Here is a 144,179-nt window from a genome sequence, read left to right as displayed (position 1 = left end):
CATCTCAGCCTCATAGAGACTTAAGCTGTGTTTAAAATCTGTAAGTCTATAGGCCCTGCTTGCTGCCATTCTTTCTAAAACTCTTCTTTTAATTATACACAGGCTTTAAGAATCCCATACTGCCTGAATCATAATTTTTCTCATTAACATTTTTCTGATAAACTTTGCATCCTAAAAGCTAGAATTTTGCAACTATGGTTTATTATTTTCAAGTACCACATTTCTTAGGTCTGACATCATTAGCCCCCTATTATTTTGCGTATTTCTTTTCAAGCTACTCTTCTAGCTACTCACGCACGAGGCTATTGGAGTTCTAGGTAAAAGTGGTCAAGGTCAAACTTTTATCAGGAAAATAATTAATACAGAGAGACAAATAGGCAGGTCAACCTATGTTGCATTTAAATATATATTAACCTGAGGGGAAGAAAACAGGTATATGAATCGCTCAGTCTGTACACTTGCAAACTATTTTCCACTAAAATATTTTTTTCATTTACTTTTTTAATTTTTGACACTATTCCAGATGTTTCCCATCCCCCCTTTGCCCACCTCCACCCAGCCCCCACCCTGTTACAATATTGTTACTGTGCAAGTAAATGAATTAGTCTCATATGAAAATGGAAAAAGCAAATGGAACACACTTGATACCAAATAATATAATGAATATGTCTCTTCTTTTGGATAGCTACCCATCAAAAGTCTGTCTTATCCTATCATCGATTTTAATTATCACATTGCATTTATGAAGCATCACCTGTGTTACGAGTCTCATTTGACAAATAGTAAGAATTTGACCATTAGAAGATAGTTCCCCAAAAGAACAGTCTTCCAGCCTCAGCAACCTCCTAAATGGACCTGCTGTTTATATCCCTGAAGGCCGCTCACGAGATGGCTTTAGAGAAAGCTAGGAGAACAATTTGGAAAGTGACATATTGGGTTTGCTGTGCTTTGTTGGGACACCTTCTCAAACATCAGCACACAGCAGAATCATTGGAGGGCTTTGGAATCCACCCCCAGAGTTTTTGTTTCCATAGGTCTGTGGTAGAACCTAAAAATTTGCATTTCTAGCAAATTCTGCTGCTGCTGCTGCTGCTGGTATAGGGGTCACACTGTGCCAACCAGGGTGCTAGGAGATGGGAAGGACCCCAGTGTCCTCACTTTCTGATACATTTTACCCTGTCTTCACTCCCCATGTATCCCCACATCCATTCTCACAGGATCCACCACTCAAGGCAACTAGGGATCCTGCTTCAGGACCACGTAGGCTTTGCCACCATAGGAGAATTTTCCACTCAGTTTCCAACTATAATTCATGTGTTTATATCACTTAACGCACTTTCTTTTCCTAAGGGGAAAAGCTACTTCCTGAAGGGATGGGCTTTATTGCTTAACAATAAGTGAGCTGGTTAAAACAAGTAGCTAGTTTCCAGAATCCTCAATGAGAAGGCAGAGGAGTGCTTGAGCCCCGCACAGCTGCGGAGGCAGGTGTGGGCATCCACACTCCACCAGCGGAAGCAGCGGGGCAGCTTTGTTCCAACACTTAGGTCCTGTCTCCGTCCCTAGAGCTCCTGTTTGTCCCACTGCCTTGCAACACTCTCAGAAACGCCAGCCTTGTCATTCTGCACATATCTGTAAACTGGTTTTCCCCAAGAGGTGAAATTAAACTTTCAACCTCTAATGACAAAACCAGCACCTGTTACCTTGCTGCACATAAAGTATGTATGGTCATTGTCTTCTCCAAGACCAGAGGCTGTGATGACAGGCAGCAAAGAGGCAGGGCTGGCTGTTCTCTGCACACAGACTCAGCCTGACTCTTCAAGTGAGCTCCCACTGTGCAGGCCCTGTGTCCAGTGAGTTTATAATTGAGCTCCTACTGTGCAGGCCCTGTGTCCAGTGAGTTTATAATTGAGCTCCTACTGTGCAGGCTCTGTGTCCAGTGAGTTTATAATTGAGCTCCTACTGTGCAGGCTCTGTGTCCAGTGAGTTTATAATTGAGCTCCTACTGTGCATGGAATTTGTGTCTGGATTAGTTTCCTATTGCTGCCTGTTGTGAATGAAATGTCTGTGCCCCGCCCTCCTAAAATTCATGGTAAAGCCCTAACCCCCACTGTGATGGTGTTTTGAGATGGGGGCTTTGGGAAACAATTAGGTTTAGATAAGGTCATGAGGGTGGGTCCCAGTGATGAGATTACTGTCCTCATAAGAACGTAAAGAGTCACCAGAGCTCTCTTTCCCTCCTCCATGGGAGGGCACAGTGAGAAGGTGGCCATCCTCAAGCCAGAAGAGAATCCTCACCAGGAACTGAATCTTACAGCACCTTGATCTTGGACTTCCCAGCCTCTAGAACTTTGAGAAATTAATTAATTAATATCTGTTGTTTAACACATGTAGCCTATGGTATTTTTTTATGCCAGCCCCAGCTGTCTAATACACTGCCCTAAAATATTACTACACTCTTAGTAGCTTAAGCAAATTATTAGCTTACAGTTCTGTAGATCAGAAATAGAGTATAGGTCTCATCAAGCTAAAATTAAACACTTCATCAGGCTATGCTCCTAACCGGAGGTCCCGGGGGAAGATCCATCTCCCTGCTCAATTGGGTGATTGGCAGAATTCAGTTCTTTATGGTTGCAAGACTGAGGGCCCCATTTCTTAGCTGGCTGTGAGCAGAGGACTGTCCCCAGCTTCTGGAGGTCACCTACATTCTTTGTTCCTATCTTCCACCTTCAAAGCCACAGAGCCCAGCTGAGCTCCCCTCCTGCTTGGAATCTTTGCCCCTTCCTTCTCAGCCACACCTCCCTGATGCATTCAAGAGTCTCTGCTTTTAAGGGTTCGTTAGTTGGGCTCACCCAGCTAATCCAGGACAATCTCCACATTTCAAAGTCCATACTTGTAATCATATCCGCAAAATCCCTTTGTCATGTAAGAGAACACATTCACAAGCTCTGAGAATTAGAGCATGGTTGCCTTTGAGAATGACAGGGAACACTGTTAATAACTTTGCCACAATTAAAGCAATAAACCAGGACACAGGCCACTCAGTTTAGCACACTATGAGAAGGATCCAAAATAAGGTGTGTGTGTGTGTGTGTGTGTGTGTGTAGGTATTTGTAAAGGAAGCAAATAAATTGAGTTGTATTATCAGGATATTATCTAATCAATTGAGTTAAAATGAATATTTGGCTTCGTGAGCCAGAGTACGGGGCTAAAGTGATGAGTAGGAACACAGCTATGCCTTCAAGAAGCTTCCAGCTAATTTTCCACATATGTTTATGAACGTCCAGCCTGACTCCTAGACATGGCCCAGGTCGATATGAGTTACTGGGGACAAATGAGCACTTGGTTGCGGTAAAAGAGCTTTGATCTTAGACAAAGAATAAGTTCTCCTTGACCATGGAGGCCCATGAAACTGTTCTCTAACCCAATAGGCAGGCAAGCCAGGACCACTGGGTATAACTAAAGGGAAGATAAAATGAATGTCCTATTTAGAACATTCCTTAATTAAGAAGTAGACTACTGGGGACTCAGCTTTAATTAACCACAGAGTACCACATTAACCTTTTCTTATGTTGTTATAAAGTTGAAGCTCTGCTCCCCCAGGTGGAATTTCTTCAAATGCATTCTGCTATCTTTAGGCATATGCAGATTAAAAAAGAAATTAAATATGAGGATACTGTTTCCATTAAAAGGTAATTATGAAACTCAAATTATGCATGTATTCATACACGATTGCATAATAATTTAAAACGAAGCAATTACTTTGAGACATTCATCGGCCCTCGTTAGTAATGCTTGCATCTTTTATAAGAATTAATGTTTTATATTTATTTACATTCGAATCATTATGCTGTAAGATGAGACATTTTGGCTTGGGGATCTAAATGTTATTAATTTATCATAGTCTTACTTGTACAAGAACATCTATGATTCTGAGTTACATGTGTACTATTTTAATATTCTTGCATGATTTGAAATATTTTTTTCATAAACTTATAAGATTTATATTCAATTTGGAAAACTGAACATTGTGAAGTAATTTAAGATATTTATATTTTAAGAAATTAAAATAGTACTGACCTCTATTTTGAAATACCATTTTGAATATACATTTTTTTGGTAGAGATACAAAATTTAATTTCCTTAACTGTGACATATAAGTCACATGAGAGTGGCTAATTCTAAACATTAAACAGAACTACAAAATAAACCAATTTCATTACAGGAAGAATATGATGGATAGAAAGCAAAGCAAAGTTGTTCATTTGAAAATGTAAAAACAAAGACATTGAGCATAAATGTTTAGGCAAACCTTGAAAATGACGTGATTGATATCCATGAACAAAACTTTTTAGAAAAAGCTTATAATCAAGAGAGAAACTTATGTCAAAACACTGTTCACTTTACAGAGGTAAGAAAACACAAGTGTTGAGTTCTATTATCATTTTCTATTACAAGTACATAACTCAATATTCTTGTGTTTTTTCAGGTTGTTAAAGGTTCAATAAACACATTTACCACAAACTACATATTTACCAAAGAATGTGTTTACGTATGAATGTAATTATGAAGAAATTAATTTTTTTCATCTGCCATATTAAGCACCACAAATAAACTGTATTTGAAAGGAATTTGAATGTGGCATGTGACGAGATGGGAACTGAATATATTGTGGGAAAGCAGGTGAGGGAGCGTGGATGTTGGGAACAGCATGGAAAGAGAAGAGAAATGACACTGGCTGATAATACAACATTGAGAAAGTCTGGGTTGGCCATAAGTTTTCAGAGCAAAGTTCTGATAGAAAAAGTATTCGAAGTAGATTTTCAATTTTAAAAATTGGAAAAATAGCCTTTTAGTGTGGTTGAGCTGATACAAATATAGATAAGATATAATCTCTGTCCTAATTAGGGGGTAAGAAAGAGGTTCATAAGCAAGATTATATTACAGCACAAGTGCTAGATGACATGAGCACTAGATTGTGTGAAGTTATGGTACGGAATGAGTGGGTAACTAAGCATGCATAGAAGTGTGGCTTCACAGAGGTGGCAATTCAAGGTTTAATCAGTAATTTGAGGACTTCAAGTGTATAATAAGAACAAGAATACTACAGGCAGAGAGGAAACCCTGAGTACAAGTGCAGAAGCCAGTAGGTGCCGGCAGGAACTTGGAGGACAGCTAAGGACAGTCAGATGCGCGCCTGGACCCAGTCATAAAGGGGCTGGACGGTCAAGCTCATGCTCTGGACTTTATTATGTAGAGATGTAAAAGCAGGAAGGATGTTTTGCAGGGCATGTGTACATCAGAAGGTTCGGGATGGACTGTAGAGAGAAGAGATTTGCAAAGGGTGACCTGTTAGCAGGGTTCTGCAATGTTCTAAATGAGAGCTGGGGAGGAATCAACAGAGAACTGACAGCTGGTACAGTAAGAAGACAAAGGCTGGAGACAAAGGGTGGAGATCTAATCTGGAGGTATGATGTTGCTAACAGAAACAGGCTCTATGTGAATAACAGCACGTTTGAAGACGAGTTGGAAAAGAAATCAGTCCTGAGTTTGATTTCAGACACATTGAATTTGAATTGCCCGTGGGACTTTCCATTCAATGTACTCAGCAGGCTGACTCTCATGCTCAGAAGAGGGGTCAGATAAGAGATACAGGTTTGGGCATGTGGTAATCGAATCTATGAGAATGGGATATGACTACCCAGAGAAAGCCTACACATCAAGAGGTGACCTCTTACATATATATATGTGTATATATATGAGGTGACCCTCTACATATATATATATACACACACACACACACACACACACACATATATATTCAGTCGTCACCCAAGGTCATGCTTATTGATTTTAGAGACAGGGGATGGCAGGGACCTTCAACCTTTTGGTGTATGGGACAATGCTCCAACCAACTGAGCCACTCTGGCCAGGGAGACCTCCAAAATTTAAAGGGTGAGTGGGTGAAGAGCTGTGAAGAAAGTTACAACTAAATTACCAGGAAAGGAAGGAGAGTGAGGGTTGGGCAGTGCATCTTGTGTGTGATAATTCTTGCAATCTGTGTGTGTAGCCCATGCCATCAGTGAAGTGTAGTCACAAACAACATCCGCATGTTAGTGCGGTCTTTCCTTTCTAATTGCACATGATTTCATTAGTTATTGCTTGGGGATCAGCAGTCATCTTCCTTTTAAGAATGAAGTTGTTGATTTTTTTTTTTTTTTAAAGCATTAGGATATGGATCTCTCATCTATTTTGACATCTCTGCCCCAGTACTTTAGGTTGCACTGTAGCAATTTTATGAAGTCGTCCCAAAATCCTATTGCTTAGAATTGCAGTCACAACCCTACCTATCTATTGGGTTATTTTGATGTAACACAGGTAATGAGATGGGTCAGATACCTCAGAATTCCTTTGTTTCTCAGCACATGTTTTTCTCTGGTCCTTGTCAGCACTAGCAGGAATAGTTCTACAAAGACGCTTGTAAAAGCTGTGGTGTTAGTCCTTGCTGTTTAGCGTTACTGAACTTACATTATTTACACAAACAAGCACTGTGTGTGCTATACTCAAACTCCCTCCTGTATCTTCTTGTTTAATCCATACCTGAGACATCCCACAATTAAGCTTTGTTTTCTTGGAACACTGTCACCTCAAAACACTATCTTTCAACAAGTAAAACTTTTACTCAGTGATTTCTTTTTGCTAAACTAACATTTTAGTTATTCCTTTATCATTCTCTCTTTTTTCTTATGCCACTGCCAAATATTTCTTTTTGCCCTCAGTACTGTTGTCTAAAAAAGCTTCAATTTCCTATTAATTGAGTAGGTAAAAAATAGCATGTTTACTACACAAGAACAAAGGAAACAGAAATCAAAGGGGACACAAAGGCAACCACGACATTATTCTGCCCCATCGTCTTCAACAAGCTTGGTAGCATTGGCAGCTCTGCAGTGCAGCGAAGTGGTCTTAGCGAAGTCTACAGACCTAATCAACATTCACGCACAAGTCCAATGATTTTCATGCTTTAAGGAGAAATCTTCACGAAGTCTATCAGAGACATATGGAAAAGGCATGATGAGGTTGCACATTTGCCAGGGTGTATTGGGCCTCAAGGTTTGTCAGATAACAACCTTGGAGAATTCAGGGAACAATCTGACTCTCCTAACCAATATGTATGAAAGAATTAAATGTGTTTCTGTAACTCTCTTTGATCCCCTAATAGGAAGGGTGATTAAAACTTAACTAATGGAACAAAGATAAAAACAAATTAGAATATTTAGCATACAAGCCCAAGCAGACTGCCAGTGTTTGTTTGGTGTTTTTTTTTTTTGGGGGGGGGGAGAGCAGGGTTGGGAGGAAGTAATGCTGATGCTAATGAATTGGAATGTGATCTGTGTATAGAATTTTTGTCAACCTAAACTGCTGTGTTTTTGTCCAAATGTTCATGCTAAGCCTCTCTTGGACAATACTCATGGAGGGAGTGGTTATAGACCTGGGACAGCCAGGCATTAGTGATAAAGGACAGAGCCACATTCTGATTTCTGAGAAGCAGACTGAGAGATTCCTATGCAGGAATTTTATGAGAAGCTGCCCTTAAAGTTTCTCGATCAATATTCACTTACCGATCCAATGTTTTCATACTTTAAACAGAAAATCTCCAGTGACAATTAATAGGAGAGAGATGTAGAAAAGGCACAGTGAGAACCCACATGTGCTTGGTGATTTGGGAAGAGCAAGAAGCAGGAGGAGATAGAGGAGAAGCTGGACTGTGATGCAGTCTCAGTGAAGGCCTCACCCAGCCAGATGGGGAGATCTGAAGCTGGGGTGGCCCCTAAATCAACCAGTTATTGAATTTGGGCTGACCATGCAAGGGGTGTGACTCTCCATTTCCTGAAGAGGAATTACAGCAGAGGACTGTCTGCTGGCCACACTCTCAGTAGCTGAGGAAATAAGTCCTTCAGTCCCAAAGGGAATCTGCATCCTATCACAGATTCTGCTGTAGGAGATGAAGACTTCTTTATAAACTACCAGAGAGGCCCTCTGGTTTTCCCACTGGTTTTCTTTTCTTTTTTCAAATTGTAGGAGAAAGTTTATTTAGAAAGTTGCAGAGGTAGTAGAAGTGAGCCAGCTGGGCTGCGTAGGCTCAGGAAACAAGGTGCATAAGCAAAAGAAGGGCCCTGGGAGCTTAGGAGACAGAACAAAGGTAACGTGCTTGGGGGGAAGAAGGCGGGGAAGGGAAAGGTGGGGGCGTGCTCCCAAGAGGGAGAGTGTGCCCACACTTAATTTTTTTTAATTAGATTCATAATTCTCTAAAAGTATCAATTATGTGAGCAATAGCCAGCCTATTCTACTATATTTATAGTTATTATGTCCCTTGTAGTCTCAAATGCCTGATGTAAATTACCTTCTAGTACATTTCCTTCCATTGCAATTCCACTCCAGCTCATCTCCTGTTACAGCTTTAAAAATTGCCCTATATCCATGGCAGGGACTATCTGTGCTCTATCTGCCAACAGTGATGGGGTTCTCTCTGGCATTGTCAACTGGGTGGGGTGCTCCAACTCTCAAATTCTGTCTTGGGGTCTTCTTTCTCAGACCAGCCCTGGCAGCACCTACCATAAGTGAGTATCATTGTGAAGGAAATTATGGCTTAGAGTTCAGTTTCTCAGCAGTTTATTAGGGAATGCTCTCTCAGCCAATACTCAGGGAAGGGAAGGAGAGGAAGCTGAGCTGGGAAGAGGGAGATGTTGACCTGCAATGCAGTCTGGATAAAGACTTCAGCGAACCCCCTGGGAAGCTCTGAATCTGGAACGACTCCTCCATATCAACCAGTTATTGGATGGAGGTTGCCACAACAAGGGGCTGTCCTCTTGGGCAATATATTAGTTTGCTAGGACTGCCATATAAAATACAACAATTTCAGGAGCTTAAAGAACAGAAACTTGTTTTTTCATTGTTCTGGAGACTACAAGTCTAAAATCAAGATTTTGGCAGGTTAGGTTTCTTATGAGGCCCTTCTGCTTGGCACACAGATGGCCATCTTCTCACAAAGTCCTCATATGGTCTTTCCTTTGTGCATATGAATCCCTGTTGTCTCTATGTGCCCAAATTTCCTCTTTTATAAGGATACCAGTCATATTGGAGTAGGGCCCAACCATATAACCGCATTTAACCTTAATTACCTCTTTAAAGGCCCTATCTCCTAATAAAGTCACACTGGTGTGGGGTCAGGGCTTCAACATATGAATTTTGGGGAGGGGAGCACAATTCAGCTCATAACAGACAATCTTTACCTGAAGACTATCTGTTATTAGTATCCCCAGCACCTGGGCAGCAAATTCTTTATTCCTGAAGGGGAATCTGGGCAGCCCATCACAGCATCCACTAAAGACACATACTGACTGTGATGAAATCAGTGTTTATGTGCCTCACAAATTCGTATGTTGAGATTCTATTTCCCACTTGGATAGTGTTAGGATCCCAAGCCTTTCAGAGGTAATTAGGTCATGAGGATGGATTTTGTCCTTACAGGAAGAGACAGGACAGAGCTTGCTCCCTTTCTGCTCTCTCTGCCCTTTGAGGACACAAGAAGAAGATGGCCATCTGCAAATGACAAAGAGGGCCTTCACCAGAGCCCGACCATGCTGGCACCGTGACCTTGGACTTCCAGCCTCCAGAGATGTAATAGATGCACGTTGTTAACGTAATGTTTATTATAGGAGCCCAAGCTGACTAAGACATTGGCTCCTTCAAATTGCTCCTGTTTCCTTTTACCTATAGCCATCTACGAATAATAAAAATGTTACTCTGCCTGGAGTTCTCTTCCTATACTTCAGTACCACGGTGTTCCTTTCTCTCCTTTAAACTCTTTAGCACCATTCATTGCATTTGCTTATTTTTACCATGACTGCTCTTCAGACTGTGAATTCCACGAAGAGAAGAACCTTTTTTAGCTGGTATTTGCTTTTTTATATACTTTTTAAAAAAATGTAGTACTGTCTCTGGCACAGAATGGTATTCAAAATATGTATGAATTAATTTAATATACTGCAGGGCTATCTTTCTGCATGTACATGTAATATTTCAACATTCTCAAAGTCAAGCAAAGCTATAACCAATTGTAGGTCCAATTAATAAGAAATAATAATTTAGTCCTTACTCAGGCACATTTAGGTAGGCCTGAGAGTGATGTACTTGAGACATTAACAACAAAATAATGATGTTTTTTGGCCCAGATATAGGATCCCTTAGGTGTGGATAAGATGACATCATTGGTGATTAATTTATCTGAATTCAGACTTACGTTTTCCAAGATAAATTGTAAAATTCAAATACCATGGGAAGACTAAGGCGTTATTAGTCATTAATATTTTTAGAAGATTTTGAAAGATGATTTTTTTCCAGATAACTATCCAAAAGACAGCCAGCTAAGAAGTAATGGCATGTGGAAAAGAGATGTTTTCATGTTAATGAAGGGGGAAAAATTGAGACTAGGATAGTTTGGGGGAGTGTGTACTAGATAGGAGTCTCACATAGCTGTCAGAGAAGAGTATAGGTGATCAAATCTGGGGCAGAAGAAACCAAACGCTATGAAAGAGGAATTAAAAGTGGAGACAGTGACTTCTAAAATAAACTTCAGCTGCTTCAGAATTTTGCCCTGGGCACTCATCATTATTTCTGAATTTTCAATCGTCATCCCATACATTCATAAAACATCATCTTTCCTCCCTGGGAAGCTATGATACAGCATTTCAATTCAGGTCAGAAAGGCAATATCAATGCAAGCAAACTGGTATATAACCAGAGAACACAAGTCGGTGTTAATGATTCTTTCCAATGGCCTTTGAATAATGTATCAGAGAATGATTACCTAAGGCCTAGGACTTGAGTTCATGGCAATGAAGTTGGGGATGGGGGGCAGTCTCAAAAACAAATGCACAAACAAACAAAACAAAGGCCAGGGCCCTCGGTTCAGAGCATGTGATTTATGATCTTGCTCTTTCATGGTATCTTCCAAAAGGGTGACTGCTTCGGTCCATGATAACATATGTTTTACTGCCTACATGCCATATGAGTAAAAACCATTAATTTCTAAAGAAATTAATACAGCAATTTTATGAAATTTAATATACTAATAGGTATACATTGCTTGGTACTAATTTTTAGAGTTAGTACATTTTTTTATTTGAAATTAATAGCCATGTGTTGTGATAGGATTATAAAGTAACATATTTTCTTACCCTGTTACTAAATTTTCTGTTAGCTCAACTGGAACAATTGTTTAAAGATCATAAAATGGTTTTTTTGAACATGCCCCAACCCCCAAATTATATTTTTCTTTTCATAGCTGAGATACATTCATTGTTTTCTGTCACCGTTAAAATCATTGTTTTCTATCAACAGTAAAATCATCGTTTCCTATCAACAGTAACATTTTGCATCCAAATTTAAATAATAGATTGAAATTTGGATGCAAAATATATAAACCAATATTGCAAAGCATGAATGTTAAATTGAACCATGAATCGTGATCGAGTGATCTCATTTTTAAATGTTATGAAAAGTAAAACTCTTTTCATAGCAAGATAGTTCACAGCTACTTTTCTCTTCCAAGACTAAAGGTAGAGAGAGTCTTTGAAAAACAAGAGTGATTCAACAGCATAAATTCAGCTGGAAAAAATTTTTTATTTTATTCTGACAGTCTTCCCCAGAGAAAGCAATAGAAAGAACTAGTAAGGAACAAGCCTAAGGCACCTTAACATACATTTCCTTCCCTTATGTCACAAAATCGCAGTGCGGCCTAAATTACCTAGAAGCTGATACTTTTAGATTAAAAAAAAATTCCCGAGATGATTTCAAGTAAATAAAATATAAACTTGGTGCTCTCATTAGCATTTTTGTTTTCTGTGAGAGAAGACTATTTTAGAATATTCTCAACCTGAGTGATAATTATTACTCAGAGTCACGACATCTTTTGTTGGGACGTGGCTGGAGAATGAAGAGGCAGAGAATAAACATGAAATATGCAACATTGTCTCACGATGCATAAAGTAACACATCCCACAGTTGGGAGTTTTTAAAAAATCCTTTAAGTTTATAAAAATAGTAACAAAGTTAAATGAATCAGATGATCAGAATTTTTCAGGAGGGAGATTTAGAAGTGTTTAAATGCTACTGTTCAGTGTTGTGTGTGTCTTTTTTGTCTAAATAAACTAAAAATATTTCAGAAAATTTTAAATCCTAATATTAACCTACCAAATAATTTGTACCTTGGTTTATATTTTATTAGATCATGTAAGCAAGCAATGAGGACCAGTGTCTTCTACATTTTCTTTATTTAATGAGCTAAATATCTTTTGATATACCACACAGTACTGTCTGTTGTCATTAGTACTGATTCTATGTTCTCAAAAAATAAACTCAAAGATGATGTTTTTTTAAGTTTACTACTGAGTCTGCACTTTTCCAGCTCTCACACTAATTCCCAGGGAAAATAAGGCCTCTCACACCTGTTGTGTCGGGTTCAAATGGACACAGTCGATGCTATGCCCTAAGTCAAATGTTATTGCCTCTGTCAGGCTGTTCTGAAAAATATGTCCTTTGGCAGTAAATTACAAGAATCGTAAGAAAAATATGAGGACAGCCAGTTTATGTCTTTGCATTCAGATTGTACAATAAAATGCCTGTTCCTTAGTTGTTGAACATTTTATATAAAGAGGGCATTTCATTTTAGGATCTTGACAGGGATAACTTAAACAGCACTTGATTCCATGAGCGTGACGTCTACAGGATGTTGGATGGTGACTAGAAAGCTGTGTGTGTGTGTGTGTCTGTGTGTGTCTGTGTGTGTCTGTGTGTATATGTGTGTGTGTGTTTTGCAAACGTAAGGTGGTGATATTGGCAACCATGTGCCAGGGCCTGTTTGCTGTATCTGACTTACTGATGTTCTCACAAAAGCTTCTCCTTCTGTCAAATAGCCATGCAGACCTTGGATGCTTAAGAAGGAGCTCAGCTCGGCTGGCGTGGCTCAGCGTTTGAGCATCAACCTAGGATCCAGGAGATGGCAGTTTGATTCCCTGTCAGGGCACAGGCCTGGGTTGTGGGCTCGATCCCCAGTAGGGGGCATGCAGGAGGCAGCCAGTCAATGACTCTTATCATTGATCTCTCTCTCTCTCTCTTCCCCCTCCTCTCTCTGAAATCAATAAAGACATTGTTTTTAAAAAGGGGCTGATTGTTTAAAAAATAATAAACTTATTACTTGAGAATCCTAGTTCACAAGTGGACTTTGGTGTTTTGTAGAGTAGCCCTTGAGAATGAAAACACACCATAGGCATGAAAGAAGAGCCTTCCATGAACACAGGCAAACATTAGCAATGCCAGTTAAATGCCTTGTGCTGTCAGTGTGACCTTTCAGACGGATCTTCAGAAAAGTTGTCAATTTTTCACTTTTGCACAGAGATTCCCATTCTATTCAACACCATTTTCTTATATTTCTCTCAATGTCTTTTCTCATGTTAGCTCTTTTCAAGCCATTAAGGTACATTAATGTACTGCTGAATAGCATCAATTTTCAAACCCTACAAAGTCAAAGAAAATAAAAACACTCCTGACTGTGCCTCCTTTCAAAAGAGCATCGAGTGTAAATTTTAGTTCATAAAACTCAGTGAGCTGATCTCAGTTCATCTTTTTGTTAGTTTGAGCAGTTTTCATGTGGATGAATTTTCTGACAATGTGTTTCATGAACTCACTTTTTGACAGTTTCGATAGGCTGCACAGACACTGTTCACCTGAAATGCACTCATTTCTATATTCCCTTTGCCCATTACAACTTAAAATAGCTCCTTTTCAGTCTCCTCAGAATTGAGTTTGTATCTGCTCAGTAGTGCCCTGATTGTAGTATATTGGTGCCTTTTGGATTTAATTAAAAATTTCCAACATGGAGATTTACCTTTAGAAATAAAATGTATTTTAGTTTCCAGAGTTATTTTTTGTAACTTTTAATTTTGATATAATTTAAAACTTATGGAAAATTTGCAATAATAGTACAAGAAACTCTCATATATCCCTTACCTAGATTTATCAATTGTTCACATTTTGACTGATTTACTTTATCATTTTATGTATCTATGTATGCATTTATCATCTACCTATCTACCTACCTATCTATCATCTATCTATCTGTCTTTCATTTATATCTATAATTTTTTTCCTGAAACAGTGGAGAGTAAATTGAAGGTGCTGTGCCTATGTACCCTGAAATAATTATGTGTTTCTTAAGAACAAATACTTTGTTTCACATTATCACACTACAGTTCTCAAAATTGGAAATTTGAACACGGGTACAACAATGCTATTGAATTCACAATCCCTATTCAAACACTCATCAATTGCCTTGTGAATGTCTTTTGTACCTTTTTCCCAATAAAGAATTGAATCCAGCATTATGTGTTGTGTATATTTGTCATATTGCTTAAATTTCTTTCATCTGTAACAATTTCTTAAACCCTTATTTTCTTGACCTCCACATATTTGAAGAGTACAGGCCAGTTACTTTGTAGAATGTCTTTCAATTTAGGTTTGTCTGGTGTTTCCTCATAATGATATTCAGGTGATACATTCTGAGCAGGAATAGTATAGAAGGATTACTACAGATGTGCCCCTCACAATGTTTCATATCATAAAAATACTACTACTCTGTTCCAGCAAGTTTTTTAAATGGTGTTTTTCTACCTTTGCCTCTTGAACAGTAAGTGAATAGCCCAAAGAGCCAAAAATTAAATATAAACAAATACAATCTAGTTTCCAAGCCTTCTAAAAGCAATATATATATATATATATATATATATATATATATATATATATATATGGTTCACACAAAACTAAAGGAAATATCTTTTTTCCCCCAATTTCAGAGAGCTCATCTCTTTTGTATTTTATATTTGTCTTTTATGCCTATGTACGATGTTATTTTCTTCAACAAATACTCATTGCCTCCCTGCTATGTGCAGACATTGTTTTCTGCCTACAACCAAATTTCTTGAAATTAAATATTTGCTACCCTGTGGCTTCATTTTATATCCCAAACAATCTTAATTTCACTCACTATGGCAATATCAAAGCATCTTCAAGGAAGTCATCAATTTCTTTTAGATTTCCAGTTCAAGTGAGCATGTTTTGATCCTAGTTCTGTTTACCAGATTGCAACATTTTACCCCATTTACCACTCCTGTCATAGAACCTCCCTAAATGTCTGCAGCCTCGTTCCATCCTGAGTCTCCCTATCTATTTCTGATGACTTCTATTTATTCTCCTCAGTTGGCTATTAACCTTCCACCCACCTCTTGACTCCATTTATCCTCAAGCTTGCCCTGAATTATTCCTTCCCTTTCTCTTAATTTAGGACTTCAGTTCTGACCCTTCCCTGGGACTCCGGACCTGTATTTTCAGATGCTTTCTGGAAGTTTCTACTTTGACATCTCACCTGATGTGTCATCTCTAACCCTGCTTCCCTTGCTGTATTTTCCATCCTGTTTAGTGGCTTCAGTTTAGGAAGTAGCAGAGAGCTCCCCAAGGGGCTGGATGTGGCCTCTGTTACAACTGAGCCACAGTCCACTTCTCTCTGCAGAATCCTGCCCCCTTCACCATTCCCAGGTGTTTCTGAGCACACTCTCCAATAAATGCCGTACATGGAAATCTCTCAGGGTTTGTTTCCAAGGGAATCTGACATATGAGACAACCTCTAATCTGCTGGACTTGGAAGGAATAGAATTTAAAGATTTGGCAGAAAATTCCATTTAAGTCGGTGCTTTAGGGAAAGGGAGGCTGTTGGACAGTTAGGGGTTGGCTGATGATAAACCACTGAGTTACATCCCCACCCAAAACCAGGGAACAGAGTAAAGCCCCACCTACACCACCCTGCTCCACTCCCTCAAAGCAAGCAGGATTTTACACTGGTCCCCAAAGCAGGATTCCCCTGGTGATAACAGCACTGGGACCTGAGCTCTGGGGCTCCACGGCTGTCTTGTTATTTCCTCTCTTGGTTATCTATCTGTGATGGTTCTGCTCCATCAGGTACTTAGATAATGTAATATTTTAAGAATTATTTTGAAACTTCTAGAAATAACAGGATCTCCCCCTGTATTTTTGAAATAATAAAATGGTTGGTAATACCTACATTAAAATGCTGTAACATCACATTTTATTATGAGAAGATTTATAAAGCTAAGAATAAACATAGCAAATGACTGCAAGAAATGAAGAAATAGGCCAGATGGGTGGCAGGCTTACTGGGTGATCACTTTGTAAGGTGCATAAATGTCTAATCACTATGCTGTACACCTGAAACTAATATAATATTGTATGTCAATTATAATTGAAAAATAAATTTAAAAAGAAATGAAGAAATGAGTGGATTGATAACAATTTGGAAACAGTTATGAAGGGTGATACAACTATTATTGTATCTACTTGCAGTGTTAAATGGACACTGTACACAAACATATATATCTATATTATCCTTAGGCATGATAGAAAGCTTGCTATTTAAAAATATCTGTATGTAAAAACTTGTACCCTTTTATGTTCTTGTCTCTATTAAAGCAAGTTCCTTTGTTTTCACTAAGGCTGCATAAAGTCTGTACTCAAGCTACATTAGGTATGGTCTTTATCATCCCTGTGTCTATCACAAATAACTTTATGCTTTCCTCTTTTGCAATATTTATACTTTGCATTAAAAATAGCAAGTATTTTTGAATACTTTATATATGTCAGCATTGTACCAAGCACAAACCATGGGGCTAGAATTCAAAGTCAAGCACCCTGATCCTTTAATTGCCATAAAATTACTTTTCTGAAAATATATGATATTATGGACTGAACGTGTGTATTCCCCATGAACTTCATAGTTTAAAGCCCTAAATCACAATGTAATGGTATTTGGAGAATAGAGCCTTTGAGGGTAATAGGGGTGAGATAAGGTCATGAGGATGGGTCCCTTATGATGGGATCAGTGCTGTTATAATAAGACATCAGAGAGATTGCTTCCTCTCCGCCCCTCCTTGAACATATGCCCTGAGGAAAAGCCATGCGAGGAAACTGAGATGGGGGCCATCTGCAGGCCAGGAAGAGAGCCCTTTCCAGGAAACAAACTGGCCTGGACCTTGATCTTGGACTTCCCAGCCTCCAGAACTGTGAGAAATAAATTCCTGTTGAAGCCACCCCAGTCTATGGTATTTTGTTATGGCAGACTGAGCTAAGACTCACGGATCTTAGTGGAACTCCAAATGGATTAAAAGTGGGAAAATATTCAAATATTCAACAAAACTGAGTAGGATATTCACCATTAGAAAGTTTTATGGGGGTATTCTAGTCAACATGTAAGCAACTAGCTTTTTCTTTCAAACAAGCTGCCAATTCCTGACAAGATTTCCAGTCTCATTTCTGTTTTATTTTCCCTTTGCCTAAGAAATATATCACCTCTAGTTGTATAAAATTTGAGAGGGGAAATAGCTTATGCTAAATTTTTTAGACACTACATGCCGTATTTGCTTAGTCTCACTGGGTACATGCTTCTGATTTCTAATAAATGCATGTTTACAAGAAAGTTTTTCTCTTTAGACTAAGTTCAGAGCCGTGCTGCTATCTGGAAGTTAGAATCTGAAAGGCATCTCTACATTTTCTATTAAAATTCATATTGAACGTCAATGTCCCCAGCATCGGACGATATCTCAGCACCAAGGATAGAAAATGAAATACTCTAAACATCCAGAAACATCTGCCGGTGTCCCATGACTACCCTGCGATCAATCTGCACTATCACAAAATAAGAATCGAGGCCTTTGCTTAGAATTGCTTGTGCACAGTACCTCGTTAACTAGCCCAGCCAATCAATTAAAGTCCCTGAAAGGGGCATTACAGGACTTTGGGGGAAGATAACCATTTTCCTCATTAAGGACTAACAAGCGTGGTTGAAAATGTGAGTGGCTATGGAAATAGGAACAGTGACAAGGTGCATTAATGATGTCGGGACGTGTCCCACATATGACAGCAGTCTTGGTGTGCGGTGGCTAACGAAATAATTGGACAGGATCTCCCCCATGAGCTGGCGGAGGGCACTGTTTACACACGGGCTCTAATGATGTCTGTGCCAGAGCTGGAGAGCCTGTCTCGGTTTTAACAACAGGACATAAACGGGAGGTTACTGCCACAGTGGAAGCAGGAATACACATTAATTAAAGGGCTCTTACTATCGAGAATGTTCTTCTTAAGTTTGTGATATTTTTAAAGTAATTTATTTGATAGGGTGAGGTATTTGTATTTGAGCCTGACTGAAGCATAGAGTATTGTATGTGAACATGCATTTCTTTTTGGACGGATCTGCTCTGCCTTCTCCGACCTTCTGCTCCTCTAACACACCTGCCTCTCCCAATTTAAGGATTTGTGGTCAGGTTTTGCAGGTAGTTAGGAACATTGTAGATTGTCTTCAGCGTGTCTGAATTGTTTCATAGAATTGTTTCATAGGGCACAGGGTTCCTATATGTGAATTTCTTAGAATTAGAAAAAATTTGCCCAACACTTGTGTTACAAAGAGGGAGTGCAACCTGGAACTGGGTCATTTTTGTTTGTTTTCCTTTTATCATTCTTCTAACTTATACAAAATTTGCTTTTTGTTTACTATTACTCTCACATGAAAAGCACAAAAAATTATTCTTTTGTGTTTATTGTTGATAGTATTATAGATGTCCCCTCCACCCAGCCCCTGCCCCACCCCAGGCCTTCACCACACTATTGTCTGCGTCCATGGGCTGTGTATATATGCATGTAAGCAGAGATCAACTAAAGTACAAAAAATCATTAGTGAAATTAAATATCAATTGATCTCTCATATCATGTTCCTTTCAGTGCCCTTTGCTAGGTGGTTATTTGGCTAATATATTTTTGTTTCCCTTATCATTTTGGAGGAAACATTTGGATATCCTACAGCTCACAGAAGGGCTGCCCAGTGTGTAGTCAACACGGAAAGTGGTCATTCGGTCTGAATTATCTAAATAGTTTCCATCACTTGGATTTATTACAGACACCTTCTCCAGACGAACCCAATAAATAATGGCCACTAATACTAAATAACACACAGTAATTAACTAATAAATAATATTCCCATGAGTGTTTTGTATAAATTTTAAATAGCTAGTACATTATCATTTAACAGAATTTCTTTTTAGCATGTCTACAAAGTATATTTATTGAAATTAAAACAGAAGGAATATAGATCTCACTAAAAATTTAAAAGCTTTATCACAGAGATTCAAAATATTTAACAGGATCAATCAGTTTCCAAATAATAGAATTCTTCAAATAGTGGTTACATTGTATGGTGAATACACTATGTATAAGTCAAAGTTCTATTTATTTACACATCAAGTCACATAAAGTGACAAAGTTAACATTTAATATAATTGAAAGTTTCACATATAACTGGGATGTTAAACATAAAAGATATGATTAGAGAGAATTCTGAAATACAAATACAAATACTGTGGATTGAAAGAATGTGAGGAGTGGGCAAATCCTTAATCATTATTTGAATTGTATTATATTTTAATATTAAATTGCATGAAAAATGAAAAAATTGGAAGAGAAAGCAAAAAAATTACTCTTAATTCTGCCACTCCAAAATACATATTGGTATTACTTGCTGGAACTTGATGTGATGGCTGGTGCTCACATTTGTCCTAGGTCATGAGTACAAGGGCTGGAAGAACCCTGGGTCCCTGCACAGTGCCACCTTTCTGGGCCTGGATTTGCTGCCTCTAGATTTTACATGAGAGATAAATCGACCTCTCTTTTACTTATGCCTCTGTTATTTTGATTCTCTGCTATATGTAGCCCAAATTGATTCTGATACAGATAATTTTAATTTTATTGTAATTTTTAGAAAGTTGTTTTGGCTAGATACATATTTGAAAGAACTACTTCAAGCCATACAATAAACAGAATTCAAAAACCCAGTACCAATTTCAGTAAAAGGGGGATTGTTCTAGATCATTCTGAAATTAATGATCATTAAACAGATCATGCAATTTAATTTAATCGTCATGAAATCTTGCTCTGGTTATAGCAGTGCTTATAAATGCAGATGCTCAGGCCCACAGATACATGACTTGGTTAATTTTTCTAGTTGATCCAATAATTTTAATTTCATGAAACCATAAAGCTTGAAGGAATGTTAACAAGTCATTTGGCAGGGTCCTCTCTTCTGGAGTAAGTTTTATTGTGCTCAGATGAAAAGACCAGATTGTTAACTCAGAGTTGTTAATTAGTAGTCAAATCACCGACTATGGACTCCTGGCTAATATTGTTTGAAGTTCAAGATTTACTTACGGCTGCATCGGACCTTCCCATGAAAGGTCAAGTCTTCTAACTGCCTTCATTTTCTTAAAACTTAGACTAAGGGTCTGATTTAGCTATATACACTTGGCCAGAAAAGTATATATACTTTTTCTGTTTTGGACAAGATTTTTTTCTTTCCTTGACTTTTTTTTTTAATTTAAAAATGTTTTTTTTATTTATTTATTTATTTATTTATTTATTTATTTATTTATTTATTTATTTATTTATTTTTAAAGTATATCTTGATTGATTTCAGAGAGAGGAAGGGAGAGGGAGAGAGAGAAACAACAATGCTGAGAGAGTCATTGACCGGCTGCCTCCTGCACGCCCTCCACTGGGGATCGAGCCCACAACCCGGGCATGTGCCCTGACTGGGAATCCAACCTCGATCTCCTGGATCCTAGGTCAATCCTCAGTCTCTGAGCCACGCCCGGCCGGGCTTCCCTTGACTTTTAAAGGCAGTGTACATATTAGCTTATTATGCAGTTATTTGTATTCTCACAGAAGCTCTTTTCCCTTCTTTCCTTTACTCTCCAGCCCATTGCCTTCCCCACTTAATAGATTTTTGACTTTGGAATGGAGAGAGGCCTGCTCTGCCTTCCCCATGGTAGGGACTTAATAAATATTTGGTTAATTGAATTACATTTCTGAAAGTTATTTGTCTAAGATAAGAGCGAGATGCATGTGTTTTTAATTCTTTTCTGGCCTTCAGCGTTCATGCCAACTGTTGCCTTAAATCATACGGCGAGCTGAGCCTTGTAGTGGTTTTGTTTACTTTGAAGCACTCCTTTTTGACTCTGATTGATGGGGGGAAAAGTAATTTACATTTGATGTGTGGCTTCTTTATCTTAACCTGAATGGCAGCTGCCTAAGAGATAACTTGCTAAAGTAAATTGTGTAGTTTACCTGTTGCTCGCACAACATGCCTTGTCTTAATACACTCGGTATAAATATAGGCCTTTAATTACTTTCTGCTATGCTTCTCTGCATTTATGATACCGAATATATACAGATGTTAGAACAAATTACTGCATGGTTATTTTACCTCCATTTTGGTGAAAGTAAAAAAACAACAACCCCAAACAACACATTTTTTAGGGATTCAGGGTTTAAGAGGATGCTTCTACAAGAATGATAGCTTCAGAATTTGTTTAGCTAGCGTATGTCCCATCTTAGTTTAAGGTCAAATGAACATCCATCATTAGATGTCTGACAAGCCACGAGAATTTAGCTCAATAATGATTCTATGTCTAATGAAGACATTTAATTACTTTTTTAAATTATTTGAGACATGGGCCACAAAAAATATTTCCACAAGTTCAGAAAGCTGAAATGCTATTTAAAAAGCAAAGTGAAATTATGCATATTTCAATGATGAAGATTTTTATTAGTATTCCTCAATGTACTGTTTTCCTCGAGGTCTTGAAAGTGAAGATGGTCTGTGGTTTAGGATTAGATATATTGTCCTTAAATGAAGCCAGCTTGAATGACTTTTGTCTAGAGATTTAGTAGGTTAGGAGGCATTTCCTATTACACAGAGAACTTACGATTCCAGTTATACTCTAAGTGAAGTATTTATAAAGCACCGAGGCAAGGGGAGTATTACTGCTTAACACATGCAAAAATCTAAATACCCCCCCATCTGGTTATCTCTGACTGTTGACAGTGTCAGCAGCCTCATACCTTCTGACCACAAAAGATATACTACTAGTTAGAGATTTTAGTGACAAAGGACACATGATTAATAGGAAATAACACTTTGAGACCTTAAATCTTCCAGGTATTTTTTATGTTACCCTATTTGGAATTAAAGAAATTTCATAGAATCACAACCTGGTATGTCCTTTCAGTCATTGGTTGACAAAGAGGTTAATGTCGTGTAGAAAATTTTAGAGAAACTCACTTGCAATTTTTTAAAAAATACATCTCCTACATTCTAGTAATAAAAATCTTTTTTTTTCTGGAAAGGTTTTTAGCTGTTTAGTATAAAGACACTGGCTATAGTATATGGCTGGTAACAGACACAACTTGGTGAAGGGGGAAAATGAACCAGGAGGTTTCCCTTTACATAGAACAGACTAAGCATTTTGTCTTTTTCAAATGACCCTGGGCTTGAATTAGTATCAAATCTGAGGTTAAAAGGCAACCAGCTATACTAACAAATATGAGCATGAAGAAAGAAAAGCTTATGCTTGTGCTCAGCTACATTTTAGCCTGCAGTTAGGTAAACTCTGAGAGTCAAACCGGCATTGGAAAAATTGTTTTGCTGTTTTACTCGGATTTATCAGCTTCGTGGAACTTTGCCTCGGATAGTCATCAATTTGTTTTTTTCTATATGAATGCAGTTTAGATAGCTTGATAAATAAGGCATTCTTCTGCAAATCTACTTCACTATTATTATATAGAAATTGTGTACAATAACTTTGTGCCAGAATTAGAATGGCTCATGATTTATCTCTCTAACACAAAGCTTGGGGTAGTGTTTCATGTCGCAAAGAGAAGTCTAACCTTTTTAAGTTTCCACGGTCATAAAGCAATTTATTTGTAGTTTTTTGCTTATATTTTCATAACTTTTCTGCTTTATAGGTAATAAAAACCCATCATGTTGATATGTAAACTTAAGTATATTATAGCTTACATGCTGATACTTAGGTTTTATAAAATATTTTTACTTGTATTTATACTGAAGAACATATGCAGCTCTGTCCCTGTACTAGTTTCAAGGATACCCTCTGTAAGGTCCTCATGAGGGTAGGCCCTATGTTTTTTTATCATAAACTCCCTCACAGTGCCTAGCATTGTGCTAGCTTATCAATCCATAGAAGTTGAATGAATGATAACAAACTCTTTAGTTTAAATATTATAAATGCAGACTACCACGAAAAGAATCAGTTCCTTAAGATTTTGGTGATGTGAATAATTTGTTAATTTTTTGACTGTGTTAACAATGAATACTGTGGCATAAAATCAATAATATTACCAGGAAACACATTACATAGAGTGTTTTAACCACTGTAATACTCTTTATATGTATAAACATATTTCATCATCATGGGGACACAGTAATATAAGTACTGCTTTTATTCTCATTTTACAGATGAGGAAACTGAAGCTCAGAGAGGTTAAGACACTGGCCAAATAGCACAGTGAGTTAGTGACAGAACAGGGATTCAAACTCCAAGCAGTTGGTGCAGAAATCCATGTTCTTAAGCAGGACACTATTCTGCCTCCATAAAACTACCTTGCTTTAATAATGGGAATAAAAGTAATACCTTGTATTTAAAGAGTTTTGTCCTTTTCAGTTTATAAACTACATTAAATCAGAAACATAAGTTGTCTGTTAGCATAATTTTAATGGAACATATTCAGTAGTTCAGAGACTCATTTACTTGGTGATCTTAAGTTGGCTAAGAAGTTTTTATGTTGGCAAATGAAGTTATTAATGAGGAACTTTTACACTTTTTAGATTGCAACAATGTATATCCTCTATTCTCAATAATACAGATGTGTGACACTATGCAACAGGGGCTAGCAAGCTTTTCCTGGGAAGGCACAGACCTTTTGGTTTTGTGACCTACGTATGGCCTCTGTCCCATAATCCTCTGTGTCTGTCAGTTGACAATTATACCCTAAGTTTTCTTTTCAGAGCCTGGCTCCCGTGGCAGACTTTCTTTATATCATCAAGCATGTACACACTAAACACACTTTCACGCCAGTGTTTCTCCCTCTTAAGATAACCTGCAACTTAAAATTAGACCATGTCTCTTTTTCTCATGAGAGTCCTGGAGGCCCTTTTAGAAAATTCCTTCTCCAGCGATCAGTTAGGTCAAGGACATATTCCAGCAGCATATTATTAGGGAAGCAACTCAGTCTGGGCAGCGGTCCCTCATCAGGGTGTCCTCCCTGGGTGACACAGCGGCGATCTGTTAGCCGATGGCAGATGCCCGCAGCGAGCATGCTAATGGTCGTACACAGACAGGCACAGTTTTGAAAATCACTAACAAGTTGATCTTCGAATTTCAGATTGATTTAGGAAGTGGAAAGATGCTTTAGATATAGAACTTTCAAAGACTTTCGGAGTTTTATCATCGGATTTACCAGTATACAGCGGGAAGAGCTCAGCAGTGAATCAAACACATCTTTTTCTGCTAAGACTCTAGTTTCAGCATTATTCAGAAAGTTCAATTTCCTCTGAGATCTAATCTTTAAACGACTACACATTCTTTAAATTTTCCCAAGCTGCCAATTCTTCTAAAACTAAATGATGTCCAGATTAGTTTATCTTTTATAACTTGTTTTCTGATTGGAAAGGGAATGTATACATAGGAATAAGTACATAAGAGGTCAAAGAAAGAGAAAAAATTTCTCTTTACACAAGAAATCAACAATAATATTGTCATGTATTTTTTCAAACGTTTTGTTTCAGAATATTTTTCATACTGTCAAAATCATAATGTATATAACTTTTTAGGTGGATTTTTATTTAATATTGTAATACTAGCATATTGTTTTTGTGAAATTTTATAAACATTTTATTGGCTGCATAATTCCCCATATTATGAATGAAACTGATTTTATATTACTATTTCTCTACTACTGGCCATGTATGTTCTTTCCAGTATTTTTAGAAATATAAATAGCTCCCAGATAAATATTTTGACATTAAAGATTCTTTCTCTATTGTAGATTATTTGCTTTGTGTAGATGTTTAGAAGTATATTTATGGTATCGATGAACATGGTTACTTTTAAGGCTCGTGATCATGCTGCCAATTTGCTTTCATTGTTGCTCAAAGAGCTGAAAGGAAGGGCAGTTAATTTCAGTATAGTGAGGGTTCAGTGTTATTAAGTGGATAGAAGTATCCAGGATAATATAAGAAAGAAAAATGAACTTCAGATTCCATATTATTTTAGAGTCATCACAAGGGACTCCTCTCACTTTCCATATTATTCAATTTATGAAAATACAGTAAAAACATAAAAATTAGTGTTAGAGATAAAGCCCCAGTACAAATTCTATATAATATAATTTTCACCGATGCAGCATTTCTCAAAAAGTATTTTGAGAGCACTATTCTTATGCCACCCGTCTGTCTTAGTCTAAGCCAACAAGCCATCTCGCACAAACACCACGAAAGCTCATACACCGGCTGCAGAAACACTTGCTCAACAAGGTCGAGTGGGAGAGAAAAGAATAGTTTTTCCTTTGAGCAGAGCAAAATTAGAGCTCAGAATTAGAGGGTAGCAAGGGATTATTGATCATTTGATTAAATGTCATAATAGCTACTGAAACCTGCATTTCCTATCTCATATTTATCTATTATCGACTGCCCTAGAGTTAGCATACTGACTAATGTCATATGTTATCTGATGATAACCCAAAATTTCCTTAGAAAATTGACCAAGACATTACACCCACTGCGGGTCCTTTGAATAGGAGTGATAGGTGATGCTTTGAAGGGCTGAAGGGACACAGTAGTCCCCAAATTTTTTGACCAGTCTTACTACTCCCCTTCTCTTGTTTTGATATAGACAAACTGAAAGTCACTATTTGATTGGACACGAAGATTTAACTCATTAGCATTAGTATATGCCATCCGCAAAAGAATGTGATTAGATTGCACAACGTATCTTTAACATTTCTAAACCACTCTATCGGATGACTACACTTTCTATAGCTATTATTTTATATTTCAACAACCTATATTATTTTATTTTCATTTTACATCTGGGGAAGGAGATGTTCATAGAGGTGCTATACTTCATCCAAGGTCACTTACTCAGGATGAGTAGATCTAGTCTAGCAAACTCATATCTTACTGATTTCAGCTTGTGGTCTTTTCAATACACCATACTGATGACAGTTTCCTAGCTCTTCATTACCAGCCTCTTAAAATTTTTAATAAGTTGACATCTTGAGAAGTGTGTGTTAGACGGGTATGAGCCAAAGAGGAACTGACAAAATGAATGAATGAAATAAGAGCTTATGGGGAGAAAGTCATAGAGTAGTATGAGGACACTGCAGAATGTCATACTAGTTGTTTACAATCCGAATCTTTTCAGATTATGGTGTGTATGGGTTCTGATTTTTTGGTGCCTATTATTTTTTCCTAATATTTTGAGTATCTAAAAAAATACATGCCTATGGTATTTAGGAACATGGAGAAAGAATATGCAGCAGCCCAACTGTTGACTTAACCAAGATAATAAAATGTTTATTGTTCTATGTTTTTCCTGACCTTGCTTTCTCTCTACCAGTACTGAAATGAATGTTCAAGATAAAAAAATAAGTCGCTGCGACACAAAGTATCTGCTATTATGATGTGACCTGAACAATGGAATTAACTCCCCTTTGTTCCTCAATTTTGATTTACGTTGCTGAGGCCATATTCATACACATTAAACAGAAAGTCAGCTATTTTCTTATATTTTGCTGTATTGACCTCTTTCTGCCTGACGGTCATTGCCATGCTTGTTAACAGCCCCTCTGGCAAACCCCCAGCCCACTGAGTGCGCCGACCGAGCCCACCTGGGCGGACTGCACGCTGTAGGCTACTAGTTGGCACCTGTGGATTCGTGAAGTTCTACCATCTCCTGAGCTGTCACCAACACTAAACTTTCATGGACACTAAAACATATTCGATTTTAAAAGGAGGGGTAGGAGCAGGAGAAGAAAGTGAGAACAGGTCAGTTAACCAATTTGCCAGTTTAATCACGTGATCGAGCAAGTTTAGAAAAAGTCCTACAGGGAAGGCTCCCTGCTAGGTTAGCGCCTAGGCTGTGGCTTCAGAGGAGTGTTGCTACTTTTGTAAACAAAAAATAAAACCCTTTCCTCTGGATGCAATGACACAGCACTCTGCTGCCTTCTGGTATATTACTTAGTGACATTATTAGAGCCAATGGGCAGCTACACATCAGCGCGCTTCAGAGCAGTCACAGAGTCATGTCAATTGCTTAGGAACAGGCGTTGGCGGCTTTAACGAGCTCGTAATCATGTAATAAAGGCTCAGCGATATTATTTGGGGCTCTGTGGAATGGTCCCCTCCACGCAGTGACCCGACACGCTGTGTGGTACAGTAGTACGGATGCCGCAGAGCAGTAACAGACCTTTTAAAAGAACACTTTCTGAGACTTTCTTGATTTTGTTTCATGACAATCTCCTGTCGATTGCCTGACAGTGCCCGAGATAACTGAGCTTTGGGCGAATTTAAAAATCCGCGCCATGCTTTCCTGGCCGCTGGTTTCCAGCATTCTGCAGATTAGTGCAGAAACTGCTTTACTGTCCTTTGAGCATTAATCACACAAGAAGACTGTCTTCAAGGGAAAAGGAAACGCAGCTATTTAAGTTGAGGTGGTTTATTAAATCACTGTGAAATATAGTATTACAGTGGAAATGCCTAAAGAATAAAGCCATCTACAACAAAGGATACTATGGTTTTTTTCCTTGCAAAACCCTCGTGAGAAATTTGTCATGCAAAAAAAAATAAATATTCCTCCTTTTCCCTGCTTTTTCAATAGCATTAAAATTTTTATTTTAAATATCAAATCACTTTCAGAGAGCAAATAGCCTTCCATATTGAGTAAGAGACACAGCCAAAATGTTTTAATCCCCACATTATGAATAAGGATTATAATTGTCCTTATTTATAGATGAGGAAAAACATGGATTTTATCATAAAAACTAACAATATAATGCAAAACCAAGGTCAAAGATAAATAACAAGGTACTGTTAAAATTCTGCTTAAAGGCTCCAGAGTAAGCGCAGGTCCACTAGAGAGACGTGAATCTTCTGCAACTTTATGAATTACTTAAAACATAATTTATCTGATTAAAAAATAGATCATTTCTGAGAATTTTTAACAACATATTCAATATTTTAATTCATTTTATTATGAAAACAAAACATATCTGTTTAAAGAAACAAAAAGTTCACCTTATTATCACATTTAGAGGCAACCACTGTTCGTGTAAAGTACGTATTTAACACATGTTCCTGTACCTGCACAAATATTCCTAGTGCTATCTTCTTTTGAAAATGGATTATATTCAACTTGTTTTGACCCAGCCCTTTCCACTTAATGTAGCATAAATATACTTCTGTGGCGTGAAGTGATATGCTACCGTATGATATTTAGGAGCTGTGTTCTAGGTGCATCATGTGCTGTTTAACAATTTCTTCATTGACACCTCTGTGGTATACATTATTTCCATGATCCAACACTGGCAGGAGTTTCCCTTTTAGAAAATATTAATGTTATCTAGGCTTCTTTCCTTTAGATACATTTCTAGAAGTGGTATTTTAGAATAAAAAAAGACGTTCACTTTTAAGACTTTTGATAGATATTGACATTATCTTCCAACAAAGTATTCTATTCTCACCAGCAGCATATGACAAGTCCTTCCCTGTCAAAATGTATCTGTATGCATTTGACTGTCGCTGTCGGTTTAGAACAAAAGAAAAAAGAAAACTAAATGAAAGCGAGTCACAGGTGTGAGTTGTGGAATAAGCCAGCTTACTTTTTTCCTACTAAGAATTGTCTGACAACAGCTTCCTAAAGGCAATGAATGGACTTTGGACCTGCTGCAGAACATTTATTTTCGAAAAGTCAGCTGATGGTTCTCGGCATCTCAGAGTTCCCAGGCAAGACGGCGGAGGCGCGTGGAGGCTGGGTCATCGCCCAGCCCCACCTTGCCCACCTTCTCACGTCGCACTGAGCGCGCTTTATGCACACCCGTGTGGACAGTCCAGTCCACGCGCTCCTAACTCCATGCACGTCCCTCCCTCACAGCTTCTCCTTGGCCACGTCTCTCCCCAGGATGTGGGATATTCTAGGGACACAGACACAGAAGAGGCTCTCAGGGGACAGAGGGTAAGACAGTTTTGGATTCCTGCTCCTTGGATCTTGCTCCAGAGGGAAAGGCCTGTGCTTCTATATGACATGCCCCTTGGGCATGAGGTTGTCTGGTGACTTCAGCTCTCTGATGGGCTCATCAAAACTTATGATTTTTTTATCTGGCTTTTTTTTCATCATTGATTGGGAGTCACCTTTTTTGGAGGTTTCTACATACTAAATGGAAGCAAAATTTCCAGGTCTTTGTATATGAAGTTAAGCATTTAGACTCTGTTTATAGTACTTCAATACAATTCGGTCTTTAGGCTGATGGCTTTGGTGTTCTCATTTTTGAAAGAAGCTCATTTGATTCATGGAAATGTACAGCACTCTAGTCAATCACCAAGTCCAAGCTCTAGATCCACCAGCAAGATTTCTATTTCCCACCTCAGACAGCCACCTTTTCTTTGTTACAGGAAGTGGAAATGGATTTGTGTTGCCTTTTGCCTCACATCCTTTGCACAGTGGATCTGTAAGCGGCTACGACTGAAGAACAGCGGTGCCGAGAGGGAGCTGGTGGCATTATAAAGTATGACTCTGCCATTTATTTTCCCAGGACATGTGTGAGGCTTTATGATTTCCCAGGAGTAAATTTTGTTCCTGCTGGCAATAAGAGTAATTATTGCGTCTTGAAGAAAACTGTTTAACTATTAAATTTACTTTGCGTATTCTGAAAATAAAAAGTATTTATTCCTGTGAATTAAAAATATTCAACTGTAATGTTCAACTATTACTGGTTGCATTATGCATTATAGTTCCACGCATGGTATTTGCTGGGTCCAGTACAATGGAAGGAAAAGGCAGTCGGTAAATGTTCATTATAGTCTTTTCTTGCTCACTTTTATTTAGAGTTATTACTTATGTGAAATGGTGAACCAAGTTCAGAAAGCAGTGTCACGGCCCTCATCTCCTCCCGCAGCCCGAGAAACAAGTCGAATATACAGAATCATAGAAATAATTCTCCTTAAATATTTCCATAAAAATTCAGTTATTTCTTCATGGGTTTCCTGTAGCAAATTAAACCTGGACAGACAGGGGAAGATATGTGAAATCCTGAAAGATATAATGAGAGATGAGATCACTTCAAATTGCTTGATAAGGAAATGTCAAAATAACCTTCAGTAATACAGTGGGCTGCTGAAGGATTAGAATTTAGCAGGCACGCTGATTAGCAGCCCATTCCAAAGAGAGTGGCCTGGCGTGTTCGGCGTCTTTCCTCCCCAGGCAGCAAGAACAGGCTGGGGATCAGCAATGCTTTTGCTTCAACAGAGATTCGTTCCCTTCTTCATTTCTTTTCCTCAAGGAAATTGGAAGTTAGAAAGCAAATGTTTTTCAGATGAGAGAAAGAAAAGGGTGCGTGTGTGTGTGTGTGTGTCTGTGTGTGTGTGTCTGTGTGTGTGTCTGTGTCTCTGTGTGTCTATCCATCAGTGAAACAGATTTCTTGCGTTTGGACCCTTCCCTCAGGTTGTAGGTTTGCTGGAATTCAGAACCCAGAGCCAGAGCGATCCACACCCCGCTTTCTCTCCCACATCCCCTGTGCCTCCTGGATCGTCAGTGTTGACAGCAGGCTCACACTACTTCTAAGTAGATACATTTAACCAAAAGATGGAATCAGGGAAGCCCAGACAGCTATGCCCCATGCCCGTGTCTAGGTCACGATGACTCCTGGCAAGGTCACCCTGTGACAAAATGCGTTCTCATCTTTTCTTCTCCACAGCGCTAAGGCATCTTTCCTATTTATGTTATGACAAGTATTTTTTCAGCTCTCTGCCACTGCCCAAATTCCTGAAGTCCCCACATCATCACCACCCCCAGAGCGAGTCTACACGAGTTCTCTGCTCTTCCACCTCGGTCAACCACTCATTTATCCCTTAGGATGAAAAAATCTTATTTTAAAAATTTTCTTGAGGAAGCCCCTGGGACCCCTGCAGCCCTGCCCTGCAGCCGCAGTGGGGTCAGTGTCAATCATGTTGGCTCCAAAGCCACCAAGTTCTGCATCTTTAGCTTCACTTTCAGGAAGGAAGGAAACGTGGTTCTTAAAACCGTGCTGAGGCTTGCACTCCCCTCCTCCTTCCTCCTGCAGCCCTACCTTGTTTGTTTTCAAGAGCTTGTGCTCAGAATAAATGCATAACTCCTGAGGAAGTAAAAGCCCTAAACAGATATATTAGAGCAGGGAGAAAAGCGTCTTCGGGCCCAGGCCAACCCGGGTAACACAGCGTCTTCTCCACTGACTAAGGGAGACCTTACTCTGTCTGCATTAAACTTTCCTCATCTATGAAATGGGACTAATACCCATGCCCCTGAATCAGTTACGGAAGATAAATATGAAAATATACATGGGACATTTAATACGGCGCCTAACACAGAGAATGCTCAGGAAATGTTTCATTCCCTTACTGTCTTACCCCACCATCCTCAGGCCACTTAAGCTGAGCTCAAAATAGAAAATGTACATGTAATTTTCACACAACGGCCAGACCAGAGTCCCCGTGTCTGATCCTAAACTGTGAAACCACACTAGTGTTGACATTAATCATCTTCTTCCGAACATGCGCTGGTGATTCATGCTATGATTTCTGCCCCCAATTAACCCAGTTGCTCTGATTTTATCAAAGAAAAATGCAGTAATATTTTCAAAAATTACACATGAATATTTACTCCAAAGAGACCCGTTTAAAGCACTTCTGAACAGCACGTCTTATCTCCAAGAAAACTGGAGATTGGTTAAAATGTGCTTCCCTTTTTGGATGCTTACGAGAACTGACAGAAAACCTTTGCAATAACCAAAGTTTAATTCTCCCTTGGTATTTTCATTTTCTCTACTACTTATGGAGAGTAATCTGACTTCAGTTAGAAAAAGTAGTTGGCAATCAGCGAGCACGTTGGTTCAGGATGTTATAAATTGTCAAGACCCAAACTCTCCAACGTGATTACAAAGTGCCCCTCCTTGGCCCTGTTACGTCGCATAATTGAGCTGTCACCTACTTGTTTTATTTATTATGATAACGGATGCAGCTGGGAAAGGCACGCAAAGTGTGAGCAAGTAAGGGCAGGGCCTGTGTGGAAGACAATTTGCTATGTCATGCATGTGAGCCTTTAGAAGACATCAGTCAAAATCTGAGATCTGTGTAAGCAGATGCCTGGGCTTCGTAGGCCCAATAACCCATTTAGCATCTGCAGGAGACAAAGTGCTTCCCTACCTCCAGGTACTTGTTGCATTAATAACTTAAAAGCATCGAAGAAAACTACTTTTCCTCCAACCTCTCTACCTCTTCTTCCTTTCCGGGTCATTTACTCATCAAAGACTTACTGACAACTTACTGGGTGTTTGAGATACAGTCTTGAGCAAGGCTGAGATAGGCTTGTGTTTCAGCAGGGAAGAGAGACAACCTATAGACACACTAACAAATTACATAAATCCAGATTATGGTAACCCCGGTGAAAGGTATAAACAAATGGATGCTTTACAAAATAACTGGGACGGTTATTTTAATAACTGAGGAGGCAACCTAGTGGTATAGCTGTGGGATTTAAACAGAACAGCTGTGTGAAGGAAAAGCAGTGGGGGGAGCACTTTTTCGGCAAAGGTAAACGCAAATGCAGAGGCCCCAAGCTGAGCCTTGCTTTGAAAGAGGAAGGGAAAGGAAGTCAGCAACGGAAGGAACAGGAATGGCAAATGGTGACTTCAGAGCCCTGGGGAGAAACAATATTGTGTACGGCTTGGAGGCTAGGGTGTGAATTTGGGATTTTATTCTAGCTGTAATGGAGGAGTTGGGGGAGGTGTCTGAGCAGGGGGATGACATGATCTGGCCCGTGCTTGGGACCAGCTCTATCTAATTAACGCTGCACCATGACCAGAATGTTCTCTGCACTGCCCAGTGTGGTCAGCGTAGTGGACTCAATATGCAGCGATCGAGTACTGGAAATGTGGCCGGTGTGACTGAGTTATTGAATTTTTAATTTTGCTTCATTTTAATTTATTTGAATAGCCACATGTGGCTGGTTGCTACCATATTGGGCAGCAGAGCTTTAGACAGATTTTTCTGGCTAATAGGTGAAGAATAAATTGTGGGCAGAGGTAAAGGCACAACACTGGATATGGAGATGCCAGTTGGGCAATCATTGACACAGTCTTGGCAAAAGGTAATGGAGATCTGGGCCATGGAGACAGCACTATGGAGAGAGGGAGGCAGTTTTAAGATTTTTGGAAGTAGCTAACAGGACTTGTTGCTGAATTAGGGAGGGAAAGAATGAAAGAAAGCAATGACCCAAAAGTGACTCTTAGTTCTTCGGGTCGTGCAAATGAGCGGGGAGTGCCAATCATTAAAGATTAGGAGACTAAAGAAGAAAAGATTGGGGGCAGGAAGACAATGCCTATTTTTGGACAGTTTAAATTTGAGGCTTATTTTTATTTTCTCAAGATGTCTATATGTTTTTAACTCCCCTTGTTCTCAGCTATTCGATGATTTCAACGCGTTAGACAACTCATGACCTCTGCGGCACTACCTGCCTCCGCCTTTCTTCTGTCTGTGCTTTGAGATATTACCTGTTCCAAATACCATCTCCCATTTTTATCGGATGAGATACTTACTCTCTGTAATGCCCTCTGACCTTGTATATTCTTTTCGATTTGATTTGATTCTTTGAAATACTGCACGCACTCCATTAATTGATTTCTCTCCCACCAAAGGGTCAAGACCCAGAACGTGAGCTTCACTTAAGACTGATGTCAAATGCTCCCTTTCCTGCCTCACCACAGATGCCCCGGTTATCTCTCTCTGCAGGAGCACACCCTGTCTCTCCCGGGGTATTTACCTTACTCTCCCTTTTCTTAACGATACTCCGTTGCTTTTCTTACCCGTCTCGTTTACCACGAGCTCTGTTATGGCAAACCATGACTACCTTTAGGTGGCACAGAGCACAGCTGGTCTTCACACCCGTGTGGAACTGAGCATAACTGGAAGGTGAATCCTACCGCACCGTGTGTATCCTGCGGCACTGAGACCCCCAGGCCCACGCTTTCGGAAATCACAGCCGGTCCGTAGCTGGTGCGTGTGGGACTCACAGTCAACTAGCAGTGAGTAAGAGTAACAACGTCTCTAATCTCCGATTCTTCTAAAATTTAGAGCTGTAACAGGGTGCCATAGTTTTGAACTTCTGACCTGTGTTTACCCCGTGATGACATTTCGTAATACTGGTGAACAGGGCGACCCGTGGGAGGAAGTCACGTCTCTACTGCTTTGCCCACCTTCCCAGGACACTTCACCTTGAAAGTCTCTAATTCCAGGGGCGCAGGTAAAGGTCTTTTGTGCATTTGTTGGCAGAAAAGAGAAATTTCAGGGTGTATAGTTTTCCCAGAAGAAAACTTCTAAAGAGGTGCTTTTGTTTTGGGAGACGTTAGGCTTGTGTCTCTGATTAAGCTGGACTTGTTCAAAGTCAGAGGAAGTGTGGTGATGGGGGAGGCTCTGAGAAGGTGGCATTGACTGAAGCCCTACCATGGGAAGAATGATGAGGGCTTTGTCTACGTGTCACAGAGAGTTGTACCTGCTCAAATGGCTCCTTCAAGAGGGATGAATTCTGCAGGGGATGCCTGCCTGCCAGCACAGGCTGGAAAGAACTAGATGGCTTCATGTGTTTATAAAACAGTACCTACTACATGGCTCCCAACTGCTGTTTGGCTTTGTCTGTTCCCTTCCCTCTTCTCCCCATGCATATAAAATTAGGGAGGGTGTTGCCAAAGTATCCAGCATGTCTAGAAACTGAAGGATTTTAGTTTAAAGAAGATTGTATCGTTTGCATACTAGATTCTTTTTGCTTTTCTGTATTAAAAGAAATCAATTGTGTGTCTAGGTAAGAATGGGAACACATAACGCCAGCACAAGGCATCTTAATGGGAGCATCCATCAAACCCAGCACGATACGGTCTGTGAATACACAGTGCCGTAGATGAGTAGGAACACAAACATGCAGGCTCATTTCTATTTCGGTGAAAAGTTCAGCACAAGATGTTTTCTTGAAGGTAGGACATTTTTCACAGTGTTTATGACCACAAACGGATTTGGACAGGCTCCTGGTTTTCTTTCTCTTCTCAAGAACAATTTAAATTAACCTAAATCACAATATCTCAGGATATCTTTCCCTCTCGTTACATCACACATCTTATTTTGTAATTATTTAATTTTGAGTTGCATTCTCTGGCAAGTATGCCTTCAGTGTTGCGATCTCATTACACTGCAATGCACTGTTTGTTGGCTACTTTGGGGTGTGTAGAGATTATGGCTGAAGAAACAATTAGCTACAGTGCACTGCTGTACAAAGCTGTCCTGCCTTTCTGGGCAGCTCATTTTCCTAGACAAAGAACACAAAAGAAGCAAGAAGGTGAGAACTTCTCTGCCAGGCAGTCAGGTTGGCCAAACGATCAATAGATGGATACATGGTTGAGACAAATAGTCCAGTTGCCTACATTAATAAAGAATTTTTAGAAGAGATTTTCTATCCTAGAGCAGATAGGCTGATTCAAATAAAAGAGTTGAACTAGTTATTTATATACAGAGCCTTTTTTTCTTAAATTCCTGGCTTGACTGCTGCAAATGGTTCTGGCTACTTTGATTCCTCCTTTCTTGCTTATCCTATACCTAAATAAAAATAATCTCTATAATACGTCTTCTTGCTTCAAGGTTTTAAAAAAAATGAAGCCCATTGCTTCTAAAATTTCTTCATATATCATTTTTGTGTGTGTGTGTTATTAAATTAAAACAGCTCTCAGTGTTCTGTAGTGATAATTATTAATTTTTCCCCATTTTAGATGTTAAAACAGTAATAAGACTATCTGGTAGACCCCTAAGTGAAAAATAGTACTTTACAACAAATAGGAGGTAAATGTATGCTTTAGGAAGTTAACATTGAGCACCTTGAGTTTATCTACTTGACCCTCCAGCCCATGTCTTATGATAAACCCTGACTCACAAACAACAAGTTTTGCCTATATATATGCGTTATTATAGCCAAGTCCATAGTTTCACATGCAACCCCTTTCTGGGTTCTAAATGAACAAACCAACCTTTGTTAAGCTTTGATTATACTATCTTAGGCTTGGGAAAGAGCGGGCTGCCTTTCAAACTAACTAATCCCTTCCCTAGCTCTTCATGGGCTTGTGCTGGGTCCTCCCCCGAACCAGTCACTTTTCTGGATCTTCCAGGGTTTCCTGACCCTTATCCAATCCAATCCTATTCCCAGATTTTTCTCAGGCTAGACTCTGCCCCTTTATATTGCTATTTTAGATCTTACTGTGCCTCATCATCTGGTTTCTACTGCACATGCACATACCTCCCCAAGCGCCATTTTAGATGTTAAACTATCAACAATCTCTTGGTTTCCACTATGTATGTGCCCAGCAAAGGAATCCCCCCCTCGTCGTCTTCTTCCCCCCATAATCTTGCTACCAGGCCAGTTGCCCCTGGGGAGCTTGGAAAGCCCATTCTTTCTGCTCACTCTCCAGGACTGCTCAGGGATTAAGTCCCTTCAGCAGAGGATTTGGCAAGGTCCCCGGGGAGCCCATAATGCTGCAACTTCCTAGAGAATCAGGCTTAATGACTGGTTCAGCTCCACAGTTTATTAGGCTGAATGTCTAATTCATTTGCCCCTGCCTTTATTAATAACTAGCTAGCTACTCATGCTAACACTTCTCCTCTCTTTCAAACCATCAGCAATCTCTTCACAGCGTCACTCTCCGCAGACGAAAATACTTATTTGAAAAGTAAGACCATCAGGAAAGAATGCTCTCACCCTTACTCTACCGAACTCCCTGCTTGCATCTGGACCCATATAATCTGTCTTTCCTCAGGTTATAACAATGAGTTGTTGCTGCTTCTCTACGTTGACCCTTCTATTTATGTACAGAATACGATCTGTGGTTTTCCACTCAAGGTTTTGTTTCTATAAAAATCCTCTCTCTCTCTCGTTCAATAACTCTCCCTACTTCACTTCCCACCTAGAATCACTTAAATCAGAATATGATGGACTATTTCTCATCTTAAGACAGAACAGAACATCTGCCTAGAGCCTACATTGAGAACCAGCTGCTGCCTAATTTCATCTCTCTCTCAGAGCAAAATCCTTTGAAAACATTATCTATGTTTACTACCTCTTTCATCTTCCATTTTCACTTCTTGTTCTCTCTAGAAACTTCTCCAATTGGATTTTGTTCATACCATATTGAAACGATTCCTACCAAGGTCACAGAAGACCTATTTTCCAATGTGTTGCCCAGTTCGTAGTGTTCACCCTGCTCAATTTTCTGCAGCATTTGATGGAGTTAATCTCTCTCTTGGTCTTTAAGTGCTCTCTTACATGGTTTCAGAGAGGCCCTGCTCTCCAGGTTTCTCCCTATCTCCCGGGATTCTCCCGAATGGTTTCTTCCTTCACCTTTAAATGTTGGCGTGCCCCAGGGTCACTCTCTCACATAGCACCTTCAGGTAATCTTAGGTCCTATGGCTCATTACTGTGTAATTATGTACTGAAGGCTCCCAGATGTGAGCTCCTGACTAAAAAATCCAACTGCTTATTTGACGTATGTAGTAGGATGTCCAAAAGGTAGCTTAAATCTGATCTACCTAAAATACAACTCTTGATTACCCCTCGCCTGTGCAAACCATCGCTTTCCACAATCTCCAATCCTTCTCTGTCACTCTTGGCTTGAAGGTTTTGGGTAGTTTCAGACTTTTAGCTCAAGAATATTATCCGAATTTCCTATAGAGCACATTCTTTTCACTTAAAGATTTCTTTTTCAGAAATATATTGCACTTTCACACTTCGCTTTATACAATTGAAAGATTCTTTTGGTGTTAAGACACCACACAGTGACACTCAGGACAAAGGCGGAACCCTGTGTGACCTACAGCCCTGAATGGGATAAGCCATGAAGTGGGGCCACTCGGTGGGTTGCATCGGGGCCAGGGGAACAACAAACTGAAGTCTACGAATGGCATGTGGTTTCCTAGATTTTGCTGTATCTGTGGAGCCTGGCTACTTAGAATAATTTCTTCGGGCTCTGGGGCAAAGGGGCTGTCCCTAGTTGTGTCGTACCTGGCCCTGGGGAAATTAGGGCAGCTGTGCACAGTGGTCCAGAGTGTGAGAGCCGGATCAGGGAAGTGGGGGGCTTGGGGACTTGACCAGCGGCTGGGGAAGGGGAACTGGAGAAGGGGAACTAGCCAGGGCCTCAAAACTAGGTCAAGACAGCATTAAAAAGAGGAAAATAACTGTAGCCCAAGTTTCACCTAGCATTCACATGTACACACATGTGTGTGTGTGTGTGTGTCTACATGTGAAAATGTATTGATTATTTTCCACTGGCTTGTCTCTTCCTGTTCTGCCATCTTCAGGTTTCTATTCTCACTTATTTAGTTAAGACATTTTTTTTTTTTTTTCTGAGAGAGTATTTGGATAATAGTTCCCCCTTGTAGTTTCTCAAATATTTTTCTTTAACCCTGAAATGAAATAAAGCCTTCGCAGAGTATAGGATTCTTGAGCTGCGCCGTTTTTCTCACAGTCGTTGGTAGCTGCCCCTCTGGCTTCCACTGCTGGAGACAGGGAGTCCCACTTTTTGCCCTTTGCCTTTTTATTGGCCCTGAATCTTACATTTCCCTCCCCCCTTTTTTTTTCTCTTCTCTCACTGAGAGTTCAGGAATTTTACAGGATGTCTTTAGATGCCTTTTCTCATCACTCTGGCCTGGAGCGCAAAAGCCCATTTAATCTGTGGATTCAGGTTTTGAGTTCAGGGGAAAAAATTTTCTATCATTTATCTTTGTATTGACTCCCCTCCATTTGTCTTTTTTCTCTCCCTGGTAGTTCCTTTAATCGTATATTAAGTCTTCTGTTATATTCTCCAAGACTCTTTTCTTTTGGATTTATCTTCACTGTTGAAAGTATTACAGATGTCCCCTTTTACAGAATGAGGTTGTTATCTATAGTATGACCTTATTACCCTTCAACTATAGAATTTTAATAAGAATAAATTTTGACTTGAAAAAATTTTGTATTACATTTCATCTTTTTTTAAAAAATCGTCACTCAAGGATATGTTTTTACTGATTAGAGAAAGAGAGAGAGAGAGATGTGAAAAAGAAAGATTGGTTGCCTCCTATACACACCCTGTAGGGAATCCAACTCAAAACCTAGACATGTGCCCTGACCGGGAATCGAACCCACAACCTTTTAGTGTGCAGGATGATGCTCCAACCATCTGAGCCACCCAGCCAGGGCACATTTAATATTAACTGAGGAATGTGTGTGTATATGTGGTGTGGTGTGTGTGTATACACACACACACACACACACACACATATATATATATATAGGTACATATATATATATATATATATATACACACACACACACAGAAATATGCATATGTATACACACATAAATATGTATATTCAATGGTGTTTATTAAAGAAGTCTTCAGTTCAAAATGTTAAATTTAACTAAATGCAGATCTATATTTATGAAGTTATCTATTGTTTGAAACAACTGATGGATCTGGTGATGACCTATGATTTTGACAGCAAGGTCCTTGGAAAGCTTACATGTTTGCTTGACATCTTTCATCACAGTGCTACAAGTTCCTAGGAATTCTCTAGTGTATTACCTGAAATAAGCAGTCAATGAGCTATATTAGTAAACTTCAGTGAATAAAATGGGCCATATTTTTAATGTATTACCCACATCAATAAGGCTCAAAAACATTATCTTTCTCAAGAATTTATATGCCTCTGTATATTAAGGAGGCAAATAGGTATATTGCTTTGAAACTAAGTCTGAGTCATTTGTAGTTTTGTCGATTTAAACTTTGTCATAGTCTTCAATAGTTGTTAAAGCACTGTCATATGTAAGTTTAGAAGGCATCAGTAATTTGTTCTTAAAATGCAAGTTTTCTCCCATAAATCTCTTTTTTTCTTACAGAGTAAATTGACAACAAATGCATTTTGTGTTTCCTTTCTTGTATAAAATGGGACCTGATGATTATATTTTAATGAGGACTGTGGTTTCAATGTGTGAGCAAAGTAATTGCAACGAAACCCTTCTGCAGTCATATTCAAATCAGATTAAATACCTGAAAACTATACCAGGAAAATAAGAGACCAATTTTCAGCCATTCTTTGTCACTGAATAAATAAAAGGGGAACAAAATTGCTCATATCACACCTTATAATTATATCTCTCCTGCTGAGGTATCCCAAAAGGTGCAATTAAAAGATAACCATACAGAAAATAAAGGCTTAAATTTAGTACTGAAATAGAAGTCCAATGATTTTGAGATTCAGAAAGAAGACGTTGTTCTTGCTTCTTGCCCACAGCCATCTGCCCAGAGGATAAACTCTTCTCTGAACTGAAGTCGTATCAGTGAGGGGCACCCTTCAGGTGGAAATCCGCCGTCTCTGCTGAACCCGGGATTCAGAGAGCCTCAAACGTCAGGTCAGAGACATGCCAGGACTCTTTCTTTTCTGTACTTTTTATTTCTTTAGAATATGTGCTTTTTATTTTTAGGGATGAGTTCAAAACAGTAAATGTATTTAGTTAGGGGTGGTATATTAGTTTTCTATTGCTGCTATTAAAAATTGCTACAAATGCAGTGACTTCAAACAACACGCATTATCACGTCTCAGTTCTTGGCATCGGAAGCCTGGAATGGACCTTACTGGGTTCAAGCCACGTGTTGACAGACCTGTATTCCTTCTGGACTCCCTAGGAGACAATCCTCCGCTGTCTCTTCCCAGCTCCCGAGGCCTCCTGCATCCCTCGGCTGACACGTACTCCCTTCCTTACCTTCAAAGGCAGCAACAGCAGGTGGAATCCTTTTCACCTGGCATAGTTCTCAACTTGGTGTTTGTTTTTTAATCCTATTGATGATGTTTTCAATGCACAGATATTTTTACATCAGCATAGTCACACGCACTGACTTTACCAAGTATTAACCGATATACATATTTTGCAGAAAGAATCAATAGTGACAACTGTTAGGTGCATGAGTGAAGTCAGCCATTGCTGTCTCTCCACATGGGCCTCCTGAGGGAGCTTAGTACATGAAGAAGCACAGCAACACCGCTGGGCAAAAAGCAGCTGCTCTCTTATCAACTGGGCTAGTGCCGATGCCTCGAGTTCAGAGTCCTGGTAAAACACGGCTGGACGCAGCAGGACATCCTTCCGTAAGCCTGAATGTTAGTCCTGTGGATTTACTTCCTCCTACCTGGCTGCACAACCCAAAGTGCCAACCAGTTGGCTTTAGCCATGTGTACAAAGAAGAAAGTGCATGGAGGGAAAAAGAGCTGGCCTACTGATTCCACCTGGAGGTGAAAAGCAGCTGGAAGGAGAGTGTACACACAAGGCGCGCATTTCAGGCCTCAGTGACTCGCCCATTAATAAATACGGGCCAATGAATGCCTTGGAGCATATCAAGGAGCGGAAAATGTGATGGGAGTAGGGAGCAGAGCCTCTCATCCTACGAAAGGATCAAGACCTGACAGCTTTAAAAACAAATTCAAGCTCAATCGGCAGGGAGAAAATATGCTGGCATGAATCACGTCTAAAGTCTATGGGGAAAATTTGCAGATAAATTTATAAGTGTCTGAAAACTTTTCCCAATTATGAGATAATAGTCACTAAACTCAGCACATACACTACCATAGCGGATGGGATTAATGGATAATGAGCTTATCTGGAATTGCTTCAAAAGTAAACATAACATTGGACTCTATGGAAAATGATTTTTACTTATATCCATTGATCTTACATCTTAAATTTTTTATATGCAATATATTAAAGATATAAGTAAACACACACACAAAAACCCAGAAAGGCTATATAAGAAAACAAAATTGTTCCTTAAGAATAAATACGATACTTAACTCCAAGATAAATATAACTAGATAAATAAGTAATTAAACAGACTCAGCCTTCCTTTATATGTTCAGAGAAAACAGCTCCAGGCCACTGCAACCCATGTACCTTCAACCATATTATCATTTTTCATAACCCCAATATATCTGGCAGTTCTCTGAGTTGGGACTTGGAAATGAGCAAAGGATTTCAGTGGGCGTTGTCTAGGAATCTCTCCAGCAGTTATCTCATTGTATATGAGGGCGCACATTTAATTGATTTTTCTATTTGTAGTCTATTTTATAATTTTGTGGGTAAGAAATTAATTTGTACAGAACCATTGGTAATGCAAACAACATTTGTCCACAGTAATGAATTTTGTTCAGGGAGGTACAAGTCATTTCTATTGTGCAGAAAAGAGAACTACAAACATCTCATTTTATTGCCCTAAAGGATATTAATCTGTTGAGTATTAATTAACATTCATTTCAGCTTACACACACAGGTGTATATAGGCTCTTCAAGTTCTCTTTAAATCAGCTTTTGCATCTTACTAGTTCATTCATTTCTGAATTGAATAACATTGCTGACTTGTGTTTATTCTGTATTTGCATGAGACTCAGAGTTTTAACTTTCTGAAAATTACAAATTGCTGTACACACAGGTATCAAGAAAGATCATATTTTTTCCAACGGGCATATAATAATAATTAGTGTTACTGGGAAGTGGTTCAGAATGGCCATAATAGTCACTGGGTTTCTCATCCCTGCAAACAAATGTGATGACTTGTTGCGAGCTCCGTGAAAGTGGAGGGCCGCTCTGCAGCCACGGGCTGTGAGCTCGTAACCGTGAGGATGCCGCCCCAGGAGCTGTACACACTGCGGCTCAGTTAAAGGGGAATAATATTTATTAAACTCATATTGTGCTGCACGCATTGTTTTAAATGTTCTATATATATATTAATTCATTTACTTGTTTTGTTTGAGAAGAAAGTGATAAGAAAGACAGCTGAGTAGTATGGGGGAAAGAGGCTGATGTGAATTGACCTTATGAATCTAAGGAGTACAAGGAATCTGGGCAGGTGGTGGTAGAAATGCTTCCTGAAGGCAAGTGTTTGGACAAAAAGGAGTAGTTTTTGATCTTTCTAATTACTAAATAGTTCACTTATATTATTCCAAAGACCCTATAGGCAAGAATCTTAAAAACAATTACAAGACATTAAATGGAAACTGTGGCCAAAGAGGAAAGATTTCTTTTTTTAACATATGCTTTTAAATTGATTAAAGCTTCACAAAAATACAGAGGCATCTAAAATAATTTTGACAGGTAACTGTACTACTCATTCTGACAATAATCCATGCTGACTGAACATCAAGGTCAACTGTCGAGAACATTTTAAATTAATTTCAGGATTCTTGAAAGAATGGCAAGGTAGGCCCTTTTTGTACATATTACTATGGGATTTAGGTTAAAGCACTGTATTTAACAACCCTTGAGGCATTAGAAGTGAAATTATTTAAATGTTATTTCTTTGAAATAATAATAGAGTTTCAAGATTTGGAAGAATTTAAAGATCATCCTAAAAATTCACCCTTATCATTTTTAAACATCATCAATAAGACATTCTTCATGGATGCCCAGCTTCAGCTCATACATTTCTAGTACTAAAAACAAAATCCTCACTATTTCCTTAAGGCAATGTAGGATATCTTTAGAAATATCTAATTTTTAATCAAGTCCTTCTTGATTGAGCAAAATCTATTCCCAGTTACCTCCCAATAATTAAAGGGAGAAGGCTGAATATAAGTCTAAGTTGAATTCCAGAAAGAGATAATAGAGGTGGAAGAAAGAAAACCCCCAGAATTTGTAGGAGAAATGAATGCCCAGATTCAGAAATGCGAGCAAACCTCAGTATAAATAAATCAAATCTACACCTTGGCACCTTGTAGTGAAACTGCAGCACACCAAAGACAATAACCTTAAAAGCAACCAGAAAGAAGGTAATTTACTTGAAAATAGGGAATTAGATGAAAATTGACTTCTTACGACAAAATAAAAGCTAGAAAACCATGCGATAATATTTTCGAAGGACTGGAAAGTATTATCTGTCAATACAGTACTGTTACACAGTGAATATATTTAAAGCATTAAGGTGAAACAAGGGTATTTGCAGATGAAAATCTGTGAGAGTTTTCAACCAATATATAACTACACTGTAGTCAGAAAGAAAGAACTGTTACCATCACAAACTATGTATGTTGGCCATGAAATTGCACCACCGTGATCTTCTGCAGGGGTCACAGTTGACTGTCGGCTCCAATGTGCCCTCTGGATGACACTGTGTTTTCCTTGAGGCTTTGCTCCTGCTACAGGTTGATCCCAGCGGTGACTGAGCGAGGTGGGCAGGCCAGTAGCCCATTCCTTTGACTTTAATGAGCAGGAAGGAGTGCTGATCCACCTGGCAGGAATTTTCCAAGAGCTGCCCGGAAGTCTGAGACTTTTTCTACCATACCCTTCTTCTTTCCCCTTCTCTGTAATTCTTCCTATTATATTAATCATAATAATTAATTATCCTATCTATTGCTTTATTAGTATCTTTATTTAAAAAGACTTATGGTCTACATTTGATGTGTTCTAGAATTACTAGTTGGTGGTCTCCGTGAGGACAAACATCTAGGAATTAAGCAAGGAGCCTTGATGGAATTTCTTAAGGGATTCTTCCCTTTTTCTCTTCCACTCTGCACATTTTCTTCAGTCCTATGTTTTAACTACATTCTCATGGAAAGTGTTCTTAAAGCTTCTGTAGGTTTTTAACCTCTATCCTGCTTTATAAGACACAGCTTTCCTTGGGGGGCTCCGTAGTAAGAGGGTATTCACAGGGCTGCTCAGAGCTCCAGGTCAGCTGGGATGGTGTCCCCCGCCTGCTTTCTCTCCACGGCGTTGGCATCTGGTTGAGTCCTCAGACTTCTCTTTACATGTCATCTCTCTTCAAATCTTTGTCTTTCCCACCGAGGAGAGAAAGCTTGACTTTCAAGTGGAGCTTCAGTGTTTACTACTCAAGTTGCTGAGTCTCTCTTGTGAAAATGGGTTTCACTTTCCTTTTGGTCTCCCCTGTTTTCCCTGTGTTTGCAGCCTCATAAAACAGCCTGTCTTCAAATCCAAGGGCAGAGTGGTCACAGTTATAGAGACGTCAAGGCACTCACACGATCATGTAGAGGATTTCCTAATATAACTGGAATCATTACGCAAACATATTATTTGTAACATAGGATAAATTAATGGTTTTAAATAAAGAACCCAATTTTGATGGAGTTGGAAAATTTGGAGGAGTGGCCAGGGATCCCTCTCCTGGATCTCTGCCTTTGAGTCCATGCAGACTCAGCACAGTCCATGACTCATGCCCAATAAACAAATGAAAGTTAAACTATATCTAGGCAGTGGCTATTTTTAATTTTTCACTAGATATCAGGGTCTTTAAAGATTTATAAATCTGGGGGTTGAGAATATTTCCGACTGGAGACAAATATTGTAGTGACTAAAAGTAAAACTTTTATTAAGATGAAATATGAAAAAAATGTATAATTATGCCTGTGGTTGCATAACCCTCAGTTTTAGGGGCAATAAAGTTAGACAGAGCCTCAATAAATTATCCAAACCAGCTCCATTTTATAGGTCAGACAACTGGGACTGAAACAAGATAATTATCTAGGAGGAACACAGTTAGAATATTCAAACAGACCTGAAATCAGAGCCAGGTCTCTCAGTTCTCAGGCCAGGGAATTTTATCATATACTTTTCTGATATTTTACTTTAAATAACAAAATAAATAAATTTATGTTACTGGAGCTAGGTATATCTCATTTAATACAAAAACCTTGAAAAATAGAAATTATTTCCATTTTATGAATTAGTAATCCAAGGCTCCAGATTAAACAAACAGGCTGAGATACCACATTTATTAAATGTTTTCACACACTCCATATCCATTAGCCCTCTCCAGAAAGGAATCAGGGTCATTTGGGGCATAGAGACCTATAGACCCTTAATTTCACCAAAACACTTTTCTCATGCTTTTTCATCACCCCAAAGCAGAAACTGGGCTTATTTGGAATTTGGCAGATGAGCCAACTGTGGAGAAACCCTGGAGAAATAAAAGCAATTATTCCACTAAGAAAACTGAGCTTTTTCTTTTCCAACTTACAAAAATGTAAGTTTATGAAAAAAAATTATTCAATAGTTTTATTTCAATTAATTGTTTCTGTTAATCACATTGAAAATTACATATCTGTAGCATTAATCTTAGTTGAAGTTTAAAATTTTATTTGTATTTTTCTGTTATTGAATAGAATGAGAAATTTTAAAAATCACTCATATTCTCACCCACGACATATTATTGATTGAGATATACATATATATGGTATATAATCTTGAGATATACATATATATAGTATATAATCATGTGCATATAACTTAGTATCCACATTTTATTTAATATTATCAACAGCATTTTTCTTGCAGTACATGGTATTGATATTTGCTAATTTAAATGTGTGCCATCATTACTAACATTAGGTTCTTTATTATTCTCTAAATGTTACGGAACTCTTTAGATATGCACCTTTTCCATTTAGATGATTTCTCTAGCATGAGTGTCCTGAAGGGAGACGACTTGTCTCAAGTGTTAACCTCTTTTCCTCTCTTGGAGAGATAGTACCAAATATCTTTTTTGCTTCCAGAAAGGTCATGTGCCACCAGAAATGCTCAGTCCCAACCAGCTTTCTTCCACCTTTACCAACACTGGGGAGTGCCCAAACAACGGATAAATAAATTCGATCAAAATGACTCCACATGGCAACCTTGGTTCTTGGTTTTCCAGTGTTGAAATGTGTCCTTATATTTGGCATCAAGTTCTATTTGGCTTCTGTGCATTTTCTGTTCACTTATTTCCTTTATTTATTTATATATTGGTTGCTTACCTGTTCTCTCTCTCTACAGAGAACTCCTCATAGAATATGATAAATGCATTTGTCATACAAATAATTTTGTATTATCCACAAAGGTATTTTCCAGTTTGTGTTTTTTCTTTATTTTTTTTTTTGAGAGAGAAAGGAGAAATGTTGATTCATTGTTCCACTTATTTATGCATCATTGGTTGATTCTTGTATGTGCCCTGACCAGGGGTCCAACCTGCAACCTTGTCATATGGGGATGATGACTAATCAATTGAGCTACCTGGCCAGGGAGGTCTGTTTTCTTTTATATGAAAGCATTTAAGGTGATTCTTTTCACTATTGCTTCATACAACAGCCTTCAGAGATTAGATCAATATTGAAGTTTATTTTCTGATTTTTTTTTACTGTTTTACACAATTATTTTCTATAAGATTTCTTTCTTTTTTCAAATTAAATGTTGTTTTAAGCTTGAAATTCTTAATTTTTTTCTTTAGTTTGTAAGCCCAACAGGACAATTTGCAAAGAAACTCATTTGTGCACACAGACCATAGAGCATATTAAGCCAGCAACGTGGTAGGTACCTCATCAAGATCTGTTTTGCTATCTCGACATAATTCGGTTTAAGTTAATTCTTTCTGCAATGTGTTAAGATTTTTCTCCAGTAAATAAATAAAACAGAGATCAAAACTCTTTTCTTCTTTGAGGTCTAGATGGGAAATGCTGAAATTCAGATTAAATGTTTCTAGTATGCCCAGCAGGTGAGATAAGTTCCAAATCGGACCATGAAAGAGATGGTAGACAGAAAAAAACAGAAATTGCAAAGCTTACAAAAATCAATAGTATGTTATAGTCTGTGTGAGAGGAGCAGAAATTACTTTTAGGGGAATTATTGGGAAGCTGTGTGTCTAAGGACAAATTAGCCTTACTCTTAAGAGCTAAATGACTTGGAAGTATTCATTTAATACTTCTTTATCTAGGCTGGGCCCAAGTTAGCAAAATTTAGTGGACAATTAAGGCTTGTCCTACCATTCATCCATTACCCACATTCCTTGTCTGAAATGTTCTTTGCAATGCTTTCAGGCAATCTATTTTTTCGCCTTTGAAAACACAGCTCAGTAGTACAGCTAGTACTTCAAGGAGTTTCACTGCTTAAATTCATTTCACTATAGTGATTTCTTGATTTGATGACACTCTTTACATATAGGGTGAGGCAAAACTAGGTTTATGCTTGTGAGCATGTGAAACAGACTTTATTCTTGTATTATTATTTATTAATTATTGACTTATTTTCCATATGAACAACTGTAAACCTACTTTTGCCCTACCTGTATATTAACATGTATAGGTTTTCTGTTTGTTATTGGACTATTATAATTATCTCTGAATATAGCAGAAAAAAGATAATCATTGATTTTAGTACATTGATAACTCAGTCTAGACAATACTTTCTCACGAAATGCCTAAGTGCTGTTTTGGGTTAAATTATTGGGATCACAATGTTTGTTTTACTATTTGTTTTTCTATATCTTTCCAACTATAGATTTTGTTTTAGGCAAATACACTGGGAGAGAAAAGGTAATTTAAGAGAAGTACCATTTATTTAAAGCTTTCTAAATCTGTTTTTAAATGTGATGTTTATAGCTTGAGGGGATAATTAAAAGCAAAAATAAACCAAAATTTTCAAATTTGAAAATATTTAATAATACACAATTTGATTTTTTTTTCTTTTAGGGAAAAACCATGACAAACCACTGAAATTATATTGCAAATAACATAAATGATATCTCTTGAGATTATATCACTATCCAGAGTTAGCCCACAAGAAGCATATTAACTTTGGTCCTAATTTCTCTTGGAATATTTAATATTGCTTTCTACTCAAGAAAAATATGTAATAAAAATCAACTGTTCCACCATTACTACTATTAAACATGAAATCTATCATTTCTTCAGATTTTATCATGTTAAATTATATTCACATTCATTCAGTTTCAAAAATATTGAATGCCGACTGTACTCTCCAGCAGAGGTCTGCAAACTGTGGCCTGCCATTCACTAGCGTAAATTACATTTTATTGAAACACAGTCACTCACACTAGAGCACTGGAGTTGAGTTGTGGCTATTTTCACACTGGAACATCAGAGTTGCGTTGTTGTGACAGAGACCTTATGGCCTACAAAGCCTAAAATATTTATCTAACCCTATCCAAAACAATGTTTACTGACCCCTGCCCTAAAGGAATGTGAACATTGATGGTGATCAAGGTAAATGTAGGCCCTGCCCTCATTAGAGAAGTGATGTTATAAAGTAACAGGAGTAAGTATGATTACAGAAAGAGCGATGTAGAAAATGTCAAGTGTAAATTCTTATTTATGTAGGTTTTCAGACTATGAATTTATGGACAAATAAGAACTATATTCATAATATGAAATATATAAAAGAGTGTTCTGTGAAAATCATGTAGGATTTTCAGACAGATTAATAGATGAAGATTATATTATAAAGGTAAGGAGAGGTGGATGGCTATCATAGATTTTTTCTTATTTATAATTATTTTATTCATAGGGTAATTTCCAAAATAGAAGATTAATATTATTTGAATGACTGAAATTTCTGTTTTATATGTATATAAGTACATATTCACATAATTGCAGCTTTTTTAGTTGTTCAAATAAGTTATTTATATATTCCAATTCTTTATTAAAAAGTTTTCTTAAATGGCTTATAATGGAAGATACACACAAGTAATAATGCAATGAAAATAGAAAATCAGAACTTAGGACTGTGGGGATACAAATGCCAGCTGTGAGAGTCAACCTAAGTTTGAATTTGGCTCTGAGCTTGTTCAAAATTATTACACAAAGGGAAAACCGACTTGTCTTAAAGTTCTCAATTTGGGAGAAAAAGCAAACCAAATCCTTGGAGAAATGTAAAACTTTCAAAATTATTTTTAGAAGTTATTTCTTCCACAGTAAAAATTAGTTTACAGTTTTTAATATATATAACTGGCCTTCACTATCTTCTTTTAATATAGAAAAAGAAAATATTTTGTGCATATTTATGTGCATAATGCTTACAAAAATATTTGTCCACATATTTTACATTATAAATATACTTCTCATTTGTCCATAAGTTTATAGTCTGAAAACCTATATACATAGGAATTTATACTTCAAGTTTTCTACATAGCTCTGTTGCAATCATACTTATGTCTGTGAATATTTAATATCCACCTCTAATGTGAGCAGTACACACACACATTACATTATATTACATTACATTACATTAATTACATTGTATTGAGTCTTCCTACATTGAAGAAAGTAGCTTTGCATCTGTCAATGATACTTAAGATACAGGAAAATCCCTGAAGTAACTAGTGAACTATTTTCCAGCGGCTTTGTAAAGGTGTTTAGGGTGGTGATATTTTTGTGGATATAAACAGAGACTACGGATGGCCTATTCTTTTAATCCTTAGATTCTGCAAGATTTCAATGCCTAGATTCTCTGAAAAGGTGAATTCTCTGGTAGCTTCGGAAAGATCACTCTTCCTTGAACCTTTTTTTCAGCCCAGAAAAGAATTGCTTCTGGAGATCTGATCTGTTTTATTAAAACAAGGATCATGAAATTCTGCCCGTGACTGGCAGTGAATACCTATAGATGGTTTAGTTGTCACGCTCCAAATAAACTTTGTCAGCGAATCCATCGTGTTTTCTGATACTTTTGTCTGCTGTACTTAGAAAGAAAAAAGGCAGCTCTGGGACAATCCCTTCGGAGAAACAGTTTCTTAGAAATATATACGCATTCCCTCAGTCCACATTGAAGACATTCAACCTGTAAATATTTTTTCTAACTTTACTTTTTAAATTTTTCTTTCTTATAGCAAACCAAATGTGATTTTTCTGCTTAAACCTAAAAGGGCACCATCAAAGTATCTTTGTGTGTGAAAATTTATAATTACACAATAGTTACTTTTCATAACATTGCTTGTAGCAATTTAGAAAAAAAAAATGTGCAAAAATTGAGTACCTGTTAATTAAATTAAGGAGCATAGATATGGTGGAACTTTTAGTGGAAAGATGTATTCTTCCAAAAATACCAATATTAGATTTGCCAAAATGTTAACATTAGCTAATGCTGATTGGTATGATTTTGATTACTAATTACTTTATTCACTGTGCTTTTCTGCAGATAATCAGTAAATGTATTTTCTGCCTATAATAAGATTATTTTTTAAATTTAAGGGGAGTACTGACTTTGGAAAACGCGGTATTGAGACTACATGTTGAGCATGGTTGTCACATAAGAGAACAGAATGACTGAGAAAATGACAGTCACTTGTTTGCTTGTAGCAGCAGGAAGAAGGGTACAAAAGGAATGGAGTGGGGGTGAGGGAGGGGAAGGAGTGGGTTCACATCATCTCAGGAGACCACACATGCTACAGCGTGAAGCAGAAGTTGAAACACGCTAACGAGTTGGCGGGATTCTTGGTGAGTTTACACTTGAATTCTATCAAGTTGGTAGAATTCTTGCGGAGAAACTGGCGGAGAGGGTAGAGCTTTACATCTGGACTGCTATGGGGTGAAACCAAAGGAACATCTCAGGGTTCTGGAGCCGAGACTGAGGGGGACCCACAAGAACATAAAATCGAGCAGCGTGGTGGGGAAGGTTGGAATCTCCCTACGTTCCAGAATCAGTGGGTCAAGGCACTCTCCTCCGACCCCAGGGTTTGGAGGGCCTCCGCCATCTCCGCCTGTGTTTGGGAGCTCTTCTAGGAAACGTGAACTTAAACCACGCTTCCCTCATTTGGATCAGATGCAATCCCCACAGCCAGAAGTACATTGTCCACACGAGTCCAAAAGAGTGGAACATATGGGTTGAATAGGTCATTAGGGCTCTGAGAATACTGCCTATAAGTATTGGACTTCCAGGCTTTGAGATGGCTTTATAGATCAAGGTCAGCATTACACTAGCTTACAGGAGTGACAGAATTCACGGCGTTTTCCCATGAAGAATCAGGCACAGCAGCATTGCGCATCAAGAGATACACAATTATTTCTTTTGATTATATGACTTTGTTGGTGAAGAAAAGTGGCCTATGGCTGCTATATAAGATTCCCAAATGGTCCTCTTTCAGCTTTAAAGACAAGAAAGAAACCCCTGGAAAATTGTTACCTATCGTGGTTCAGTTTACTCAGCCTCCTTTAGGACATTTCTCTGTGGGAAACTAGAGACATTCACACGTGGTGCTATGTAAAAGGCTGGCGAGAAAGATTTTGAGTGGGAAGGATATGCTACTAAAATATTCCAGGCTTGTCAGGCTTCTGAGTTGGAGAATAAAGGTAGTTGGTAGAAAGTTTCTAGGGGGTATGCTTAAAAGTCATTATGTGATCGGTCACAAATTAGAAACCTATCTGGCTCTTCCTGAGCAGAACGCCTGACCATGCTCCCACTGGTATCAATTATAGAACCTTTCAAGGACTTAGACACCTCGGTTCTAACCACACGCTCTCTTCTAGGCAGGAGAAAAGATCTCTGCCTGCTGTTAAATTAAACTTTTACAATCAACCATATTCAGACTCACTATTAGTGAAATTACCTCAGGATGCAGAACAAAGGGAAGTGACATTAAGTTCCATGCAGGGAAAGACCCAGAGTAGAGAGAGAACAGCAGAGACTGCATTCAGACTCGGGAGCTGGGTGTGAAGGTTACATTCGGTCTCCTGAAGTTAAACTGACAACTAGCCAGACCCAGGTAGTGAAAGTAAGGAGATCTCCACCTCCAGTCAGATGGCTTTCTAGAATGAGCCCTGTGGCCTGGCCTGAGATTACGCCCATCGATTGGCCTTCCCTGTGGAGAATACTGTGAGGCACAGAATCTTCAGGAACAATGGACAGGCATGCCCTGGCATCCAGCAGGCTACGGTCTGTATGGGGCAGATGTAAGGAAAAGCACATCCTACCAGGGGCCCTGGTCGCAGAGAGGAGGGGACGCCTGTGGTAAATCTCCACAGTGACCTCCGGGTGGCGAGGCTGGAGACGGGAGATGGGTCAGGGAGAGGTGGGCCTTGCTGCTCCCTTGAGCCGGAGGACGCCCCGACACACTTTCTTTACATGGGGGGGGGCGAGGGGGGGTTGGACACAAGGGGTTTGGGCCTTGTTTTGTGAATGAAGACTCTGAATAGGAATTTTTCTTTTTTCTCCCTCTTGATTAAATCTAAAAGCTCCCTCTCTTGTTTGAACCACAGACGTTCGTACAATTCTCAGCCACCCTCGTGGCCTACGGGCTACCTGTGCTGCTGGGGGGGGGGTGTTTGCTGGTTTTGAACGAAGCGGAGGATCATCGTGGGTAATTAATGAGGGAAAGGATATGTGACCCATGTGACCCGCTGTCACCCCTCCCCTACCAAATGCTTGGTACCCGTGTGCGTGATGAGCAGGACTAAGCTTTGTGTAAGGATCGGCATGAGATAAAACAGAAAGGGTGGATGTCAAAAACGAGACAGAGCCCTGGCTGGTGCTGCTGTGCTGGTTGGGGGTCCTCCTGTGCACCTGAAGGCGGCTGTTCAATTCCAGGGCAGGGCACATGCCCGGGCTGTAAGCTCGGTCCCTGGTAAGGGGCATGCAGAAGGCGGCCAACTGATGTTTCACTCTCTCCCTTTTTCTTTCTCTAAAGATATAAATTTAAAAAATCTTTTACAAAAAAATGAGACAGAAATTGAAGGAGACCGTGGCAATACTTTATACATTAGCACAATTTGGGGGGGGGGGGGAAGAGTTTAGAGTTTTGTCAAACTGTAAAATTGGGGTTTGAGGCAATCCTATCTAGATTTAATGAACTGAGAAGACCCCATATTACATCTTGGTTAGACCTAACTAGCAACTATGTAATCTATTTTTAGAAAAATTTCTAGAAGAAAAAGTATTTTTAAAGCCTCTGATGGCACTGATGCTTGTTTTCTGGGAAAAGGGTATTGATTTATTCATTCATTTATTTCACAAGTATTTATTGAGCATCTACTATGTGCCAGCATTGCCCTAGGTGCTAGGAACATAGCTGAGGATACAGACAATGGAATTTAAAAAATGTCTATGTGATTGATATTTATACTTTGGCCGATAGGAAGTCCAGAACCAAAATTTATTGATTGTATTATTTTGTTACTTCAAAAATATTAGAAAAAGAGAATTAAAAATTGTTGCACCTTTGATTCCAACACCCATTCTCTGGGAGCAACTGGACACCCTACAGTTCAATTAAATTCTGACACTACCCCGAAATGGCTAAGACCCCCCAAGTTACAGGCACAGCACTTCACAAGACCGTCCCTACCTCAGATGCCAGCTACGAGTGGGGTCCCGGATCTCCTAATCTGCTCAGGCTGCCACAACAAAATAACACAGATTGAATAGTTTAGACAACACAAATTTATTTTCTCACAGTTCTGGAGGCCAAAGGGTTCAAGAAAAACGTGCTGGCTGATTTTGCTGCTGGTGAGAGCTCTCCTCCGCCTTGTGAACGGCCGCATGCCCACTATGTGCCCCTGCGGTGCAGGAGGGACAGCGCACACAAACTCTCTGCTTCTCTTCTTCTAATGGCACTAATCCCGTTATGAGGGCCCCGCTCTCACGACCACACCTAAGCCGAGTAATCTCCCAAAAGTGCTCCTTTCCAAATACCATTGTGACGAGAGGGGGGGTTTCAACATAAGAATGTGTCCCATCCGTGGGGTTACATTTAATTCACAGCGCCTGGTTACCTGCCCGGCTACAGATTCAGGTGTTCCCATGACCCTTCTTCAGGTTCAATAATTCGTTAGAAGAATTCCTCAAACTCACTAAAAGAGCTGTGCTTATGATTATAGTTTTATTGTAAAGATTACAACTCAGGAATATCCAAGTGAAAGAAACACACAGGGTCCGGTGAGAGGGGTAAATACAGAACTTCCATGTGCTCTCCTTGTGGAACCAAGGGGTGTCCCACCCCCAACACATCAATGTGCTCGCCAACCTGAAGTTCCACTGAGCCTTGCTGTCTACAGTTCTACATGGGATTTTACTACTTAGGCATGATTGATTAATCGATGCCCATAGGAGATTAAACTCAATATCCAGTTCCTCCCCCCTACTTGCAGGTAGGAAGGTGGGACGGGAACTCCTCTTTAATCATGGGGTTTGTTTTTCTGATGACTACCCCATCCTGAAGCTAAGAGCCACTTTAGCATAAACTCAGGGATGGTTAAATGGGGCTGCTTATGAAAACAAAAGACAGAATTCAATCACTCAGGAAATTTCAAGGGTTTCTGAACCTCTGCACCAGGAACCAGGGATTAAGATCAAATACACTTTTTATTATATCATAGATAATGCTAAAATTAATCACCTCCTTTGCCACAGATGCCAGCCAGCTGGAAGTGAGCGGATCTAAGATGAACGCAGTTGGGCAGCTCTGTTCCTGGGAAGATGGGTAGGTTAGAAGGCTCTAGTCGGACCTCACATCTTTGCTATAGAGGCGGCTTCATCCCTACAGACACACACCAGGGGGGAGACCTTTGTGATTCTCTATCTGCCCCAGATCTTTCTTGTGAGTACTTTATTGGGTCCCTGGAGAAGAGCCTACACATGGGTGTGATTTCTCTGTTTTTGAGGCAGGTTCTCACTTGGTCTTGACGGTGTCTGTCTTTCCTTAGATTTTAGGCAGTTTGGTTGTTCTGCAATCTCAGCTCTCCCATGACCTCAAGAAAAGTTAGATTTTTATAGTTTATCCATCTGTGGCTGATCTTTCAATTTGTAGTTTACAAAATTTATTCACACGACTTTTTTCATTGGATTTTAACAATGATCCTGTAAGACTGGCAGAGTAGGGCTTTCTTTATGCGCAATTGTTCTCATTAATTTAAAGGTAGTGTTCTTCCCGGCATATTTTATGTTTCTTGATCATATTGAATAGATTGTGTATGTTGCTAAACGTCGTGTCAGGTTCCTTATGATCCAGTGTTCACTAATAAAAGATAAGAAGGAATCACTGAAAGGACAGAGTCCAGAAAGCACATATGTTTCTTTACTCTCCAAATAAGTTCTCTTACTTTTCTCAACTCCAATATTAGTAACCACAACCTTTAAACTTGAATAAGCTTTACTAATTCACTCAGACTCAGATCCTCAAGCTTCAGAATACACACAAAATAACTGAGGAACTATTAAAAATGCATATTCTAGAAACCTCCAGTTTTTCTGATTCATTGGTGGGGAGAGGGACTTACAGTGTATTAAGAAACGCTGCTTTGAGGAAGTGACATTTGAGATGAGCCCTGAGAGATAACCATGAGAAAAACTCCTTGGAAGAGAAACAGCATTTCCCAGGACCCTAAGTGAGACACAGAATGTGACGTTTAAGAAGTTGACAAATGCTCATTTTGACCACAAAGCTGTGAGCAGAAGGAAGAGAGTAGTGCTGGAAAAGAAACGAAAGAATTGGGGTGGTATTAGGCATAATCTTTTGGAGAAGATGACTCAGTAAAATACTATATAGCAACAATGTGGATTAATTTCACAATCATAATGCCAGTAAAGAAAGCCAGTCAACAAAGAATACATTTTCTTTTTTTTTCTTTTTAATGTCTTTATTGATTTCAGAGAGAGGAAGGGAGGGGGGGGAGAGAGAGAGAGAAACATCAATGATGAGAGAGTCATCGATTGGCTGCCTCCTGCACGCCCCCGACTGGGGATCAGGCCCACATCTGGGGCATGTGCCCTGACCGGGAATCGAACCCCGATTGCCTGGATCCTAGGTCGATGCTCAACCGCTGAGCCACACAGGCCAGGCAAGAACCCATTTTCTATTAATCCATTTATATAAAGCACAAAATCAGACAAAACTAAAACTGCTAGTGGATGTCACAAAAGTATTTGCTCTCTGGGGCTGGCTAACGCCTGGGAGAGAGAAGAAGGCAGGCTCGTGTGCCAGCAATATTCTGTCTCCTGGCTGAGAAATGATTTTGTGGGTGTCTTCAGCTTATGAAAATGTACGGAGCGGCACACCTTGGATATGTGGACTTTGGTGCACAGAAGTTTTTAATAAAAATTTAAAAATAAAGCTCACTTTAGTTGTTTTCGAAGAGTTTATTTGAGAGAAGCAATTGGGAAGGTCACTTAGGAGGCTGCAGTCCTGGCAAGAGATGGCAGGGGCGCAGGCTGGGAGGTAGCCCAGTTAGAGGAGACCACAGAAAGGTTCCTAATTGTCAGAGCAGGCGGCCCAGAGACCGTTAACTACAGAAACACAGTAAGCAGTTTTGAGAGCCAGTACTGATGCATTTATAATGGTATTGATCCATCTTGTACAATTTTTTTTCTCCTTGCATTTAGCTACCCAGACACTAGCAACCAAGATGCGCACAATTATTTTATACAGTAATGTGTTATGGCCACACCAATGTGAATAAAGGACTAAGTATCAGGGGACTTTAGAGTATTGGCAAGAAGGTACTTATATTTGTTAATAAAGATTTGATCTCCTGGCAGGAATTCTGTTGGCTGTTCACCTTCTATTATCTGGAGGTTTTCCACTGATAGGTGGATGGTCAATAAATTTTTAAAAATTTAATACTACCAATGGCCTCAATCCTTTGAGATTTCCCCTTACCAGTTGAAATTCCCTCCACTGTTTTTTCTTAAAGGAAAAATCTAACCACAAAATAACTGTCTTAAAACTCAGGGTCTTAACACTTATAACTTTTTGTCCAAAAACTGAGTTTATGACTTGCATTTCCTGTGCTCAATATGTGGTGAGGTTATGTTTTATATCATAAAGGAAACAGAGAATGCAGCTCTCAAGCATTGCAGTGGGGGATGTTTACAAGTGATTTCTGCTTTGGGCTTTTAAAACTAATGAAATGGAGTTAATTCAAGCTATAATCTCCATGGAAGCATTTCCTTCAGAAGCCACATGACTGCCAATATCCTCATGTGCAAAATTATCTAGATGGCATATCTGAGATGCCTTAAATTTCCATATCCCTTGTCCTTGTATGAAAGCTATCCTTCTAAATTTGTTTCATTGAAAGTGCTCATTAAGTCAAATAACTTTTATAAGGCACTTATTGGCCTCAAAGCACTTTGGCAGATATTTGGAAACATGTAATAATTAATTATATATGGTCTCAATTTTAAAGAGGCCTATGTGTTTGAATAATTTATAAAATAGAAATGCAGTGAAGACTTAAAGATTTTCAGAAATACGTTCTACCAAGATTTCGGGGTAGATACTGTGAAATTAGTTGTAAACTGTGCTATATGCATTTATTAGGAAGGGTGAGAGGGGATGAAAGTCCACATCATGATAAGAGGGTGAACTAATAGTTGCTGACTACCACCCCCAAACATGACCCTGCTGATATCTAAAAGCAACAGAACATTTGGTTTATCTCAGAGTCTAATATTTATACTGCAAGAAACTGCTGATCAGCTAGATGGTGACTGGGTCCTAATGTAAGTTAAGGAGATGATAGTCTGGGTGGAAACGAATAGAGCCCTTTGGCAGCTCTTACAATTGCGCCTAGTTGGACCACTTACTGTCCCAGCTCTGTAGGGGCAGAAAAGTGTCAGGAGCAGTTCAGTGCTGACTGGAGTCACTGGGGCAGCACTAGAAACATTCTGGCTAAAGAGCGGGTTGGAGAGCTTCACATTGTGTTCACTATGAATTTGTCTTCATCTACCACACCTAGGTGAATATGCCCAGAGTAATTCTTTGAAAAGAGCTTTGCCTAGAATTGAGATATTATTAACAGATGCCCTGAATCACAAGATTGATTAGTGGAAGAGAAAGTGTGATGGGGAAGTGTTAGAAATATATTAAATATTTGAAACTTTCTGCCCTAAAACAAACTCCATCACAGTCTCTAAGTAGGCAGAAAGAGCAGAAGGTAGGCCCTAGGTTTTGCCCTCAGCCTACTTCTCCACCTCCCTCTGCCCTCAACAACACATCACCCAGAGTCTCCCAACAGAATATCTTTCAAGGAACTAAATATCTACAAATACCTAAGAAGTATAAGTGCCACAGAAGACAGACCCCAAAACAAACAACACATACATAATTTACAAGCAAACAAAAAAAGGAAGATATTCCTACCACTCCAGCTACACTGCTGGGTCATTGGGGACTTCCTGACACAGAGATGACACTGGAACCTGTTCCAGTGTCACAGCTGATGTTTGCCCTGATTCCTTGGAGTCCCTGTTAATGTAAGTGGACATTTACTGGAAAAGCAAACATAAACAAAGAGAAACTATTGGCAGCTCTTTTAATAGTCAGTAAAGTAGAACTAAGAGAGAAAAAAATCACAAAGAACAAAAGGAAAGTTACATACAGAAAAAGTGGTATCCCATCAAGAAAAAAATAATCATAAACATTTGCACAGGAAAAATAGAGCCATATAATATAAAAAGCAACACCTGACAGGGTTCCAGAGGGAAATAAATGAATCAAAATGTATTTTGAGATTTTAACTCCTACTCTTCAGAAACTGAGAGATCGAACCATCAGAAGAAGTTTTAAAGGTTATCGATATATTGATAGTCATATGCTAATAGGTATGTATGCTTGAGTGAAAAGTCATGAGGAAGAAAAGTGACTTTCATGTCAGAATGTGGGGGAAATAAGAATATATGTTGTATCTTCACATTTGCTTGTATTTCAATAGAAACACTGGAAAGGTAAACAAACAAAAATATTTATAGGAGACAGAGGAAGATGGTGGGTGTGAGGCATAAAATTAGATTTTTGCGTATATATTTTGATGCAGATTTGACTTTGTAGGTATCTATGCAAAAATAAATTGTTTGGGGTTTTTTATTTTTGGTTGTTTTTTGTTGTTGTTTTAAAGAAAAGAAAGCCTAGGGCTTTCCAAGTCAACAACTCCAGATCCAATGGGAATGGCTTCTGTGATATGAAGTTCCCACTACTGTGGGATTACCATAGGGCCCAGGGGCTGGAGTCCCCATTTGTGAGCACTGGTGGTGGCCAGTCCCAGATTGTAGGTGTGAAAAGAAGTCTGAGATGTGAATCAGGTGTGAGGGCAAAGACAGAGGGAAGATCCACAGCTAGACCAGCTCTGGGGCAGGACCCAAAAGCTACTTGTCAGACATTTGCCCAGAGTTTGGGGCCCCTATAAGGTTAGGGATTCAACGATCAGAACAGAGGGACATGAGACACGTACATCAAAATTCTGATAAGTTGGTGCACCAGGCCATTTCTGACAGGCCTATACAGATTAGGAGCAGGCGAGGGGGTTCCAAGACTGGCCTTGCCAGAGCTTCCCTGTGGCTCCATTAGGGCCAAGCCAATCCTGCTTGGCTTCTGGGCTCAAGATAAATAAAGGGATTATGAAGAGAAGAATATCTTTATAAATCACCTAAGTAGGTCCTGAGGGAAAAGGTACGTATTTTTTTACATTCTAATAGTAATGGGTGGGTTAAAAAGTGCTTTTATATCCATTATGTCATATGATGCTCAGAATAACTGTTGAATGGCCACAACTCAGATGTCTGTTACCATTTCTTAGATGAGAAGACTGATATCAAGTAGGTGAAATGGCATGTTCATGTTGACATAATGAACTTAAGGTCGTGCAAAGGAAATACAATTCTTATTTCTGCTCATGCCCCAGTCATTAATTTATTCATTTATCACTCATTTGAGTACCTAGTAAGTCAGGCACCTATTAACAAGAAGCAGTCTTTCCCTTTGAGCATCTCACCAGACCATGAGGTCCTCTTTCTCCTGATGCTGTAGCCAAAAGGAATTTTCTTCCCCTTGCCTTTAACTGCCACTGGCAAGAAGAAATGTGCAATAAAAGCATTAAATTCAACTCCAAGGGGCTTTGAGACCTCAATGGGAGGCCAGGAAGCCCATTTATTCAGGGTCTAATTACCTCATTTTGTGGTTTGATGAGATCCCCTCACCTACACAACCCACGTGTTTGTTTCACTGGACCTTTTCCCTGGCTATTAGCAGCAGCATCCAGGAGAGCACAGGGAAATTAAAGGGATGAAATTCAGGTCCCTAGATTTTTCTATTTGTTAGCAGCCCACAGACAAGAATGCGAGGACTCGGATGGCCTCCTGACAAGATGAGGTGCCTGGATCATTTGGTGACAGCTTCCCTCTCCTGGCATTGCCCTGGATAATAAAGCAGGAGGTTTCTCACAGGCACATGACAATTTGCTGTGGATTTTGTGTTTTTCTCTTCTTTTATGTTAAAAATTGTAAAGGCCTTCTCAAATACACTGAATTGTTTCAATGTTAAAATCATTGTTTGTTTGTTTGGCTTTAAGTTAATGGGGTAGTGAGTGGTACAAAGTAGAAATTCTTGAAATGACAGACCTGCTGTCAACCTGAGTTTTTTTTCCATCTTCTTAAAATGGAAAAAAACAAACAGAGAAACTATCATTAAGATTGAGTAAATAATTTTTTTAAACATAAATGAAGGAAGAAATCAAACTAAAACAAGTTCAAGTGCACACTACTTACAACTGGCTGCTAATAAAAGAGTCTGCAAGTTCACTCTAGAACATAACTTTTAAAATGAGATTGTTGTTAAAATAATTAATTCCCAGGGAGACCTTGCCAGTGTGGAACACGTTTTTCACAGTATAATTTGATAAAACTGTTCGGAACGTCTGTCACAAAGAATAGAAATTGAATTTAGAGACATCCATGGAAGCTTTATAAAAAATACTTAAAGTAATGCTTTGCTCGGTCCCTGGGAATTGTCTAAAGCCTGCCATCAATGTGCCACTAACAGTGATCCCAGTGACAGTCATAAACTATGACAGTTTCCAGAACTGGTTGTTAACGATGGGCTTCTTTAAAGAAGAAGGCAGCTGCTCGAAAATGTTGGAAACAAAATGTGGTTCCCTAAACAGGCTTTTAAACAGAAGTTTGTGTTGGCCAGGCAGAAACCTGCAGCAAGGTGTTTCAGAAGAAATTCCCGCCTCTCGTCTAACTCAGATGGCCTGTCAGGCTTCTTCGCTCCAGCTGGCTCAGTCTTGCCTGTCCCCAGCCCAACCTACTGAAAGACTGAAGAACAGAAAGGGAAAACCACAGAAAGAAAACAAGGGTGTCACTCCCCTCCCCCCCCTTCCTTCCTTCCTAGTACAATCACAATTGAACAAAATCCCATTACACTTTGGTAGCGTGGGCAAACGTGACCAGACCCGTTGCAGGGGCTGGACTCCGATACCACATTAACCATGTATAGAAGGGTAATTCAAGGTGTGCACACCCTGGAAAATCTATGAAGTACGTCACCTTGATACAGTAGGTCAAAACAGAGAGGTGAAAAGCATCAATAAAAAGTAAAGCTAATTTAACAAAATTAACCCATAAGTAAGCAGCTGTATTGACAGACAAATAGATTTCTTCCATTAATCTGATATTATAAAGTCCTCAGGCCAAGACAGTAAAAATTAAAGCTACTGGAATACAAGAAAACTTACAAATATAACACACTGGCCCAAATTGTTTGCACTCACCAAGTGGGTGCTCGACTTGACCTGACAGAGTTTTCTTTTTTTGATATCAGCCAACACAGGTTTGATATATTTAGTATTTTAAATAAACAACTTACAGATGTACATTTATTAGGGTAATGTGTCTTTGCATTTTTCCATTTCTATTTCTTTTGTTCATACACTATTATTTCCATTTTCATCACTCTGCTTTTGTCAGCAAATAATAAAAAGTAGTTGGCATAGAACATATATCATTGGTTCTTACATGACGGTCAAGGATACAAGTTGTCAGGATGTTGGCCAGAGTGTTTATTTCAGGATCAGATAGATTCACGCTTTCTCTTTACCTCTCAGTGATGACAGTGGCCCAATTTTCACTTCAGATTCAATAAAAGTAGATTAATGTTGACAGAAGCTTAACTAATTACTGATTAGTCCCTTGGACTACAGGACAATGCGGAATCAAATTTTGTAAAAATCAATCTCACATTTATTGACTAGGTGTCACCTACCCTGATCTTTCTTGTAGATATTTACTCACTGCTTTCTGATTTCTGTACTTCATAAATTCACACATTTTGAATCTGGGTTTTTCATTTTTGATGAGTAATCACATGTTTATTTCACTCAGATGGCTGGTGACTTATTTTCTAATTTTGCAGATCCCCCATCCCTTCCATCCCTTCCTCATCTCCTCCTTCCCTCTCTCCCTCCCTCTCTTTCTTCTCTCCTCCCTCCTTGCCTCATTTCTCTCTCTTCTCTTCTTTCTCTCTTTCCCACCCTTCCATTATCCTTCCTTTGGGTTTTCCACTTTTTATAATTATTGAATGAGTTTCCACTTTGTAACGGTCACTCTGTGTGGTTCCCATGTCACAAGCACGAGAACATCCTTGAGGAGATCAAACTAAAAGTGTGGTTCTGACAAGGCAACAGCAGAACATGTAGCAGGTGCCACGGAAATACCCGGAGCAAGAAAGGGGCGGTTCCTCGGAGGGACAAAGGATTGAATGGAAGAATTGGGGAAGTTCTCAGTTACTAATTTGTTAGGAGTCTCTCAGAGAAATGAGGAAGACATTGTAAGCAGGGGGGGAAAACAAGTGCACAGAGACACGAAAAAGCTCAGGGTGTTCATAGAATCTTGAGTAGCCAGAGAGCAAGTTAACAGGGAAGGAGCAAGTGTAAGGCCAGATTTTCAAGGGCCTTCCATTCCATGGCAGGCCCTGTGAATTTTATGGAGTTCCTGGATGGAGTTCTTTGCCTACAAGGTTTTCAAGAGAGTAAATAGAGTGACTTAATCTATTTTCAAAAATCATTTCTCATAGAAGGCTCTTCAAGGAAATTTATCAACAAAAACTCTTACCTATGATCCCTTCTCAAATAATTTCATAAGCAAATAGCCTGAAACTGAACCCAGAAGCATCTCCTACCCCGAGAGTGCTGACGGTTTCTCCCTTGCAATCAGGCAGTGTGCCCAGCACTTATCAAGGAGGAGATGCGAGGCCTGTGCAGATTCACTCACAGTTGGTCCCGAGCCTCCAGCAAGGTGTTGCTCAAAGGTCAAGTCCACTCTCTTCAGCATATATTTTGAGTGTATCCAATTTGTGTTATCTATCTATTATGGCTGGTGGCGGGGGATCCAAAGTAATATCAGAATAAAGGAATTTAATCTGTGCATTCTCCTTTTTACCCAAAATGCCTAAAGGCAGCCCATTGTTTCTTGAGAAAGAGCTCAGTTATTTTGCTGTGATCATGGTCCATTTTCAGGGGGATGTAGGGGAAGCTCAAAATATTTGCCATTGAGTTTTAATCAGTGTCCTGAGAAAACCACAGCACATCTCATACAAAATTGTGGCTGTCTTTTTTTGACAGCTTTAGTAGAAAAAGTGGAAAATTGCAGAAAATTGTAAAAAAGTAAAATGCAATAAAAATGGTTTATACTTACTGACAACCTCTATCTCAAACCCTGTTACTTTATCAGTTCTTTAATATAATCTATTATCTTAGCTAACAGCTTAAATTTCACTTTCAATTTTCTTCCCTGTATGAATTCTGTCTGGCCCCTTGCATCTGGCATCCTAACTGAGCATTTATTCATTCTGGATTACCAGGTACTGGGCAGCTACATATTCAAATCTCTGGCTCTAAATGGTGATAAATGCTTATTAAAGACTGCCATTTTATGTACATATTTTGTGATTATATGTACATATATATACTTTGTCTTTTATCAAATTGCAAACATTCCAATTTCCCTTTTTAACAGATGACTGGTTTTTAATAACCAATGAGAGCTATTGGCTTAAAAATTTATATACAAAATTTTTTAAATTTATGGGATAGTTAGCACTAATATTTTAAGAGAGTTTTTAAAATATAATAACGCAATAGAATCAAGCTCTGATCTTTGTAATAAAACTCCTTTCTCCCCTCTGGACTTAGAATTGTGATAGTTTAGTCCACTTATTTGCCTCTTAATTAAATATGACCTTGTATTATCTCTTATTTTCTTGTGTAATTATTTGTGATGTAGGTTTTCTCACAAGTAAACTGTAAGCTCTTGGGAAATATGAAATATATTCCATTCTTTTCTAGCTCCTCAAGCCCCCAGATAGTACGTGGCCTATTCTTTATTAAAAATATCCCATCAAGATTAAGTATTTTAATGAGAATTTTGCTTCTACTCCTTTCGTACATTTAATATACAACCCAGGAAAGTAGATTTGCTTATAAACTTACCTATCTTATTTTATTTCTCTTGTAGTTCCTATTCTCATTTGCTATAAAACTTTTCAATTTTGTGTGACAGGAGGAGCCAAATTGCTCCCCCAAACAATAGGAAAGTATATTAAAAGATAAATCATATTTTCCAGTACAAAAATGACAATCTGCCACAAAGAGGTACCTACGACATATATTTTAAATAGTCACTATAATGCAATGTAGGAAAATATGCAGAAACATAGGTTAGTGAGAGAAGAGATGAATGCTATTATTAAAAATGGAGCAAAACATCATAGAAAGGAGGAAGGAAAGAGAGAAAGGAAAACAATTCATTCTGACAAGAAGTTTGAAAGAATTCAAGGATTGACTCATAGGAGAGGAGTAAGTTTAGAAACAAGTTAGAGGAAATTTTAAAGTGAGTTTTAGTCATATAGAGATAGAAGCCAATGAATACTTTCCTTCTAAAGGAACTGGTCATGGTAAGAAAAAAATTATCCCCTTAACCCTAGAACTAAAAACTAGAACTTATAAATTATAAATAAAACCTTATAAATCAGTCAGGGATAGCTGAGAAATAAGAAAAGCATACAGGTAAAACAAAAATGTATATTGAAAAGGAGCTGATATTACTCCTGACAGAAATATCTAAAAAAATTATTCTACATAATGGCAATATTTGTCAGCTATAGGAAGCTGAAAACATGTTTTTCACCTTACAGAAGATTGAGGAAAGGAATTCCATATCATTCAACCAGTCAGGTAAACTTTAGCTCTTTCAATAGCCCTATTGGACAAAAAGACAATATTCTCAAACTTCATAAAATTTGCAGAACATGGTCCATTATTCTAAACCTTACTCCCAGCTAAAATATTAGTGTAATTCAAGTGAGGGAAATTGATTTTTTAAAGAATAAAATAGAGTTTAGGGAAGCAATAGGCTTCTAAAATTTAAGAAACTGTCAGCAAAGTAAAGATACCAATTCTTATCCAAAATTATATGCTCATATAAATTGATATTGTGTTAAAAGTTGAATTCCAGAAGTAATTCTCACTCATGCTTTCCATTTAATTGCCCAACATTTATTGCATCCCTCCCATGGACAAACCAGTGTGCTAAGTATACAAAGATTTATAAGTTGACAAGACTACCTAGAAATCAAGTATTAGACCCTATCATTATTTTTGCATCTGGGACAGCAGCCAATATTGTTACTAATAGACTTAGACATCAGAAAAGTATATCAAGGTGATGCTTTAAGAAGATTTCGTTGGACCTGCAGAGTTTAATATTCTTCCCAGGTACTGCAGGGGTGTTGTTTATATTGTCCTTTGAGATACTGGTACAGAAACTCTTTAGCCCTAAGCTGTTAGGAGTGGAGGTGGGAGGTTTGGCTGACATGGATCCTGATCCTTAGTGCAGACATAACACAACAGATTTGATACAGATTTGGTACCCGAGGTACTCTGGCCGAAAGGGATCTCTTGTTTTCATTATGGGATAGTGGATATAAATTGATTGTCTATATCATACATAACATTTGTTCTTCCATAATACTCATGTAGAATACTCAGGAGCCAAACTCACAAAAAACACTCAATCTTTTTTCCCCTTTTTCTAGTTTTTTTTTAAATTTAAATATAATTGGTGTGCAATATTATATTAGTTACATTAGTTGCAGATGTATAATATAGTGATTTTGCATTTTAATACCTCACAGTGTGATTAGTCCACTAATTCAACTAGTCATTTGTCACTGATATCCAAAATATATGTAACTCATGCACTTAATAGCAAAAAAATAAACAATCCAATAAAAACATGGGCAGATAACATGAAAAGACATGTACAAAGAAAATATACAGATGGCCAACAGACATATGAAAAGATGCTCAACATCATTACTTACAAAAAAAATGCAAATCAAAACCACAATGAGATACCACCTCACACAAGTCAGAATGACTATTATCAAAAAGTCAGCAAGTAATGTGTTGGTAAGGATGCAGAGAAAGGGAAACCCTTGAGCACTATTGAAAGAACTGCAAATTGGTGCAGCCACTCGAAAACAGTATGGAGATTCCTTAAAAAACTAAAAATAGAAATACCATATTACCCAGCAATTCCACTTCTGAGTATTTAACCAAAGAAAACAAAAATAGTAATTCAAAATGATATATGCAACCCTATGTCCACTCTAGTATTATGCCCAACAACCAAGACATGGAAACAACCTAAGTGTCCATGAATGGATGAGTTAGTAAAGAAGATATGATACACACACACACACACACACACACACACACACACACACAGAAATATTACGCAGTCATAAAAAGTATAGAATCTGGCCATTTTCAACAGCATGGATGGAGCTAGAGGAATTTTAGGGGAGGTGTCAGGGAAGATCTCAATAGAATATTCATCAGCTTTCCAGGTGTGTTGTTTAATATACTGATTCATCAAAATGAGAATATAGGGTGAGTGTTGTGGTCTCTACTGATTAGTTGATGCTAGGATAGAGAGGTTCATTGGTCATTGCATCTGGTCCTGATGTCAGCCATGGTGTCACCTCATCTGGTTTTGCTGCTTTTCTGGGCCTGGAGCTGAAACACAACTGAGGCCTATATATTATCTATACTTTGACCAAAGCTCTGCCTTTAGAAAACAGATAAAAACCCTTAAGACAAAGGACCCAGTGCACACACACACACTCTCTCTCTCTTTCTCTCTCTCTAGAGCACACCTGTACCTTCTTTCTTCAGGCATGTATCTTTGCTTGCTTTCTCCTAAATTCTAAGGGTCCTCACAAGACTTGCAACCAGGGGAGCAGTGGGAAGCGGCAGCTCATCCCAAGTTAACCCCCTGAACCTGTCTCCAAGGGCCTTTCTTTCCCTCTATAACTTGTTTCCTGAGTCCATGCAGCCCAGCTGGCTCACTTTTTCTGCCTCTGTGACTTTCCTTCTTTCTAAAAGTCCAAGGCAGCAATCTGAGCAGCCAGTTTGATTCTCTTCTAATGTACTTCCACTTTGCAGGCTAAATAAACTTCCTCTTGTGCTAGAATCTTGGCTCGGAATTCTTTCTTTGCCAAACTCACGAACCCAGAGCCAACATCACAAGTAACATCATCATTTAGTTAAATACTTGAGCTTTGGCTGCTTCAAGAAGAGAGCAATGTGTTATACACAGATAATGCATTTTTAATTGTGAATGTATTTATTGAAGGAAATGAAAGTATTAAATGAGTTCTCATGAGTCAGTAATTGCAAATTTAGGAAGGCTTTCCCTAATCCTCACTTCTCCTGTTTTTCTCTGTCTTTTCTCTGATTCCTAGATCTTTCCTTCTCCAGCTCTCCTTTGCCTCATATCCCTAAAGCTCAGGCAACAAATGGAAACTCTTAGGTAAATTTACTCCACTGTACCCACCCTGTTGACCTTTTCTGACTGTTTCATAGTTATGTAAAGTGGTCTGTAGTCAAGGCAATTAAGGTCTCTAAAAATGCAAACTGCATCACTACAAATATTTGTGCTTTTGCTGCTTCTCAGTGGAGGAACTGATTACGTTTGTTGGTTTAAAGTGTGACAGGAGAATATATAGAGTAAAGCATACAAGATAAACCTCTTCATGGTGTATTGTTTTTGAACTGTGCGCAGGCCATCTCACAACAGTGTTCAGTTGGAGTAAATTTATCTTTCATAAACATTGCCTATACTCCCTGTCACTATCTCCACAGTTTTCAGTCTATTCTCAACCTCTCTTCCTACCATCCCACTCTCCTTTCTCCAAGTCTACAATAACTTACGAGGTCCTAAAATGCAAAGAACACTTTTTACTTTTTAAATTTTGAACACTCAGCACCATTTGACACTATCATTCCCTCTTTCTGGAAACAATCACCTTCAAATATTGTACCACTATATTACTTTTATCTTTAAAATTTAGGAAATAATTAAAATTGCAAAAAGATTTAAATAATAATGAGATGAACACCTATGAGGCCACCATCTATCTTGAGAGTTAAAACATTACAAATGCAGTTCCAACTTCCTTTATGTTTTCTGATTGCAATCCAGTCTCTCTCAATTCCCACTTTTCAAATCCTCAACTTGGTGTATATTATCTATCTTTATTTTTTCAATTTTGATCACATTTGTATGTATCCTTAAATAACTTATACTATTGATTTGCATTCATTTAAATTTTAAATAATTGGAGGTAAACTATTTCTCTACAGCAGTTTTTGTTTTATTATTATTGTTTTTAAGTCAATAATATTTTTGTGAGATTTACTTATATTGGTATGTATAGCAATAGGTTATTTCTTTTTAGTCTAAATATAGTATGTTCATCATTAAGAATTGAAATGTCTGTACTTATCCTCAGAACAAGCAATAAAATCTCAATTTTAAAAAAATAAATAAATGTATTTTATTTATACTGTCCAAAAGATCACCTGGATAAATTGCTAATCAAGTAAAGTTTATTAACTTACTGCAGTAAAAACATACAACTCTGACATAGTTCTCAAAGTGTTTCAGAAGGTGAAAAGCAAGGAAGGATATTTATGGAGTTTTAGAAACTGGGCTGGGTGATTTTAAGGTGGGCCTTACAGGGCAGGAAACAGTTAAATAATTCCTTATTGTGGTTTAGCTTGCTATTCTTAGTTACTGCTTGGTTTGCTTTCTGTCAGTTGCTAGTCATATTTTTTTGCCCGTTTTTCTATTGTCTTTTTTTTTTCTATTTTGATTTTAGATGTTCTATCATTTTATGGAAACCAATTATTTTCCAATCATATGCATTGCAAATACCTCAATTTTTGCCTTGTCTTTCTTCTCTGTTTTATGTATTTAGATTCCTATAAAGATTTTTTAATGTGGCAGAATTCATCGATATTTTCATTATAGTTTCTATTTTTTGTCCCACTTAAGAACTATTTCCCTACAAGGAAGCTATAAAGATATCCTCCTGTGTTATTTTTCCTATTAGTTTTACAGGTTGGCTTTAAACATTTGATCTTTAATTGACTAGGACTGGATTTTTGTGCTTGGTAGAAGCCGGGAACTGATTGCATGTTTTACCATATATGAATGACCAGTCTTCTCAGTACAATAGAGAATATCTTTTCTAACTTTCTAACTTTCTAATATCATATATCACACTTTCATATCTGTGCTGGTCTACGTTAGGCTCTAATTGTTCATGCTGTTTCCTACCTAATATACATAGAAAGGAAGCAGAAAGAGTGAGTAACATGACTGTGCTGGGTTGGACTCCCTGTGGACATATGGGACCACACTGGCCACCTTCCATCACTCTCCACTGCTAAGATTTAGGTTGGAGGGATAATAAACGGAAAATAGCAGGATTCCGGACCCCTGCCTTCAGAGAGGGACTAAGGAACGAGTTGAATAGGGCCACAGAGCAGCTGAGCTCAGAGATGGCATACAGACCTGGTTCTGTAAACCTGGAATTAAAAAACCACAGCTCGAGTACCAATCTTTCAGCTTCTCAACATAGCCCCTGTTGGGGATGTTATCATAGTGAGACAGATCCTTTGGATTACATCGCTAATATTTGGGAGGTGGAGCCTCAGCAAAACCTAGCTGCTTAGACAAGAAACCACTGCAGGGTAACACAGTCTAGGTGACACCTCCTAAAATTGACCCCTAAGCAATGGAGACCATTTTCTAAGGGCTTGATGGAGGAATATTGGATGAGTTTGTTCATATATCTATGAGGGGAGTCAAGAATGAGTATCTTCTCTTCCTTCTGACAAGTTTTTAATTTGCGTACTAATCTAACCTTGAAGCAGGATGTTCCCAAAAACATCTGGGCAGAATAGAAAAATCTCTTAAAATTTTATTGCTGCCTCTGTTGGGGAAGCTGGGACACAGCAGCATCTCCAACTCCGTGGCTCCTGTGGGGAACTGTGCTTCCAGTCCTCCTTACTGCAGAGCTCAGAGGCTCATCATGTCCCAAGACTAAAGGCTAGGACGCCAGGTGGCTCCTCCAACTTGGGGTGACTTAGCTCATCCCACTCATACTCTGCCTGAATTTGGCAGGCTCCTAGGTGGCCAAGAGTTATCTGGTTTAGTCCACTGTTGACACCAGTTCGAGTTTCAATAGGCTCTAGCCTCCTGCTAGTCCCCTCTGCTTTCCCTTTGGTCCCGAGGCCTGAATCCTATTATTCATGAGCACAGATGCTGATCACTGGTCTGCTTTTCCAAGGACTGAATCAGACTACAGTGCACAACATTTACTGAGGCTGCCAATGAGCTAGAAGATTGCCATGTTTCTTCATGATAATTATTATCACATAATTTACTATGAGAGATAAGATCAGTGAGTCCAAGGAAGGTTGAATAATTGGCCTAAGATTACAAGTAATAAACTTGTGGATGCAAAGGCAGGATTTGAACCCAGGTCTCCTAGACTTCAGACACTGTGTCCCTTCCATTGTGCCTTTTCACCTACCATGGTATGCACTTAAATTCCCCCTTTCCATATTCAATCTGCAAGCTAGGTCACCTTATTGCATTGTTTCAGATGCCTCAGGGCAAAGTGTGCAACTAAAGTTCAACAAATCTCCCTCAGCCAGGCCCATCCTATGTCCCATCATGCCCTCGCCAGAGTAGGGGTGGTAGCCCTCACCTTCTCTTCCTACTCTGCCTTCTTGATAGATCCTCAAGTATTACAAACGATGGGAAATCAACAGTTTTCTCTATTTTACATTTCTTTTCAATTCCAGATCCTTCTATTTCCAGTCTCTAAAAGCTACTGATTCCAGGATGCCATCATTCTTATCTGAGAGAATACTCAGCTATGAAAATGATTTATAACTAAGTTATTATATTTTCTGTCAACTATTTAAGTTGGAAATTGTTTTCCATTAGCTTTAATTTATAAAATGTGCCTTGAAAAGTCAGCGAACACCCAGAGAGCTCAGGAGATGTGTCCTGGCATCAGCACTCAGGGAAGGTCATGGCTCCTCAGCTAAGCAGATGCATGAGTCATTTAAAGACTTATTTTAAAGTTCAAAAATGAAATGATTATTGCACAGAGACATCAAAACTAACACAGTGCTTAGGTAAAGGGTATGATAGGAAAGCAGGGACTGATACTTTATATGGACAAATACCTGTTTATGGCCTATTGACAATTCTCTGCTTGAACTAGTAGTTATTCACATTACCTTCTAAATGGAGCATTGTTCAGAAGCACTGGACTGTAATATTATATGTCACATTACCAGTGGAATAAAGTGATAAAGGAATTGAACTGTTTTCGAATGACAGCTGGAAAGACACTAAGGGATCAATGAGTTTGCTGCATAAGAGAGATAGGGAGTGGGAAAAGAGCTCGATCCCTTCCCGTTGCTGACTAGGGCACACAAACAGGATTGATTACTATGAAAACACATTTATAATCCTTCAAAATGAACTCCTTAAGTTAGCATTCTACTGTGGACTTGCATGTTATGAAAGTATATATATTTTTAAGACTCTAGGGGTGGGGAGCTAGAATTTCAACACCCGAGAGTTAAAGCGGACACATTGTCCCCATCACTAAAGCTGATAATAAAGCTCCCCTCAAACTGTCCTTCAATGTAGAGAAAGCCTCCCTTCTAGATAACTTCTTATATAACACCAGCATACCTTCAATTGCCCTCACATTTTATTAATTTTAGCAACAAACCTGAAAGCACTTTTGTTATCCTCATATACACAGATGCGAAAACTGATGGTCGTCAACTGATGCTTATAGAGTTTAAACTCCTATGTGATGGAACTGGCACCAAACTCACGTCTGACCATGACCTTGGAACAGGAGTTACTGGTAATGAGGGAGGAGTCCGTGCCCAAAATTCTCTCCCTAAAGCTTCCCTCCTAACACTGCGCCTCTCATAGGCCCAGGTGCATCTTGTGTAAGCCTTTTAAGCAAAATATGGAAATTAAAGCAGAGTCTCTATTACGAACTGTGCTGGCACCTGGCAATGTCATAACATGAATTATACAATAAAGCAAGGCAATTATGCCAAAATGATTAATCAAAACTACTAAGAAACTTATAATATTATCATATATTAAGATTCATCCTCTGCATATGTCTAATTCCATACTCAAAATTATACTAAGCCAGACTCAGTCCTTGAGCATAAAAGAGGAACCTTTTCTCTGCCTCCCCCTCTCCTTTTCTTCCTAGATAACAATCATAATAAGGCTAATTTAAACGCCAGGCTGTGCAGCTCACACAGATTTTCATATAGAATCTGACTCTATCACCACAGTGACACTGTGAGGTTTGAGTCGAGGTGTAAAATATCTTATTTTAAAGATGACAATTGTTAAGCACAGAAAGTGTCCTTGGCTTGCTTAATTTTGTTAGGGACATCATGACCCTTCAGCCCACAAACTGCTGTGGAGCAGAAGAGGGGCATCCCTGCCGGCTGAAAGAGGCCCCTTATCCAGCTCAACAGCTGCCTGGTAGTGGGCATTGCCCATCCCTCAAGCCTGCACAAACCAACTTTCCTCCTAGCCTCCGTCATCATTAGGTGCCACGTCCCCCTCTATGGCGTTCTTGTGGCTCCTGGACGCCTCTTAAATCCAATGAAAAACTCCTGAGTTGGAGTCTCTGCTCTTCTAGGAAACAGCTGGTGTGTTTTCAGCTTAGTGTTCTGCTCAGGCTGTTACAGCTCCATCTTTCTGTGGCACTGCTTATAAAAATCTCCTGTGCCAATCCCATTATTTCCCTTTAGGTCATAACCCCTTCCCAAGAAGGGCCCAGGCTGTTTTTCTGTCTGGTGTCCTGCTTGCCTGTGACCTTCCACAGCCTGACCTGAGTGGATGCCAGGTGCAGGCCGATGACCTGATGACCAAGTGAGCAAGCGGCTTGGACGAGGGCCTGGGCTGTGCCCTCTAGGACCAGCCGGTTTTACCTAACAGCTTGAAATGAAACCCCAGGCTTTTATGGAAGTGAGAGGGGAAAGGAAAAATAATAAATAATAAAGCAAAAATCAGTGGAGATAGGAGAGAACCGATGTAAAGAGAGAAAAGCACTCAGTACAGGGACTGAAACCCTAGACGGTGGAGGGAAGCGGATTCACCGGTTGGCTTCCTGACCTGAGCTCTCTGCCGGCTCCACTTAGGATCAGTCTGAACTCATCACTCTCGCCCGTCCCTTTTCTTTCTCTGGATGCTGTGGAGGCCGGGAGCTGGCTGGCTGCATGGGACAGGCCAAGTGCCCCAGGCGGCCTTAGAAACGGTCCCCTTATTGTTTCTTTATGTTTTCAGTTTACAAGGTAATTTCTTCACGGAATGAGACTAAGTGGATTCGCACAGCATTTCTCCCTCCTAAAGACCTGAGTAAATTAAACATGCTAGATGCACGATTAACGTCCCACTTTAATTTACAGAGCACTATCCCATCTTTAACCCTCAGAGAGCTCTAATGTGTGAGGATCTCAGAGTCACATAAACATGAAAAGAACACAGCCTAGAAAACAGAAGTCACTTCACCAGAATTCAGTTTCTCTACTTGTATTAGCACCAGCAAATGTGAGGAGGCGGCTGGTAAATACGAGGGGGAGGAGAGAAATGAACGGCTCCTGCTTGGCCCTAAGGCCCACCTCTGGGCCTCACCATCGCACCTGGTAGGTAAGTCGCATACAATCATTCCCAGTTCAGTCGCTAGGGTTTGAGGGTCAGCGGCACAGTGAGCCCCAGACAACATGCAGCAGGCAGGAGGCACGGCCCGGACAGAAAGCCCGGCTCCCCGCCTGCGGCTTTCTGAGAAATTCTAGCCTTTTTGGGAAACGACGCTGCTCTAGGTTCCTGGAGGAGACGCTTGGAAAATAATAAGGAATTGGTTCAGTTTATAGCTCTACGGGAAAAGCATAATCCACAGACAGGGAACGTCACGAATTTGTGCTTCCTCTTAATATAACTTTTCTTAATGTTAATAATTAGAGGATAATACGGTGGTTCTATTTGAAAATGGAACAGAACAAACGGCGTGCTAAGTAAACAGAAGTCAAGTCCACACGTGGCCGTCGCCTTCGGTCACCGCCTGAGCACCCAGCCACTGGTAGGAAGCTTTTCCATAACAAGCATGTTCTCTTAAAAGTCTTGATTCCTTTACTACCCGTAAAACGAAATAAAACTCTGTTTTAAGCAGGAAGTCGACTGTAGGATTTGAATGATTAAGATAGAAATGACCGTCTAATACGCCTACCGTCCTGGGAGCCACTTCCCCCCGATTAATTTGTTACCTCATTTCTCCAGCATAAGATGTTTAAAAATCCCACAATCGGGCCTACCTTTTAATTCAGAACTTTCAACGCAGACGAAGTCATGATGGGCGAATTTGCTGTTCCTCGAATCTGCCGCCTTCGGTCCGCTTTCCTTCCCTCCTTCCCCCCCTCTTCCTCCTGTCCCTTCCTCTCCTCCTGTTCTCCCTCCTGGTTTCTGCTTTTGTTTGGCCTTTTCACGTATCCTGACCTCTCCAGGTTGTTCCTCCCCCCTCTCCTCGCTCCACCTGCCAGCTGGCCCGGACGGACCACAGATTGGTTCTCGGGAGTGAGGGCCTCGCCGCCCTAATAGGCCCTGATTCAGAACAGTGGCTGGCTGTTCACTTTATTCCATCATTGAACCACTGGAAGATTACTTTATGAATTTAAAAAAGGAACTAAAGGAATAATTTATGCCATTAATTTCATCAGTCTTTTTTAGGGAAATGTTGTAAAAATGAAGCATCAAAGGCTTTTTTGAAAATAATTGAAATGTTTTACAGGTTTGATTGAACGACTTGGCCCTAGGGAGGCTCTTAATGGTTGATTAACAATGTATTTCAGCCTGCTTTTCCCTCTGTAACCTAAAATTACTCTAGCTAGGAGTGTAATCCTCAAGTTTTTCATTCAGGGAACCCCAAAGAGCTTTAAGGGTCACATTCAATTCTAGAGTTATTAACAATAATATAGTGATTTCCCTTTTGAAAAACCACTTGTGTACTTGGCATTGTTGTAGAAAAACCTACAGGGTAAGAGTCTGATTCTTTATGTAACTCTTTTAAAACCTGGGCCCCTGTGTTTCGATCTCAGCCCAGCACTGCCTTCAGAAAACAGTTAAACAGCTGAAATAATTACAAATAATTTTATTTCTTTATAAACTGGAAGATTCTAAATACCCAGTTCACTGCAATTATTAAATGCCCTATAGTCTCTTGTCCACTTTCCTGCCTAAGGCCACTGTCCAAGTCCAGAGCAACTCTTCCTTTGCTCCCCTCAACAGATTTGATCTTACGCAGTTGTGCCTTTTGGTTGCTGATTAAGCAATCTGAGAAATGTTTGTTGTTTTTGTGCCTGGTGCTAGGTCATCTGAAGTCAGCAGGGTGGCAGTTTGGAAGGAAGATGGGCCTGGCCCATGTGGCCTAGTGGTTAGAGCATCAGCTCAAGCACTGAAGGGTCATGGGTTCGATTCCCAGTCAAGGGCACGTACCTCGGTTGCAGGTTCAGTCCTCGACCGTGGTTGGGGTGCATGCCGGAGGCAACCAATCGATGTGTCTCTCTCACATCGATGTCTCTCTCTCTTTCTCTCTCCCCTTCCCTCCCTTCCACTCTCTCTAAAAAAATCAATGGAAAAAATATTTTCAGATGAGAATTAACAAAAGAAAAAAGAAAGAAAGAAAGAAAGATGGACATGAACCGGGAGAGACCAGGGACAAAATGGAACCCGTGAGGATGAGCTGGGACCTGCATTAATTTCTCACTGCCTCCAACTTGGGTGGTTCAGATGTCCTCAGGAGAAGGTGATGAATTCACCATGGAGCTAAATATGCACCTGGCCTAGGGGTGTGAGAAACTGAAGGAGGCTCCTGGGGGAACTTTGGGAGCTCCAGGCACTGCTGTCCTGCAAACCAGGTCAGCCAGCAGAGCAGGGACAACCTGTGTGTGCTGTGGACGCTCTGCTGTGCCATTCTGAGCATAAAGATAACGATTGCTGCTGCTAAACCCTGTTTCCCAATCCCATGCAAAATGCCTTTTGTGGTCCATGATAAACCAGAACAATGTAAGGAAAGAGAATTTTGGAAAATGTATTTTGTTACATCAATGCAATAGGAACCCAGCACAGTAGTGGGAGGTAGGACTGACTTTCTGCAAGACCACAGAATAGTTCCTTCTGTACTCAAGACATTTGCATGCTGTTAGCTTCAATGGAGTAAGTAGATGCATTTAAATTTTAAACACTGTGTGTTAGAATTCTAACAAGGTCACTATTAAACTTAAGTTAAATGCATAATAATCTGAGCTCCATGTTGAAAAGGACATTCTTGATCCACAATTATTTAGATACATAGAGCAATGGTAGGCCCATCTTTTCTCATAAGTCCTGCTTTCAACTAACTTTATGATTCAGTAAAATAACTGTCAGTGCATGACCATGTAAAATAACCATGTTATTATTAACTGTGTTACTATTGACCATGTTAATATATGAACATGTGAAACTGTTTTACATGGCCAAAACTTATCATTTACATTGGTTATCTAACAGCCAAGTTATTGCTCATCAGAGATCTTGATAGCTGGACAAGATTCTTTCTTCAAAAATATGTATGGATTGGAGATTTTGCACACTTGGCGCCAAAGAAATTTTCTCAACCTTCTCATTATTCAGAAAGTAATTAAATTAAAATCAATGAAATAGATTACAAATAAGTCAAAAATGAAAAAAAGTTTGTAATCTTGTGGTAAAGATATAAATTGGAGGCATTGGTTAAAATTTGTTTCTATTATTACTGACATTTGTAATCTAGAAGCCTTAAACTTGAAGATATTCAATTCAATATATACATCCTTATAAAATTCTATTTGACAATCTAGGTGTTAAAATGGTTCAAAAACAGGCATACAGTAAGTATGAAGGTCTTCAATATGTTTATCCAGTGATTTTTTAAAATATTCCTTATTTTTGGACAATATTCTTAATCTCTTAAATATCCATTATGTTGATTTGAATGGAGCAAAGTAATAAAAATCATTGTGCAACGATTTCATCAATGTGAATAAAACATGATACGTCATAAAGTGCAAGTGACTCCAGCGTCTTCTGCATGTGAACAGGCTCTCACGCCCCACTGCTGAATTTTACAGCCTTCAATAGACGATTCTCTCCCAAAACAAAATACTTCATTCAGCCATATCGGACCAATACCTACAAAAATCAGATACAATCACATTAGACAGTACAGTGTTTATGTCTGAATGGAACAAAGCCATTTATTCACTCACTAATTTAACAAAATGTGTTGGTCATTTTCTATACCCAAGCCCTCTGCTCTTTATGAGGATTCAAAACCAAACCTCCGCCCCAGAAAACTTTATATTCTGTCAATGTGTGAAATACTAAAATCCAAAGTGGAAGAGCTATAACAAAGGTACACAGTTCTACAAAATTATAGATTAAAGGATGATTGGTTTCCTCTAAGCATTTCACAAATTATTTTTTAAAATAAGAAAAGAAATAAGCTTCAATAATAATGGATACATGTAATGACCTGATGATCCAAGTGCATGGGTCAGAGGCAGACCTGGACCCAAGGTATCCTGGAGTTCTTTTCTTAGCTTCCATGTATTTCAATTTTATGTGCCTGGTGTAGCAAACATTATCTATTTTTAATTAAGTGAAGACCACTACACCCAGCAAAGGGCTTACAAACTGTCCTGCAAAAAGACCACGGATTCTTCACTGTAAGCACACACAGAAAATGACACCGCTCACACTCTTCTGAACTATTCCTCAGACACTTCAGAAGGCAAGACAAAGGCTGTCAGAGGCGGGCTACCTAGAAGATATTCATCTAAATAAACTTAACTGCCACTTGTAAGATAAGGATGGTGTTTTATCAATGAATAAGAAAACAAGTGCTTTTTTAAAAGGAATTCATAGCAAGGAAAGATAATTTTAAAACTGAAGACCTGGAAATGTTTTCTGATATTCTCTAAAATTTTCCTAAGTGGTTCATATATTAAAGTTCTTTCTTTTAGTCTCAAGACAGTTAGAAACAGAACCTCTGAAAACTTCTAAGTGAATGATTTCATTGGGTTTTGTTAAACATACAATATTGCAGACCTCCTAATGAATTTCAAGAACATTTCATGCCATCAAGAAACTGATGATTTAGCAGCTAAATTTCAACAAACACCTTAGCAAACTGGTGGAGAATTTTTTTCATTGGGATCATGTTAAAAGGTTCTCTTTCGGTCAGAAGAGCTATATAAAACATTTAGAAATACTAAATTCAACTTACAAACAGACCTTTGGGTAGCTATAAAACAGTTAAATCAAGCCTTGTTTTTCAAAGAGGCATAAATAATAGCACATATTATAGCATTGCTCTTACTGATTTTTCAAATATTCTGTGAGCTCAATAAATAACAATATGTGCATGATTAACAATGTGTATAATATATAGTAGCATATGCATATTATATAAGAATAAATTAACAGATGTTGAGAATTTTATAACAATGTAGATAAAATCTGACCCAACTTCAAAAAATGGATAGAAGTTTCCATGTATATAAAAAAAGAATCCATTCCGTATGGGGGCGCAGCATGAACATGCTTGAGGTTTTAGAATAGTTAACAGTCTCCTGGCTTCCTTTTAAACACAAACCATATTAATGAGGGAAAAGGAAGGTTGAATAGAAAGCTGGGACCGTGCTATAAAACTTTTTGAATTTTATATTGTGAGCTACAAAAAGAAAGGACATCATAACTGCATTTTAGAATTGTGTGTCTGGCAGAAATGTGGAAGTTAAATTGAGGAAGAATCTATAAGTTCATAGGATGTCCATGTAGACATTTTCTGTGATGACTCATATTTTTATTTACTTTTTGAATTAGGACATTTTGATTTCTACACATAAAATTAATTGGTACAATCACTTAATTTTTTAATAATTTGTGCCTTCACTAGAAAGATCCAAATACAAGACAAAATCATATTTTGGTTTACATTATCAAGGTAACTAGGAACATTATATTTTTCATGTAATGTAATAGTAATTAAGTCATTAGGGTTTGAACAATATTTCTATTGAAAAAGCAAAAACTATCCTCGACTGATCAATTGTAAGAGTGGAACCCAAAGAGCTTGAATGTGTTAGAAATGTTCACACGGGTACTGAGCCTTTTCGACTTGAAGTTTAAAGGCAGATTAACAACTTTCATTCTATACTCAAATTACATACCTAGTTTGTTTGTTTGTTTGTTTTTTCCTAGCAGCCTCTAAGCTAAATATTTAAACTAATTTCTTGTTTGCTTTAATTGTGAAACTTACGTCGATACCATTAAACATTTACATTTTAAGAAAAAAATAAAAAGATTAGGGATATATGTTCTCGAAATCGGAAATCTTCCCAGGAACACTTTTTGGTTCCCAAATTGCTCTAGTAGGGATATCATGGTCCCTTTGGTATTTGTGAGTGTTTGTATATGTGAGTATGTTTGTGTGTGTTTTTAAAAAAGTACAACATATAAAGTCTATACCAACTTTTTGGAAGTCCCCAAGGGTTACTCAGAAATATAGGCAAATAATGACAATTGCACAGATAATAAAACTACTCTCATGTTAACATGGAAGGGAGTAAACTAGTGGGACATTTATAAATTGCATTTGCTACATTTATGGACTTTTATAATTCGTATAAATAAACATGAGCAAATTTTCTGTGAAAGCTGTGGCTCTATCACAATCGGGAGCATGAGCATGGTCTGGATGTGAGGTGTCTGTACCCAGGAGGCTGTGATGCTCTCACTCACCACATTTCGTAGATCTAGTCGTTGGATTTGATCTCAGCAGTGTGGAAGTTTTACAATCCAGGAAAAGAGAATTCAGAGTGAGGCCTCCCGATGGCTGTAACACCAGCAGGGCCAGCCTCACAGGGGCAGGCCAAGATAGATATTATTTAGTTAACTGACGTGCTGACATGCACGCACCAGTTTTTAGAAACCACAGTAGAGGAATCCATGAGTGTTGGAATACCATTCTGTAGTAATAATGAATATTTCGGCACACTCTTTGAAGAATTTACAATGCAGCCAGACACATTCAAAGTGCTTTTGATGTGTTATCTTATTGAGACCTCAAATAACCTTAAAAAGTTAAGTGCTTCTATAGTTTCAGTTTACTGTTGAGGAAAGCAAAAATTGGAGACAGTAAGTAACTTTGCTCCAGGCCAAGTAGCTAATGCACGGTTGAGCATTGCCCCTGCGTCCGCCTAGAGCTGGCCTCTAATCAGTGATTTACTGCAATGCTCTATGTGATTAGATTCAGTTTTTAGTAGATGTTTCGAGTGCCTACACAAGTGAACAAAATCAAAATCCATCTCTCTCACACTGACCTCCAAGGGGGGACTTCATCTGACTTGTTTTAGGCAGATGGAGCCACTGAGGTCACATGCGTAACTAGTGGCAGAACTGACACTTGCATCTAGAACTCCTAGCTCTTAACCCAGGGATATGAAAGACACATTGTGCCATCCAGTAACTCTGGTCTTTTCTATGTGGAAAGATTCAGACACAGTGAACATGTTTTCAGATACAGTGAACATACTCTTTTCACATACAATTTTAAAAATTTACTCTTCTAATAATGTAAAATAATGGCAATTATCTCCATTTCATGGGTAAAGAAACTGAGACTCAGAAAGGATGAATGGCTTTCTCAAAGAGAACAGAGCCAAGCGACAGAACATAATGCCCTTTACAACTTGGTGATATTTATTGACTACATAGGAGTCCAAATAGAGCTATAAAAGTAATGTTCAAAGATTTGTCATTTTATTTTTATATTAATATATTCAGGACTATTGAGCCTAAGGGAAAAATTTACTTAATATGCATTTCCCATATTCTTCCAAATTGTTTTCGGCATTAAAAATTAATGCTAAGGTAACACAAAATTAATAAAATTTTATCTTCATGCAAACCTCAAAGATAAAAAAGCAAATTTGTTTTTTATTTCTTCAGGTAATAACTGTTACTCAAGGATTTTGTTGCTGCTGCTGCAATTGTTATTTTTTGCCTCCAAACTGTCTTTTCTACTTGGTGGGAACCTATGCAAAATTGATGTGTATATTTTATTTTATTTTTTTATTATTCTTTTAAAATATATCTTTATTGATTTCAGAGAGAGGAAAGGAGAGGGAGAGAGAGAGAGAGAAACATCAATGATGAGAGAGTCGTTGATCGGCTGCCTGCTGCAGGCCCTCGACGGGGGATGGAGCCCTGATCGCCGGGATCCTAGGTCGACGCCCAACTGCTGAGCCAAGCCCAGCTGGGCGACGTGTACATTTTAGATGTTTTTATTCTCTAATCCTATTTATTATCTATCTATCATCTATCATCTATCATCTATCTATCATCTATCTATCTATCTACCTATCTACCTACCTATCATCTATCTATCTATCTATCTATCTATCTATCATCATTTACCTATCTGTCTACCTAATCATCTACACACCTTCAATTCCCTTTAAAATGTTAGGGCTTTGGGGGTCAACTTGATTGGCTTGTTGTTTCCAAAGCAGGCAATGACCAATGTGTTGTCCACAGCTTCTGGGGGTTTATGAGCTTGGTTTGTGATGCTTGAGAGTGTTCTTGTCAGAGGATACCATTTCCCCTTCATCTGCTTTTTTAAAAAAAAATACAGATACTGTTGTTCTTTGAGGGATTTGAGTTTCTTTAATCTAATCTTCAGTAACCCGCCACATTTATGGGGGAAAAAAGGGAGGGGAATCAGATTTTATACAGTAGCGAAATATATAGCAAAGTGATGAGACTTGCGATGAGCTGCTGAATAGATCTGTGAGAAAATAAAACTCACAAATGGTTAAAAATCTCTGCATGAATTTGAACTAAATCCAGTTATGGCTGGGTGACACGAATTTGTATCAATTTTAGGACTTCTAATAGGGAAGTCCTTTGTCAACAGCTTCTCAAGAAAAACATTGTTTTTCGGATCAAAGTTGAACACTGGACTGGGAGTCAGAATAGAAGATAGTTCCACAGACTCACATTCTGGACTCGAGTTCTGTGGCTCTAAAGAAGGCACTATTCTCTCTACTTCATTACACATGCGAAGTAAAGGGTATGGCTAAGGAATCTCTAAGGTTTCCTTTCCCGTTAAATTCTAGGATTTTAAGATTTCGAAGGAGTGAGCTCTTTGGACACCAAGCTCTTAAGGATAAAGAACTTAGAACATTCTGTCTAGAGAAGAGACAGGTTAAGACAATGAATCTAGACTCTCTGCCCTTCACCCCCCCCCCAAAAAAAACACCACCCCCACCATAGCAGCAGTGTAAATGCAGTCAAGTTTTGTGACAGCTGACAGCTTTAGTTACTTTCTTTGTGAAAAATCGGGCCTATAATTTCTATTTCTCAGAAGCACTGTGTGCACTAAATGAGGTCATGTAATCAGCACTTGCTAAACAATATTATTCCTACTTCATACTATCTTTGCCACCATAAGTAACAAAAGAGATGTGCTCAGACCCCTACAGGCTCCATATCAGGTTCCATATAATATCCAACTTGTAAGCATCTTTTAGCACTTGCATTGTCCATGGTGCAGTGTAAGAATTTGAGTTCCTGTCCATTAAGATATCTTATTTATCTCTGAGATTATTTTTACTCCCATTTACTCAAGCCTAGTTCAGAGGTATAGTTACATTTTTTTATCTCCTTTGGTTTATTCTTGTATTTATTTTAAATTCCACTAGAAACTTGATGATGGAATGTGAAGGGGGTAATGAATAGAAGATGACATTTACGTTTTGAATTTTCTTTCGTCTCTGCTCTCAAGTTTGGGGCTTCGGCATAAACTTCTGTAGACTGAGGAGCAGAGGAGGTGACCGCACCAGGCCCAGCTTGTGCTTCCCGCATTAGCGCGGGGGCTCGGGCACGGCTGGGACATATTCCAGGAGCCACCAGTGTCTGACAAATCTCACCCACGTTTGCTGCAGGGGGACCACTGGGACAAGCGAGTGGAGACCTGCTTTGGGAGAGAAGTGACTCCCTCCCCCTCCCCTGTCCCGTGCAATGACAAGCAAAATGCCTCTCGGTGCTCCCTTAAGTTAACCTTGTTGTCTACTAAGGAATAATTTTCAAAACGAACATTCCACTTTAGCAAAAAGGCTCATCCAAACGAAGGAACCTATTTCAAGGAGAAGGCACATGCTTTAAGCTTCATTCCTATAAATCATTTTTCTTGCAGCTGCAAAACTAATTCTTCCTAAAGCTAACAAGGATTATCTCTGGTAAGCCAGGTTTGCTATTTTAAAACCAGAAGGAAAAAAGAGAGAAAGAGAGACAGGAGAAACTGCATCCAGAAAATTGTTTTCTTTCTTTAATGGGGGAATTATACAAAGAAGATAAATTCCAATTTTTTCCTTCTTGTTTCAATTTTGGTAATAATGTATGTATAGCATTAATCTGATTCTTGTTACTCTCCTAAGAAATGACAGATAATTAAAATTCGAATGCATCTCTTTCCTTCCCCAACCCTTCCACTCACATTTCTGTTTCCTGTCTCTACCCTGCATTCAAAATTGCTTTGTCTCCCCACCCCACCTCCGTCCGGAGGGAAACTGTAGATTTAGGGTGGAGGAGTGGAAAAGCAGAGGGTAGGCAGCTTTACACAAAAAGGTTGTTTGCTATGTCTAATCCCCAATCAGCTTACAGCGTAAGCCTGTTTCTTAAAATAAAACGTACAATGAAGCGGATCGTGAAATTCATTTCTCAGCCTGTTGTTCTTCAGAACAAATAACCTCAGTTTTATTACCTCTCCCAGCTCATCTTGCTTTATTATATTAAATTCTCATAATCATTCATTCTTCGCTTGTTCGGTACTGAACCCCACGTCCTGAGCAGAGGCGAGAGCTGGGCCCCCTTGGGTGGAGCGGGGAGACTATCCGAGGCCCTACCTCGGGCACTTCAGCCACACCGCTCTCTGGTCACTGGGAAATCACCCTGAACTCTGTGACCCTGGGACATCACTGCTGCCACCGTACAGTGTAACTCAGATCTGACTCTTCTACCTTTCCAAAGGACGGAAAACAAACCTACTGTTATACAGTTGGTGGTGATCTTGGCCACTTTTGAGCAACGCTACGAGGCAGGCTTTGTGCTGGGCACTGTTTGTATGTCAGCTCTTTTAAGATTCAAACTAAATGTGGTTTGGTATTATTATTATTCTCACTTTGTTGAAAAAAGAAATTGAAACTCTGAGACATAAGTATCAGCACTAAAGTTTCGGCTCATGTCCCCTTAGTTATCAAACTGTTCTTCCCGATTCGCTTCAGCAGGCGCTTGAAAAATGTGAAATGAAAAACAAAATCCTGGCATGCCTTGTTGTTTTATTATAATAAAACTCTAGTATAATGTGTAGCGTCACCAATAACCATAAATACACAGCCTCGATAAAAATGGATACTCACCTTAGAGAAATAGTCAGTTATCTGAAGAAAACTCAGGAGAATGGCCTCCATATAGCCCCAAAACTAATTTCACATGAGACGAAACCCTAGTGTTTCATTACTTATTTAAATAGAAAACCTTTTCTTGCCAGTATTCTGTAATACTTCCTTTCTTTATGTTTTTCTTTTTCTTTTTTAAGCAGTGCTTTAGACCAGAAATCCCTAGAGACCTAAGCAGGAATGAATAAAAGCTGTGGGGCAAAGAATATTGTACTTGTGAGACAAGGCCTTAAAGTTAGTGGAATCCTAAGGCGCTGGTCTCCAACTATGGCTCTGCCATCGATGTTTGGAACTTCACTGGAAAACCAGCTTTGAAGTCTAGGGCAAGGCTTCGTACTTGGAGAGGAAATAAAGCTGAGGTACAACTTTTTTGTTTTCCTACCACAGGTTGCATTTTGCCAAACCTTACTAGTTTCCCCCAAATTAAGGTACCTATGCTACTGCTGTTGCTCTGAATTTGGTTTTCTCTTTGTAACAGATTAAAGGTTTACTTTGAGATATACGAAATTAATAAATTGTACTACCAGGCTTGTTTCTTAGAGATACAAAGCTATCTGCAGAGTTGTCAACAATTTGGATAATGTAAGGTGTAAATCATCTTGATAAAAGTTATCTTAGTGTATTTTTCTCTCTTTGGATTAAGCTATTGGGCTAGTCCATGTTGATTAAATTATCTGAACAACTGGCAAACTATATTTCATTTTCTCAACAAAGACACATCCTAAGAAGTCAGATCATCTCATGCTGTTATTTCTAAAACTGAAGAATTTTTAGCGATCATCTGCCAAGTGAGCAAGTCAGCATGGGTGACAATGGGCGCCTCCTATTAGAACAGCAGCTGTCCCCCTCATAGATTCTAGCAGTTGCGTAATTCATTCACCAGGCCCGCTTTGTCAGTCAGTCTATTTTCCTCTGTGTTAGCACGCTCCAACTAACCAACTGAATCTAAATAAAAGTTGAATATTAAAGGTTGTCTGAGAGCATATGTCATTTGATTTTAATATCCCTTTCTCTTCATTTCTACTTTCTAGGAAAGGCCATTTTAGCAAATCCTACACACAGTTTTCTTCCTATGCTCTAAGTTTCTCTCTACTTGCTCCTACATATTAGAGAACGCCTATGCTTCATTTTAAAAATAAATAAAAAATTATCTGTAATACTCTCAACAATAAAGATAAATTTTTTAAAAATTACCTTGTCCAAATCTAGCTCCCTTGTGCACATTTCGGACGCCTGGGTATCCCAAACTCCTGCAGATGACCTGTCCGTTGCGCAGCTCCCAGTGGTCATCACAAACTGTGCCCCACTGGCCCTCATGGAAAATCTCCACTCTGCCTTCGTGAGGGCCACTACCACCAACCAGCCGAACTTTCTGAGGCGGAGCTGTAACACAGGCAAGCAGGGGTTAATTATATAGTAACACAATTTCATAATGCTTTTTAAAAAAAATCATTTTAGCACATTTTTTTCAGTAAGGTCAACGATTAGAATAAATTTTAAACCTTCTAGCATCACCTACTGAAGAGTTTAATTGCAAGTATGGCATTAGTCGAAGCTGAAGCATAAAATATGTTCCCTCTGTTTTAACATTTATGTAAGTTATGTAGATGAGAACACTTCGAAGATTATGTTCCAATGACTTTAAAATTCAACAGCTATGAGTTTTTAAATGATATATAGATTTTTTTTGTACTATTTAGAAAATTTTGAAACAAAGTGAGTCAGTATTTTCTTGACACACTAACACACAAACTGGAAAACACAATACAATCCAGTCACTTTCAATGACATAGGAGGTGGAGGAAAGATATTTTATAATATCATAAACACAAAAATAGATGACCAAACATCCTATCTTCTAGCGAGAGAAATGAGAGAACTATAGTGACATTTCTTTAGAAATAGCAAGGATACTTCTTATTACAAGGCCCTCGATTTTGCCCCAACACGTTTTTCTTTTTTTGAATGAGAGAAAAAGCAGACGATTTTTGAAAGGAGAGAATAAACTCTCTGATCTCTTAGGGGCACTAATTCCATGATGAGGACCCTCTCCCCATGACTGCATCTAGACCTAATTATCTCTCAAAGGCTCCACCTCCAAATAGCATCACATTGGTGTTTTGGGCCCAGCCCATAAATGTGATGGGGGAGCAGGGATGGATGAACACGGTCCAGTCCGCAGACATGTGCAATGGGGTCACAGATGGCTGCCCCCTCCCCCCCCCCCAGAGTTTCTAATGCAGGTCTTGAGAGGGACTCGAGAGTTTGCTCTTCTATCCAGTTCCCAGGTGATGCCGGTGCTGTTGGTCCTGGGACCATACTTTGAGAACACTAACCTGGAAGATCATATTATAAATTTAAAAGTGAAGGCATGTCATGCTTTTATACAATCCTTTAGCCTCATTGATTCCAGAGAACAGCTGCAGATTTCTTCCCAATCCCCTATGCCTGTGCAGTTTTGAAGAGGAATATATTCCTCTATGGAATTTTTCAGGGCTAAATCTATCTGGACATGCCTATGCCTATCTGTCAACTAAATACAGTCTTTTTCAATTATAAATCAATTATAGACATGTGACCACACTTTGCTGATCCTTGACCATCTCTGAACTAACCAAGAGAAAAGCGGCAGCCCACAGGCTCTCTCACCCACTCTGTTTTGGTGATGGAGAGAAGGCCCTTTTGTCATTCTGAACAGCCTCCATCAGCATTTTCTCTATACAGCTGCAGGTCAGTTTTCTCTGAATTTAGCCAGCTCATTATATGGATGTAAGTAATGGCTATGGTTTCTTTGCTCTCAAGCTAACGTATTTAGTCAGACAGATTTTTCTCCACTGGGGAATATTTACCTCGTACCTAAAGATTTCAGAAAAGAGTAATTTTTATGTATTTTTTTCTGGGTAGCTGTCTTAATTCTCCCCTGGACTTTATTAATGTAGACTTCCTCCAGATTCAAATCAGATAAACACAGCTAAACTGACCATGTGTCTACTTAATGGCTTTGTATTAGTCATCACTTTGTAATTGGCTACAAACAGAAACACATGCCAAAATGGAAATGATAATATATGTTGGGGACCTCAGGATTCCCTACAGAACCCAGGGGTAAGATGCTATTAGGGCATCTAGATCAGTTGAACCAATTCAAATCTGCTCAGTACTCTCCAAGTTTTATCTGAAAGCCTCTCTGTAAATTGCTTCATTCTTTCCGTTTGTTGCAAGCTGGATATCTCTGTTCCCTAATCCACATGATAAAGCATGTGTGTTAATAACTCATAAATTTCTATTTTACAATCTCTACCTTACTGACAGTTCTAAAGGCCCGCGGAAGCCCTCCTCTGGCTTTGTTTGAGCTAGATTGCCCATCTGTGGACCAAACAGCTTGGGCCAAAGACAGGTCACTGCACTTACATAGTTTTTCTGGAGTGAGGGTCAGAGGCATTTCCTAGTTGAAGGGGAGTTTTGAGCAAAGACAATAAATTCATTTCATAGAAAACATTCTAATAATCTTTGTGTATTTATGCAATATCAATTATATGTTTAGCCCTGTGTTCTTTTTCATATCTGTCACTGTGGAGTATAACTGAAATTAAAAATCCAGGATTCAGATAATCTGGATTTTAGTTCTGCCTCTGACACTCTTTATGTGCCCTTATTAAAACATTGATATAAGGGCACAAATTTTTCAGCTGTTTAAAAGGAAGATGATATTTGCTCTTAGTTCAATGCATCTTCATACAACTTCTCTGTACCAGGCGTTTCCCTGGGTTCCTGGAATAATTTGAATACTAAACGTACCCCACCTTCAAGGCTCGTGCATTTTTGAGATCATTATGAAAGTTAACAGAAATAGTCCATTCTTTAAAATGGTAGGCAAATACAAAGTTTTTATTTTTACAAGTTTTAAAAATTTTGAGGTTTTCCTTTTCTGACAAAAGCATTGGGATGAATATATTACCTGTGATATTAATCACCTTATTCATTAAAAAAATTTTTTAAAATAATTCCCTGCTAACTGCTTATGCTCCTCAAAGATGAGTTCTTTACCAACTGGGATGAGCCTCTGCAAAGAGACAAAATCTACTTGAGTTTACTTGAGCTTTGTGATTTCCAGACATGATTATCTACTATTTTCAAAAAGTCTGCTGTACCAGAGAGGAGTAAATGATGGCCCCTGGGCCAATTTCAGCCTGCTGCCTGTCACATGGAGCTGCACTGGAATGCAGCCTCGCCCACCCGTCCGTATGTTGTCTGGGGCTCCATTCAGGCCAAAACATTCGAGTTGAATAGTCGTGACAGAGACCTTCTGGCATATTTGCTATCTGGCCTTTTGTAGAAAAAGCTTCCCAACCCCTGTTATAGCTGAAAACACAATAGAGTAGGATTCAGTAGGGGTACTCTTGCCAAGTGATCCCTGAAATAACTAAGGTCATGATTCCTCTCTGCTTTCCTCTCCTCTCCAGTCGAATCCTTTGAGAACCTCTTGGCCCCTGCACTCCTGCCCTTTTTATTTTATAATATAATTATTCACTTTGCCTAAATATGCCTTACTTTCCTTAATTTCTGGAGCTTTGGTTCCTTTCTAGAATATTCCCTTAATCCCTCCTCTCCACCTCCCTGCCCTTTCCTCTCCCCTTCACATACTTCCCATTTCTCCACCCTCAATCCACCCCAGGTTTGGATGGGTTTCTCACTTCCAACTCCCACAGCACAGCTGACCTACCAAAACACTGCAAACTAGTTTATTTTCTCCACTAGACTGAGATCCTTACAGTTATATTTTTATCAGCTGACAAAATCTAGATTTTCACTTAGTAGTCACTTCATAAAGAGTTATGATATGAATGAATGAATGAATGAATGAATGAGTGGTGAGTTCTTCTTGATATGCAAACTGCATTAGCTGAATGAATTAAATTGGTAAATGCTTAACATATCAAACAATAGAAGCAGTAAAGGAAATCACGGAGGAAAAGCCTGATTTAACTGAATTAAATATGAGTTTATTACAGCAAAAAATGGCATGGCTGTCTACTGAAAGTCCCCAAGGCAGGAGGAGGGTTTGGTGGGAAGTTCTGATCAAAAGCCTTACATATTCCACAACCTGATTTTGTAGGGTTAGAGGAGTTATCTCTCAGTGGCAGACTAATGTCAAACAGAATCTTGGGACTAAATGTCAATTCAATTTACAAGGGGAAATGTAATTGCCTCAAAAACTGGAATATTTGTATCTGCTTGACAAGGCCATTTTCTCCCCTGGGCAATCTTTATAGGAAGTCAAATCACAATAAGTGAATTATTCGTTTAATTAATTTATTAATTTACAATGAGACATAGGAGTGAGATTTTGCCTCTGGGACTGGACTGCGAGCACATTTTTCTTTATATATGTTAATACATTCAGTCAGGTTAGGTGATTTGACATTATCTCTGCTCTGATTCATTGTAATTTAACGTTTTAGTGGCAATCTTACTATTTTTACTTCCTAGTTCTAGAGGGAAGAATGTAGTATGTTAATTTCTATATATTTTAAAGTCCATTTGTAAAATAAAAACAATATATAAAATATTTATTAAAATAGCACATTCATTTTTCTATGACCATAAGATACCAAACAAAAATATGTAATAGACCAGATGTTTTACAAAAGGTTTTGTCATTTAATCTGAGGAAATAACACTAATACAATAAAAGTTAAAAAGTTCAGGGGTTATTTTTATTTTGTTTATTGCATACTTATTTTTAAAGGGAGAAGTAAAACATATATATTAAATATCTCCAGATAAAGGGATAGCTATACATTAGATGGATAGTTTTAGAGGCATTAAGCACAACTGTTCAAAGGATCGTGTGGAAATAGGGGGAAATATGATAATATAATATTAAATGACTACATTATTAAAAATTTTTATTTCAGTTATGCAAAAAAAAAGATATATAAAAAGACTGGAAGAAAGTATCTAAGCATAGTGACACTAATTCTGTATATGGGACAGAAATTGAATATATAATCTTTTTCTAATATTATATAATTATATTATTTTTAAAACTCAGAGTAATTTAATCAAATAAATAGTGGCTGGATATTCACTAATGCTTACTGTTGTAGCAGGTCTATGACAAAGCTGAAATTCATAACATCAAGGAGAAAGAACAAGGTCAGAATGAGAGAGGATTCCATTTATGTAAAATAACACACAATACAATACCATCTATTGTTTATGCACACATACATATGTAGTAAATATATGAAAACCTGAATGGAAAGAAACATATAAACTCCAAGGCAACGTTTTATCTTGGAAAAGCAAGGGAGGCAGGCATTAGTAGGGTTTCAACTCTATTAATTAAAATTATATATCTTTAAAAACAAATACTTGTAGTTCGTATGGTAAAATTTCAATATCTCTAAAACCCAGGTGTGTGTACCTGACTATTAATTAGCTATTTGTTATGAATATTTATCTTTCTTTCCTGTTTGTTTACTTATTTATTTTGCTTTTCCCCTTTTTATTAAAAATAAATCCAAACACTTCATATATCATACAAAAGTTTTGTTTGCTGGTCACCCTTCTTTTCTTTATGTGTAAAATATATTTTATTTAAAGAAGACAACACATTCACAGAGATATAGATGGAGCCATACAGGAGCCCTAAATAAATTATAAAAATGCTTCATATAGGTCTTTCCTTAAAAGTTAGGAAAACGATATTATGAATCTGCTAACCCCTAATAAGACAGAAGTATGTTGGGAAGTGTCTGAACCCCGGGCTTTTGTGCATGTGTCTATCACTGCTGCCTGGGTGAACTGAGGTTAAAAATGACTTTTGAGGAGTGTAATTCATTTTCATTTAGGATATTGTTAACCTCATAGTCATTTTGATATCATTTATTTAAATTGGAATTTACAGTTAAATATATTACAATGGTAATTATGATGTTTGAGTTCCAAAAATGATTGCAGGTTGACCTGGGGGTCCTTATAATATGGCAAAATTCCTCTAGGAAGGGACCTGGCTTTTTATTGAAGGTAATTATCGTAAGGAGGTACTTCGCTATGAAAGCTGCAACCCAGATACCAGATGCTTGGAGAAACAAGTTCCATTTCTCTGAAAAAGAATGTAGCAGATTTTGAACCCGTTGCTCTGGGTGTGGAGAGAGACACATATTCAGGAAACCCCAAGAGAGAATGGAGAGGAGAGCCCAGGGCGATTGTGACAAACGCCCACAGCCGTGTGGCCTAAAGCCACCGCCAGCTCCTCTCAGGGCCTGGGCGCGAAGCCCGAGGGCGATGCCCCTTGGGCGGCTCAGGAGGGGCCCCCCGGCCTTTCCCCAGCTCCTGGCGGCTCCTGGCCTGTAAGGGCGCCGCTCCCACCTCTGCCTCGCCCTCTCCCCGTGATCTTCACTGTGTCCCTGCAGCCTGTGTTTTTGTGAAGGTGCCAGTCATTGGATTTAGGGCTCACCTGAGTCCAGCATGACTTCGTATTAGCTCAATTATACCTGCAGAGACCCTATTTCCAGTTAAGGTCATGTTCTGAGGTTTCAGGCGGACATGGGTTTTTAGGGACACGATGACACCCACTGTCACAGAGGCGGCAGGGATTCAGATGAGATACACAGGAATGTGGATTTTCTATATTCTCATCAAACTATTGTACACAGGAATCCCAGGAATTGCCTTAGAGCATGAGGTTGGCGCTCAAACAGTTGTAGCTCAGTATTAAAGAAAAAACTGACCCCCAAGATTTGAGGACTGCAGAATAGCTGGGTCGTAGACATCTGGGTTACACTGGGAAACAGTGAGCAAAGGCGACCACGATTACACTGAACACCCATAGTTCACCTGCTGAGTAAAGATTGAGAGAGTGTTGCTGCAAATTAAACTGCACTAAACTCAGATGACATTGAGTAAATCTAACTTAATCATGAGTAAGAGTGTATTGCTTCAATGTATGAGAGTTAAAAAAATATCAGAACGCATTATTTTCAATCCTAATTTGTCAGTTTTTTAATTGAATCATCAGATAGGACTTTAAAATATTGCTGAAAAGGTGGTAAATATTTGAGATGAAAGAAGAACTTGTGTTTAAGAAGAACCCCGCTCTAGGTGTACAGATCCCCACAGGGATGTGATGCTTAAGGATGAGTTTACATGCGGAAAACAAACAAAACTGAAAAGCCAAGTGAGACAAGAAAAGCAGAGCCTGGTTTCGGTGTAATTTCTCTTCAGTGTCATGAGCTATAAGCTGCTTCTACCACTGGGTTTTCAAACTGCCGGTTCAATCAAAAGGTCTGCATTTCAAAAGCACATTGCTTTCTCCAAGGGATGGTGCTCATTTACTGAGGTATTTGTTATCATTTTAAAGCAATCTTATTATTATTTAATATTTCATTTCTAAGTGAGTCTTAGTTTCTAGAGTTGAATAGGAGAATATTTAAAAATTTATAAAGGGAAATTTTATTTACCTATCTGTAGGGCATTTAAAATTTTGCTCTCCACTTAAAACCCTAGAGCATAAAAAAAAATCAAGTAACCCATTAATGCATGAAACAAGGCTAATTTAGAAAACACATCATAAAGCAGCAGAAGTTACATTATTATTCTTTCTGATTTCTGAAAATGTAGGCCTCAGCCAGGCCTCCTGGGAGCCTTCATGTCCCTCTCCATAAACTGTTAGATATAGGTGATCTAACGAACCTTTTGTGGCTTCATTTACACATTTATAAAATAAACATAATGCCTACTTCCTAGAACTGAGGTTTCAAATATGATAATATGTGAAAAAATGTATTTTAAACTAACTGTAAAGTACGATATAAACGGTAGTGATAGAATTATTCATTATACTTTATTCTGAAAGTTATTCTAGGAACCTGTGAAAGCATAGACCACAGGGGATTTGAGCTGCGGATGCTGCGGAGGAAACTGCCCCAAAGTTGACCCACTAAAGTTTAATCCATCCGGTTCTTGGCAGGGCTGGCCACTCGGTACAGATTTCCTGACTTTTTATGAAGAGAAAATAATTTTCCAAAATAACTGAGCCCCTGTACCTTGAACTGGATTGGGAGGTAAATGAAAAGACAGTATTCACTCTCCTTGGTGCTGTGTGCTATATTTTGTTTATCCTCCGAACTGTCCAGAGCTCTGAAAGCTGCTATCAGGTTGACTTATTGGAACTGTGAGAAGACAATTGTGTGCATGGTCTTTATTCCCTCTGCCCTTGGCAGGAGAAGCCATGATTTGTGTCTAACAGCTGTGCCCAGAGGTATTTAAGGACAGGTCACTTGATGCCTCAAAAATCCAACAAAAATTCTCCAACAGAGAATGCTCCAGGAAACATTTGCTTGCAACGGTGTAGCTTAATTCTCAGCTATTTTCATGTAATCAAAGTAGATACTCTTAGAAACACGAAAGAAAACATGGATGGCATATCTCGTTTGGGTAAAACCAGAAAGAAAAATCAGAGGGGGGGAAAAACCCTGTAAAATATGGTATATCTCAACCTTGGGTTCTTAGTGAGGTTGAGCTACTAACTGAATGCTTTATTTCCAAAGGGAGGGTCCCAGGGCTTATTCATCAGACAGGATCCTTATCATGACATACGATGCTTCTCTAGACTAGAAGCCAGGGGACCAGGGCCGAGTCCCAGCTGTGCTACAAACTTCCTTTATGGCCTGTTTTTTCTCTCTCTCTCTTTTTCTTTCTTCCTTTCTTTTTTCAATGTACTGAATGATTTTATTTATATTGAAATCCTAACCCCCAAGGTGGCAATATTATAGAGCCTCTAAAGAGATAATTAAGGTTAAATGAGGTCGTAGGGTGGGGTCCTAATCCAACAGGACTGGTGTCCTGAGAGCACCTTGGTCTTGAACTTCCTGCCTCCGGAACTGCGAGAAAATAAACGTCTGTTGCTTAATCCACCCAGTCGGGTTATTCTGTTTGGGCAACCCCAGCACACTAATGCATTTCCCTTTTTCTTTTTTCACTTCGTTTTGTGGTTCTGATTATTTTCCAATGAAATGAGAAATAGAGTTCCCCAATGGGTATAAACTTGAAAACGTAAGCTTTTCCTTTAACCTATAAATGAGAATTAAGCAACCATACCTATTATGTTGTGATCTGAACACACTGAAACCCTCTCTTTAACAGAAATAATCACTTTGTCACTGAAATACCTGCCTTAAAGGGTTAGAAGATTCTTATTTGAAAGTTGCAGAAGTATTTAAGGACCCAGGAGATGTCTCGATACAGTAATCATAATTACTCATTTGGCTATTCTTTGTGACCAATGTTTTACACGTTCTTTGGTACAGTAATAGTGTTTTTAGGTGCAGGCGATAGAGTAGGTGACAGGACTGAATGAGAGTATGCCAGGAAGAAGTTTGGGGTGAAAGATATTTTGGAATATAACATAGTCGTTTCCTAGGGGACAGATCAATTACACTGTAAGATATGTGGAGATTTGAAAAATACTGTGCACAGAAACTGAATATTTATATTCAGTTAAAAAATTGACCTTTCAGGGGTTTTAGAAAATATAAATGTAAGGTTACCCAAAACGTCATTAGAATGTTTTTCCTTTTTTCTACATATTCACATGCGGGTTCCTTTAACTAGTTCCCGTGATGAGCGTCTGGAAGGTCGCAGGGATGCAGGTATTTTACTTTGCGAGGGATGAGGCCGGATGTGTGAGATTCAGGGGAATCAGGAGGTGGGAGCAACCAGCACCCAGGAAAGGGCAGGGTCTGCGGGTTCAGCCGCCGTGGGGGTATCTCTCGGACGCTCCACGTGCAGACAGGTAGCTGTGTTGGTCCAGGGCCTCCGCCTTGAGGTCCACGCTGCGGGGCAGCGCATTTCCCGAGAGGCCAGGAGGGGCGAGCGACAGGTTGCGAACCTATTTCCAGACCGTGCTTTAATCGGAATGACATGAACGACCCTGTGCGGTCTCAGGCTAAACTCACTGCAGAGGCGGGAACGAGGCCCAGTGCCTGAAGCAGGCGGGAGCGCGGCTGGGTCCGAGGCGGTGCGGGTGGGGAGTGGCTGCGGGGTCTCTCCTCCGGCTGCAATCGGCACGTAACTGGGTGCATTTCAAACTTTACTGGTGAAAACACCTGGCTGGAGCTGAATTGAGTATTTTTTTTCTCCTCAGTGGATCTGGTGAGAGCTGGGCTGTGAGCGTCAGCTGGGATAACAACCCCGCAGACAAGTGCTGCCTGCTGGACCCATTACTGAAGGAATTCTCTATTTCAATTCACAAAACATTAGTAGCGCACGCCATCAGGGAACGCCTCTGGAGTGTTCATGGAAGGATGCGTTCTTAGCAACAGTCTGTGGCATCATATACGGCTTTCAGCGTTACAGAACTGTCTAGAATGAGCAGTCATTCTCTGAGTTACCTGGAGCCACGGCTGCTCAGGTAGGCTCTGCTGCACTAAACCAAAAGTGGGGCTACCGAGAAAAGCGAGGAGGTGAGAATGAGTCACAAGGAAACAGGGACATCGAAGCAGCCAGATGGTATTGAAAAATGTTAAAGTTGAGCCAGTTACCGAAAAAAGATAGAATAGTGACAGACGGCTCCTTCCGCTGAGCATAAGTAACTCTCCCTGCTGACAATGGAAGCTTTGTGAGCATCCCAGGGAGACTACATCCCTCATAATATCCTTGGGGGAGAAACTGGAGGCAATAGATGGAGGGGATTTGAAGGCGGAAACATAAACAAATAAAGATTAACTGAGAGCGCTTTTTGGAACTTGATCTAATGGAAGTCATGCTGTACAAATTTTTATCTCCTTTGGGTCTTCCAATGATTAGGCCCATCCTGGAAAAGCCAAACTGCTCGTGACAAATCTTTCTTCCTCCTTCCCCTTTCCATACCCTTCATACTACATATCTCTGGTATTTATATAAAAAATACATAAAACCAGCGTGGGAGTGTTGAATGGAGTCGTAGTTACAAACGGGGACTTTGAAAATTGATAGACTTGGCTTTGAGTTTCTGTTCTTCCATTTATTAGCAGTAAGCTTCAGCTTCTAATCTATACAATGGGAATAATATTACTTACCTCAAAGACTCTTCTGAGGATTAAATGGGATAATGTATCAGAAGTCCCTTGTGTACAGCAAATGTTCTTTAAATGTTCATTATTATCATTATTTGGTGATTGGGGGAGAAGGCTTTACTTTGGTCAATTGAACGCTTTGAGAAAGACCAGAATTCATTGACGATTGAGTCCTCGGTAGACATCAAGGGAAAAACAAGTTGCTTGCTCCTATCGTTGTATGAGTTTCAAAGTAAGATACTCTAAAGTCACATCCCAGTTGCAGTCTCATTGGCACGAGCAAAGCACAGTAAAATATACAAACAACCCACATATTAGTAATAGGTGTGTTTAGGACAGAGCCTCACACAGTGTTTAATTTTATGGTAGGAATTCTTTTGCTTGAGTGAAACACTTAACCTTCCAAGGTAGGGTGAGAACATAGCAGACAAACCATGTGACTAGCATTAGAGCTTGTTTCAGGCTTGTTTTCTTTCCATTAGACACTATTAAAGTTGGTACAATTTGTGCATTTGAACTGGGCATTTGGCATCTATTTTTGTTTAAAGAGAAGCCCTTCTTCCCTAATTTGGGAAGTCCAGGTTAGTATTTCACACACTTAAGAATCTATTTGTAATCTCAGGTGTCAGATAACTTGCGAATGGAACCCCAGAGAATTGTCCCTCAGGATCTCCGGGATCTAGGCCATTCTGTGGCCAGTGTGGACCAAGGCCTGCTGGCTGGAGAAGAGGGAGCTAGGGCTCTACCTGCTCCCCAGTGCGGAGCTGGGGAGGAAGTCATGTCCAATTAAACCATGGACAAAGAGATCCAACTAGTCTCCAGATGTTTACACTAACTGGCTAGTCAACGTTACCAGTTTGCCAATATTTAGGACTATATGACAATTGGCGGATTTCCCCCCTTCCGGCCCCCCTGGCCCCTGGAGACTTTGGTGTTGTGCAGGCAAAAACCCAGAGTACCACTGACAACTCTGATTTATTTAAACGCTTCTACAGCTCTCTCAGCAGTGTCTTGGGCTCGTACTATGTCTTTCAGAGCCTGGACTCTTATTTATGAGCCTGACATTATTTTTTTCTGACCTCTGTTGACAGCTCTGGCCTCTGGCATGCACTCTGTTTAGTTGCTGTTTTTATTTATAATTTACGCTCTTCTGCTTGACTCAAACTCCTTGATTTGTGACCTGGTCACACTTGCATTGCTCTAGCTAACGTGAAATCTTATCTTATTCTCTAATATCTCTCTTTCTGTCCATAACATTTATTTGGCTTCTTAAATTTTCGTTTTGCTTTCACTCCTCCTAATTACAGATTTGAAATGTCTGCATTATACTAACAAGGAACAGCAGTTCCAGTGCAGAGAGACCACTGCGAACCATACCTTACATATTTAAAGCACTTTATGATTATATAGAGCATCTCCACACACACGGTATCTCACGTGATCCTCACAACAACCCTGTGAGGTAGGTGTTAAGATGCCCATTTCGCAGGGAGGAGAGCAGAAGTGGTGAGATGCGCACAGGCACACTACTGAGAACTCTACTAGGACCTAATGCTGTGGATCCTCGGGCTATGTGTTAAACCTTGAAGGACAGAGGAGCTGTGAAAATGGGACCTATTAATAGAGAGATATTCAAAAATAACATGGAATCCCACATTATTTCAGAGTCATTTTTTAAAAATCTGTCTTTTCTGACCTTTTCTCCTTTCTCCGTTTGTAGACCTTTTTTCACCTACACAAAATATCTCCAGTTCTAGTGAAATATTTCTTTTTCTCCAGGAACTATATTGGTTATTTATAGCACAAAATAAAAAGAGCTTTTTAGAATAATAAATTATCAGCATTATTCTTTCATGATCGCAATCCCTGCTTGCAATGGCCAGATAATTTAAGGAAACAAGTTTTGGTTTTGATTCAAATGTGTTGAATGAGCTGTTCAAGCTCCACTTTACCTCACTATAAAACTTGGGGGGAAAAAATGCTGTAATTTGGACAGTAAGAAGACAAGAAGGTAAACTAAGCAAATCAACATAATTTTCCTTTTTAATATTTTAAGGCATTTAAAAATCTTGATCTCCTCTAAACATCTATAGAGCCCTGTTCTTCCTCCAATACAGTTCCGCTGTATTGTATAATTGCTTATTTACACATTTATGTCTTTGATGGACAATGAGCTCTCTAAGGCCAGACACAACAGCTATCTTATTAGCTATGAAGTCCAGCTCCAGGAGGTACAGAATAAACATATGTTGAATGAATGACAGAATAAATGGATTTTCTTTTATGTTACCCCTATCTCTGGTTGAGAAGTGTTTTTAAGTGTAAAGAACCCACATCTAGTCAGTACCCATGAGGTTTCTCTTAGGACCCAATGGGTTAAATTGGTTCATCAAGCACTAGATGAATGGGTGGCAGAGGACTCCTGGCCTGGCTCTGAGGGCTGGTTGGAAAAACATGCCAGTCAGTGCAGTGGAAGGCATCCCAGTTAGGGATGCTGGGCGATGGTAGTGATGCTGCGATACTGGAGTGGGGAGGGGTATGAGCATGAGAACAGAGTCCCAAACAGCGCCCAGGACTAGGAGAGGAAGCCACGAGGAAGCCGGGCACCACACGGGAACCATGTCGTTTGGAAGAGCCACAAAGAGATCTTGGAGTCAGCTGTGCTGGTGATTTGTCCAGAGGTGAAGGGCCTTTTAATGAGATGGTAGCAGAAGGTGTCCCGCCCAACCCACCTGATCTTAAAAGGGCCCTGCCCTAATATGATCAGGGAGTGGAACTGGTCCTGACACATATGTAAAAGAGGAAATCAATTATTATTTGTATTATATTTAAATCATGCCTGAAAAATATGAAAGAATGTATATTAAAATAATTTAATATAAATTTTTATAGATGTGGGGAATCAGGCACTTTCATACAGAATAAGTTGGTATAATCTTTTAGGAGCCATTTTCAAGAATCCATCAAATGGTAAAATGCTTGCCACTTTTGATCTCCTGATTCTACTCCTGGAAAATTCTCTATTAAAAAATATTTGCACAAGATCATGTATGAGAATGCTGTATGTAGCACTGTTTATTAAAGCCAAACCAAAGCAAGCAAAAATCTTCAAGTGTTCATGACTAGTGGACTGAGGGATATATTGGGGTAATTATGGTAGAGCTGTATCATGGAATAATGTATAGCTATTGAGAGCCAAAAGATAGAGCCATATGTACTGATAGGTAGATGACTAGCATATTAACTTAAATAAATAAAAAGCAGAACACCCTGTCTAGATGTTTGTGTATATGATTCTTTCTTTCTTTTTGAAATATTATAGTTATATACTCTCCATGGAGTCTGCAGGCTATATACACTTATATACAGAAATATCTCTCTTAATGCTTTCTCAAAGAAAGAATGCACATAAACTTTAAACAGCCATGAAATTATCTGTAACTGAAAACACTTCTGAAAAAAATGTTCAAAGCATTTGATAACCTCATGCAACAGAAGACTGTGTGTGTGTTCAGTTTACAGGCAACAAAGTAAAGAAGTCCTGTATTTGCCAAGATTAACCAGAGTCTAAGTTAAGTAGCTCAGAGAAAATCTCAGGAGGAGAAGGGGAGATAAATGTGAACCAAAGATAAAGGAAGAGATACACAGAGAGAAAACAGTGGAGATGGGGAAGAGAGAGTGATACAGGGAGCTCAGCTGAAAGTCGGTGGAGTGACAAAGAGAAAGGGGAAGGAGTGGATAAAAAGTGCACAGCAGCCCGGCCGGCGCGGCTCAGCGGATGGGCGTCGACTGGGACCCAGGAGATCACGGTTCGATTCCCGGTCAGGGCACATGCCCGGGTTGGGGGCTCGATCCCCAGTCGGGGGTGCAGGAGGCAGCCGATCAGTGACTCTCCTCATTGATGTTTCTCTCTCTCCCCCTCTCCTTTCCTCTCTCTGAAATCAATAAAAACATATATATATTTTTAACATATACAGCAGACAAAAGTGATCAAAGGAGAAAAGATATATGTACTAATGTTTCTACTGTTTTAATATAATAACAATACTAATAATCATTGAAAACCACTAAAGCCCTTTAAGGAGACACATGATGTTCAGTGTTACGTAATTCAAGGGAAAATAGATCAACGATGCAACATTTACGGAAAGCGTCATGTGGTTACCCCATACTTCGATGCTGGCATTCACAATGGTGACCCTAATTTGTCTAAAGGTTGCATCTGTACACAGTATTAGGTTAAAATCATTACCTTTGTTAATGCAGAGAAAGTGTACTGTATTTTTTAAACAATAATTATAGCAGAAAACTGCTAGATTTTTGGTATGTTAAAGGATTTGGCATGATCTGTCTAAAACAGACCCCTACTGGGTAAAGATCATGATCCCCATGTATGTGTATCAGGTACTCCTGCAGACATAGATTCAGCCAAGACGATAATTGCCTTTGGCCTGGCATCTTGAGGACATCTCATCTAATATTTAGTTTTTGAGGCCCAATTTAAAGACTCTCTACATTGCAATATGAGGTTAGGCCTCCATTGAACAGAGATCCCTTTTGCGAAATCTCTTCTGTTGTAGTTTTGAAGGTCTCAGATATAGAATCCCACTTTTGAAGTTTTGGGCAAAATAAAACAAAACACAAAAGCCCCACCCATCTGAGAATCAGTCTGCCGGGGTTCTCAGATTGTCCAGATTCCTATATTAATATTTCAGTTAGCTCAGTTAATACGTAAGGAGGCTGCAACTGTTTCTAATCATAAGCTTGACTTTCCTTCAGCAGATATAAATTGGCTTGAAAATGGAACAATTTTCTATGTGGAATTTTTAGAAAATTGGGCTCCTCACAAAAAACAAAATACAACTGGGTAATGATATTCAAAGAGTTCTATAATTTTGATCTGTTTGTTCTACTCTAATCGGCACACGATGTGTGTGGGAAACTGGCTGACTTGCACAGAACCTCTGCGGATCGATGATGGAGTTCTTTCTCAAAGTTGCCTCCAGCCCAGACCACTACTATCAAAGCTTGTTTATTACAAAGGTGAACAAGAAAAATAAAATCAAGAAACTATAAACTTACATGGCATGCTTCTGCTCCCTTTTTCTCCCTTCTGGCCTTTTTGTCCAGGGTTTCCTTGAGGGGTAAAAAAGCAAACAAACAAAAAACTCTCTTTAAAATCAGGGCAATTCCCAACGCTTGCTTTCAATGGAGGCGGAACATCACAAAGTAATCTGGAATATCACTTTCTAACAACCTACAGAAACTCAAATATAATAACAACATCCATGATGATGATGATGATGTTATTTTAGAAACCCTATTACAAACCTGGCACTGTTCCAGGTCCATCCTTTATATACATTATGTTAAATTATGTGCAAGGGCATTAAATGTGCCAGTTTCTTAAAAGCAGGCAAAACAGGTGTAATCAACCTGCTTTGGACTTGGTCATCTTTTTTCATTTTCCCCCTCTTCCTCGGACTGGGCCTTCCTCCCTCTGTCCCCCAGGAGCCCTGGTCTCCGACCTCCATCTAAACGGCATTGTTCTGTTCCCATTACAATGCTTCTGCCTTGTTTCCCATCTCCTTGGAGTGGGGCATCCCAAAGGCTGGGCTGTGAGTGAATTTCTGGGCGTGCAGTCCCTGACCTACTGAATCAGAAACGCGGGGGTCAAGCCCAGCAAGCGGCCCTAACGGGCCTTACCGATGATCCTGGTGTCCGCTCAAGTTGGAGACCCACAGACCTAAAGAAACTCCGTGCACCCTCAGATCAGCACGGACACCACAGCACGTCTTGCCGCACAGAGTCAACATCCTCTGCGCCCTGCTCCCGCAGCCTGTCATCCTGCTTCCCGAGCGCTGCTGACTCACCGCCTCGCATCAGAGCAATGCTTGTGCGTTTCCCTGCTGCCTGACCTTGAAGGCGGGGGCTGTGCTCCATTTATCTCCAGCACACAGTGAACTCTCATAAAACTGTGTCGACTGGGTGCGTGAATGAATGAATGAATGAATGAATGCATGAATGAATGAATGAATGAATGAGTGAATGAATGAATGCTCTCCCAAGTACTCTGGCTAGTGGGCACTTGTTGAGCTCTAGGAGTCTGAGCACAAAAATGCCAAACACTTGTATAAGCCGTAGCTAATAACCAACGTGTATATCCGCCTTGCTTGGTGATAAGAACCGTTGGAAGCATGTTGAGATACCTATTGATTACTCACTGTTCATAGTTATAGTCACTTATAAAGTAAAAAGGAAGTTATAAATAAACTGTACTAGAAAGAGTCCCAAACACAATCTCACCATGATTTGATTTTTATAGAAATTCTAAAATGTGGGTCCTTTCATTAGCACTGTTTTACAGATAAGAAAACTGAGGCACAGAGAGGCTCGCTGTGCGGAGAGGCAGGACTCAGACACAGGATTCGAATACATGCCGTGCTCCCTCTGCGAGGTGAAAATGTGTGGGGTGCCACCCCTGCATTTCCCAAGAGGGCAAAGAAAATATTATACATGGAATAACTATGTGCCCCCAAGAAATCCAAGGGCAAGCCACTTGGGCAAATGTTTAATCCCCCAAAATGAACAACCTAAGATTAGATACTTCACATAAACTTTACAGGACCATCTTTTTAAATTAAACTTTAAAGAGAGGTCCTTGTGAGGAAATTTCTGGAAGAAAACTCTTCCAGGGTGGGAACTAGCTTGTCTGTATCCCCACCTCCAAGTAGAGGGTAGGAGGCCGCGCAGGGGTGGGTCAGGGAGGGAGGGAGTAAATGAGGAAGCTGCTTCCCCTTAAGTCAGATCGGCTGTGCGATAGCTACCCTGGGGTTCACTCCTAACTTTTTGCCCCGACCACTTAAAGAAAAACGTTGTGCAAAATAGAAAGACTGTTGTGAGAAATAGTGAGGCCCTCTTAACATTCCTAAAATTTCTTCTTCATTTCCCCTTTTTGTGTAGATTTCTAGAAAGACAAATTAGTTCATCATAAAGTTAATCATTATGATTTAATGTCAACAGGAAGTTACAAGTAAACTGCACCAGAAAGAGTCCCACGCAAAATCTTAGTATGGCTTGCCGAGGACGGTAAACGACTAGCCACTGGAGACAGACTGTAGACTAATACGCCATTTTAACTTCAGACTTAGAATACAGATATGTTTCCTCACTGCACAGAATTATTTTCAGTTACCTTGGAATCTATAAGTAGCTTTGCAATTTTGGCAAATTCAAGATTTTTAAATATTTACCTATTGAACCTAAATTGCCCATATAGGAAATGCATAATTCCGGAGTGATGCAGATAATTTCCAACAAATGAACAAACACTTCTTCTCATGTTGCCAAAAAGGCCTGGTTGACGTGAGATGGTTTTAGAGACGGCTGGTACATAAATACACCATCCAGTTTGGGTACACAGGTCTCTGGTGGGAACTGAGTGTAGGTTGCTTATTTGTGGCTAGCTGATTTTTCTCCAATCCTAATGCCATTGACACAGTCCATAAGCATGGATTCTGTCAAAAATACCTCAACACACCTGTTAGAATTGCTAAACTCCAAAACCCTAACACCACCACACGCCTGAGGGTGCGGAGTAACAGGAATTCCCATTCACATCTGGTGGAAATGCAGAACGATACAGCCACTGTGGAAGGCAGTTCGGAAGATCCTTACAAAGCTAAACACAAGTTTACCACGCAACCCAGCAACAGCACTTCCAGGTAAACTCGCGTCCACACAAAAAATGTGCCTATGAATGCATAAAGCTCCTTTTTTTTAAAGATTGCCAAGACTTGGAAGCAACTAAGATGTCCTTCGATAGATGAATGGATAAATAAACTACAATACATGCATACGATAGAATATACTGTGCATTAAAAAGAGCTATCAAGCCACAAAAAGATATGCAGAGCCTTAAATGCGTTCATTTAAATTGTTAAGTGAAACAAGCCAATCTGAAAAGGTTACATATAGTTTGACTCCGATTATATGACATTCTGGAAAAGGTAGAAGAATGGAGGTAGCAAAGGATCAGCGGTTGAAAGGGGTTGGGGAGGAACTGGAGTGACCATGAGTAGGTGGAATGGACCGCAGGGGATGTTTAGACCAGTAAAACTACTCTGTATATATAATGGTGGATACATGTCATTATACATTTGTCCGAATCAGGGTAAACATCGCCAAGAGTGAACCCTAATGTACACTGTGGACTTTAATTAACAATAATGTATCAATACTGGTTTGCTGGTTGTAACCAATGCACCACCCAGTGCGGGTTATCAATAGCGGTGGCTGTAGTAGACAGGTGGCACCCGGGAAGTCTACGTTTTCTGTGACATTTTTCTACACAACTGAAACTACTCTAAAAAACACAACATATTTTTTAAAAATGATAAATATCATGTTCTCTTGGTCATAATTTACTTTAAATTAGGAAAAAATAAACCTGCTCGAGTCTAAAATTTCTGTGCAAAGTTCATAAATTCAAGTTTAGGCTACGGGCTAGTATAAGAAAGAGAAATAACATCCTCATGTATGTAAATTTGAAAGGCCCTGAATCAGGCTGATGGTTAAGTAGTAATATACAACAGCGGGCAGTTGATCTTGCATAGGATGGTTTTTTTGCTAACTATAACTTAAGAGGGTTTGGCCAGTTTGGGTTAAAGCAATATTTATACTTTGCTTGTTTTCCTTTGCCAGCCTTTCCACTCTCTTTGTTCTAAAATAGACATCATTCTTCATGGTGACTTAAAGTTGTGTGAAGTTTATAGATCCTCCGTTGTTGTTTTAACTATTTTCTTTGGGACATAGAAACTTCAGGAGGATAATAACCTGTTTTGAAATGCTGCAGACTACTGAATACACCGCCTATGAGTGCTACTAGTCACACTGTGATGACCACTGTTTCGTTATCTAAGAAGTTGAAACAATATCTACGATCTAGTATTGATTTTATATACTCTATAAAGAAAATATACGTTATCATAATACCTGGCCGCCCAGCCTTCCCCGCGGGTCCTGAGAATCCTCGACTTCCAGGAAAGCCAATAGCTCCCCGGTCACCTTTAAGACCTGGTGGACCTGCATGGGTAATGAATGAAAACACGCGGTAACAATTCATTTTTCATACAGACTTCAGAGTATAATGAAACAAATTCATTTCATTAATGAATATTATAGGTGAATCTCCAAATGGAGTAATAGCATCTTTCCTAAAATTGCATACACTATCTAAACAGTATGTAGAAACATTCATTTTATATCTAAACAGTAGGTAGAAACATTAGTGTATTTAGTACAGTGTAGGTTTTCAATAAATAACATTGTTATTACAAATAAAAACATATCAGGAAAAAAATCTTGGTGTTTTAACCAGAAGACTATGTCACCTAATCAGGAATCTTCAAATGGCAGGATTCTGCTCTCACTATAATGATAACTTTTCAATGTATAAGATGAAAATTGAAGCCTTAAGATTTGTCCCAGAAAAAGCACAGCTCAAGCAATGAGAATTATCAGAGTATTTATTTTTAAAAATTGGGGTCCTAGTTCTAGAATATATTACTATAGCTCTCGTAGACTTGTTTTTAAGTATTCCATTGTAATCCCAAACAACAATGTAGCTATGCATACACACACACACACACACACACAAATAAAAACAGCTGTTTTTTACCCTAAATCGCTGTGGTGACTATGAAAACTGCATATAAAAGCAAATATTATTTTCCTGTGGAATAAAATATTCCATTTTGAAGTCCAGTAGCTTGAGATAAATTATTGTAAAAAAAAAAAATCCCATTTTAGGTGTGTTTATCAGTTCCCAGAAATCCTTGGGAAGTACGTTATGAAAAATTGAATATACATCTCTGCCAATGTCAATCTCTTAGTATATTGCCACTAATTTACAAGTTCCAGGAGGCAGGGCTTTTGTATATTTAATTCATTAAAATATATTTTCTTAGGTTCACTCATATAGACACCAAAATTTGGGCTAACTGTTCTCTAAGAAATACTCAGTTTAAAAAGTATATTATTCTAAATAGTTAAGAAATATTATTCAACCTAGTATAAATTTTGGACTTCAACAGATATCAAGCAGATATTCAAAGCAATAAAATGATAAAATATGTTTAGAAATATTAGTAAAGTCAGGACATCTCCATTTAAGTATACAATATATACTATGTTGTATATATATCGATGTATATATATTGGCATATATATGCATATATATAGATAGATTGTATATATAGTATGCACATGTGTGTATATGTAGTGTATATATGTATGTGTGTGTGTGTGTGTGTGTGTGTGTATATATATATATATACATACACAGTATGTTTATATATGTATATAGTTGTATAAATAGCATACAGCCTAAGAAAGACCTAACATCAGTTTTCAAAACAGGCTGATAGGCTAATATTTATACCTTTCTTCATTCTCCAAGCAGGCAGTCAGACCTTCACACTTGTAATTATTAAGATTTGTCAGTCAATTTTACAAATAAAAACAGTGACTCTCAACTTTCTTATTTCTTTATCTTAGAACATCCTCTACTTTCTATAGAGTGCTACTCACTGGTGACTCCCATTTTTACCATTTTCTCCATTAATGCAACAATAAAATACTGAGCGTGCACATTGCTCCAGTTCCTGCCCATTCCTGGAGTTACAAAGGTTCTTATCCAAACAGACCACCCAGTGTGGAGACAGGTGATAAGAAAGCTAACAAATAAATACAGAAGGTAATTTTGGAGATTAAAATTTTAGAAAAATAAAGAAATGTAACAGCAAATGCCTCGGGGGATCAGAAAGAGCCCCTCCAATGATGGCTCACTGGGTCCATCACAGTGACATTCAGAACGCAGCTCTTCAACCTGGGATTGTGTTACGTTTTCAATAGGTGAACAAATGCATGCACAAGTGAAGCACATGCGATACTAGAAATTACTCCATTAATAGATCTCTATTATGGGAGACGTTTAAGCAGACTCCATAGAGCCCACAGTTATGTGACTAGTTTGTTTACTGATGTTTGAAAATGTGATCCCCTAATATAAGCACTGCCATTGAATTTTATTCCAAGAGACCAGATTCCCTGGGCCTTTCAGGGGGCAATTAGCTAGTTTTCTGCAATAACCTTTGGCAAGGGGAGAGGGTCTGGCACCTGCTTTTAATCCACAGGCAACACAAGTACATTCTACACAGAATCTCAGCTATGCAATGTTAGTTTCAAGGGGCCTTACACTTCATTCAATTCAAATCTGTCATCTTCTAGAGGCAGGAACAGAAGACAAGAGAGATCCAGCCATTTATGTAAAGCTGGTCTGACCATTATTCACACATCCTGGGTCCCCAGCCCTCCAGTCAGGCTTCTTTCTGCCGTCCAGGAGACTGGTTAAGAACACGGACTCTGCAGTCGTGTCCACCTGGGTTCAAATACTGGCTCTGCCATTTACCAGCTGCCGCTTGATCTCGGGCAGGCCACTTAACCTCCCTGTGCATCTGTAAAATGGTATGTTATTTGTCCCTCTATCATATGTTTGATGTGATGATTCAAAGAGCTAATTAGTTGCCCTGGCCAGTGTGGCTTAGTTGTTTGAGCGGTGTCCCTCACTCCAAAAGCTGCCAGTTCGATTCCCAGTCAGGGCACTAGGCCGGCTTGTTGGTTTGGTCCCTGGTTGGGGTGCATGCGAGAGGTAACCGATCGATGTTTCTCTCTCTCCCTCTCCCTTCCTCTCTCTCTAAGAATCAATAAAAACATATTTTTAAAAAAAGAGCTAATTCCTGTAAACCACTTAGAAAAGGTGTCTGCCTTATGATAAATGCTTTGTCTTGGGTCTCCTCTCCCCCCTTCCCTTTCTTCCTCTCCCCCCCTTCATTCCTCCTTCCCCCCTATGGTGACCTAATCATCTGGAAGAGTCAATCATCGCCCCAACAAATGAAATCTTTCTGTCAGGAGGGCCTGGATAATGCCTATTTGTGTAAATGAGCAGTACCCACTGCAATAGGCAAAGTCCTCACTACAAGAATCAAAGCAGCTTTGCAATGGCACGTGTTTGTGGTATTAACTAGAGCTAAAGCTTTTAAAATCCCTCTTTGTATTTCATACATCCATAGTTCAGAAATAGCTGCAAAAGATGCTCCCAGATGAAGCTTTGCAGGGCAAGTTGTAGCCCAGCCTGCGCGTTTAAGGCTGAATTATGAAGCATTGATAGTTGCACTTTGTAAGGGAGGAGCTGACAGACCTCTGACAATAGCAGCTCTGGCAGCTGACACAATACTAGTTACTTCACCTGCTTATGACATTAATGCACCATTAAAATCTGCTCAATGCTAGTCAAGTAGAAAGATTTTCTGAATAAGGAATCTTACCTGACAGTCCTTTCAAAGGCACACAAACAACCCATTATATATACCATATAATAGATAATTTTTTTCTTTAAAATTATTTTTAAAACGTTTTCATGTAAACTTTATATATTGGCTTTTTAAACACTATGTAAAGGTCAGGCAGGTGTAAAATCCATGCTTTTCATTTTTAAAAATTATTTTTCTGATGTAACCTGGGCTTGTCAATACATTGATCAGAAAAAAATAACATTTTATATAATCAGAAGAGAGAAAAAGAAGATGAAATACATGGTATTTAGACACTTTTCTGTCAGCACAAACAATCTAGTTATAATTAGACCATCCAATATACTCCTCACTTTCAAAAGGCTTGTGGGGTATTTGATTTCTAGCCAAGAATAGCATGAAAATCATGTTACTGTTATTGTCTTCTTATTTTCTTGAGAGCAAAGAAAGTTTATGCTCTTTCTCCTTTTTAGTCTTGTTACCTTCTTTCAAAATATTGCCTTCAAGATTGCAACACAGGCAGAGGAAAATGATTTGAAACAATTTTGCTCCGACTAAAATACAGAGAATGTCTGACAGCAAAGGAAATAGTCACCAGCATTGTAGCCAATATTTACATTTGGATTTCATAGGTTTATGCAGATATATTCCACTTACAGACTATACGAGAAATAGAAGCCAATTTGCCTTTGACTTATGTGTATATTTTTTGCATCAGATAACTTGCAAATAGATCCAACGTGAGGATGATTTTCATGTTCTCCTTCACATGTGATCTAAAGCTAGGCCATGCACCGTCTGCAGCCCATGGGATAGAGAGCACTCCCTAGATTTACAAGGTTCATCAACAACCCCACGTGGCTGCTCTGCCCAGAGCATTTACCTTTCTTCAGTCAGGGCTTGCCACTCAGTACATCAGAGTGATTAGCTGCTGGGACAGGTGTCACGCCCTTCACCGCATACACACACCGCACACACACATGGATGTATAAGGAGTAACTTCTATTACCGTACCTACTGGGCCTGGGATGCCCGGTGGACCAGCTTCTCCAATGAGGCCTCTATCGCCCTTTTCACCTGGGGGTCCAGGAGGGCCTTTAAAAAAGAAATGACAATTACTGGTCATAGTTTTAAAGCATAGGTAAAGTGGATTTGTCATTTGTTAAGACAACTGTGTAAGTCAATCCAAAGTCTTTCATTTGTTACACAATAAGGCAGAATAAATACGACTGACCTTCCCCAATAGAAACATACCTGTGTTGAGTAGTGCAATGCCCTATACTGATAAGAAGGCCACAGCCCTAAATTAGACAACTTGATTATGTATGACTATTTATGTGTGCCTAGTACTTTTCTGGGTTCTCAGAGAAGAGAGAGTCAGTGATGGCACAAACCCACATTAGTATGTGCACATGCCTGGCATATTTCATCACATTATGTTAGATGCTCTGTGGAAAATGTGTAAGAAGGAACCTGTAACTCACGAGTGATGATACCCTCAAGGGAAACAAAACCACACATAGCAGACAAACAAAACAATGTGGTTGAAAGTAACAAACTCAGGTATTTGTTAGATTCATATCGGCATGGGTAGCAATGTTTGAAAATATAAATTCTTTGGCCAATCTCTCCTCCCCTACACCCCCCAGTCTGATCCATGCTTCAATGTCACCAAATCTATTCTGTTAATCAGTCTATTAAGCTCTTTAAATTCCACATATAAGTGAGATCATGTGATGTTTGTCTTTCTCTGCCTGGTTTATTTCACTTAGCTTAATATTCTCCAGGTCCATCTATACTGTCCCAAAGGGTACGAGATTCTTTTTTATTTTTTTATAGCTGTGTATTCCATGCTATGAATGTGCCACAGCTTTTATATCCACTCATCTATGGATGGGCACTTGGGCTGTTTCCAGGTCTCAGCTATTGTAAACTGAGCTGCTATGAACATAGGGGTGCATAGATTCTTTCTGATGAGTGTTTCAGGATTCTTAGGATATATTCCTAGAAGTGGGGTCACTGAAGGACACAAACAGTAGTGTGGTGAGGGACTGGGGAGGGGGGTGGGAGGGGTGGAAGGGATCAATGGGGAGAAGAAGGAACATCTGTAATATTTTGAATAAAAAAATTTAAAAATTGTAAAAATAAAAAAAAAAGACCTCACTGAGGGAATGGGATTTGCAGGGCATTTAGAACCCTGAATAGAACAACAGGAAAAAGGATTCTGGGTAAGTGGGAGAGATGTGGGGAATGGCAGGCAGGTGAAAATGAGTGAAGGAATAGTTTTTCAAGTGAAATGGTAAATAGAATCCCTAGATAGATATAGATATTATAAAATAAGTTGGAGAGATTACAAGGAAAATTTTAACTACTCGGCCTCACGATTTCCCAGGTGTCCTTGAATGCTGAGTTAAATCAACACTGACTTAGTCATTTGAATTTTCTGTGCCCAGCCAGACAGACATGTGATATGTGGTGGTCACTTCTTCAGAATGACGGTACTGAGCAGGTCTCCAGAACCTCAAGGGATCCTGCTAGATTCCCTCTTCTACACGGAGGGCCCAGGGAAAATACTATTCCCTCCATTTAAAGCAAAACACTTAGCAATTTTATTTTCAGCTCTAAAAGGAAGAACCAAACATGGATGTATCATAGATAAATCAAATAGTCATGTTTTAAAAGAGGCATTTTTAATTGCTGTGGTCCAGCCACATGCAAAGCCCAAGGACAACACAACTATATTTAGCATCACTGGTTAGAGATGTTTGTTTACAAATTTTAATTAGGTTGAGAGATGTAACTACTGATGAATTCTAAGAGGTGGCCACCTAAAGAGGTAAAGATTATTTTATGAGTAATATATTCAGCCCATTTCTTTCGTTTCTTTTGAAGTCCTTGCCTCTGCTTCTCCCTGTTTTTCTCATCTGTTCCATTTTTCCATTTTTTTAAGGTCTCACTTGTGTTTTAGACCCTTCCTTTCCTGGTTACTCAGTTTTTAAGATATCATTGTTGTTCTCAATGTCCATTGTCCATTTCTCTTCATATGCGACATTGAATAGTAATGTTTTATTATATTTTCATTACAAAAGCAACTTTGCTTACAGAAAATATAAAAGCCTACAAAAGATATAAGAAAAAATATAATTTATGATTATATCATCTTAAGAGAACCGTGTACATTTTTCCTGTATTTGCGTGAGTGTTGATTGGTTTTGCATATTTTTCCACATAATCACCAGGCAAACTACATGCTACTGGACATTAAGTAATTAGCAAGTTCTCCTACGCTGTAGCTTACCGTTGGAAACATATATTTGGATGTTTCCCCGGCAATGCGGCCCTGTGCCAGTGGGGATCTGCGTGCATCTCCTGTCCCAGGCGGAGTGCACGGAGCAAGGGGAGTTGACCGTCCGCACCACGCACCCGGCCGCGGTCACTCTGCGCAGCGAGCGGCGGGGCAGGCAGGGCAGAGAGACTCCATCTGCGGCCTGACTTCCGCTGCGCAAACTGAAGGGAAGCAAACCCACAGCACCCAAGCACGGTGGGGTTTTCTGTTTTATTTTAGAAAAGTTGACAGCAAAAACTTTGATTCAGTAATTCGGGCTCTAAAGCAAGACACGAGCATTCCAGGAAAAACTAGAATGTATGAGACAAGAAACGAGGGACATACAGGCTAGATCTAGGCTCTTAGCCTGTGAGATGAAGAGTTTTCACAATTTAGTAGACAAGAAATGAAACTCATAATCACTAAGTATCAGTTAGTTTGCATGTATCTATCTACGGTAACTGGGTACAGCTCTAATGTTGGAGCATAATTCAATCATAATGAACACTGTGCAAAGTGAAATGAGCCAGTCTGAGAAAGACAAGGGCATATGATTTCACTTATATGTGGGATCTAATGAACAAACAGCTGACAAGCAAAATAGGGACGGACTCACAGATACAGAGCAGGCTGACAGCTCGGCTGGGGGGAAGCTGAGGGGTGGAGGGATTGAGCACATAAGAAAAAAAAAAGAGAAAGAACCATGGACATGGACAACATGTGGTGTTTCAGGGGGAAGGGTGTGGGTGGAGGTGGAGGAGGGGATGGGGTAAATGGTGATGGAAATAAATAAAGCAAAATAAATAAATAAATGCATAAATAAACCAGAAAAAAACCAACACATGTTATTTTATAAAATTCGGAATTAAAAATCCCCCTCTTTCTATTTTTATGTAATACTGATACCAATTGGCAGGTACAAAATAGTCGTAAAGGTGTAAAGAACAGCAGGGCAGGGAACAGTCAATAACATTGTAATGCCTGTGCATGGTGTCAGGGGATCACTTCATAAGTTACATAAAAGCCCTCTAGATACGTGTAGCAAAAGTGTGCTCCAAAACTATTTTAAGTCGTAGGGTTTTGAAGACCAAACCTCTGCATATGTCGGTACATTTTAATATATCATCTTCTGGCAGAAAGAGAAGATATTTTACCTTGAATTAACGTGATATTTTTCAGTGCCTGAGAATGTTCCCAATCTTTCAGCCTGAGATCATTCGTGATGTTATTCAGTAGTTTCATTTCTCCTTTTATTTCCTGCTCCAAACGCGCTTGTTTTTCTTTCATAGACATAATTTCTGCTGATGTATTCTGCACACGCTCCTGCAGTCTACGCATCTCCTGCGAAGCATCGGCAGTTTTTGTTGCACAATTATTTATAAAATATGTAAGTTTAAGAAACCCCGGGAGCCAGGTTTTAAAAACACACAGATAATATTACAGGAATATTATGGAATAAGAATACGAAACTTAAGAAAACTGTTTTAAAATATTAATTCTTTGGTTTTGAAGCCTTTGCTCCTTTGGACTGAATCCCTGAATAGTCACACCGTCCACCCTACCCCCTTTAGTTGACTATGTCTAAGGTATTCTTCTATTTCCAAATAGACAGATGTCAAAATGCTAACAAAATAATTTTTAAAAACTTGTGATATGGCTTTTAATTTATTTGTACTTACAGTAGAAACATAGTATTCCCATTCTGTGAATTTGGTGGATTTGAATATTAAATTGTTTCGTAGCAGTTAACAGTTTAATGCCATACTCCCCAGTGGTAATGAACATTCAAGAGAGCCTTTTATGATCAATACAATCTCAACTGGCATATTAACAATATCTTACTTTTAACTTTTAAAAGATATGCCTCTGTATTTGTTTTCAATTACACACAAACACAGTGGGCATTTACATACCTGCATGCATATATAAAGAGATTTGTGAACACGAGTGATCCTACTTGTTTGATCTGGGACATGCTTTTACTTTTTACTCAATAATATAGTAAGAATATATTTACCTATTAAAATACTTAGAGGCTGTCTTACTTTTAATAATTTGGTGGAAATACATTGTATGTATTTTTCATAGTTTATTTGATTCCTATTGATAGAGTTTTGAGGTGCATATATTTTACAATTGTAAATAATGCTATAATGAACACCATTATGTATATGTGTATATATACATCCATGCATGTGTGTGTGCACACACATGCACACGCTTCTATAGGACACCTTCCTGGAAATGAATATGATTAAAGGGAGTAAATATTAAAATTTTTGTTCAATACTCTCACACTGCCCTCCAAATATATGGTACCATTTTAAAATCTTAATAATTGTACCTTAGTGCCTACTTTTTGCACCCAAATACTAGGTACCCTCAATATATTTAAGTTTTCAGAGTCAGAGCACAGTCATAATAAATTCTTGTTACTTAATTTGCTTTTCCACCTGTGATAAGGTTAAGTTCCAAATCATACAGATTTTCGATGATATTTTTCTATGTTACTTTTTCTCTCAAGTCTTTGGCTGGGCTTTCCTTCAGGCGTTGGCCTGTCCCTTTCTGATGTACCAAACCTTCCCATCTCTCCCGGTAACGTTTTCTGTTCCTCTGCTCTGCTTTTACCGCATGGCCTGTTTTCATGGTATGCCTTATACCTTTCTAAGTACTTCTATGTTTAACTGTTGCCAGAATCTCCCATTTGCCCACAGAAACAAACCAGTAATATTTCTGTTGTTTAATCCAGGCGTGAAGAGAAAATTACACTTTCCTTGACTGGACTGGACAAATTGAGGTGAGAGTCAAGGCAGTCAGGCTGTAAAACCTTTGAAAAGAGTTGGACACACATCCAGATTTGCCTCTTCCGTGGCACTGACCTCAACCACAGGGGCTCAGCTTTCACAGCTCTCGCAGTGCCCTCCCTCGCTCAGAACCTTCTAGACTGCAGCTTCTCTACCCTCTGTCTCCTCCCTCCCTGGCTGTTTGGCATTTTCCTTGCAACATGGCAAAAACGAACAGTGAAATAGATGTTTGTAGAACACATCTGTTTCCAAAACACAAGTGCAATCTGCCTGAACTCAGGTCACGAATCACCAGATTTTTATTATTCCCATTAATTACCACATTTCCAACGTGGTTTCAACTCCTCATTTCCGTGGGCTCACAAATATCCCACAGCCCCTGCTGCATAGGGGCTAACACTTCCCTGTCCTTCTACCCGGCTTATCCTCTCTCTCCTCGCTGCGTCCCACTGCTCCTCTGATCCTGTTTCTACATAAAGTAGTATTTCTCTTCCTTCTCCTTTCCCTCCAACTGAATCGGTTTCTACTCCAATAGCTGACCTTTTATTCTCTTCTGTCTCCCGTATTTCTCAATCCTGTGGACAGTTTCTTCTTTGTGTATTTTCTGTAACCCCTCCATCACCCGAGTTCTTGATAATCCAACACCCATTTGATAGCCTCACATATTTATGAACTGTGTGGGAAACATTTAACAGTCAGATTTTGGAAAATGTGATATGGAATAGAAACAGAAGATCCAGGTTGGTGTTGGAATGAGGTTGACAGAGTCCCCATATTTAAATTGCAATGCAATTGTCTTCTGACTCCTTAAGACAAGTGTCATGTAAAAATTCAAAAATTCTGAGTGATTGCACCTTACAAATGATAAACATGTAGGATATTCCTTATTGACCTGTTTAGTCTACTCTCTAGTTAATAATTTAGTTGGTTTTCATCTGGGGTTATAACTTTAGAGGCTTCTCTTGGCTTCCTAATTAGTCTTTGCTTTGCTCATTAATTAAGAATGGGTCTATCAAGCAAAATCTACTACAAAGATGCCAGATTTTTAAGCTAATGATGGAAATTTTATAGACTTCACATTAATTTTAATCTTAGGTCTTACATATTTTATAATACAAAGATTATTTTTTTCACCAGCAGCGAAGTTTTAGTCCTATGTTTATTTTTCATGGAAAAGAACAATTTTAATTACTCAACCAAAAAAGACAATTTTGAAATAAGTGACTTACTTCTTAATTTCTTTCTCATCAATACAAGTGACCCAGAGGGCTGACCACTGAATAGTCTAGAGGTAAAAACATTTTGACCCATGGGCCAAACTCTGTTTCTGTAAATAAAGATTTATTGGACCACAGCTATACTTATTTGTCTATGTATAGTTTATGGCTGCTTTTGCACTGCAATGGCAGAGTTGAGTAGCTATGACAGACGCCATGTGGTCCCAAAGCCAAATATTTATCTGACCCTTCAAAAAGAAACTTTTGCTGACAACTGATCTAGACTACATCTGGCTCTGTTGTCTTTTGTCTTCGGTCCTATTATGATAAGACGTTTCATACATTATTCACATTTTAATTCTTAAAAGTATATGTATATTTCCTTTTTAAAAAAATATGTTTTTGTTGATTTCAGAGAGAGGAAGGGAGAGGGAGAGATAGAAACATCAATGATGAGAGAGTCATTGATCGGTTGCCTCTTGCATGCCCCCTACTGGCGATCGAGCCCACGACCTGGGCATGTGCCCTGACCGGGAATCGAACCGTGACCTCCTGGCTCATAGTTCAACAATCACTGAGCCATGCTGGCCAGGCTACATATACTTTCTGGGAGTGACAAAGTAACTATCTTAAAATGTAGATATTCTACATTACCCATGTAAGGGGTGATAATGAAAAAAATTGGGGGTCTGTTATAAAACATACAGAATGCCTACCTCCCCAGCTCTGCTAAGATAATCTGAAAATCCTAACTGGTTTAGGCAGTCTCAAGAGGTACTATCCAGGCTTTCTAATATTAAAATACCCTAAGAGAGCCCATAGCCAATGGAAAAGTATTTTCCTTTTTGCTTGGAATCTGAAAAAGGAACGAGGCGAATCTGTTTGTGACCTTCGGGTAAGATTCCCAGAGGACTCAGGTAGGTGGGCTGATGTTCCAGCAGGGTTTGCCGTGTTCCTGTGAGGAGATGGGACCTAAAAGAACCCAGGGTCAGCATGCGACCTTCCGATAGGAAAGCTCTTACCTCTTGATGTTTAAATGCATTCTCTTGGACCTTGCCATTCAGCGTTTCAATACTGAGCTGCAAAGCAAGCAACGTGGTGTTCAGACTTATTAATGACTGGGAGATGCCATCTACTTCGTTTTCATGTTCCTGGACTGAGGAAACCGTGGTATTCAGCTGGAAAAGCACATCATTAAATCTTTGGTCAGTCATCACGCTGAAATTTTGGAAATGCTCTGAATCTATGAGATTGGCTTGTGTATCCAAAATATACTGGATTCTCTTCTCCATGCTGCTCATGTTTTCCGTGACAACTTCTCGAAATTTTATATCATCTTCGCTGTCATTTCCTCTTCCCATGGGACTCTGCGGTGTATCGCTGGCATTCACCGAACCAGCTGCGCAGTTCTTCCTTTCCCACTTTAGGAGCTGAGCTGCATGTTTAAGCACAAAGAGGCAGAGTCACGGCCAGTCCCCTTAAATGCATACGCCATCCCATTCTGGGCCATTCCGTGCCAACGTTTTGGGTGCTATCCCAAATCAGGTATTTATTTTAAATAGAATGTCTGAACCACAGTAGGCACACTCATGAGAGGGTGGCAGTTGCCCCTTCCCACTTCACTTCAGGATTTATTCCAGGATCGAGCTTCTTTCTGAGTTGCTGCTAGGAAGCCTTCCTGGGCCACGGCATCGGGCTTTCCCAGGAAGAGAGATTCCACAGCTTACAAAGTGCAGTGGGCCCTATTCCTCGGCTCCACCGGTAAGATAAAAGGAGATCAGAGAGTATCTGAATTAGCGTGTTGAATATCTTAGTCATTACCAAGATGAATGACGATGGTGATGACAAATATGCAGTAAAAGTAGAAGTATTAGTGTTATCGGCCGCGTGACTAAATGGTTGGTTAGTCTTCCTCATGCTCTCGTTAAGCTGACAGAGGACTGTCGTTTTCAGTTCACACAGGCCTGATTTATAGTGGGTGGGGCAGAGAATTGGGCAAATAATAGTCTGACTTTGAAAAAGCATTATTTTTATAAGATTCCTCTTTGCTTACTATGAAATATATATTCATAGCAGAAAGTTTATAAAAGATGAGTAATAAAGAGAAGTAATGGACCATTAATTTCTTCTTCCCAAGCTAAATGCTAACATTTTGATGAACGTGTACGAAATCTGGCTCTCTGTTTTCACTATCATGTTATTATTACAAAAGCAAGATTATATTTTATATGCAACCTGAAAACTACTTTTAATTTAATACTATATCATAAAGACTTTTGAGTATTACTTAGAATGGTTTTACAAAAACAATTCTAATAACTTCATTGTATTCTATATATGGGCCTACCAGATTTACTTAACAAACCCCCTACATTAGTTTGTTTCTCTTCTCACTAATATATTCAATGTTTTGAGAAACAATCTTGTGAGTAATTATTACTTGAAGAAAGAAATCCTATTACATGATATTTTGAGGACACACAGAGCTGCTGATGTGTATTTCCAAACAGACATATATTCTCTAAACAAGCTAATTATCCTTCTGAAAGGATCTAGAGCAATGTGTTTACAGTTTTAAAAATGAAAAGCATAAACATTAACTTTTTAGATAAATCAATACATAATTATGCACAATAAAGAAAACAATAAACACTATTTTACCACTAACTAGTAATGGTTGAAATTTTGTTGTCTTTCCATGTCTCTCTCTATGTTTATCTCTAACATTTATAGCTTTTATCTACATTTATGTCCCTTACTTATATTAGTTTGAATGTATAAGATTTTCTATATTTGACTATTATTACGCAATAAAAAGAATAACTTCACATAGTTTAAAAGTATATCTCCATGATCAGCTATATCTGATCTGTCAGTTTCCTGAGTAAAAATTACGTAGCAATTGTACCAGCTTTACAGGTTTTTGAGGATTCAGCGAGATAACACATGAAAAACACTTAATTTCCACCCTTAGCTCAGGGTACCTGGTACATAAATAGACCATGGTGTTTTCACAGGGCCCAGCTGCCTGATTCTGAGTCTGCCTCTCCTCCTCATTGTTAACTCGGTTACTCTGGGCGAGTTGCTTATCTCCTCCTTGCTCAGGTTCCCTCCAAGACCTAGAAATAGTAACCATCTCAACAGTGGTGCTGAGGATGCGTGAGGTAAGGCATGTGAACCCCACGGCACACAGATGGCACGTGTGAAAACTCGATTCAAATTTAGGTGCTTTGTCCATGAGAGATGTTATCTTAGTTGTTACAGAGAAAACCTGTTTTACCACCTTGACTTAAAGACGCCATTGATGATGGTTGCTATTGTAGACATCATTATATTAAGAATTAAACTATATATGCAATTAAATCCCAATTTTATAAAACACATTCTATCACAGTTTCCTAGTAACATTCTCCTTAAAATTAGCTTCATTGAATTGATAATACATGTGTGACCACATTTTGGTATGATCCACAACAGAGGCCATTTCAAATGTGCATAATTTTATACTTCTTAATTTATCAAGCAATTGGACGAAAAAGTATAAGTATATTTTTTAGTAAGATCTTATCCCATTTATTAAATGAAGTGTGGGAGCAAGTTTTGAATTGACAGCCTCATATGCATTCATCAAGTCCATGATTTATTTATTAAGCACAGACTAAGTATAAAGCAGTGTTTGAACAACTCTGGCAATAAGATCAACTGAAACTCAAAGCTGCCCCTTACATTTTTTCCTTTTATGGTGATTATTGCTTTTCCTAGTTAGCAGGTAAGAATCCAGGTGCTGGATTAGAGCTGCCTGGGTTAGCGATTCTTGCTCTTCCCTTAATAAAGTGTGACCTTGGGCAAGTTGATCTGCCAATGCTTCTATTTCACTTCTGAATAAATGGGATGCTAGTAGCCAGTGTTTAAATAATTAAATGAGCTAATATATGTAACATGCTTAGAATACTTCCTGGCACACAATAAGCATCTGGTAAGTTTCAGCTTTTTTGTTATTGTTAATATTTTGGATTCACTCTCTGTGGTTTACACATCTGTATGCGCAACACTGACAACTAGGGGCAATTAATGTGTGATATAAAAAATTGGGAGGTTCGGTATTGCGAGGGGTAGAGTAATCTCTGTGCTTGATTTTACTAGGCATATGGATCTAATTGTTCAACCATATAATTTTACTTATACTGGAAACAATTTCTACTTTATATGAGTAAAGCAACTCTTGCTCACAGTATAGAGACCTGATTTAACAAAATATCATATGACCAAGGGTTTTTGTTTGATATCAAGTTTAATAAGAATTGACAATAAAGGTTGCATTTTGCTTATAGATTTCAAAACAAAAAAGTGCTTACTTTCCCAAATTCTAAATGAAAACTAATTTGATCCCTACTTTCTTTAAAAATGTTTAACTCTGTATCAAAAATCCAGGTAAAGAACACCAGAGTTTCTATTTTCAAATCTTCATTTCTTTCACTATCATTGGAGAGATGGCATTTTTTGATTTTTCTATTTCACATTTGAAAGGAGAAAAGCTTTAACCGCTTGTGCAAAGGCCTAGGGAGAGAGTTATATTTGATTCTACAGATCACATTTACTCTTTCATGTTGGTAATATCTTCTCCTACCAAAAATCTATATTATTTCGAGCTAAAGAATCTTCAGTATTTCAGCAACAATTTATATATGTTAATACTAAATTATGTTTTATTGTCCAGAGACACTATTATGTTGTTATACTATGCCAGCAATCCAGTAGCTTCTTTAAGAAAAGATAGCATATGGAGTAGATTTTGAAATTAAGAAATATCTTTCCATGAATATAACACTCCAAATTTAAGTAGAGTTTTTATGTACAACATTTTACTTCACCCACCAATTCATATTTGCCAAAACAAAGGGATTACTATCATTTTAGGCATATGTTTTGTCTATAATTGTAATATTATGATATCAAGTAAAGATATGTATTGCATTTTAGTTCCTTTTTTGGCAACTATTTTGATCTACAACTTAATTAAAGTTGTAAATGGACTGTCAATTGTTTATTCTTCAAGTGTGATGGACACGGCAAGATCTATTCCAAATTCTGGTGAATTTGGGTGCTAACATGAACTGATTTGATTCGAACATTTTTAACTTCTTGTCAATCTTAATAGGTACTGTTGTAGTTTTAAATAAACAAAACTACTTCAGATCAATCATTGTCAACCCTAAAACAAATGTGTTGACTTGAGGGTATTTTCTAATAGCCCAGAGATTCTGAACTTGGTTAGAACTCTGAATTCTTTACAGACTTCAGTCCACATTCTGCACGGGCCTTTTAGAAAGTAGTTGCACTCTGCAGACCATGGTTTGTATAAAGACGATGAAATTACCCAAATTATACCTGGCAGATAGCTAATAACACCAAACAATAAAACATCTTTCATCTATGTCTTTCAAACTACAGATAAGCATGTACACAAACAACACACAGATAACCTCAGTTCATCAGGAAGTTAGTTTCATAACAGTTACATTAGGTTCTTTTATTTAGATGGCTCTGGTTGGTTTGATTGATTGGTTTAGTTTACTGTGGTTGGTGTTTGTTTTTTAGTTTGTTTTTAATAGCCAAAATAGGAAAATATTTTTCTGGCTAAATATTCTTCTGGCTAAAATTACAGCAACTCTGTTTTTGTTTTTGTTTTTTATTGGTCAACCATATTTTATGCTAAAAATCCAATTACACCAGGAGATAGTAGACCATAGAGGTTAGGAGTCAAGTGTGGTGGGTGAACAGTCTCGATTTCCTTTTGTGAGTAATGGGAATGAGTATATGTCTGCTCAGGGGTAAATGGAAAGGTGTATTTAGATAACCCATGGAGAACGTGTAGCCCAGTGCCTAAGCATAGTAAGTGCTCAAAAATGATAGCTACTGTTACAATTGTTGTTGTTGTTTTATTATCATTTCTTTCTTAGCACAATTTTGGCTCTGTCTTGGAATATTCCTTTAGATTGCCTGTTAGCGGAGGAGATTTGGCCTTATATTTAGGAGCATTTTCCTGTTAAGCTGGTTAGTATGCATCTAAAAATGTATCTTACTCCCAGCTGGTCTCTTAATAGAGCATGTGTCCAGACGTTTTGCCAGTCATAGAGAAAGGAGAGCTATAAGGTATGTAAACTCAAACGACAATCACATATATTAAAAATACTACTGAGGGTAATAATACTTACAGATTTAACTGAGTTATATGCAAGCCACCCTTATGGAAACCCTCAGATACATCCCCAATTCAAGTCAGGCTTTCCAAAGAACTATGTACCTGCAAAACATTATGTGGAACCCAAGTAGAGAGTTCTAATTTTTAGAGATGTTTTAAATAATGGCCCTATGAAACATGAGGCCATATAAACTGTAAAGATATTACTGAAGTGTAGGCCATTATTTAATTCTTGAAGACTTACAGGAATATTTCTTTTTTGCTCTTAATACCAGAAGAACTTGACCTGAACAACTGGCTTGTTTTCACATTTTAGGCATTATTAATGTAAATTACCATGTTAATGTTTTCACTTAGGCAACCAGAATACTTACCATGAAATTTGTGACTCACCACAAGACATCTATAGGATTTCAGAGGATAATATATTTTTGAAATGGGCTAATCCTTTCCATAGTTATATTTTTGCCTTAATCTTTCATTTTCTATTCTATTTCATTTTTTCTATTCTTTTACTTAATGACTGAAGAATCTATTTTTCATTTAATACATTTAAGGAACACTTTGTGATACCAAGTTTACCTTATGAATCTCCCATATACAAAAGACTGAATGCTTCTTTCTGCTTCTACAGTAACAAGTTCACATGATGAGCTGTGGGTGTTGGAACTCTAGGATACTGTACCTGCCACGACCCCAAGGATGGGGATGAGTATTATAAACACAAGGAGATAAAGAACAACCAGCGCAGCTTTGAAGGACTTCAGTTTCTCTTCAAGGGCAGGGCCATTTTTAGAATCTAAAAAACAAAAGCCCAAACTACTGTTAGAAAACTTAATCTTCTTACTTAGCTAAAATTTTTGTAATCTGCAATTATATTGTTATACCAAGCCTATTGAAATAAAAACGAAAAATAGGTCTTTGTTTGTTCGGTAGGAAGCAAAAGGGACAATCACAGACTAAGCCCATAGGCATCACTATGGACATTTCAGTTACGTATCCACTAACTAAGCACCCATGAAAGTGGTTATCATCTACAGGTTGTGCTTGTCTCATTTGGGGGAATTAATTATTATTATTTTTAAAAATATCTTTATTGATTTCAGAGAGAGGAAGGGAGAGGGGCAGAGATAGAAACACCAATGATGAGAGAGTCATTGATCGGCTGCCTCCTGCACGCCCCCTGCTGGGGATCAAGCTCGAAACCCGGGCATGTGCCCTGACCGAGAATCAAACCGCAATCTCCTGGATCCTACGTCAATGCTCAGCCGCTGAGCCACACCCGGCGGATTGGGGGAATTAAATTTAATATCCACACCAATATATGCAAACAATTTTCTTCTTCTGTTTCATATGGGAATATATTCTGGGTGAAAATAAAATCCCTCAAGTAACTATGTAATTATGATTTTTTTCTTATTTTAAGACAGATAAAAGAAACATTTATTTTCTATGATGATTGTACTTTTTTTTTACAATTTCATCTCTATAACTTTGTATTTGAATACTTCTTATGATTTGAATAAAATGTAAAATAAGAAATAAACAAAATTGTTCACATTTTGACTAAGTTTGGAATGGATCAGTGAAGTCCATCTTCTGGCTAGATCAGAACATATGAACATTTTAGTATTATGCATTTATAATAAACAGTGATCACATAATAGAGGCTAATTGCAGAAAGGCTAACAATATGGAGGGAATCTTAGTAGAAGAAGAAGAGTGAATAAAGCATTTATTAAAATATTTTTCCTATGGCCATTGTTCTCATTACTCTTTTTTTTTTTTTTTTTAAGTAAATTTTGTTTTCCTGTTGTAAAGTCCCAAAATTAAAAACAAAAGTTCAGACATTGCTCAATAATGTTCTATGAGGAAATGAAAGGAAAAGGAGAGCCTTTTTTTTTTTGAGAAGTAAAGAGAAGAAAAAGAAAACAAAGGAATAAAAAAGGAAAGATCTAAGGAAAAAGAGAAAGAACCACCCACCATACGAGCAGGATGGGCTATTCCACCTGCCAGTCTGACTGAGCCTGAAGCCCAGGAGTCATCTTCTCCTCTATCTCCAATTTTGTAAAAATGTATCTTTATTGTTTTAAGTATTACAGATGTGTCCCTATTTTCCCCATTGGCCCCCCGGCACCCCACACCCATTTACAATCACAAATTATCTGTATATTGCCTTTTAAAAGCTCTCAGAGATGCCTTTGCTTTGTTTGGTTTTGTTTTTTGCCTTTCTTTGTTCCCAGTGACTCTGTTCTCCTTCCTCAATCTCAACATCTCCACCTTTAAAAGCTTCTCTTATTATCTGTTCTCCTTGTCTCAGTGGTGCCATGGCCTCCGGTCTATTGTTAACACCGCATACGAGATCCATCAGGCCTTGGAGCTGTGGTCTGTATTTCGGGTTTTTCTTTGTAAGAACTCCTACAAGATCCTGTACTTTGCATTTGCTGCTTCCTCTGACTGAAATATCTCCGTGGCTCCTTCCCTCCCTGCCTCATCCCTTGGTAAAATGTACTTAAGGCTTAGCAGGAGGAAAGCATCTCCGTGTTCACACTGTAAGTGGACCTATCCAGACACAGTCAAATACTACTGCTTTTGAGGTCTTCTGGTAACCTGTACAAACATCTTTTTCAGTCCTGTTATGTATTGAATTGTTTCTCAAAATATTGTTGAAAACTTAACACTGGGTATCTGTGAATGTGAACTTATTTGGAAATAAAGTCTTGGAGATATAATCAAGTTAAAATGAGGTCAAATTGGTTTGGAGTGAGGCCTTAATCCAATGACTGATATCTTTAGCATAAGAGGGCATGGAGACACCAGGGGAGAAGACCATGTGGAGATAGAGGCAGAGGTTGGAGTGATACAGTTACAAAGGGGCGGTGCTAAGGATTACCAGGAGCCACTAGAAGCTAAAAAGAGGCAACAACTGATTCTTAGCCTAGAACCTTCAAAGGGAGGATGGCCTTGAGGAGACCTTGACTTTGACTTCTGGCCTCTGGAAGTGTGAGAAATAAATGTCTATTTTAAGCCACCCACTTTGTGGTAATTTGTTACAGCAGCCATAGGAAACTAATACAAATACCCACCACCCATGATTTTCAAATACCAATTCATGGTGCTAGAATCACAGTCATCTTCAGGACCTAGCCCAATGGCTGGGAAATCAGACAACTCAATCAATAGTATGGATTAATTTAATCTATTATAATGTTTCCTTTCTTCAATTTAAGCTTATTTTGTATTCTCTCTCAAGAGAGGGAAAAAACTATTTATCCAATAAGTATTATTTTAATATTCATACACATGTAAGGTAAGTCTCAAGACTGTAATTTTATGTAGTGTCAATTACTCTAAGGACCACCTCGCTGGGCATCCCACCCTTCTTCTACTTACTCAGAGGCAACAAAGCTGTCATTGATCGAGCATCAAACTTCACAGATTCTGAACAGTTATCGGTGTCCTCCTGTTGATCGAGAAAGCTATCCCACTTGGCCATACTTCTATCAAACACATGGGAAAATATATTAATTACACATAAAATGGCTAGGACCCTTTGGCATAATGTTTCCAACTGAATTTTATAATTAAAATTCAATGTGAGCTAGAAAATATAATTAAGTTTACATATCTACCATACATATCAATATAGTATACCTACCCATAAGTTTTCATTGTAACAGTAAAAGACAGACTTACATAGAGCAGGTGTTTGTTTTTTGAGAGTGAGACGTAGCTTTTCTTTCTTAGCTAAAAAAGTATTATTCCAAGTGACAGAAAACAACTGTTTAGTTGAAAAAAACAATTTCCCTTAGAACAAAATAGTTGTGCAAAATTTGAAGTAAATATTTCCTGTGACCCTTTATCAGAGCTTTGTGAGTCAGTGTTTCTTTGCCAAAGCATCTGTTTATCACTTTGGAAAGATCATATCTATTCACTAGATTAGGAGTCACAGGAAAAACTGTTTCTTTTTTTCTTTTCTTACTTGTATATTTATTTATTTTCCAGGACTCCTGATTATACAGAGGCAGATCACAAATATGTCCTTGTACCTTCTTAAGCACAATCCATATTCTATGATACAATCTATGTCTATGTGTCCTTAAGATGCTTCAGAATCCTTTCAAGTCTTGATTAAACATGGATTGATGGATCCTACCCTCAGAGCTTCCAATGTTTGGGTTGAGGGAGTCAAGAATTTGCAATTCCAACAGGTTCTCTAGTAATGCTGCAGCTTGCAATCTGAGGACCACATTTCCCATGAAAAGAAATTACAAGACTTTTTCGTGGAAACAGTTCAGCTCATTGGATTGATAAATTTAGAATAACGCCAACACTTTCTGATCATTTCTTATTTCCTTTAATGCTGAGTTATGGTTTTAGCACAGCCAAAGTTTAATTGAGGGCACTGGCAGCTGCGGGACACCGAATTCATACCCAGTCCAGGAAATGAAGGACAATCATTCACACGCAACCATTCACCCTGCTTGGGGGTGAAGTATTGACAAGTAAGGATATGACTCAATACTACCAAGAAGATTCTTTATATCTCAGTTTGCAATAACAATCTTTGTTCATGCATCATTCTGTGACCTGACCAAGGAGTGTGTTCTTAAATTATTTGGCCCTGTGGAGGAAGAAAGTGGAGAAGGGAGGTATAGGTCCTACACCCTCTTTTCTTAGGCAGAGGCAAAGTAAAAGAAATAAATAATTATCAGGGAAATTGATCATTATAGGAAATCAACTTGGACAATTCAGATCCAGACTCCCCTAACATTTATCTCTTTTTAATTCACTCTATTATTTAAACTGGATAACAGTTTCACTTGCCAAGCGAAACAAATGAACAAACAAATAATTTTAAAAACTGAGAAAAACAATAAAGCTGAGCTAAGTTAATATATAAAACTATGGTTCAAAGCAATGAGGGACTATGTGGTAAGGCTTTTTCACTTTGAACTTAGTTTCTAAAAGATGAGCTCACAAAGTATGTATTTAGATACACCTGCTATGTATCTAGAAACCCTTTTTTTCACAGGCTGCTTACTGGCGCTTCTCAATGTGTTTGACTCTGGCTTTGGTTTTAATATTTGAGTTATCATGACTCCATTTTCACTTAAATACAAAGTAATCATCTCATATTACTCAATCTCCTAATAGGAATATTGTTATAAAAAAAGATGAAACCTTTTGAATCTGATAAATATCTCTAGAATGAGAGTTACATAAGAGGAGGGACCATGTCTTATTTTGTTAAATATTTATTACCAGAGCCTAAAGGGACATGGAACATAAAATATACCTAATAAATATTTGTTGAAGGAATAATGTGATTTTTGTTTTGTCAGGTTTTAGTCTCGTATATTAGTTTTGTCTTGTCTTTATTTTTTAAACGAGATGGATGTTTGGGACTGAATTGGTTATGGCCTTAATTCAGATTTTTTTCCTATTATTATTATTATTTATTATTATTATTTGTATAGCTTATTATTTTTATAGCTTCCTTGAACATGAACCAAATGTTAGGGCTGGGTGACTGTGTTACACTGTTTAGACACTGCCACTCACTCTAGCCTGTTCCTAATCAGCATTATTTTCCTTTGGTCAGGTCCAACTGGCATTTAGCTATCGCCACATCCCATTGTAGCTCTCAAGAGAACATTACTAGCATTTTGGTTGGAACAATTCTTTTTTTGCAAAGAACTGTCTTAGTTTTATTTTAAAAAGAAAAATCATAGCAAATCCAGGATGAGACTACAGTGATCTAATCTTGGCCTCAATAAGTCAAAATGAATGTTATTTTTTATCCATATACTTGCTCAGAAGCTCCACATGTACGTTTCAATAAATTTGCAATTTAGAACCCATAGGGCCTCCTTGGCTTAAAGGACTTTTCTTGAGAGAAAGAAAGAATTCCACTTTTTACTTTTTTTTTTTTTTTTTTAGGTGGATCTAGAATGCTAGATGCTGCATCATTAAAAAATAGATGGTAAGTATTGGGATATTTTTCAATCAATAACTTTAAGATGGAAATACCTATTCCTTCATGTAGACCAGTCCAACAAATTCCTATTATGTACCATTACCTCACATACTGTGTAAGTCATTAGACTGCTAAGATCAACAGAATACTGTCAAGCACCAAAGACCTTATGCACTGATATAAAAGGCTAACGCCCTATTTCTGATCCAGCTCAGAATCATTTTTTGAAATAATACAAATAGCTACAATGGTGTGTTTTCCATATCAGCCTAATTTTTGTTTTTTTCCAGGTTTTTTAGTGTTGGCATATCATCTATTTATTTCATCTGTTTATTATAGTCATTTATTTATATTTTTTGTGCATTGAGATACACATGGTACAGTCGGGTATAAAGGTAAATAGAGATGCGAGGCGAGCATAGTCACATGAACTAGAGGCCAGAGCTTTATTCTAGTTCACTGTCACCCACTAGGCCCATATCTAATTGCACGGCAGCTCCTGACTTCCTCAGAGCCATTCCTTGCACTCTATGCCAATTTTTTACATTTTAGCTCATTTTTCTCTACCCCAGCTACACACCTTGGGTAGTAGTGATGGAGCCGACAGTGAAAGGGGAGAATCCAAGAAGTATTTAAAAAGAAAAGGAAATGAAAAGAATTGACAAAAAGGCATCAGAATATAACACTTTAACAAAGACTAGGAGAAAAAAATCAAGCAAAATATTTTTCAGGAAAAACATATGGAGAACATAAACTTGAGAACAAACAAATTTAATGGGCACATAAAGGAAGAAGAATCAGTATTAAAGGTAAGGAAGAACCTTTGACGCTGTGGTAGAACAAGTCAGGGTCATGGAATAGGACCAAGAATTGCAAGGCATACAACGACTTCATTAACCTGCTACGTGGCATTTGAGCTGTTTGGCTTTTATGGTAGAGAGTGAAGCAGATTCTTGAGAGGTCAAGAAACAGTCAATGCACAAAAATGATAGGCCTTGAGCGTTTGCCAGAAGTCTGGTCCTGCTCATGCTTTTCTATTGAGAAGAGATACTGAAGCCATCTCCCAACTTATTAACACTGGATTGTGCCAGCTCTCGGTTCTTGTCCTCTCTCTGGTATCATTCATTCCCTTGGTGTTCTCACTAGCCTTGTTGCTTTAAATACAAACTATAAGGCTGGTTGATGACTCTTACATCGATGCCCATGGCCCAGGCCTCTCCTCTTAACTCCAGACCTGTACATGCAACTGCCTAACAACATCACCACTTGGATTTCTTTATGGCCCAAACCTAGGGGTCTTCCTTGTCTCATACTCCACACCCAATCGATTGTCACCTTCCCTACTGCCATCGTGGCTGGAGTCCCATCATCTTTCCCAACCGGTCTCTCAGCATCACTGTTCCTCTTTCCATTTTATTTACTTGTTTATTCTCCACACTACCTCTAGAGTGTTCCTCTCCCAGAGCAAGTCAGATCATGTCACCCCACTGTCCAAAACCTGCAAACACCTCCCCATCTCACTCAGGTCTTGATGAGAACCTCACTCTCTTAGATAGACTGACATTTCTGGAGCTTTGGATATAAAATTGCAACATACCTCTTTCACTTCCTCAAGTCCTTCCTGACTTAATTGTGTGTTTTTTCCAAAAAATTTATCACTATCTAACTTAAAATACTTTTTGCCTCTTCATCACGTCTACTGTCTGTCTCTTTTCACCCAAGTTAGATCCATGATTCAGGAGTTTTTATCTCTTTGGTTCAATGACCAGAAAGTTCCTGGCACTTGGTAGGTTCCCATTAGAGACATAAATACATTATACGAAATTTCATAAGTCAATGAAAGAATGTTTTTTTTGCAGGATGACTAGGTTTCATACACAGGGTTACACCTCAAGGAAAGTTTGTGTGTGAAAATGTCAAAAGTTCTTCTTTTATACACGAAAGTAAAAAGGTTTTCTCTGAATTGTGTGTAAATAGGAAACTGACACAAAAGATTTCACCCTCAAAGTTCCCATTTCCCCTCAAAGGCATTCCTTAGGCTTCCTTAGATTACTTCAGTTCTTTGCTTGCATTATTACCATAATTTTTAAATACTTTTAAAGAACATACACATATGACGTTTTGTCAGCATCCAGTAAACAAGTTACACAGTTCAAAGGTGCCTTCAGATGTCATTTCCAAGGTTAAGAGAAAAAGTAATGTGCCCTAAAGTCACAATTCCAAGGGAACGGCAAGGCGCTGACAAAGGCCAGAGGGGTGTCCCGAGCCCGTTACCCTGCCGGGCTCCCGTGAGAAGTGAAACTCCCATCTCTGCCGTATCAGCTTTTACCCGAGTGGGTGGCGAGGTCAAGAAGCTGCAACAGGGAAACCATAGGAAAGGGTGTCCGCGTTAACTTGCTGGGAAACATGCCCTCTGTTTTTCCTGTCGCTCTTTTTATTTCAATTATAAAAACATCATAACAGCATTAGAGATAAACTGGGGGAGAGTTTCTGTCATCCTCTGCCCTAATATAAGAAAAAACCACTTTCATTCTTTTGCATGAAATTTGAGGTACATATCCATGTTACTTAGTTGAGTTACTTAGTATGATTTCCCTTAAAATCATATCCGGTATTTATACTTCAAATTATTTTTTAATTTAAAATTATGGGCTACACAACAACTCATCAAATAGATGAATCTTATTATTATAGCCATTTTTCTATAATGTAATAATTTTTTTTTTAATTTCCCCTTTTCTTTGGAGGACAATATTTACTAATAGAGATAACATAAATATTTTCATAGTGTATCTGTCTTCTTTCGAAAGGATACTTTAGGATAATTCACCATACGTTGAACTACCAGTTAGCAGAAAAACTATCTGAAACTTCTTGGTATCTACTGCCTAACTGCTCTTTATGAAGAGCATACAAACTTACAAAGATTACAGTCAAATGTGAGTGTGGCAGTTCTGAACCAAATTTACCACTACTCAGTAATAGTTATTTTAGAATCATTTTGATTTTGATAAGAGTTAATACTTCAAGGTGGCTTTTGTTTGCATTTCTGTTATTAGTCTAGAAGAGATATTTCCATGTAATTATTTATTTTTCTTCCTGGGTTTTACTTATTCATATCAATTGCTTATACATCATCAGGGGATCTTTATATAGACCTGAATAAACTCTTTATAAGCAATATGTATTTTATCCAGTCTCCCTTCTACGACTGTTCCCTATTCAGATTTGTCATCAAACTCTTAAGGTTAACTTTATCTTTAAGATTTGGGGTAAATAATAACTTAGTAAATTTTATTATTAAAAAAAAAAAAAACAACTTTGATTTTGCATGAACAGTTAAAAATTTGCATGAAATGAAAATAATTAACATATTTGTGAAGCCAACAGCTCTACACTTAAGAAAGGTGTCGCCCGGCCGGGCATGGCTCCGCGGTTGAGCGTCGACCTAGGATCCAGGCGATCAGGGTTCGATTCCTGGTCAGGGCCCATGCCCAGGTTGTGGGCTGCAGCCGATCGATGACTCTCTCATCATTGATGTTTCTATCTCTCTCTCTCCCTCTCCTTTCCTCTCTCTGAAATCAATAAAGATATATTTAAAAAAAAAAAAAAGAAAGGTGTCCATAAAAGGGTTATGAAATGGAAACAACTATGTTATGCTAGCGCTACGGATGCTCATCCTTGGTAGTGAGGGAGAAAGAACATCAATTTATGAATCTGAAGCCTAGGTTTCAATATTGGTTGTGACATTTCCGAACTATGTGACCTTTGGCAAATATTTAAATTTATTTTACTGATATATATATATACACATATATATGTAAAATATTATTACAATTTCAATTTAAAAAATTATGAGGATTTAAAATAATTTTTTATAAATTAGTACACGATCACCAATAAATGAACCATCTTTATTTATATTCCAATTCCCTTTTATTGGGACTTTTCTATTTAATCCTCACAGCAGCCCCAGGAGGTCTATAGCAATGCTCTTGCCATTTTACAATGCTAGAAAACCAAGACCTAGAAGGTTAAATAACTACTTAATGTAGAACTAAGGAGTGGGGAAGCTTGGATTTGTATGTACTTCCAGACAACCAGCTTCTAATTACTACATAAAACATTTATAATCTCACTTCTATAATCGTTTTATCGCTCTCCTCACAAGGCCAATGAGAACTCTAACCCCCATTTTATGCTGTATAAATCTTACCCATTCTTTAAGATGAATCTAAATTCTAACAAATCCATTAAGGTGTTTTTTTTATATAGTCCTTTCGTTCTTTGAAGTAATTTTGGCCTCTCCTATATTCCCATGGTAGTTATCTGTACACTTTCACACTAGTTAAGGTACTCAAATTCCATGTTTATATATTATACTTTATTATATTATATTATATTATATTATATTATATTATATTATATTATATTATTATATCATATCATATCATATATCATATCATATTATAATATTATATATTACATTACATTATTATATTATATTATTATATTATTTTTATTATGTTAAGTTGCTCAAGTTGTATATTTGCCTTAAATCATTAACTTCCTGAAGACAGCAACTGTATTTTATATTTTGACTCTGTATTTCCCTACATCTAGTCCAGTGAAGTGCAAATATAGATGCACAACCAATAGTTCTTATATGAGCACATAAAGGTAATAAAAGGTATTAAATTAAAGCCAAAAGTATAATGTGAAAATTAAGGAAATGTAACTAATTAAAATGTCTAATCATATTTTGAATAAATCCAATATTTTTCAATAAAATATACACAGTTATATGCTTAAAATTTCTTACCAGCTTAACCTACAAAGTACTTAGTATATTTCTTATATATCTATGTACACACACATATTTTTATTCATGGAAACCTAGCCATAATGTCCTTTTTTTTTTTAACATTGAAACAACCAAATCAAATTATTAGTGAGAGGATAAAAAAATTCTACCAGAAATCCTTTCTTTTGTGTATGTGCAGACACACACACACACATATATCTACACTATACACACGCACACACACATATATATGTCACATGTCACATACATACACCCAGACACAGAGTAGACACACAGAATTAATAGAAGCAATTTTGGAAAAACATTAAACTTACTTTACCGTTTGTCCTGAAGACAGCTGAACTGATTTACCCACTTCCCACTCTTTACAGTTGAAATGTAAAATCTTTATCACAAAGTATTGCAGCATCTGATACATGAAGAGAGGAAATGACACACTGAGTGTTGAAAATCTTTCTTAACAATGCATTTCAATCGTACTCTCACCAAAGCACAAGTTTGCAAAATCTAAATCTGTCTTCCCATCTAGAACATTGCGAGAGAAAAAGAGAAGTAACATGAGAAAGAAACAAGGGTTATTAAGCAGAGGAGGTCTCCCTTTTGTGACATGTGTGCTTCTCTAAGTTCCTGTTCTCCATTCTCTCCCGTTAGCCTCCACATCTTCCACTGATTCCCATCACACCTTCTTTCGTACTGTGAAAGTTTGAGGAAGAGTCCCATGTTTGAGTGGTTTGTTTTTCTTCATTTTTTCCCTTATGCCCCTTATCTCTCACTTCAAACACGAAACGCATGAGGAAAGGCTGCAGATACTTACGAAGTAAAAGTAATAATTAAGGCTGCTCACTGCAGCTCCGTCTATCTGATGTGGGCACTGTCTACGGGGCTCTTCTGAGCAGCTAAGCGGTTGGCGTGGAGGAAACGGGCCTTGGGCGTGGAGGCCGAGGAAAGAAATGTCCTTCACCGTCCCCCACCTTGTCAGAGTTCACACTTTCCAGCTCCTTGGTTTAATCACACTCAACAAGTTCCAGTGCGACAGGCATAAAAACCACACATTACATGAATGAGCTAATTTTTAGATCTAATTCTTCTGGGGGAAAGTGTTTAGTTTCTATTCCATAGGCACTTCTGGGTGCTGTAAACAGGGAGAGATCATATTTTCAACCGCAAATGGCCAAAATAACCTGGCCGGGCCCCTGCGCACCCCAGAACACTCCCTCTGGGAGGCAATGTGCCCGGGAGACAATGCACAACAGTGCACTGTGCTTGAGAGACAAGGGAACAGTACCGCACAGCCACTCTTTTTTTTTTCTTTAGAGCAGATCTTTTAATTGCTTCCTTTTTTATTGAATTTATTGAGATCACATTGGTTCCCCAAACCATACAGGTTTCAAGGGTACAACTCGATAAATCATCACCTGCACACTGCATGGTGCATCCAGGGCCCCAAGCAGAGTCTCTTTCCTTCTGCGTGTATCCCTCCTTTGTCTACCTCCACCTTCCCCCCACACGCCTTTGCCTCTGGCTATCGTCAGACTGTTGTTGTGTCTAGGTGCTGCGTGTATGTTTTTTGTTTGTTTGTTTTTAAATATATCATTATTGATTTCAGAGAGAGGAAAGGAGAGGGGGAGAGAGAGAGAGAAACATCAATGATGAGAGAGTCATTGAGTGGCTGCCTCCTGCACGCCCTCAACTAGGGATGGAGCCCGCCACCCGGGCATGTGCCCTGACCGGGAATTGAACCGTGATCTCCTGGATCCAAGGTCAATGCTCAACCACTGAGCCACGCCAGCCAGGTTGTATGTTTTTTGCTTAGTCCCTTCACCTTCTTTCATCCAGTCCTGCAATCCCCTTCCCCTCCAACAGCTATCAATTTGTTCCTCGTATCCATGCCTCTGTTTCTATATTTTTTTCAATCCCACGTGACATTTTAATGGTATAGTCTTTTAAAAAACACTTGATGAACTCCCATGCAACACAAGAGAAGTTTGCCTGTAGTTTCTCATTTACTTTTACAACAATTGTTTGAGATAGGAACTATTAGTGTCCTCGCTTGATTAATGAGGAAATTGAGGCTCAGAGTTTAAGTGGTTTGCCCTTTTAAACTGTTGGGCCAGAACTCCAATCCAAACAGTTGACTTCAAGTCCCATACACTTTCTTCTTCATTTATTTTAAATTAAATTTATTGGGGTGACATTGGCTAATCAAATTATATAGGTTTCAAATGAAAGGCTAATAGTGATAGTAACAGGGACACCGAAGTGAGCAGTGAGAGTTCTAGCCAAGTAGCTTTAAACAGGAAGCAGGTCACTGAGGTAGGTGGAGGCCGACCTGCAGGAAGGCTACGAGGCTATACCTTAACCACACCAGACTTACCACCCAGCTCTTAGTGAGGACAAGCTTAGACTAACATCGGACTTCACTCTATTTCCTTTATAACTGTTTGTATATACATCTTATTTTATATACACCTCTTATAAAATATGGTCCTTTAAAAAAATCTGGAATTTAAAAAAACCTTAAAATTGAGTACCCCTGTCAACACTACTGGGTAAAAATAAGCTAAGACACCAACTTTCCAAAATTCTAGCCTAGTGAGGTTTATTTCTGTCAGAATAGGCTACACTTCTAGCATGTCTCTGTAATGTTGTTATGTTTACATCTTTACTTTCACAATGCTAACCACTTCTGTTTGATTACTTCTACCTTCTTCAAAAATGTGATTATGCATTTTAAAAGCCCTCTGTCTCTCTTTGTGTGTGTATACAAATAATATATAATACATTATACTGCATGATATTATCTATTAGGTCTTACTAATGTAAGATGCCTTACTAGGGAACCAGGTCGAAAATATATTCAAGTCAAGCTAATGATTAATTGAAAGAGGAGAGGGAATGTCTAAGGAGTTGGAAGTCTATTTTCATTGTTTCATCTGATTTCACAGTAACTTTGCCAGGTCATTTTTCTGATTAAGAAATTGAGACTTTGCCCATGCTGGTTTGGCTCAGTGGTTAGAGCGTCGGTCGGTCGACTAAAAGGGCCACAAGTTCAATTCTGGTCAAGGGCATGTACCTCAGTTGTAGGCTCAATCCCAGGCTCTGGTCAGGGTGCGTGTGGGAGGCAAACAATCTGTGTGTCCCTCTTTCTGTCTCTCCCCCTCCCTTCCACTCTCTCTAAAAAAACCAATGGAAAAAATATCCACCAGTGAGGATTTGAAAAAAAATAACAGGAAGAAGAAGAAATTGGGGCTTAGAGATATTAAGCAAACTTGTCAAGAACAGAGTTATGAGTCATGGGACCTGGTATTCAAACCCAGTTAAGTCTGATTTCAAATCTTGGCAAAAGACACATTTTTCTCAATCTAAGATCAATGTATGCCTTATCAGGGGTCTCTATCAGATATGTTATATTGAAAACAAACTACAAACACAGGCACATTCCAGGTCATTGAGATATTGGCTTTACAATCACCTACTACCATGGGATTCCAGTGACTTTGTTTCTGTTGCCTGTGGACATATGTGTCTAGAGGTAAGGCTATATAACATTATTCCTCGTGCTCAAATAAAGTTTTACAATCAAGTAGAGAAATGGGTTGGAAGAACTGACTCAAGTGTCATAGGGCTTATTGTGGTAAATGCACCCATGCTTAACTCCAAGGAAGGTATATTTTAAGAGATACCTTTGTATGCCTAAAATTGCAATAGGTCATTAGTTATAAGGTATATGACACCACATATTTATGCAATAAATTTGCAAAGATAATATTTTTCATGTTCTGAACTCAAAGCAATAAGAAGATAGAGATTTAAAAGTTTTAATAATGTTAAAATAAACACATCTCCATGTGAATATAAAGCACTTGTATAACTATCAAACCATGCCTCATGGAAATTGATGTTGAAAAATTGCATCCTGGCAGAGATTTGTTTGATAGTTCTAAAGAGAAAAAAAGAAAATTCTTGATATGACCTTATGTGAATAGAAGTTTCCTATACAAGTATTATTGAAGTTAAAATACAGAAACAGACTAAGTATAGTATTAGAACTAAGTAGTATCTTCCATTAAACCTATCAAAAATGTTTTGGTTCACCCACAAAATCTTAAATTGATATTGTTAAGGTTTTAATATTTTTGTAGGACTTTCAAATTTACTTTACACATGCATTATACTTCAAAATTTGGTTAAAAACTATGGACCTATGAACTTTAGGTCTAAATTTATGTTTCTATGTCAATATAAAATTATAATAAAATAATATATCAACACTCAGTGGAGTGGAAGGACCAATATATGTGTTTATTTTTCTTTGAGAATCAATGTACTTCAACAGTTGTCAGTTTTTAAAAGAAAGTGCATGGAAGACTTTCATTTCCAGACTCAACATCTAAAGAGCTTGGAAGCCATCACTCATATCCCTAACAAGAAAAATTAGCTGAAAGAACTGAAAATCAATGACTTTTCTTGGATCCATTAGAGAGAACTGAGGTCTCATGGCAAAGTGCCACCCACATTTCAGAGAGGTGACTGCAGAGACCCAGAGATGATGTCAGCTTACCTGGAGTGGAAGGCTTGGACAGGAGCATAAACTGGTGAGAACACTTAAATGGTCATCTTGTTGAATCACTAAAGGCTTAGTGAGGACTAGTGTGAGAAGTGGGAGACTCCTGGGGGCTGCAGTCTTAGGATGGCCCCCACTCTTTCATGGGCTTTTATCTCCAGAAATCTTACCAGGTCCTTAGAGTGAAAAACCAAAAACAAAAACAAAAAAAATCATTGGGTGCCTCTGGTACAGGGAACAGAAAAGTAATCATTTTTAAATCAAATTTATTGGGGTTACATTGGTTAATAAAATTATATGGGTTTCAAGTGTACAATTCTATAATACATTGTCTGTTTATTGTATTGTGTGTTCACCATTCAAAGTCTAGTCTCCTTTCATCAGCATTTATCCCCCGTTTACTCTCTTCCCTTCTGGTAATCACTATGCTGTTGTCCATTTTCTGTGTCTATGAGTTGTTGTTTTTCTTAATTTCTTCACCTGTTTCGCCCAGCCCACAACCCCCTCTCCTCTGACAGCTGTCAGTCTTTTCTCTGTATCTATGAGCCTGTTTCTATTTTGTTTATTTTGCTCACTAGATTCCTCATATAAGTGAATCTTTCTCTGACTGGCTTATTTCACTTAGCATAGTACCCTCTAGGTTCATCTATGTTGTCGCAAAAGGTAAGATTTCATTTTTTATGGCTGCGTAGTATTCCATGGTGTAAATGTCCCACAGCTTTTTTTATCCATCATATACAGATGAGCACTTGGGTTGCTTCCAAATCTTTGCTATTGTAAATAGTGCTGCAATGAACATAAGGGTGAATATATTTTTTTGAATCAGTGTTTTGGGCTTCATGGATATATTCCCAGAAGTCAGATTGCTGGGTCATAGGCAGCTCCATTTTTAATTTTTTGAAGAAACTCATACTGTTTTCCACAGTGATCGCACCAGTCTGCACTCCCACCAGCAGGGCAGGAGGGTTCCCTTTTCTCCACATCCTCGCCAGCACTTGTCATTTGTCTATTTATTGATAATAGTCATTCTGATGATAGGTGTGAAGTGATACCTCATTGTGGTTTTAGCTTGTATTTCTCTGATGATTAGTGATATTGAGCATCTTTTCACATGTCTGTAGGCCGTTTGTAGGTCCTTTTTCAAGAAGTGTCTATTCAGGTCCTTTTTCAATTGAATTTATTGGGGTTACATTGGTAATAAAATTAATAATATCCATTAAAATATCAATTTTTTAATTGGATTGTTTTGTTTGGTTTGGTTTGGTTTGGTGTTGAGTTGTTTGAGTTCTTTATAAATTTTGGGTATTAAATCCTTATAAAATGTATCATTAGAGAATATATTCTCCCATTCAGTGGGTTGTCTTTTCATTTTGTTGATGGTTCCCTTTTCTGTATAAAAACTTTTTAGTTTGATGTAGTTCCATTTGTTTATTTTTTCTTTTGTTTTCCTTACATGAGGAGATATGTCAGAAAAAAATATTGCTATGAGAAATGTTTGAGATTTTACTGTTTACATTTTCTTCTAGGATTTTTATCGTTTTGAGTTTTACATATAAGTTTTTAATCCATTTTGAGTTTATTCTTGTGTATGGTATACACCCATTTATGATAAAAATTCTCACCAAAGTAGAAATAGAGGGAATATGCCTCAACATAATAAAGGTCATATATGACAAACCCACAGCCAGTATCATACTCAATGGGCAAAAACTAAAAGCATTTCCCTTAAGATCAGGAACAAGACAGGGATGTCCACTTTCACCACTCTTATTCAAAAGAGTACTGGAAGTTCTAGCCATAGCAGTCACACAAGAAAAAGAAATAAAAGGCATCCAAGTTGGAAAGAAAGAAGTGAAACTTTCATTATTTGCAGATGACATGATACTACATGACACCACAAAACTACTAGAACTGATAAAAAAACGTAGCAGGACACAAAATTAATATTCAGCAATCGGTGGCAATTTTATATACCAATAATGAACTATCAGAAAAACAAACTAAGAAAACAATCCCATTTACAATTGCATCAAAAAAATAAGGTACAAATTTAAGTAAATAAGTTGTTTAGGAATAAATTCAACCAAAGAGGTAAAAGACTTATATTCGGAAATAACACTGAAAAAAGAAATTGAGAAAGATACAGATAAGTAGAAGCATATACCGTGTTCATGGATAGGAAGAATTAACATTATATTATGCATACTACCCAAAGCAATCTATCGATTCAACTCAGTTCCTATCAAAATACCAATGGCATATTTCACAGAACTAGGACAAACATTCCAAAAATTTATATAGAACCACAAAAGATCCCAATAGCCTCAGCAATCTTGAGAAAGAAGAACAAAGTTGAAATTACCATGCTACCTGATATCAAACTATACTACAAGGCCATAGTAATCACAACAGCATGGCATTGGCATAGAAACAGACATATAGATCAATAGAAGAGAATAGTGACCCCAGAAGTAACACCCCCCCTACCCCCCCGCATGGGCCCTGAGCCCTCCACTGACTCTGCTGCCTCTGCCTGCCCAGCACCCCCTCATTTCCAGCTTTCAACACAAAATTACAAGGTTTGTTAAATGGCAGGAAAGTGTATACCAGGCCCTAAAAGTCACGCTACTTGGATGGTTGAGGAAGTGCATGCGGTAGAGTATGCACAAAATACTGGTGACTAATTTCCTTGCAAGCTCAGCTGACTCCCCAAAGCAACATTAAGAATTTACCCTTTCCTTGTGATTCATGTCTTAATAAAAAAGACATAAAAATACCAGTTAAGGAAAAAAGTGAATCTGAGCTCATTTCTAAGTGATATTTTTAAAACCATGAAAGTCCATTGCACTGAGTTTAGGGAAGTGCATCTTCAGAATTAAAGACCCATGTAGTTGAAATAAGTTTAAAAGTGATAAAAGCATTAATTTAAGTCTGAGCAAAATTCATTAAGAAAATTCCTACCCAGCAGTTTCCTGGAATCTTTATGGGATGTCAGCCCAGGAGACCAGGAAGAGAATAGGACTTATATTATAGCCAAAGCGTGTATCATTTACTTTATAGCAACTTTACATGCTCCCTTCCCTTTTCTTCTCATGGCAAAAGCTCTTCCTTTTAAAATGAGAGGACTTAAAAACTCTTCAAAAAATTATCTAGGGTCACCTGGCCAGTGACAGAGCATGAACTAAATCTATATTCTACAGTGTTCTTTCTACTATGCAACATGGATACTTAGCTTTCATGAACATACATAATTATTTATCTATACTTCTCCATTTTCTCTCTTAAAATCTGCAGAAGCCACAGCTGTTAAATTCCAGGAGCACTTCCATAGCTCAGATCTGTCTTCTGCTGTTCGATCTGCCTGCAATGGCTTTCAGAGAATTAAGGGGTCTTTCTCTTTTGCCTTCTACATTTCTTGAGTGAACTCTAACCAGGACGCATATGGTGAAGGTGATTCTGAGCAATGTAGTTCCTGGCATCTCCTCCAGGCCACAAAAAGACAGTAAAAACAGGATTCTGGTGCTATGTAGTGAGGCAAAAAGCAACAATGCATATACCTACTTAGTCTGGGAACTCAGAGAAGAACACATCATCTGAAGGAGTGGAACTTGAATTGCTGAGCAGAAAGAGAAAATTCCAGATGGAGGAAACAGTTTATCCAGATGCCTGAAGAAGGCAAGAGCCTGAAGAATATCAAAGACCGAAGGAAGGACCTGGCCGTTGTGGCTCAGGTGGTTGGGTGTCCTACGCACTGAAGGGTTGCTGTTTGATTCCTGGTCAGGTCACATGCCCAGGTTGCAGGCTCGATCCCTGGTGGGGGGGGGGGTGGCCAATTAATGTTTCTCACATCAATGTCTCTCTCTCTCTGCCTCTCCCTTCCTCTCTCTCTTAAAAAAATCAATTAAAAATTGTTTTAAAGACAAAAGGAAGGCTAATGTGTCTGGAATTTTTTTAAAAAATTAAACCGGCCCTGCTGGGCGTGGCTCAGCAGTTAAGCATCGACCTAGGATCCAGGCGATAGGGGTTCGATTCCTGGTCAGGGCACATGCCCGGGTTGTGGACTCGATTAGTGACTCTCTCATCATTGATGTTTCTCTCTCTCTCCCTCTCCTTTCCTCTCTCTGAAATCAATAAAGATATATTTTTTTTAAAAAAAATTAAACCAAAGGTGGCAAGCAAGGTTCTATATAAGGCTGAGAGTTAAGTAGAAGGCTAATGGATAGAGAAAATTTTCTTTATCTTAAGAGCAGTGGCAAGACATTAATGATTTTGAAGTGGGATTAAGGAGACATCTGGATTTTGAAAGTTCACTTGTTTGCAATGCAATGTGGAGAATAAACTGGAGGTGGGAAGTTAGAATGAGGGCAAGTAGACTGGTTGGGAAGTTAATATACTAGTGCAGGGGAAAGCTGATGGCAGCTTGGACTTGGAGGGTATCAGTGGTAATGGGGAGAAGTGGATAGAGATAGTAATAGGAAAATTTAATAGAACTTGATAATAATTCAATGGTGACAGATGGTGGTGGGCTTGACATTTTCTCATTTATTGCTTAAGATCCACTTTTACCTCTTTTCACCCCGTTTTTCCTAAGAGACTAAACTTTTTGGACTAAAATAAATGGCTCTCTTGACCCCTGGTTTCAAAGTGGTTTGGCAATGGGCAGCCCAGCAGATTTGTGAAAGAACAGTTAGTTCTTCATGTTAATTGTCTAAAAATAAAATGAATATTTATTGTCTGTGAATGTTCGGTGACCTCTTAAAGTGCTATTTGACCTGTTGAAGCAGAAAATTTCTGGGCCTGGTAGGCAGCACCTAACTCTCATTATTATGAGGATTTCAATGTCTTACCCACTTCCAGAACTGTAATAGTTAAAAAAAAATCTACTACTTTTTGAGGGATGGGACCCTCGAGCAACCCACAAGTGATAGGACTTGTGATAAACAGAATAACGCCCTCACCCAG

General features: G+C 38.5%; 1 protein-coding gene across 2 annotated transcripts; it reads right to left on the bottom strand.

The window, feature by feature from the left end:
- Positions 1 to 76,463: 76,463 nt before the first annotated feature.
- On the bottom strand, positions 76,464 to 135,090 carry MSR1 (macrophage scavenger receptor 1). 2 transcript variants are annotated; one of them, XM_081128140.1, is made up of 10 exons: positions 134,968 to 135,090; positions 127,242 to 127,348; positions 124,534 to 124,647; positions 118,669 to 119,081; positions 114,780 to 114,966; positions 111,315 to 111,395; positions 106,924 to 107,013; positions 103,012 to 103,065; positions 87,062 to 87,250; positions 76,464 to 78,536 (listed from the first exon to the last, which is right to left on the bottom strand). In XM_081128140.1, the coding sequence occupies exons 1-10, from the start codon at positions 135,069 to 135,071 to the stop codon at positions 78,403 to 78,405; spliced, it is 1,473 nt and encodes a 490-aa protein (XP_080984266.1). In that variant the 5' UTR covers positions 135,072 to 135,090; the 3' UTR covers positions 76,464 to 78,402. The 2 variants fall into 2 exon arrangements, with proteins under 2 accessions (XP_080984266.1, XP_080984267.1); XM_081128141.1 differs by having other exon boundaries at positions 77,393 to 78,536; positions 134,973 to 135,059.
- Positions 135,091 to 144,179: the final 9,089 nt, after the last annotated feature.

This window comes from Miniopterus schreibersii (genome assembly GCF_964146895.1).
Source record: "Miniopterus schreibersii genome assembly, chromosome: 2".
In the NCBI taxonomy this organism is placed as follows: Eukaryota; Metazoa; Chordata; class Mammalia; order Chiroptera; family Miniopteridae; genus Miniopterus; species Miniopterus schreibersii.
Note: the sequence above shows the minus strand (reverse complement) of the source record. Positions and strands in the feature narration are given on the sequence as shown.

Bases quoted from the DNA above. Each gene is read 5' to 3' on its own strand.
- MSR1 (XM_081128140.1), bottom strand. From the start codon at position 135,071: ATGTATCAGATGCTGCAATACTTTGTGATAAAGATTTTACATTTCAAC. The intron at 114,967-118,668 runs GTAAGAGCTTTC...GATGCTTCGCAG, and splicing joins ATGCATTTAAACATCAAGAG to GAGATGCGTAGACTGCAGGA. The intron at 107,014-111,314 runs GTACGGTAATAG...TTACCCATGCAG, and splicing joins GGGCATCCCAGGCCCAGTAG to GTCCACCAGGTCTTAAAGGT.